Source organism: Tachypleus tridentatus, chromosome 13 (genome assembly GCF_004210375.1).
Source record: "Tachypleus tridentatus isolate NWPU-2018 chromosome 13, ASM421037v1, whole genome shotgun sequence".
Classification (NCBI taxonomy): Eukaryota; Metazoa; Arthropoda; class Merostomata; order Xiphosura; family Limulidae; genus Tachypleus; species Tachypleus tridentatus.
Window position 1 is genome coordinate 66,372,334 of NC_134837.1, and position 114,294 is coordinate 66,486,627.

At 35.3% G+C, this 114,294-nt stretch overlaps 1 protein-coding gene across 3 annotated transcripts; it reads right to left on the reverse strand.

The window, feature by feature from the left end:
• Positions 1–1,680: 1,680 nt before the first annotated feature.
• On the reverse strand, positions 1,681–87,506 carry LOC143237283 (netrin-1-like). 3 transcript variants are annotated; one of them, XM_076476357.1, is made up of 7 exons: positions 86,025–87,459; positions 24,428–24,616; positions 11,935–12,084; positions 8,644–8,697; positions 5,763–5,837; positions 4,696–4,887; positions 1,681–2,882 (listed from the first exon to the last, which is right to left on the reverse strand). In XM_076476357.1, exons 1-7 carry the CDS (start codon positions 87,061–87,063, stop codon positions 2,752–2,754), a joined length of 1,830 nt encoding a protein of 609 aa, XP_076332472.1. In that variant the 5' UTR covers positions 87,064–87,459; the 3' UTR covers positions 1,681–2,751. The 3 variants fall into 3 exon arrangements, with proteins under 3 accessions (XP_076332472.1, XP_076332475.1, XP_076332473.1); XM_076476358.1 differs by lacking the exon at positions 1,681–2,882 and adding an exon at positions 3,770–3,942 and having other exon boundaries at positions 86,025–87,506; XM_076476360.1 differs by lacking the exon at positions 11,935–12,084 and having other exon boundaries at positions 86,025–87,495.
• Positions 87,507–114,294: the final 26,788 nt, after the last annotated feature.

Below are 114,294 nucleotides of genomic sequence, written 5' to 3' on the forward strand. Positions count from 1 at the left end.
CCATTGAGGGACGAATTTACGTTGCAGCGTTTTCTATAAATATTTATGGAACAACAATTATTGTCGTATCAACGTGTATAAAGTTAATAGTTATTTGACTAAAATAACAATCGGACATCGAGCCAACAAGTGAGGTTGAATATTAAAAATGTCGATTGTTAATGTATTACGAAAACAGATATTGGATGTTTGGGACCCGGCGGTCAGAAGGTTGTGAGTTCGAGTCTTGCTTGGTCCACGCTGTTGCGGCTTTGTGTAAGACCCTTCACTCCAACTGTATCAGCCCACCCAGCTGTATACCGGGTACCAACCAGCATGTTACCCTGCAGTGAACTTATTCCCTCGAGGAGGACAGTGTTACCTGACCATTCTTATCCTCTCGTGCAATTGAAACCTAAGTTCACTACTTGTTCCCATGCGCCATTTCGACACGGGATGGATTTGTTAAAACAGATATATTTATCAAAGCATCTTTGCTTAAGTGTGCTACACAATGCTTGAATATGAATTATCTATAATGTGTACATCAAACTGTAAAGCAAATGATACCATGTGTGTTATACTGGGTTCATTTCTTAAAGCTTACTTTGATAAAACTATCGTGCATGATTGGGATAAAAATGCATGAATTTGGTTATCTTCTTAACACTCATTCAAGTCGGAACCAAAAACGTAAGTGAGAACCAGTTTAAAGCTTTAAATTTTCAGATTTTTCACTAGAAGGTAGAAGATAATTGTGGTCACACGTACTGGTTAACTTATTTAAATTCTCCATGTGACATCATTTATACAACATACTATATGTAATCCAGCACACTTAAACATTAAAAAATAAAGTATTTTTCACGATCACGTAATATTATGATAAATTATTTCCAATTTACATCATATAAAAACACGCAAGAATTATTTGTATATATTTTTATTACATGTTTTAGAATTTTACTTACAACACTGGTTGGTATAAAAGAATGTTGAAGAAAACCCTAAAAAATAGAAATTTCGCTAAACTTATTTGTAATTTTAACGTATTATTACTGTGTATTAGACAAAAATATATCAGTGATATCTGTCCTAGGTTTCTTATGTCTTATCAGTTCGTGTTATTAGTTTAACTGTAAGTGATACATTCGCTGTATGTCTTTTCCATGACTCATAACTTTCAGGCTGGTATTATCAGTTTAATTATCGGTTATGTAATCAATATGCCTATCCTATTACTCATGTGACTTTCAAACGCTTAAAAGTTTGACTGCCTGTTATACAATCATTATATAACTGTCTCATGACTTTCACACTTTCAGAAGAAGTTTAACTGTCGGGTATGTAATCACTGCATAACTATAATAGATGTATTCAATGTGTAGCAGTATGAAGTTATCGTTAATATTTTGATACGCGCACGTAATACGCAAGCTAATTAAACGACACCTCTACTAACTCATATTTCACTTCTATGACATACTTGTATGTAAGGGTTAAAGAGAGGCAACGTTTTTTAGACGGTGTCTAATAATAACAGGCATTAGACTACTAACAGTAAATATTAGGCGAGTAGCTGGCTGGTCGTCTGTTACCTGAAGCCCAGTATTATCGCAATGTTTTCGGCACATAGAGAGAAATATATCAGCATTCCATGATATAATACTGATCACAATGAAATAATTAAAACAAATATCAATCACAGTAACAACTTTTATTACCTGAATATCCTCAAAAACAGTGGATGAAAGTAGATTTAAAAAAACGAAAAACAAAAGATTGTTAATTGAACAGTTTTGACTTATCATAAATACAGGGAAGAAAGAAGTAATACTTAGGAACTTTAATGAACACTAATCTGTTTGATCAGAATTTGTCTTTGCTACTAATATATTACAAAGCATAAAATGAAGAATTCTTGGCACATTATTAGACTTTTCATAAGAATTAAGTAAAAGCACCATCTAATGGAGTATACTGAAACAGTTTTTAAACATTGTAACAGAATAGTAACGACACTTTACAGACGCGTTACGTGAAGTTGTTTCGATTTAGTTACGTCATCAGGTGCCAACGTAACTTGTACACCTTTATTTTAGCGCCATCTACACACTTTTGCAAGTCCTAGTAACAACAGAAGCTGATACTTTCTCTGTTAAACTCAACGTTCCACTTTTTTTTACATCTCAAACAAGACAAAAAAAAAAAGACAATACTGCTGACAAACTCACGGTTCATACATAAATATACATATTAGGCCTACATATATTGTAAATTGAGACGAGTAAATACATCATTCTTGGCATATTTTTTAATGAGAACAATATAAACGACCTTAATAGAATAGCTCTGTAACCTACAGAATTAGTTTAAACAAATACTTCTAGATGGCACTGAACTTTACCACTGGCACATTTGTTTTGTGCGATTTTCATGAAAGTTACTGATATACGACGCACTTTTATTAGACTAAAAATATGATTTTAAACTCTTGTTTTTAATCGTAGCATCATACACACTTGGTCTGTCACACTGAAACTATCAACAGACCAGTAAATCACAAGAAAGAAGCCACTGAAAAGGCGAACAAGACACACGAAGAATGCGTCAAGTATGTAATTTGTAAAACTAGAACTATGGTATATACAGTTAAATTATTTTGAAAACGTAAGCTTGATTACATTAATGCGCAATAACATTCAAAAAAACGAATGCGCGTCATCCGGACATAGTCTAACTGTTGTAGTATTTGCATATTAGATGTCGCCACTAACAACGACCTTTCTTCTGTCGACTTTGAAATCTGTGTACACGTCGTTCCCACTTGTCCTTCCATTTAACAACACTCGTCCTACGGTTAGATGTGATTCCTTGTCGTTTCGTTCTTCCTTTATCCCTTCCTTCAAACAGTGGGAACGAGATATTTAAATAAATTTCACAATAATGTTAAAAAAATCAGAAACAGAATCATTACGCTAAAAAACTATCCATCTTACTTCATTGTTACAATGAATGTAAAAATATAAGATTTATAAACAATATTGTACAAGTTCGGGTAAGAAAAAAAGTGGAAGTTAACTTGTTGATGTCGCAATATTGCAAAAAGTTTCTTCAACAATAATTTAAACAATATGGTGTTTTTAGTTGTGGTTTAGTTTCAGTAAGTTTATATAATGAAAATTTTGTAATAACGATATGCGATTCTATTAAGGTAAATAAAATAACGACCTATATCTCTAGAACGTATCTTTATTAGCTCAATATTTCGCTATTACAGTATCGTCAGGAGCTGTCGATATCACTGGCAGTCGTAAATTCGTAGGATATTGACAGTTCTTGACGAAGCTTTAATAGCGAAATATTCAGTTAATAAAGATAATTTATGGAGATATAGGTCGTTGTTTTATTTAAAGTAGTACATATGTCTCGAAATTAATTCCAGCTTACGTTAAACAGTTATAAATAATATATATAATTAACTGTCTTTCAATCGTGTAAAGTGCGTAATATGGCAATTTATTAAATATACATACTTCAAACACTTCAGAACGTTCTAACAAAATGTCCAACATTGCTCCAAAATGGCTTCGCCAGGAACTAGTTTACAGTTATCATGTAATAAGTTGTAACACTGTAAAAACTGTGAAGGCAAAATATTAAGTATCTAATACAAACAGTATTGAAACTGATTACATAGTCAATAATACAGAAGACCACAAGTAGTGAAACAGTTTTTAAGTTAACCAATCATGTGCAAGGAAGCCTTTATCCAAATTACTTATGCAAGAATTTATAATTCAATTTTTGATGACTTGTGGGCTAAGTAATAGATAATCAGACAGGAATCACTTGTTAACACACTTTATTCACTGAGGACTGGATAACATTTTTGTTGACACACTTTGTACGTTAAAATCGTGAAAACAGATATCAACCACTTTTGTTGATACGCTTTGTCCGCTAAGTGTCAGGAAAAAAGAAGAGATGAACCAGTTTTGTTAACACGCCTTGTATATTACATGCATACCAGAAAAAAAAGAAATGAACTATATTAACACGGAGTTCGTACTCTAGATACCAGAAAAAAAGAAGTGATGAACCATTTTTGTTAACATGCTTTATACACTAGGTACCAGGAAAAAGAAAAGAACACATTTTATTAACATGCCTTGTACACTAGATACCAGAAAACACAGGCAGAAACCACAAGTAGTAACTACACTAGTTAACACCCTTTGTAAACTTGGTTCTATAAAACCACAGTTCTTAATACAAAAACAAACATGAAACACACTTGCTAATCCTGTTTATAGACTATGAAATATAGAATAAACTTGAATCAATTTTTCTATACCTCTACACATAGGTTTAAAAAAAACAGTCTTAGCATTCTGGTTACTAAATATCCAAATAAGAACCAGTAATGCTAAACAGTTAATAACCTATATATTTACTGAAGGAGCAGTAATGTAAACTGTTGATAATCTATGCACTTACTAAAGAATCAGTCTAGGATAGGTTTTGGTAAATCATTTCTGTGTGACAAAAACCCAGATTGGAACAAGTCTTACATAACAGCCAACTGGCTTAGAACTAGTCTCGCTAGAGTCACACACCATAAGAAGATTGATGAATTCTTTTAGTCTCTTTTTAAAATATACAACAAACTATCATAAGATTACATTTCTTCTAAAGTTGAAAAGAAATAGTTACCAATAATGAAGTAAGTGTTTTTCACTTTTAGTGCTGGGCACTTGCACTTGACATGTTTGTTTTTCACCCAGAAAAACACTGCTCCCCGTCTTAGTTTTGTTGGACCTTGTTTCCAAATCTGCATCACATGTAACGTGTATCGTGTCCATCTAGGCCCTTTATTTTCAATAGACGTTACCTGGGCCAAAAAAGCTGCCAAAAAAAGAAAAGGCAAATTAGAAATTAGGAACAATGCTAATAAACACTCCAGTTCTTACTTATTGGAAACTGACGAATGAAGAGTACGTGTGTGTGGAATGGAAAGTCATAGACTAAATATTGCTGTGAGGCCTTTCGTATTAAACAAATTTAAAGTTTCTGCCTAAGGGATTAAATTTTACACTAGTTCCTGATTTATAATAATAGGTACTCACCAAACAATAAGTTGTGAAATCTTCCATTAAAGAAGTCAGGTAGTCACCAAACAATAAGTTGTGAAATCTTCCATTAAAGAAGTCAGGTACTCACCATACAATAAATTGTGAAATCTTCCATTAAAGAAGTCAGGTACTCACCATACAATGACTGGTAAAAACTTCCATTAAAGAAGTCAGGTAGTCACCAAACAATAAGTTGTGAAATCTTCCATTAAAGAAGTCAGGTAGTCACCAAACAATAAGTTGTGAAATCTTCCATTAAAGAAGTCAGGTACTCACCATACAATAAATTGTGAAATCTTCCATTAAAGAAGTCAGGTACTCACCATACAATGACTGGTAAAAACTTCCATTAAAGAAGTCATGTATTTACCATAGCATGAAGGTAAAATCCTTCTGGCGTTCATCTTTGCTATGAACGAACTTTACCGTGTATCAAGTTTTTTTGTAATTTCAAGATACTTCTTTATTCTTTTCCAGTAGGTAAAAGAACTGGTACTGAATTCTGGTGAGCACCAAAAATGCACAAACTGATTGCAGCACATAGATTAGTCTGGATTGCACGTATAAACACAAATCAGGTTTAATGAACATTACAGCAGTGTATACAAAGAAATCAGGCGTTTCAATATTTGGCCGAGGCCTACTTACCATAATTTCTCTTACAGTACTTCTTCCTGTTTATTTTTCGGCTGCGTTTCCTGCATTTTCCACATTGTGACTTCTCTGCAAAGAACAGGAAATGCTTAATAATGGACAAAGCAAACAACTAGTCTTTATGTATCTAGTAAGTAAATTTATTTTCTGTTATTCATTTAATGTTGTTGTTTGAAGTTAAGCACAAAGCTACATAATGATCAATGTGATTTCTGCCCACCACGGGTATCGAAAGCCGGTTTCTAGTGTTGTAACTCCACAAACATACCACTGTCCCACTGGGAGGATTCCTTTAATGTTAATTTTATTATATTGCGAGAATTATTTTTAAATTCTTAGTTTAATGTAAGGATATTGGACGAGCCTACATCCTAAGCGATTTGAATCTCGTGAGATATTGTGATTATTACCGAAAACGTCAATTAATTCTAATCATCATTTACCGAGCTAATTTGTAGTTCTGATCCATCAGGTAAATTTCTCTTATGAAAAGCTGTTGATAATGTGTCAAACATATGATGCTTTCAGTTGTGTGTTTTTCTTATAGCAAAGCCACATCGGGCTATCTGCTGTGTCCAACGAGGGAAATCGAACTCCTGATTTTAGCGTTGTAAATTCGACAACTTACCGCTGTCCCAGAGGGGGACTACTTTTAGTTCTGATTTAGACCTCATGAATCCAGGTAATTATATCAAATTTCTTCTCTGGTTACTACGTAGATCTATTAGTATAGCACATGTTGAATCATTTGGGCCGTAACATTAATACAAACAAAAAGTGTATTATCGGCATCTTAAAGTTTGCAACAATAAATGGATTTTGATATATAAAACTTCTGTTAAACTAACAGTATCTAGGCATACAAACAGTTTCTTTCCGAGTTTATTTACTGGTTATGTATTATTTTACTACAAGTTACAGTTTTTACAGTAAGGAATGTTATTTTTTAGAATCTATACAACGTTTCGATCACTTGTGCCATCAATCTTTTGTGTATTTCAGAATGTTCGAGTCAGTGATCGAAACGTTGTACTGGTTTTGGTGTCTTCTTATAGCTAAGCCACATTGAGCTATCTGCTGAGCCCACCGAGGAGAATCGAACCGCTGATTTTGGCGTTGTAAATCGTTAGACTTATCGCTGTACCGGCGGGGACCGTTGTACAGGTTCGAAAAATAATCTTCCTTATTGCAAAAGCTGTACCTTGTAATAAAATAATATTAAAAATGTGTTGATATACCTTGTAAGAGAATATGCTGAATTTACATGATCCAAACTTATGGCATTGTTTTAAATAAGGTTCTCATTATTGTCTTGCAGTTTGGATTTTAAATTACGTAAAACTAATTTTTCAGTATTTTGTAACTCATTTTACAAATACATAAACATTTCAGATCAATCACACATAACTATTCCAAGTAATTATGACCATACGTAAAAATACCATCTAAATCACAGTTCTGAAGATTAGTTAAATACAGTTATCGACACCTAGCGTTATTCCTTAAAACAGTTTACCTTTATATCAAGATTCAATGCATACATGTCAATAAGGGATCGTTAGATTAAAAGTACTGAAACTGTTTGTTTGTATTTTGAATTTCGCGCAAAGCTACATGAGGGCTATCTGCGCTAGCCGTCCCTAATTTAGCAGTGTAAGACTGGAGGGAAGGCAGCTAGTCATCACTACCCACCACTAACTCTTGGGCTATTCTTTTACCAACGAATAGTGAGATTGACCGTCACATTATAACGCCCCCACGGCTGAAAGGGCGAGAATGTTTGATGCGACGGGGATTCGAATCTGCGACCCTCAGATTACGAGTCGAACGCCTTAACCCACCTGGCTGTACTGAAACTGAACGTGTCAGTTCAACGAGGCCAAGGTTACATTCCTGTACTTTGTTGTGTCCTCAACTGACCATACGGAGATATTTTTATTCACAATTAACAGCTACAGTTGTGTCGTGTACATATGTTGAACCGGAAGTAAGTATTACTTCAACCGGAAATAACAGGAGAACGAGTTAAAATAAGATTATATATTTTATCTAAAAAAACTACTTTTGCTAAATTTCAGATATGCTGTATTTAAATCAATAAATATATATATCCAAGTTAAATTTTCAATTTTATAGGCGAAAGCATGAAGTTCATGCACGTAAGTCACGTATCGATGATCCGGTTCGAAATCTGGTAGAAGCTCACTTCCTATGTTGGAATAAACGTATTTTGTTAAGACAGACAGCTTCTTTGATATTATATACATTCAAGCGTTTTAGAACGTGGTTGTGTGAGTTTGGTTCGTTTGGAATTTCGCGCGAACCTGCACGTGGGTAATCTGCGCTAGTCGTTCCTACTTTTGTAACAAAAGACTAGAGGGAAGGCAGCTATTCATCACTACTCACCGCCAACTCTTGGCCTTCTCTTTTACCAACAAACATTACAACGCCACCACGGTTGAGAGAACGAGCATGTTTGATAGGACGGGGACCCGCGATCCTCAGATTGCGAGTCAAGCACCTTGACCACCAGGCAAGGTTATAAGGCATATAAGCGATCTGTTAATATCGTCTTTTACCATTACGTTTGCTCGAATTTTCTTTTGTTCGTTTGTCTGTTATTAAGTGCAAAGCTACACAATGGGTATCGAAATCCGATTTCAGCATTATAAACCCTCAGATTTATTGTTGAGCAGTATTATATAGATTTTATTTTCGCTGAACAAAGTTCATATTTTTAAAAAATTGGAAACTTAAAATTTCATTATGAACATCGAGGTCTGTTTTATGTTTCAACCCTATTCGTTAAGTGATACGATTAATTTTAAACAAACAAGCTTTCAGAAAAATGTTACAGGTACAAATATACACATACCTTTGGAAGGTCCCGCAAGTTTTGGTGGTTTTGTAAACGAAACCAGAGGAATCCCTAAATAAACAAATAAATATGTAAATACTTACATAGTGTAATGTGCTGGAAAATGCCTAGCATAAATACATCATAATTATTATATATAAACAAATTGTATGATTCTATCTAACACTTAGAATGTTGCCTTATTGTAATGTACCCACCATAAATTTAATGATATTTCGTCATTTCTGGTGATAAAACTTTACTTTTCCTTTTTAGTTTCAATGTATATTCAGAATAACTGAATATACTTCATATCTCTGATTGCATTTTATCGCAAAATTATTTTTAAAATTAAAAGTGAACAAATTATCTTTATTTATACGAATCAAAATAAATGTAATGATATTTCGTTATTTCTGGTTGTAAAACTTTTTCTTCCTTTTCAGTTTCAATGTATATTCAGAATAGTTGAATATATCTTATATCTCTGACTCCATCTTATCACAAATGTTTTTAAAATTAAATATGAACAAATTATGTTTATTTATACGAATCATAATAGATGGCGCAACGTATTTTAGAGTAGTTCTCATAATAATAATATTTTTTTGTTGTCAGGCCAATTTCTGGATAAAAAATGTTGTTCTTGTTTATTATTAAGCCCAAAGCTATACAGATGACTACTTGTGCTCTGCCCACTACATGTTTCAAAACCCAGTTTCTAACAGTATAAGCCCGCTAAACACTTTTATCTGCTATTTCAAACTACCAGCAACCACAAGTACTGTTTTATGGCTTGTATGGACATTTAATAGTTTAAAACATTAAACAATACATTCTAAAGATGTTATTAGTAAAACCTTGATGCTACTAGATTGAGAAATAACAACTCTGTTATTACATAACACATTTATTAGTTGTTATTGGTAAAGATTTCATACCAAAAGTCTGGGGGAAGATATGGTTTTCACTCATAAAAATTTTAAATGGATAAAAAGGAACTCATCAGACCATCAAGGTTGTCCTTTCCAACTATAACCACACCTTACTACTGAAGTATTCATCCGATCCTTTCTTAAACTCAGTTAAATTTTCTGCCTCCACCATTCTTGAAGGTTTCTCATTCTAAAAGCCAAACCACCTTATTTGAAAAGTAACACTATCTAAACTGCAGACAACTCTTACACTATCAACATTTGAATTTATAACCCCTTGTATTCTTTTCACTGATAAACACAAAAACGTTTGATGGAGTATATTCTCAACAGCCTAAATAATCTTAAACACTTCAATCAAATTCCCTGTGAACCTTCTCCTCTCCAGAAAAAATAAGTTTAGATATTTTAGTCTCTCCTCATAGGACAGTCCCACCATTTCAGATATAACCCTAATGGCTCTTCTCAGAACTTTTCCAACGATTCAATGTCCTTCTTAAGAAAGGGAACTCAAAACTGTATACAGTACTCTAAATGAGGCTTTACAAGAAACCTATATAGTGAAACAATAATATCTCCGTCTTGTATTCAATATTTTTATGCATGCTACCCCCAATCCTATTAGCTCTATTGCTAACTACAGTAAACTATCTACGTGATTTTTATAAATCACAACAAGTTATTTTACTTCAACCACAGTCTTTAATGTATTCCCATTTAAACTATGAAAACCTACATATCACATTATATTATGTATAGTTAAACACCATCTGCCACATACTGGTCCAATGTATCAAATGATCTAAATTTCCCAGTAAGTCTGCTCCATCTTTGGTACAGTTAACCAACCACAAAGTCGATACATATTTTTTTTTAATTATTGAATTACTGTCCGATATCACTATATTGCACCCAGTGTCAGTCAGAATTAACACAGAAGTTCTGATGAAATAGCAGCATATTTACACGTACACGTCATGCCATGAAACACTGAATTTAAATACAATATGTAACTTCATGCCTAGTTAAATTGAACATAAACTTTGTTAACAGTTATGAAAGATTTTCTATCCAAGACTAATCACAAATTTGAAATGTGAAACAGGATATCCTGTAAGTACAGTACTGTTACAGGATTAGCAGGATATCCTGTAAGTACAGTACTGTTACAGGATTAGCAGGATATCCTGTAAGTACAGTACTGTTACAGGATTAGCAGGATATGCTCTAAGTAGAGTACTGTTACAGGATTAACAGGATATGCTGTAAGTACAGTACTGTTACATGATTAACAGGATATGCTGTAAGAACTGCTGTTACTGTTTAACATGATATGTTGTAAGTATACTATTGTTACTGGTTTAATAGGACATGCTTCAAGTATAGCTTTATTACTGGTTAAACATGATATGCTGTAAATACAGTTTTGTTAGTAGTTTATCAGGTTACGCTGGAAGTGTAATTTTATTTCTGGTTTAGCAGGGTATTATGGATATGCTGTAGTTACAGATGTGTTTAGTGGCTTTGTGTGTATGTTTCAATGTACAAAAAGTGTTTATTCAACCATGGAAAACGTTCGTCTTACATAAGTAATGTTTTCATTAATCCGTCAAAATCGTATGAGTGATAATAACAGCTCAGGAATAACAAAGAGATGTTCAGCTATTAAGTCGCAAATTTATTTTTATACCGTTCATAGTTCAGTCCAGTCTACATTATTATAATCATATTAACCAAGCTTAGATGTTTACCTATTCCAACACTGAGTATTATGAACCAACGAGAAGCAACAAATTTGGTTTGGCTTGTTTTGAATTTTGCGCAAAGCTATACGAGAGCTCTTTGCACTAGCCATTCCTAATTTAGCAGTGGGAAGGCAGCTAGTCATCACCAACCACTGCCAACTATTTTACCAAGAAAACGAAGAGTGAGATTGACGGTCACATTATAACGTCCTCACGGCTGACAGGGCGATCATGTTTGGTGGGACGGGGATTCGAACCCGCGAACATCAGATTACGAGTCGAGTGTCTTAACCACCTGGCCATGCCAGGCCGAGAAGTATCAACGAAGTAAAGCTTATTTGATATATATATATATAACCCTTTTTGTAATTAGTGGAATTAATTGCATCATTGGTGGCAGTTTTAACAGTTCTGTTTTTATTATACTTTAAATGGGACCATATTACCAACAAACACATTGGTGGATACATAGTTTCAATAAATACGTTTAAAAACCCGATAGGGTCCATGAATTCCATCTCGACTTTTAGGGTTAACGTGAGATACAGTGATCAATGTAGACTAAGAGATTAGGATCTCACTGTAGCTCCGAACAAGAGCTGGAGAAATAAAACCGTTAACGCACTTACTGACACACGGGGCGATGGGTGATCTACTTTGTTGGTGACCCTTAGCACATCTGTTACAAGTAATTCCTGTGACACCATCTTTACACGGACATTGGCCAGTGGTCTGGTTGCACGTGCGTCCAGAAGATCCCACAGGATGACAGTCACACGCTGTGAAGACAAACAAACAGAAGTGAGTTAGCCTACGTGGCCTTTACAATTACTGAAAATATAGAGAAGCTATGCTGAGTATAGTAGACAACCAGAAATTATGTTGTGCACACAAAACCAATCCAAAACCATAATCTGTGAAGAAAGCAACGAAAAACTATGTCTTATACGATTGGCAATCCGAAATTATGCTATGTAGAGAAAATAAATCGAAACTAAGTGAAGAAAGCAACCCAAAACTATGTTGTGTACAGAAAAGAAATATAAAGTATACTATGTAGAAAGAACAAACCGAAACCGTGCTTTTACACAAGGCAAAGGAGGTTTCTCCAGTGTTTATGTTTTTGTTTTGATATATCTCGCATTTTTATCTATTTTAGAAACTTATAATTGGCATTGCATCAAAAGTACTGAAAATATTTTTAAAAGGACGTGGAAATTCACAAGAATTATACAAATGATTCGTCTAGATATGAATATTAATTTTATATAATTTTATTTCATTTGGTTACATAGAAAAAAAAGGAAGATGACTTATACTAATTTTCAAGCAGAATTGTGGATCTTTCTAAAATAACCGACAGATGGCGCTATTTGAGTGTTTCTGTGTATAAAGACCGATGTTTTCGTAAGCGCAAAGTGCGTAACTCTTCTCACAGCGGGTATAGAACTCCAATTTTTTGTGTTACAAGCCCTCGAACATACCGCTGAGCCACCTGAGAGGGGGAAAATAATTTAACTATAGGTATCATTACCATTGTGAAATTCAATTTATAGAAAATATTCAATGAGATAACATATATGCATATTTCAAGACTTGTTATACTGTAGCTTTATAAAACAACTTAAAAACTTGATAAAATATTTGGGCTTACTTGAGATCCCAATTAAACACACCACTTTTCTATTTGTATAACTGAAATATTTATAACAGCACCACAAGAAGAGGTTTCTTTGGAATACAGACATCTCAACTCATTTCGAGTGCACAGCTTAGTAAATAACGAGCCGGTCATGTTTCGCAAGCCTGATTCTAGAGACTGTGACCCAGAAAATGATGAGATGGGAAAAGGGGTCCACTGTGGCATTATTTCTATGTGAACCTTCACGTACAGTTATGCAAGAAGATTCCTGGACAGGCAGAAGTCGAATACACGAACGGTAGCGGGTGGTAATTAAGAGTAGGATACTTTATGTTGACGTTGACAATATCTTAACACGCTTCAACCACGATGCAGTTCCTTGAAATAGGTACAAAATACAAGAACAACCATCTTCAAGCACGTAGCCTATAAATAACTGTCACGTGCCACAGACACCTCTCTGGGAGTGGGAGGCCTGCAGTAAACTCGGAATGTGCTTGATCCTCGTGTCTCTTCGGATGTGTTTAGTCTCGTGATCACGAGCTTATAGCTACACTTTGGATTATCATATGAGTGACGTATGATTAGGTCAAGTGTGGGACGTGGAGAGAATATGCACGTGTTAAAAAACTAAAGTTATGAACATTTAAACGAGTCACGTGATAAATGATTACAGTTTAGTATAAAACCGACCGCTCTACAACATACCACAAGAAACCTGGGAGACGTATTTTGCATCTTATGATTGGTCAGTTTGAATCAGTCGCAACCCACACGTCATACTTTAACTACATTTGAATAAGTTTTATCTCTCTATCTTTCTCGATAAATCATCAAACACATTTTAGCTTCTTAGTATAAAAACAAAATGTACCTTCAGTAAGGAATGTCTATACTCGGTTATCATTTTGACTTATATTGTACAATTCGTCGGAAAACACATACCTTGTATATTTAGTCAATGAAGAACGATGCCATCTATCCGTTGGTCCAACCAGTGCCCCTCTTTAGATGCACGTGCGTAGACGTACATTTATTAATAGTTCTATTTAGCTAAGTGCTTAACCAGTATTTATGACGGTTTAAAACGTAAATAGCTGTTAGCATGTCATGAAATGCCTCTAGTCAGGGTTAACACAATAAGGAGAACATGGCGGTACTGATTAGAAAGGATGGCTATCAGGACAGCTGTGACTAAAACTCGAGGTTGAGCCCGAGCTCAAAAAACATGGGAAATAATCAATATCCTCATTGAGCTACTGCAAAGAGAGACAACCCTGGGCCCTTAGTTATATGTACAACATCTGATCTACATTCTGCACGTGCTTGTAGCAATTTGCAGTTAAAAGTAAGCAGTGTTTACTTGCACGTGCTTATGACGTGTGAAGATTTAACTAATAATTGGTTGCATAAGATAATAAAGCTTCTGGCACTTTGGATTTTGTTTTTAAAAAAGGCCATTGAGAAATGAAAGGATCTAATAAGAACACGACAAAAAAAAACATGAAGAAAAATCCTATAAACCAAGTGCTTGGGTAAACATCAAATTAAATATAGACGTGGGCGTAAATGGTGGGGGTCCTGCATTTAATTCGAAATAAGATAAAATGTTAAATGGTAGGAGTGGGAAATTGTTTGTTTCTTCTGATAGCACATAAAACACAAGATGCTTGGTTAAACTTCTCATATAAATAAATGAATCACCTTATTAAGTTAGTTGTGTCTTTAGTACAAGAAAAACGCTCATGCACATGGTGTAATGTTTGGCATGTCAATCATCTCTCTGCTAGAGCTGCAATTCATAAGTGGAGGCGTGACAACGTGGGTGATCAGTAAGTAACCAATCCATCTTTGTAATCAACACCATTTGAATTTATAAAAATCTGACCAATGACTAACGAATCTTACCTATCACAGTATAATCGGGAGTACTCGATAATTGTCATATCATTCAAGAGTTCGTATCAACAGAAGTGGAGAAAGATCAGTAAAAACTTTACAAAGTTTGTAGAATCTGAAGAGAAGACAGTAAACAACTTTACAAAGTTTGTGGAAGCAGAAGTGAAGACAGTAAACAGCTTTACAAAGTTCGTAGAATCTGAAGAGAAGACAGTAAACAACTTTACAAAGTTTGTAGAAGCAGAAGTGAAGACAGTAAACAGCTTTACAAAGTTCGTAGAATCTGAAGAGAAGACAGTAAACAACTTTACAAAGTTTGTAGAAGCAGAAGTGAAGACAGTAAACAGCTTTATAAAGTTTGTAAAATTTGAAGTGAAGAAAAGATAGCTAACAACTTTCCAAAGTTTGTTGAGTCAGAAGTGAAGAGAAGATAGTTAATAACTTTACAAAGTTTGTATAATCAGAGTGAACATAAGATAGTTAATAACTTTACAAAGTTTGTATAATCAGAGTGAACATAAGATAGTTAACAACTTTACAAAGTTTGTAGAATCTGAAGAGAAGACAGTAAACAGCTTTACAAAGTTTGTAAAATCTAAAGTGAAGAGAAGATAGTTAACAGCTTTACAAAGTTTGTAGAATCTAAAGAGAAAATAGTTAACAGCTTTGCAAAGTTTGTAGAATCTGAAATGAAGAGAAGATAGCTAACTACTTTACAAAGTTTGTATAATCAGAGTGAAGAGAAGATAGTTAACAACTTTACAAAGTTTGTAGAATCTGAAGAGAAGACAGTAAATAGCTTTATAAAGCTTGTAGAAACAAAAGTGAAGTCACTTAATTGCTTTACAAAGTTTGTAGAATTTGAAGTGAAGATAGTTAACAACTACGCAAGAGATTAGCTGCCAATTTAAATTTCGTATAATCAGAAGTTACTGGTGACGAACCTGCATCTTATTTTCATAATTGAAGAGTGTGCAGTTTACATCTTACACGTATTCATAGGAATACTGGGGATTATGGCTAATCCATCCATTCTAAAATTATTTTAGAAAAACGTTACGACTGCTCAGTTCACACCTTACTCTTATTCTATGAACAGAAGTGACTATGGCCAATCAATTTATTCTATTATATATAATATTTATATTATTATAAATTATTAACAGTTGGTTGGTTGTTTTAAATTTCGCGCAAAACTATACAAAGACTATTTGCGCTAGCCATCCCTATTCTGGCAGTGATAGACCAGAGAAAAGGCAACTAGTCATTGCTATTCGCCGCTACTCTTTCAATCCACATCTTCCTAATTCCGTATATGCGGAACTTCAAAGTAGGCTGTTAACACCTTCAAATTTTCGTTTAGACAGTGGACATCATTGTTCCAATATTTGTCAATGTTTTTATTGGATGAAGACCAATACACATCTTGCAAATGTTCGTGAAAGCAGAAGCTCAAAGTGGCCAATTTTTCACCTGCCCTGTTTTCAAACAGACAGAAGTTACTAATGGTCTTACCAGTCTTCATATGAACCCTAATTAGTAGTAATAATTTCACATATTTCCAAGTTTTGTACCTACAGAAGTTGGTGAAGTACAATAAGTTCACTATAATTACACAATAGTATTGTAAAGACTTACTCTGGATTAAGTTTTTAATGTTTCCTCAAACCATAACCCGTGTTACTTACAATCTATAAGATGACGCGAACCTAGTCTCCACAAATTATAAAACTTTTTTTTTAACAAAACGTGGTTTTAAAATAAGGGTTAACCGTTCTCCATTTCAATGAAAATAGAACATTAATTTGTTATTACGTCTAAAGCTACTCATAACATAACATACTCCTATCACAATATCTACGAACAGTTTTACATTCCAAAAGCTTCACATTATAAATACAGTATCACGAATGCGTATTTTATGACCACACTGTTTGAGGAGACCAAAGGTTACCTCTAAAAAGCACTAACGTACATTAAACGCTTCACAATAAAGAAACTCGATTCTATTACTGAAGCATCACACTAAAGAAAAAAAAGTCACCCAGAGTAGGAGAAACCTTTTGTATTATTTAGAAACCAACCAAACTCGTTCCCCGGTGTGTCAGCGGCAAATTTACGGAGGCAGATAGCATAGCCTAATTCGTAACTTTATTTTAAAATAAACAAACTTCACTGTAATATTCACTCTTCGCTCAAATTATGAGAACTCATCGGAAATATTAATAGAAACAAGAATAGTTAAGTGAATGTGACGAAGTTGTGCGTTTTGTGAAGAGACTTAAAGATGTTGAAAAATCGGTTCTTTAACATTAATACAAGATGTAAAGGAAAAGAAGTCTGGTTATGGAAACCATGTTTGACTAAGATAAAGAAGTTCTATTGGAGTTTGTTAATATATTAAATATTTATTTGTATTATATATTATAAAGCTGTTTTAGGCTTAGCTTAGAAGAAGAGGTTTTTTATGGTTGATTAAGATAAGAAACATTTGTCTGTATTAGAAAGATTAAGTTTGACTAGGATGGAAAGATCCTGTTAGGTTGGTTAAGATATGAAAGACTTGATTGTTTTTATTAGAGAATTTAGGTTTGGCTAGGATGGAGAGGTTCTGTTAGGATTAAGATAAGGCACATTTGCTTGTATTATGAAGTTTATTTAAGTTTGGTTATGATGGAAAGGTTCTGTTAAGAGTTGGTAAAGATGAATATTTCATTGTGAGTATTAGTTAAGGCTGATTACAAATTAAGCTTTTTAGACTATTTAGTATGAAAAGCTAGGTTAAATTTAGATTGAGTGAGTTGTCTTAAACCTTATTCGACCTTAATTTGTTTTCCTTACTAAAGTTCTCCATCTTACCTCTGCTTTAAGTGGGAAACCAAGTTTAAAACGATATGGATAATGTTGGATTACATTACACGGAGCAAATTAAGTTAGGAGGATGATGCGGTGAAAAGAAGCTGATTAGATCGGACAGATTAAGTTAGATTAGGCTTAGATGAAATGAAATCATTCTATAGGAACTATAAATTGAGGAAGAGGGAAAAGAAAAACAGTTTACGAAAGAAACTTTGTTTAGAAGAAGACAATATAATATAACCAGATAAAATACAATTGTGTGAAATATGGAAACGTAGTTACCTTGTAAGGATTGTTTAAAACACAAAGGAATGGTTAGAATTGCTGTTAAGTTCGACGTTTCCTACAAAACACTTTTCCTGCATATGATCATAATAAAAAAGAATATTGAACACATTATAATGAAGAGAAAATACAAAAACTATATGATTTTATGATTAATGAAAGGTGTTCTTAGGACATGAAAAGTTTCTTCCCTTATATGTAATTGTATAAAACATCCATAAAATCTACAAAACACAAAGTGTAAAACCGAAAATTTTCAGGTATCTCCTCATGAATCTTACAAATGTTCATACCAAGTTTGGTGAAGATTCACCAACAGGGGGTGAAGCAGTGGCAAAAAAAACAAAACACCATTAAAAGCTGCAAAACTGAAAACTTGTATCTCCCCATGAACTTAATGAACCTCCAGATGAATTTTGGTGAAGAACCATCCACATCCTGCGAAGTACTTACATGGACATACAATAGACAGTACTATTATATTTATACAGAATTATTTAAAAATAATTACCCAGTGCATATAGAAGTTCAAAACCAAAATAACAAACCGGTGAATACTCAGAAACGAATAAAAAATATACACACCTGAAAGTAAAACATTATGAACATGATTGGCATTCAGAATTTTTTACCAATCCGTCTTTTCCACATCAAGTTTGGGTTTACTGTAGCTTGCGAAGAAAAACATCTTCGTAAAATTAATTGCCAGGGATGAAATACGCTGACCACAGGAGAATCAAGTCTTTTAAACTTGAAAATAATGTTCAGGTCGTTAAGGAAAATCCAAAATGATCCCAGTAGGTGTGTGAAAGGGGGAGATTGGAGGTAGGGGTAGGTACAATAAACTACTTTGTCAATATATCTCCGGAAGAAAAAAACAAAAACAGGGTTAGCTCCATCCATTGGAAACTGCATGTTGGATATATTTACGACTACATTCTTGCTGGTACCTGAAGGCGACGAGAGTTATGTGTTTGTCCCAGCGGGAAACTTATTGGCCAGTCCAGCAGCGACTGATTGTTGAATAGATCAGTTACGAATGAAAATTGTTTTAAAAATACGATAGAACACGTCATTGTAGCATAGCTTTAAACTTCAGTAAAGAGAAGCAGCCCTAGTTACCTTTACTATAACTATAATAAAAGATGCATTCTAGTGCCACAAAATACCTCATTTTTCATTGCTTTGCTGTCAAGTTACCAGGCAAGAATTTCTTTATCACAAAAACAACAAATATACACACACACACGCACAAACCAGTCGCCAGTTCTCTTTAAGCCTAATCCCATAACCTGTAGGCTTTAGTGCGGATTTACAATCATAAACCATGTAAGTATTATGGGTGTATTCCAAGATTCAACGTTGGCACGCCCTATTCCTAAAGTCAACTTTTGCTATCATTCACTTCCGATGGTGCTTCATCGTTGGCTTCAATACACTCAACAGTCCAGAGGTGGATTAAGCTTGAAAAAAAGCAATATGGCGGTTTTTATGAGGTAAGTGACACTTATGACGTAGTATGCTGTAAATGTAGAGTTGGCATTAAACAAAAAATGAAGAAAGCCTAGAATTAGGAAAAAGAATTAAGTCTACCGAACAACTTTCAACATTGCTAATGTGCTACTAGCTTTTGATAAAATGTAATATAGTCCTGCGTCCTTCATACACAAACACATACGATAAATTATTCTACTTTTCGTTAAAATATGACACCCCAATCACAAACCTACAGCTGCTTACGGTTACGCCAACATTTCCAGACAAGACGTCAGTGACTTCCCAACAGGTAACGGTTCAGACGAGTCTAACTAACTCTTGTGTGTTAAAGATTTTGACAACCAGATGGCTCTGTCTCTTTTCCTAACTTCGTACAATAAACAAGCAGCTATAACTAAATCATTATATCACAACCGGATGTAACTGGTATTCTCTCGTCAGTAATAATTTTATAACACATCAAGACACAGGATGTGTATTTAAAGATGTAATTAGTTTCGTTGTTTATGATATCTTCAAAAGAATTAGACACAACTGGGTAGGATAGAGTTCGCTTCATAAAGTTATCTTAAAAGTTCTAATTAACTGAAAATGTCTAATATAATTTTCAGAGTTTAATCTGCCGTTTAGCTCGTGATGCTAGGGAATGTAAAACAAGGTTTCTGTGGTACAAAGTACAAGATATTTTAACGACGGACTACAACTGTCCAAATGGAAATGGGAAGTACATTTTTGATTAAAATTTTAAATAAATTCATTATTTGTATAAAACAGGAGGAATGAGACATTAACAAAAATAAACGTAATTCACTTGTAAAATTAATGCAACAAACAAACCCGTTTTATCTACTGCTGTACGCATTTCTTTTTATTTAAAGCTTGGCCTATCTTTCTTCATAACTGGTTCATAAAGACCCTTTAAATAATATCCAACGACAAGGTGTATTTGAAATATCTTCGTACACTAGACACCTCAGCAGGGTGCCTTTTCCTTACAGCTTACACGAATAGTTTGGTTTGAAATACAAACACCTCGCTCTTAACCCTTTCGCTTTATTTAAGGAATTCTTTACCGCTCCTCCAAAACGTATAGTGTTATAATCTCCGTCTCAATCTATTAACATTAAAAGTTATAGAGTCTAGAAGGCTAAATTTTTGTTTTGTTTCTTGTAATGCAGAAAATAATACCACACGTTTCTCTGACCACGTGGTAATAGATGTTCTTAACTTGAATACATATTAATTACGAATAAACTAAAATTATAGTTCAATGAAGTTTAAACCTAAAGTATCAAAATGAAATAATTAGATTTTTAAAATGTAATTAACTGTGCATAACGTAATTTTCTTCTCCTTACGTTGTTTGTCAAAACGTTATATTTTTTAGTTTATTAATTTGTTTGAATATTTAACTACAATCTCAGTAATGTTAAGTGCATAATTTTATATATATATATATATATATAAACAATGGTCGCACATATATATATGTATATAATTTACTTTGCTTCAGATTTTCGTATTTAATTTGCAATATTCGCTGTAGCATAATGGTTCATCAAATATTTCACCCACGGCATATCGGTTCACAGAACGGCTCCGAATTTGAGATCTATTTATAGTTTTGGCCTCAGAAAGTCAAACCCTTTTGACTGATATATTTGACCACGCTCAAAATTTCATAGATTAATTTACTCTAATTCTACCCAAAAGAAATTTTGTCAGAGAGTCTGATGAGTACTAAAATTGACTCGGGTATACGAGCTCCGGTTTTTGGAAAGGGAATTAATTATAAAGGATTAATTATAAAGGGAATTCATTATAAAGGATTAATCCCGTTTTTATACTCCTCCTCCACATCTACTGCTTAATTTAAATTCCAGTGCTCTTCACTATTTTTACAAATAATTAAAACATTTCATTTTTCCTATACAAAAACACAATCAAACTAACATATAGAGAAGTTGTATAAAATATTGGCGTTTATTTGATCATAATAGTCACCAAAAAGACTGACATGGTCAAAGGTTGAACCTAAATTAAACGGTCGCCACCCACGAGAATCAAAGCAGTTCTCCAGCAATCGTTGGATCAATCATCAAGTTGGTAATCGTTGTTCGTGAAGTCAGATATGGCGAGACTATAACGGTAAACTACGAGACATCTTAAGTGTTCTCTGTTGATTGATATGAAAGATGTTGAAGAAACGACGTTTGTTTATATGAAGTAGTATGTTTAATTTCTGCGGCGGCGTCACAAGTAATGAGCTCTATTACGTTTACAACTAAACCACTAATGTCTCACTTTAAAGCTTGGTTCCTTGACTATTTCAATTTTTACCTTAGATATTAAACTATTTCAATTTTTACCTTAGATATTAAAAGATGATAAAATATGTTTAAAACTAAACTTTAAGTTAAACATCTTTGTATCCTGCAATCACGTATGTCTGTCTGTCTGTGTTTCCATGCGCTTATCTCAAAAACTAATAAATTGAGATACACAGAAGTTTCACGCAAGATGGGAAGTCGATATGGGACAGTCCTCCCGAATTTGGTTTGGATCGAAATCCTGAATCACTTTCAAACATTTTTTGTATAATGTAAAGACAGAATATTTTCGCGGTTTTGCGTTAATATCTCTATGAAGTGTGATTGGATTTGTACCAAGTTTCATGAGCACATTAAGGTTGAGATTTCTCAACGCACTACAAAACTTGATCAAAATCGTTGATCATTCTGGAACTCGGAAGGATTTTCAAAAACTCTTCTAGGATTAAATTTTACGTTATCCAGCACGAACGCATGCACTCTCTTTAGTTACTAAGTTGGTGAGAGGCAACGAATCGCAACATGGTCTCGTACTGGAAACTTTTATGGATGAGAAACATATTTTGTATTTGGGGAAAAAATACTAAGGATATTATCTACAGCTATCTTTAATCTGACCAGAAGAAACGCAGCCAGTCAAGTAGAATCCTACCATTCATGATAATGAATTGACTGTTACTCTTATAACGCCTCCATAGCTTAAAGCGCAGGGAACATTTCGTGTTGTCGCACGAATTCAAACCCGATTATTTAGTTCCGAAATGCAAAGCTCTACCACGATGCATGCCCGCGCTCAGAATGTTAAGAAGGATAACTTCAAGTATGCTGACGTCATCAGCATTAATTTGACACTTGAGTGAATGGACGTATCATAAAACATAACAGTGGTTCATACATAATAGGGGTCGCACAATATTGTACAGAACCATAATAGAATGTTTAGGCAAAAAACAACTTAAACAATGAAGATTCAGTTCAAACACCACTTTATTGACTGCCAAGGCTGTACACATATAAAAATGCACAAAATCACGCATGTAAGATTTAACAGGTTAAAGAAAATTCGCTCAAAATGGCCCGTTTGTAATTATTATTATTACTGTTGGCCATTCTATAACAAAAACGGCTTGGTGTGTTGTACCCAAATCTCCTGTAGAATACTAAATAAGGCAGTAAGAACATCGTAGGGTATTGAAGAAAAGTTAATTTGTTTCTTCCACCTTTTACACAAGCTCAAAACATAATAATTATAGAGTAAAAGATGTTCCTTTAAAAAGGTTTTATTTGAAAAACACTGCTTTTTTATTGGTAAAATGTTTTACTAACTTAGTGGGGATTGTTTCTTAGTCTGTGTATATATTTGCCTATTGCTATGCATTATATATAGAGAATGTAGTTACATAGAAGCTATAAACGTTAACTACACTTGTATATACACAAACAGATCTCCATGGCAGTATCCAGCTCCAGCTTAACATTTTAGATCTCAACCTTGATCAAGTAGTTAATAGTAACAGTAAATAATCATGAACCACATCAGCTAGCTACTAAAAGCAAGAATACAATGCTGTAGATATCGTATACATTATTTACTTCAGCTACAAATCCCTATTTTGACTTCACCAAATGTAATTCTAGATAACAGTATGGAGTCAAACCAGGAGCAGTTTGTACTATATGTTTACAGTATCTCCAGCCTTGTCTATTCACGTGTGACTATCACTACTTGGAAGTTTTAAATTCCTAGTTTTTATTTATCTTGTTTTCTGATATGTTTCGTTATTCAAAGAGAAACGAAGTATCCGTTTATAGCCGCTTGCTTAATTGTTTCAGTACAATTTTGTTTCGAGTTATCCCTCTAAACGTTTCGAGATTCCATGTTCATCGTGTCCCTCTCACGGCCGTGCTTGCCTGATATATTACACCCCGAAACTCGTGATGTTCGATCCTATCAGAACCTGCGCCAACAGTTCGAAATATTCTCTTCAGTCTAGTGCAGTCTCTTGTTTTTAACAGAAAATAATCTTATGCTATAGAGCTGATAGCAACCTATGGGAATCGAACCATATCGGGAGAGTACAATGGCACTGATTTTATAAACCTAGTTTTTACCGCCAGAAGAGAATTAAATATCCTTCTGTATATTTTGTATTATTAAGAGAAAGGTTCATAATCAAATATCTGTGCTCTGTTACTGCAGGTATTGAAACTCGATATTTAGCGTTAAATTTCCCAGAAGGTTTGAACAATAGTAAAGAAACTTGCAACACAAACATATTAAAATAAATTTAATTATTAGAGTACAATCTCAAATAAACCTGAACCTTTTATGTTCATTATTTTCAACTTTACTAAATTATTTAGTGCAGTAAAAAAATTATTTAAAGAAAACATTTAATGAAAGCTATAATTTTCGAAAGAAATGTTAAACGAAAACTATATTTTTCAAAGGAAATGTTTAAAGAAAAATACTCTTTTGAAAGGAAATGTTAAATGAAAACTATAATTTTTAAAGGAAATGTTAAATGAAAACTGTAATTTTTAAAGGAAATGTTAAAACAACAGCTATTTTATTATGATTTTGGAAAACGTATGAACTATATTACTTACGTCGGCAAGCTTTGTGGTGGGTTATGTGTTTTTCTTGATCCCTGAAAAAACCTTCTCTACAATAGTGACAATGGCGGCCAGCAGTGTTATGTCGACACTTGAGACAGACACCACCACTCGTGCGTCCTGATAGTTTGTACAACTCCATATTGAAGCGACATTTTCTGGCGTGAAGGTTACAGTTGCAGGCTGGAAGAACACAAAATATGTAAATAACAATTATCTTCGATACCTTTCTTTATATCTAATAACTGCATACCGAAATTTCTTGGGTGAAAACGTAGAGACAAAACCTCTAATGATAAATATATATTTTTGTCTAATATCTAACATAGCCTATTAATAACATTGGAAATGTGTTAAACTACGCCATGTTTATTGATTGATTGTTTGTTTGTTTGTTTGTTTTAATTTTGCGCAAAGCTACACGAGGGCTATCTGTACTAGCCGTCCCTAATTTAGCAGTGTAAGACTAGAGGGAAGGCAGCTAGTCATCACCACCCACCACCAACTGGTGGTGCAGACCCGGTGGAAAGGTCTGAATTTAACACTGACGAAGACAGAATAAACTATATCAGTAAAACTCCCATCACGAAAGCAAAGAAAGTTAGGTTTCGTCTTGGGCTACTCTTTTACCAACGAATAGTGGGATTGACCGTCTCATTATAACGCCCACATCATTATTGAGTAGAACACTGTGGTGTTGAAACAAACATATATCACATTTCACTTTCGTTATTTCAGATTTTTGGACTTGAATGAATCCATATCTTCTGTGGTGAAGGGGGGAATAATGCGATAGTTTTCAACGTTAGGTATATGTTTTATATTTACATCACTCAAATGAATAGAGATGTGTAACGTTATACTTAGGTGTAGTAACATAGTTGTAGTGTTAACTGTTCAAGTGTGTGTTTGTTGAATTTCGCGCAAACCTATACGAGAGCTATCTGCGCTAGCCGTCCTTAATTTAGCATTGTAATACTGGAGGGAAGACAGCTAGTCATCACCATCCACCGCCAATTCTTGGACTACTATTTTACCAACGAATAGTGGGATTAACCGTCACATTATCACGCCTCTCCACAAGCATGTTTAATGCGAACCCACGACCCTCAGATTACGAGTCGGGCGTCTTAACCACCTGGCTGTTCAAGTGAATGCTGTATAAATATATAACATTTTGGGACAGCATAGGACCTATTAGTCCATCTTGGCTGTTCCGCACAATAAACTAAATGGTGTGTGTGTGTGTTTTAAATAGCAAAGCCACATCGTGCTATCTGCTGAGTCCATCAAAGGGAATTGAACCCCTGATTTAGCGTCGTAAGTCCGTAGCTTTACCATTGTACTAGCGGGGAACAACTAAATGTCCACTACTGTATTGAATATACGTTTTTATTGATAAATTAAGTGTAAATATTTGTGATAGTTAATAAAAATATCGTTTCCAACCCAACGATGTACACTCTGAATAAAATTGAAGAAAACCTTCGAAACTATTTCAAAATATAATCCAGCGTTTTACCGAGTTACTTGCTTGAAAAATTAGAATTTGCGGGATTTTCTTCGATAATTTGGAATAAAGCACCTGGTGACAATTTTCAAGAACGTGTTTGTCGCGTGGCCAAATGTAAGATACGATAAAAATAAATATCTTGGTCTTGAGATCCATAATTTTAAACGCATGTTGATGGTTCTAAAACAAGGAAATAACGAAATCAGAACAGTTTACATTGATAATGAAGTTAAAACCTATTTTTACAAAGATCAAGGGGATATACACGGGAGGAGTTCTCCCTTTGCAAACCCCCAAAATATTTTAACCATTTTACAAACGTTTTAATTCGTCCCCCCTCAGCTTGACAGCCCCTCCTTCCCCGGTGGAAAGGTCTGAATTTAACACTGACGAAGACAGAATAAACTATATCAGTAAAACTCCCATCACGAAAGCAAAGAAAGTTAGGTTTCGTCTTGACGGCAGTAGGTAGTGCAAGATGCACTAATTAGTTCGGTCGGTGATATTCTCGTGACTCCCTCTATCTTAACTCTAATAATATATATGTAAATATAAAGCACCAGGCTGGAGCCTTGTCATTTATTCTCTTCCATAAATTCAACGAGTAAATAGTAATTAACACTTATGAACGATGCCTCTCCCTAACTGACATGTTATAATTTTCCTTCAATACCCAACAAATCTGAGAGTCTGCGTGCATGTCTAATTTAAGACCCTGTTTAAAAAACCGCGTTGTAGACCCTATATTAGGACTAGGTGTTACCTTAAACTTTGCAGACAAACAAGCCTTAGCCAGTATCAGAAAGTATATTCATTCCCCTACTTTTTAAGGGCTCGTCAAACTATATCGGGGCTTAAATAATATGTCATATTTAATTACCACATCCTTTTGGCAACCACTCTAAGAGTAAAATAATTTATATATTTTTACAAACATGTTCCGAGTCGAAAATAGTAAGTTTCTTTAAAAATCTGAGTTAGTAATCGCACGCTACTAATGAAGTTACCAGCTGAGATTCTGACTCTTCTTACAAACGTATGTCTTTTCAAGTACAAGTTTGTTTGTTTGTTTTGAATTTTGCACAAAGCTACAAGAGGACTATCTGCGCTAGCCGTCCCTAATTTAGCAGTGTAAGACTAGACGGAAGGCAGCTAGTTATCACCACCCACCGCCAACTCTTGGGCTACTCTTTTACCAACGAATAGTGGGATCGACCGTCACATTATAACGCTCCCACGGCTGAAAGGGCGAGCATGTTTGGTATGACGGGGATTCGAACCCGCGACCCTCGGATTCCGAGTCGAGTGCCTCAACCACCTGGCCATGCCGGGCCTAACTACAAGTGACCGAAACGTTTTGTTACACCATTTCGAAACCATACAGAACTTATTGGTACTTTTGATCAAGGGCCCGGCATGGCCATGGCGTGCAACTCGTAATCTGAGGGTCGCGGGTTCGCATCCCGGTCGCGCTAAACATGCTCGCCCTTTCAGCCGTGGGAGCGTTATAATGTGACGGTCAATCCCACTATTCGTTGGTAAAAGAGTAGCCCAAGAGTTGGCGGTGGGTGGTGATGACTAGCTGTCTTCCCTCTAGCCTTACACTGCTAAATTAGAGACAGCTAGCACAGATAGCCCTCGAGTAGCTTTGTGCGAAATTCAAAAACAAACAAACAAACTTTTGATCATCATATTTTTTACTTTTTCTTTTCTAGCTGGGTGTATAGATAACACGATTTTCATCCTTACACTAGAATTACTAATCTCACCAGCTTTTAAAACACATTTTTCCAAAATATTTGTGTACCAAAACTGCTTGTGTGTCCACAATGGTCCACGACTTTGTTGGTAAAACAGTGTCTGTTAGGATGTGATTCACAGATGTGCGCGTACGCACGAAAACCACCGATACTGTTGTTAATATTGTGGATTACAGGTGGTGATTCCCTACATATCGAGTCGGGCATAGTGACTAGCGTTCGTGAACTGTGAATTCACCAATCCGTTGGTCGCGCCTCGTTGCCCAAAGGAAGCACCTCGTAATTTGGAGCCATGGGTGCATTATACGAGATAGTCAAAGCCCATCATTTGATCGCATAAGAGTAGCTCAAGATCTGGCGGTGGTTACTGTTCACAATTTGCCTTTCTTCTATGCCATTTCATAATTAGCGACGAATATATTCACGTAGCCTTTTGTACTGCTCTACGCGAAATTTGTGAAAAAAATTCTAAAGTTCCGTGTATTTTACACTCAAGAGCTGGTCAGTTTCTTTACAGCGAGTTTTGTAACAAGCGAAAACATAAAAGTATGTGATGTAGTGTGTGAACCACACAGGTAGGTAATTATTATACTAAACAATTACTGTGATAGAGCAGTAGTTTTATGGCCTAGAAACATGGGGATGTAAATAAAGAAACGGTTCGAAGAATGCAGGGTAGCAATTCATGGATAATGTAACTGTAAAGAGTGATTAGTCTGTATACGTTAACTTTACCCGTTCGTGAGGAGATGATGTAGAAGCTCCCGGAGTTACGCACACTGGAGGACCTGAAATCCGACTCTCTGTCACTCTCCTGGGGGCATTAAAGAGTATATAAAGGTCCGGTGACAATCAGTCTAGCGGTTTGCTAGTTATAAGCTGACACACGCCACACAGACACACACACACACTTTTCATATAATGATGTATATAGCATGGGTAACATGATTTGTACAAAGTAACAACCTTGTTGGGAATTATGGTTCGTGTAATACAACATTCGACGCATAATACGATTGGAACAAATAATATTCCTGCTGGATTGATGGTCTGTAAAAGGGTAGGTTTCAAGTGAGAATATGACAGACCCTGTCGGTGACATTCCGTGCAAGGATAAAAAGTAACAACTCTGTTGAAGTGTGGTCTGTAGAGAAATAGTTAACATGGAGAACATGATTTGTAGGTCCGAGGGGGCTGAATGATTGTTTGTTTTTAAATTTTGTGCAAAGCTACACGAGGATTATCTGCGCGAGCCGTACCTAATTTAGCAGTGTGAGACTAGAGGAAAGGCAGTTAGTCATCACCATCCACCGCCAATTCTTGGGCTACCCTTTTACCAACGAATAGTGGGATTGACCTTAGCATTATAGCGCCCCCACGGCTGAAAATGCGAGCATGTTTAGTGTGATGGGGATTCGAACCACAAATTAAATGGATCTCACTGGTAGTTTTAGATCTAAGCTACAAACTTCATGATCCCTATATTCGAAGACTTCAGTTAAAACACTGAACCATCATGTTACAAACATCAAATAACAATACAAGTGTCGACTGGAACACCAAACCCCAGGAGAGTCACTGTTACAGAAGCGATTCGGGCTGGTTCTTCAAGAAACAACTACTACTCAGAATAGTTAAAACAGATTTGGGGAACTGTGAAATCTGATTCTGTGCTCAGCAGCGCCCCTGCCCCGCCTGTAAAACAACTATATTCTATGTTATATTATAACAAAGCTTCTGTTTACTGCAACGGCAGAAGCAAGGTCTAAACATTAGCTATAATATTATTGTCGAGCTACAATTTGATTGAAATATTTAACCTGTAGATCGACTATTTCTGGAACATTCGAATACTCCTACCGTTTACGTGTGACAGCTTACGTTGTTAAAATAAGGTTATATAAACCTCCCGTTTTCGTTCATTTACGTGTGGTAGCTTACGTTGTTAAAAGAACAACAAACAAACGATAGCCAATCAATCTTTTTTATTTATTTGGTAGAAAGATCGTTTGTGAGAGAGGTGTAGGGTTAGCTCCTAGACAGAGGAAATCAGAATTTTCGCTCACCATAGAAAAATAGGTGTTTAACGTAAAATGCCAGTTTCTCTTAAGGTAATTTCTGTAATTTTCCCTGAGAGAATTCGAATCCGTGACTCCTCGCACAATAAACGAGTTGTTTACCAACAGAGCTGAAGGGTTGTAACAGTTTCTAGTAAAAATACGTCTTAAAAATTGCAACATTCTACTTGAAGAACAAACAACAGCCCATGTGTTAAGATTCTAGTGAAGGTAACGTATAATAGAAGTTTCTTTCTGTAGAACAACAGGCGAGGTATTCTTGATAACATTCTGAAAAATCTACTGTTTTATTGTGAAATCCGACGTGTTAAACAGCTATGTATCTATTCTACACATTGTGTGAATAATGGCTGTGTTATTGTGAATATATTCCTAATAATATTCAATTATAACTACTGTTTGTTTTTTGTAGCACACACAGTATGTAATTTTATGTTCGTAATAGTATTCGTACTTTTCCTGTCCTCCGCTTGAGGTCACCCTAAGCGGTCTCGTAAAGTTTTCACCTTTCAACTGGAAATTCCACTTGATTCTAATTAAAACGCCGGTAAAACGTCAGTGTGACGCCTCTGACAGCGTGATAATTACTTTAGCATGCAGAGTGTTTTGATCATATGAGATATTTAGAAAATCTGACGAGGAATCCCCACGCCGGCACCAGACGGCTCTGGTCACATATTTGTTTTCTAACCTAACCAGACCCATGAGCTAAGGTGCGTCCATTCCATCACTGTTGACACGCCCAAGTCTAGGCTATCTACAGGTTTGGCAGTTGGCTTGCTAAAAGCAGCAAATTAAGAAATTAATATTTCATAAATTAAGGAGATTTATATCTAATGATATTACTGAGATACGAACCTGTGATGTTCGTTTCATCTAGTGATATTACTGAGATACGAACCTGTGATGTACGTTTCACTGAACAATTGTATATACTTGGGAAACAATAATTTATATTTTTTTATATACCGCATTTCCGAATGCAGTTGTTCACCTTTTACTGTTGAGAAAGAATATTAAAAAGGATTGGTTGATATATGTCTACAAGAAAAACTATATTGTAAACAATTAATACTGAATCAGAAAATATAGTTAAACCAGTCTGTGTTAAGTAAGAGATAAAACTATACTGTAAATAATCAATACCAAGACAGAAGATATAGTTAAACCAGTCTGTGTTAAGTAAAGATAAACCTATACTGTAAATAATCAATACCAAGACAGAAGATATAGTTAAACCAGTCTGTGTTAAGTAAAGATAAACCTATACTGTAAATAATCAATACCAAGACAGAAGATATAGTTAAACCAGTCTGTGTTAAGTAAAGATAAACCTATACTGTAAATAATCAATACCAAGACAGAAGATATAGTTAAACCAGTCTGTGTTAAGTAAAGATAAACCTATACTGTAAGTAATCAATACCAAGACAGAAGATATAGTTAAACCAGTCTGTGTTAAGTAAGAGATAAACCTATACTGTAAATAATCAATACCAAGACAGAAGATATAGTTAAACCAGTCTGTGTTAAGTAAAGATAAACCTATACTGTAAATAATCAATACCAAGACAGAAGATATAGTTAAACCAGTCTGTGTTAAGTAAAGATAAACCTATACTGTAAGTAATCAATACCAAGACAGAAGATATAGTTAAACCAGTCTGTGTTAAGTAAGAGATAAACCTATACTGTAAGTAATCAATACCAAGACAGAAGATATAGTTAAACTAGTCTGTGTTAAGTAAAAGATAAGGCTAGTATAAATATCCCATGTTAACACAAAAGGCTAATACGAAGCTTAAGTATTAAGCCAAAAACTGGAATGAAAGTTGAGGTTTGTGTAAACATAGCATGTTAAGACAGACATGGTTAGATTAAACGTTCTGATAAAGACAGAAGATAAGGTTTCTGTAAATCTTACTAGGAGAAAACGACTGTGTAAAGATCATATGCTAATACACAAGTAACTTAAATAACACTTCAGATATCATATGCTACTATCTCCGTTCCTTGAAAATATTTTCACTATCTGCATCAGTGGTCCATAATTTTGAACTAGTAGACTAGACAGAATATGACTAGCCAGCAACACCCACCGCCAACTTCTGGGCTAACCAAATCGAATAGAGATTTCCCAATCACACTTATAACACACTCATGGCTCCAAAGTGCCAAGATCGTACAAAATAGAAACCATGAACCTTAAAATTCAGGAGTGAGACATGTTAACCACAAGCCAATCTCGACACGCTTGATTGTTAGTAAACAGTGTTACCCTGTTTCATAAATTCTGTATTCACAAAATTACCTCTTATTTCACATATCTGACAGAGAAAAGAACATAGTACCTACAGAGATAAAAACTTGATACTTGTGTAGTACTTCCTAAATATTGAATTTTTGATTGTTTACTTGTTGATTCAGAAGTGTTGTTGCAAATGTACCGTGTATATTGAGTAAATAATACACCAGTTTGGAAAGAAAGAGTCTTAAAAACATTTGGTAGAAGGCACCGGAAGTAAAAGAACTGTTTAAAATGAATTTGCAGACAAAACCGTAGTTATGAACAAAATGTTCACGAAATGAGGTTGACTCATCCAACTTAGTTCAAAATATATGATTGATAAGTTACGAAAAACACACTCGTTTAAACACTTGTTATTCTTTACTTTCAAATACCTAGAGTCGACCGTACTTAAAACATTCAACGTTACGCAGAGATGGGCTGTTCAAGCATTCAAGCACGTAAGGGTGGGCCTAACTGTGAGGAGGTAAAACACTGTCTTCGTCACATTCTGCAAAGTGTTGACGACAGGGAACCTAAAGTGCTGTAAACAGCACAACTTCCCTCATAAACAGGTACTTCAGCGCCCCCTGCAAAGATGCGTTCCACATAGCAATAGTTAAATGAACGAAAAGGCAAATCAATTTAGCCATTTTCTCGCTTGATTTACGACCTTTACTTAAATTTAGGCTTAAACCGAACGATCAAGACCGCCCCCTTTATGATTACTCTACAGAAAGTGAAGTAATAAAATAAACTTTAATTAGAACAGCAACAGAACTTTATTTCCTTCTGGCTGTCATCAAATGAATTCAGAAAAAAAAGTGACATCAAATGGAAACATAACATGAGAAAATGTCACAGAAGAATAAACATTTAATCACTTAAGACACTGAAGTATTTTTGTTGTATATAATAAAGTAATACATTCAGTATTTTTCTAACGTTTTCGCCTCTTATGATATTTGATTAAAAAATAAAAACTTTTTTAAAGAAACCAGTGTCATATGTGTGTTTTCATATAGCACAACCACATCTGACTACACGCTGTGTCCACGGAAAAGAATCGAGTCTGTGATATTAGCGTTGTAAATCCAAAGACTTACCACTGCTCCCTCTGTTACATTTAAAATTTTACCATTAAAATATTTGCATAACGAGCATATTGTTTTCCCTGGTTTTATTTATTTCTCCTTAATACACAAGTGTGATCATTATTATAACCATAGCACAATACATAACACACAACAACCACCTTGATACCAAAGTTAGGATTTCTGATCAATACCAAGAAAGTAAGTCATTTTTAGGCAACTTTGTTTCTATAGAAACAATAATTTAAAGACACGGTAACTTCAAAAACTTTGCAATGTCGAAACTAACAAAATGTCATGCGCTATTATTTTCAACTAATCAAATCCTACGTATCATCACCTAGTTTATCTAATCAATTTACACGTACCACCATCTAGTTCATCCAATCAAATCACACGTACCACCATCTAGTTTATCCAATCAAAGCTCTCGCATTATCAACAATTTTACATAACCACACCACACGTAATAATAATTTCCAACTACTTACAAACCAAACCACATCTATTACAGTTTATTTTAACAAACCAAACCACATCTATTACAGTTTATTTTAACAAACCAAAACACACCTATTGCAGTTTATTTTAACAAACCAAAACACACCTATTGCAGTTTATTTTAACAAACCAAAACACACCTATTGCAGTTTATTTTAACTAACCAAAAAAACCTATTACGGTTTATTTTAACTAACCAAAAAAACCTATTACGGTTTATTTTAACTAACCAAAAAAACCTATTACGGTTTATTTTAACACCACTAAATCACACCTATTACGGTTTATTTTAACACCACTAAATCACACCTATTACGGCTTATTTTAATTAACCAAACCACTCACATTATCAGTAGTTTCTAGTAAAGACAAGTAAACCTGCGTCTGAAAATGAATTGATAATACAACTTTCCTCATTCTAGATATATTAAAACTCGTTCAGTTTGCTTGATCAACTACTTACCTCGTAAAAAAGATAGAGACCAAACTAACCATTGAATAAAGATTTATTTCTGTTGTAAAGTTATAATCTCTCCTAGCTAACAACAATTCTTATGAAACGTTGTTCATGTTTCTTTAAATAAATATCTTAGGCCTGAAGGAAATCACAAATTTCTATTCGTGATACTTGACTCACAAGTTGCGTTTTATAAACTTTAATTCGATTTTTTATTTAAATAATTTACTTTTGCTGAATGTACATTGTTTTCACTTTAAATCTTGGGAACGTCCCATATAACTCTTTTTCAGATCCAGATGGTTCCTGACGGCATGTAAAACCATTACGATATTGTTACATTTTTTTCTTCAAATATTTGATATATTACCTACACCACACATAGATCATTGTACCAATTGATGTAATGCCGTCGACATTGTGTTTCATTTCTTTAAACACATTTTTTCCCTATGTGATTACTAAAATATTATTGTCCATTATTGTAATTGTATAATGTTACTATCCATTACTATAGTTGGTTAACTATTATTGTCCATTTATATGACTGTTACGATGTTGATTTTAATTTCTATAACTGTTAGAATGTTACTGTTGTGGACGATATGAAATAATAAAATTAACAGATACTACATATAATGTAACTAACACATATAACGTATAATATAACATCACTAACAGAAACTACCATGTAATATAATGCTACTAACAGATACTAACATGTAATATAATGCCACTAACAGATTACTAACATGTAATATAATGCTACTAACAGATACTAACATGTAATATAATGCCACTAACAGATTACTAACATGTAATATAATGCCACTAACAGATTACTAACATGTAATATAATGCCACTAACAGATACTAACATGTAATATAATGCCACTAACAGATACTAACATGTGATATAATGCTACTAACAGATTACTAACATGTAATATAATGCCACTAACAGATACTAACATGTAATATAATGCCACTAACAGTTACTAACATGTAATATTATACAACTAACAGATACTAACATGTAATATAACTAACAAAAGGTACATAAAACAATACAGCAAACAGTAACTTATGAAGTAATATAATACCACTTACACATACTACATATAAAATAACAGACACTACATATAACATATATAACCTTCCCTATATTACAAATTCAGAAGACTAACTACTATCGACATCTGTACAGTTGGACACTCGGTTCACTTAGGCCAGGTTAATAGTCACTTCGCTATTTCCAGTCTCTACCAGTTTGCCCATGTAATCCGTCACCAGTTCATGTCTTACCTAGTGTCTTTATTACATACTCTAACAGCGTTTGTCGTTTTAACCTACCAGTTTGTTCATGTAATCCGTCACCAGTACACGTCTTATCTTGTGTCTCTATTACATACTCCAACATCGTTTGTCATGTCGTCGTGTCGGTCGTTACCTTTGCCTGCCTTCGTCGTATAAGCCGTACGAAGGAATAACGAGAAGCTCTTTTATTCTTGTCGTCAAAACGCAACATATTCTGTGAACAAGTATTTTAAGCTGTTATTCTCGTCTCGAACGATAGTCTATGAATTTTAAACCGCAAAGAAACATCCAGAACAGAAGCGTCACTAGGCGTTGGCACATGGGGTCCGTGCCCTGAATTCTCAGTTGGTATCTTCAAAAATCAAAATTAAAAAAAAAACATGGTCGAATATCTCCGAGTCCTGAATATTTTAAGTACCTAGCGACACCTCTGATTAAGAAACAAGATGTGTTTAAAATATTTCTAAATTATGATACCGTCCCTTACCTATCAATTGCTACGTCCAGACTGAAGACGTTTGTTTAAAAATATTCCTATAAGATACAGAAAACAAAATTTGTGTCCTCACCATGGATACTAGTCGTTTTAGAGAATCATACTGACTTTGATAAATATTCATTTTGAAACTATCCACCGTAATCCAAATAAACACTTATTTTGTAATAAGTTACAGCAAATTCTATTTCAATTATAGTAATAACAGTGCTTTCCAGTGTAAAGAAATTGAAGGCCGACCTCCCCTCATATGCAGTGGATGCAACAGCTCAGTTTCAATGAAGGTTCAGTACTTCTAGAGATCGAAATATTCAATATTAAAGTAATTATTAATTTGTTTTACTCTGAAATTAAATCCATTGGAAGAATAAATGAGAGAAGATTAACACTACGAATATAATTGTTTGAAATATCACTATTGTCTCTTCATGTTTTGGGTCCTGGATTTGCACGAGACTTCCCTGTTTGTTACAATGTAATTAAATGGACTAATTGTTTGTTTGTTTTATGAATTTCGCGCAAAACTATACGAGGGCTATCTACTCTAGTCGTCCCTAATTTAGCAGTGTAAGAATAGAGGGAAGGCAGTTAGTCATCACCACCCACCGCCAACTTTTGGGCTACTTTTTTTACCAACGAATAGTGGGATTGATCGTCACATTATAATGCCCCAACGGTTGAAAGGATGAACATGTTTGGTGTGACGGGGATTCGAACCCACGACCATCGGGTTACGAGTCGAGTACCTTAACCACCTGGCCATGCCGGGCCTAAATCGAGTAATGCCCTGGAGTTTATCTACAGTTATGTTAAACAGTTTCCTGTTAAAACGAGTTTTGTTTCCCATAAAGAAATACCTTAGAAATAAAAATAAAGAAAATATCAAATTAGCCCTGGATTTATCGTATAAACTATAAATTAAGAGGATAGTACTAATGGCTATATTAATAACGTAAAAAAAGTTAACCTATGCACAAAAACTACACATGAAAGGCTATTTACGAGATAAATTCTACTATTTTGACTTCCCAGCACGCAACGGACTTCTCAACATTGTTGATACTAAAGATAGCCCTAATTTAAAGTGATATTATTTTGAACAATTTTATCTATGATTATATCATCTTATCTCTCTCTGTCTTTTTTCTTTTTCGGAAAGGGGAAATATATCTCTTGCCTCCTCTCTCCAGTGGTGAACATAAGGGACTATAACGTTGAAAATTGAAGTTAGATATCCGCGCTGGTAGCCCATTATGTACCTTTTCGCTCATACACAAATTCCTCAGCCTGTAGATTTTAGCCTGGTACTGCCAGGTGGTTAGGGCACACGAGTCGCAAACTGCGGGTCGCGGATTCAAATCCTCGTCTCCCCAAACACGCGCGCCCTTTCAGCCGTGGGGGCATCTTTTACTTAAATCACATAAAGAAAAATGAATGTTTGTTTTGAATTTCACGCAAAGCTACACAAGAGCTATCTTCGCTAGCCGTCCCTAATTTAGCAGTGAAAGATAACAGGAAAGAACATCCAGTCATCACCACCCACCGCTAACTCTTGGGCTACTATTTTACCAACGAATAATGGGATTGACCGTAACTTTATAATGCCTCCACGATTGAAAGAGCGAGCATGTTTAGTGGAACGAAGATTCGAACCCGCAACCAACAGATTGCGAGTCGAGCGCCCTGACCGCCTGGCTATGCGGGTCGTCACGAAAGAAGAGAAGAAACTATTACATTAGCTATAAGTATTTTATAGAGCAGTGAATATGTTAACATTGGTGTTAGGCCTATCTATATTCTATGCTCAGTTTTTATGGCGACTGGGACAATGAAGGCTTGGATATAGATAGTAGTTCTAGTTTCCAGTGTTTTTATTCGTGAGAACTGGTCGGATTACAAGGCAGAAATAGTTTACATTTCACTCCTCAAGTGAGAAAACATCGATCTTGCCCCCTCCGAAAATCCTTCGTCAGCCTCCCCTGGCGAAAAAACAAACAGTGAAATCCTCCCACAAACTTAACTACAACAGGTGCCGGGTATCGCAAGGAGGACCCTACAGAGACTGAAAACCCAGTCGTCAAAAACTAGACACTTCGATATGGAAGTCCTTAACTGTTCTGTATTTTTAAATCACGTGAAATTCAAAACTGAACTACAAATAGCATCACATGTAACCTACAACACTCTCACTCTAACACTTGACCAATAAAATTTTGACCGACAGTCAGAGATGTTTAATATATTTGAATTTAACGTTTAAGCCACAAGTTCTCCAGATTACATTTTCATTACAGGAGAGAGAATCCTCCAGTTTGCTTATAACCGACAGTGTTAGAAGAGAGAATCGCCCAGTTTGTATATAACCGACATTTTATAGGAGAGAGAATCCTCCAGTTTGCTTATAACCAACAGTTTACAAGAGAGAATATCATCCAGTTTGTATATAACCGACAGTTTCCAAGAGAGAGAATCGTAGTTTCTATATAACCAACAGTTTACAGGAGAGAGAATCGTAGTTTCTATATAACCAACAGTTTACAGGAGAGAGAATCGTCCAGTATGTCTATAACTAACAGTGATAGAAGAAAGAATCATCCAGTTTGTTTATAACCGACAGTGACTGAAGAGAGAATCGTCCAGTTTGTATATAACGAACAGTGATAGAAGAGAGAATCGTCCAGTTTGTATATAACCGACAGTGATAGAAGAGAGAATCGTCCAGTTTGTATATAACCGACAGTGATAGAAGAGAGAATCGTCCAGTTTGTATATAACCGACAGTGATAGAAGAGAGAATCGTCCAGTTTGTATATAACCGACAATTTACAGGAGAGAGAATCCTCTAGTTTGCTTATAACCAACAGTGATAGAAGAGAGAATCGTCCAGTTTGTATATAACCGACAGTGACAGAAGAGAGAATCGTCCAGTTTGTATATAACCGACATTTTATAGGAGAGAGAATCCTCTAGTTTGCTTATAACCAACAGTGATAGAAGAGAGAATCGTCCAGTTTGTATATAACCGACAATTTACAGGAGAGAGAATCGTCCAGTTTGTATATAACCGACAGTGATAGGAGAGAGAATCCTCCAGTTTGCTTATAACCAACAGTGATAGAAGAGAGAATCGTCCAGTTTGTATATAACCGACATTTTATAGGAGAGAGAATCCTCCAGTTTGCTTATAACCAACAGTGATAGAAGGGAGATTCGTCCAGTTTGTATATAACCGACAATTTACAGGAGAGAGAATCGTCCAGTTTGTATATAACCGACAGTTTACAAGAGAGAATATCATCCAGTTTGTATATAACCAGCAGTTTCCAAGAGAGAGAATCGTAGTTTCTATATAACCAACAGTTTACAGGAGAGAGAATCATCCAGTTTGTTTATAACCGACAGTGACAGAAGAGAGAATCGTCCAGTGTGTATATAATCGACGGTGAAACTAACGTAACATTTCAGTGATTTGTTGAAAAATGGCCAGCTTGTCCTACCACTGATTACAGTAATGTTGCTCGATCAGCCAACCAATAATAAATATATGGTGCAGATGCATTATTGATTATTATAGCTGAGCCATCAAATTGATTTTGGGTTGGGAATACTGCGGGCTTCGGGTGTCAGTTAAAAGAACCTTAAATCATGGTTTAAAACAGATTTATATTTTGTCTGTAGGTTTATAAGAACTCCATCTAGTGTGGTCAAATAAGAACTTCACATATAACGACTCATGCCACGCGCGGTTAAATTAAAATTATTTGGTAGCAAACGAACATAAAGTATGTAATGTCACAGGTTTCACCTTCAATTAGAACATCTCAGCATTCATACAACGATCTATATATAAGGATGCTCGAGTTTGTATATGAAGACTGGAGTGGAATACTGTCATTGATATAATAACAAGCTTATTACATTAACAAAGTTCCACTGCGAAACATATCTAACAGATAAAGTTTTGGGGGTAAATCGTTGCTAGCTGTATGTAATATATATATACATACATATCTTAGAATTACTGATGTAGTTTTCTCCTACTGATGTTGTGGTTACTGGACCTACTCAGGGATCATGAAATCTAACTTTCTAGTTCGCCGCTTTTCTGAGTTAAAGGTAATTCAAATACGAAATAAAAAAATTGTGTTATTTTAAAAATCGCTCATACTAAAACCTGACGTGTAACTGACTTAACTAATAATTAGTACGATTACAACTCATATCACATCATAACATGCGTTCTTCATAAAACTAATGACTTAAACAGTGCTTAGATCTAACGAATCATAGCGTTGTGCGAGAAACCTTATAGTACTGGTTAATAGAGCAGATATAGTGTAGTTGAAATAATCTTCATTTATTTCATTCAAAAGTTCTTAGATATAAAGTAAGATGTTCTGGATAGACACGGAAACGATGAGCATTAGAAACGTTTCACAGAGCCCTCTGGTGTTATAGATTCTTAATTATCAATGAAATGTGTTTAAAACTAAATTACACGCTACGAACATTAATAGTGCACATGCTGGAAAAACAAGAATTAAAGTCCAAGACCTGCTTGCACACGTCCCATTAACCCCTAGAATGGTGGATACCAACAGTATAACATTAAAATTTATAAAGGACAGACATAAAAATGTATGTTAATATTATATTTCATTAGAAATACAAAATATGGGAATAGATAAAATCTTTAAAAACAGATAACTTCAATTCTTTGTCGTTCATTTGTTCTAGGGTGTTTAAAACCTATAAAAAGTATATAATGCACTTTAGAAAGTTCCAATACCAAGCTGGATACTATAAAAATACACGATTCTCCTGAAGTTAACCTACTAAACGCGCCCGCGTCGCGCTAAACATGCTCGCCCTCCCAGCCGTGGGGGTGTATAATGTGACGGTCAATCCCACTATTCGTTGGTAAAAGAGTAGCCCAAGAGTTGGCGGTGGGTGGTGATGACTAGCTGCCTTCCCTCTAGTCTTACACTGCTAAATTAGGGACGGCTAGCACAGATAGCCCTCGAGTAGCTTTGTGCAAAATTCCCAAACAAACAAACAAACAAACAAACAAATTAACCTACTAAACACGAGATATAAATATGTACCGCTTGTACATTCATCGGCTCGTATTCCGTCACCGACTCTACACATTTTATAAACTATACACATAGTCCGTCACCAACTCTACAAATTTCATAAACGATATACATAGTCCGTCACCAACACTACACATTTTATAAACTATACACATAGTCCGTCACCAACTCTACAAATTTCATAAACGATATACATAGTCCGTCACCAACACTACACATTTTATAAACTATACACATAGTCCGTCACCAACTCTACACATTTTATAAACTGTATATTCGTTATATTCGTTACTTGATTACTTTAACCTAGAAACTTTTTAACATTATATTCGTTACTTGACTACTTTAGCCTAAAAACTGTTTAACATTATATCGTTACTTGATTACTTTAGCCTAAAAACTGTTTAACATTATATTCGTTACTTGATTACTTTAGCCTAAAAACTGTTTAACATTATATTCGTTACTTGATTACTTTAGCCTAAAAACTGTTTAACATTATATTCGTTACTTGATTACTTTAGCCTAAAAACTGTTTAACATTATATTCGTTACTTGATTACTTTAGCCTAAAAACTGTTTAACATTATATTCGTTACTTGATTACTTTAGCCTAAAAACTGTTTAACATTATATTCGTGACTTGTTTACTGTAATCTAGAAAATTCTTAACATTATATTCATTACTTGTTTGTTAAGTTAGGAGCAAGATTTATCTTCAACAAATGTTCTACTGGAACCGAAATGTTTATTTTACAAGAATGGAATGATTGTGTGCTGTAATGAGAAGGTACGACATCTAGTGTCTTGTATAATTTGTATTTTAAAACCAGGAGATTGATTTTCTTGAACTGGAAAAATGATGTCATTTAGAACTAAGAGGTTTGTTCTCCAGACCTAAAAGTCTTGTGCTTTAGAACTGGGAAGTTTGTGTTTCAAAGAACCGAAACCTTTGTCTTCCTCGATATACTGAGGTTATAAATAAACTAGTATCCTCTTACAAGTATTCCAAGACCCAGAATTAAAGTCTTAGTTGAATGTATTTGCTAATTTTTCTACAAAGTTAATATCTTAGACCCAGAACTGTCTAAAAATTTGCTTCGAGAAATATAATATTATTATCTATTTATAAATTGTTAGTGAACAAAGAATACTTTGTCTTCTTTACTGGATTGTTGACATTGAATATAGATGAGAAATAAATAAATCGTTTCTTTACAAGATATGTTTTAAAATTCGCTCTACATTATATGTTATTTTCCAATAGGTTATATCAAGTCCATCGCACGACCAGTGTTCTAGCCAGTTTCGTTGTTTTCTCGATATCTGTTAATTATTTAAACAACTGCCAGTAGCATTGTGTTCTGAACACAACAAAACACGAAACTGACAGCATCTGTGCACGTAAAAAAATACGTCTAAGAGTAAGCATTCGTTACTGATGTAGTTTGCTTTGAATTTCGCGAAAAAATACACGAAGTCTATCTGCGCAAACCGTCCCTAATTTAACGGTGATAGTACGTCCACCACTAACTCTTGGGATACTCTTTTACCAATGAATAGAGGGATTGACCATAACATTATAACGCCTTTAAGACTGAAAAGGCTACGGGTATTCGAACCCGCGACCTACAAATTGCGAACTCAGCGCTCTAACCATAAATCTATGCCAAGCATTTTTATTGATATGGTTTGATCAGGCTAACAAAACTAACAATACAAAAAACAAATTGTTTTATGTTAGTTTAAAGTAAGTTTTATGTCGCATAAGTTCACAAAATTAAACCAAATTAATTTTCCATCGCAGAAGTAAAGTCTTGGAACATTAAAACCATCAACGTTTCACCAAGTTAGTTTTACATCGAATTTAACATCAGCAGTAGCGACAATGTGTTGATCTTTATACCTTGTTAAAACAACCTTTTAAGTAGTTTAATAAACAAATAGCAAAACTGTAGTTAGTGTACAGCTGAATAAGTTCATACAACACTTATGTTGTACGATAGTAGTTTTATATACAGCACTGGTATGACTTTTATACAACAATCCTGTGATGTACACAACACTGGTATGACTTTTATACAGTACTTGTGTGATGTACACAACACTAGTATGACTTTTATACAGCAATCCTGTGATGTACACAACACTAGTATGACCTTTATACAACAATCCTGTGATGTACACAACACTGGTATGACCTTTATACAACAATCCTGTGATGTACACAACACTAGTATGACCTTTATACAACAATCCTGTGATGTACACAACACTGGTATGACCTTTATACAACAATCCTGTGATGTACACAACACTGGTATGACCTTTATACAACAATCCTGTGATGTACACAACACTAGTATGACCTTTATACAGCAATCCTGTGATGCACACAACACTGGTATGACCTTTATACAGCAATCCTGTGATGTACACAACACTGGTATGACCTTTATACAGCAATCATGTGATGTACACAACACTGGTATGACCTTTATACAGCAATCCTGTGATGTACACAACATTGGTATGACCTTTATACAGCAATCATGTGATGTACACAACACTGGTATGACCTTTATACAGCAATCCTGTGATGTACACAGTACTGGTATGACCTTTATACAGCACTCGTGATGTACACAACACTGGTATGACTTTTATACAGCAATCATGTGATGTATGACCTGTATACAGCAATCATGTGTTGCACACAACACTGGTACAACCTCTATACAGCAATCATGTGATTATGACTATATATAGTACTCATGTGATGTACACAACACTGTTGCAACCTCTATAGAGCAATCATATGATGTACACAACACTGTTATGACCTTTATACAGCACTCATGTTATGTACACAAATTCGTACAGCCTCTACACAGCACTCGTGATGTATACAACATTCGTGTAACCTCTATACAATATTCATATGGCCTCTATACAGCTCTCATGTAATATATAACATTCGTATGAAACAACAAGAATAACCACTAGATGTTAAACGTTAAGCTTGGTAAGGCACTCTACAAATTTTTGCTGCTATACCGCCAACATGGAACTATGACATCAGATCCAAAACGCACGCATATATAATAATGATTTAAAACTAATTAAAGGCTTTTGTGTTAACATAACACTATAAATAAAACTAGGCATAGCTCAGATACGACAACGACATTCATTACGTTAATCTAACAAAATAAATAAAACGGTTAATGTCTTTAATGATGCCACATAACCGACAATAGTATTCATTCGGTATTCCGAGCTATAACCGACCAAGAAATAAATATAAATTTACTATACTTCTGCTTGACCCGATCTTTCCATCCGACCCACAAACTAATATATCAGTCTACTGTATGTTTATGTAGCTTATCAAAGCGCTTTAAGATATATGTGTAAGTGAACCTAAATAAAATATACTTCGTAGTTTGCTATTAATCTTGGTTGGCGCTGTTGTACACGGATGTACTGGAAGAGCTGGTTCGGAACAGCACGTGCGTATTCCTCGAGATACCTTTCTTTAGTTTTAAGATGATTAAGACGGTTTTTCCAGTGTCGCAAGATCAAGACATCTCCTTCCTTTTCCTGACTACGAACAAATATATAATTAACCCTACTCAGTAATATTTTTCACAAATAACAGTTTATTCTTTCGGTATAATCAGTTGGATGTTCTGCACACCACCACTTTCTCAAGAATAAATATCAAGTCTCATTTTACAGTAAACTTCCTCCCCCTCAATAGACATAAATACAACATCCCAAAATTTGTTAACATTGCGAATGCAGCGAGTTTTTTATGGTTTTTTTGCTGTACCCTACGGATGTGTAATTGAACTACATATGTAGAAAAAAGGTCGTTTATCAAACCTACAATTATAATCAATCACCTGCCGCCAACTTCTCCACCCATCTTAAGACGCATGTCATACATAATACATGAACTCACAATCTTTCTCACATAATTGAAAACGTTTTCTGTCAGTTAATTTGTTTCACTAAAAGAAAGTTCTACCGACTCTTCACGCAGATCTGCCAGAGAAAGAAACAGTTTCCTTTAAGTATCACCAGTGTACTTTAAAGGCACGTTTTGATAACTCTATAATGTGTATAATGGAAAACTCCAACTTTTAAATACACTATGTTACGTCAATACAGAGTAGACCTTAAACAACGTTACATTTCACTGTATTCGGTAAAACAACATCAGTGTCGGTAGACGTAAAGTGAATGTAACTTACTACACCAAACTCTATTCTTCCATGGTATCTAACACTATAATATACTACACTAATCTCCACCATTATACACATAGCCTAACTACACCACCCAACACTACACTAAACTAAACTGTTCTACACCACCCAACACTACACCATATGATACCACACTTTACTACTCTACCCTATTTATAAATCGCTCCACAATATGCTACTGTACCCTATTTATAAATCGCTCCACACTATGCTACTGTACCCTATTTATAAATCGCTCCACACTATGCTACTGTACGCTATTTATAAATCACTCCATACAACTGTACTACACCATACAATACTACATACACTATGTTACACCATACCACACAGTATTACACTAACCAACACTATACTATTCTGCATTATTCTACGTTAAACTACACAATTCTATTAAAAACTAAATCAATTTTTATTCAAGCTGGTTTCAATGTATTTTAACCTAATAGTGACTTCAGGTTTACAACAAATGATCGTTGATATGCAATATCATGAAATGATTTTTTGATTATAACTTTATTTTATTTTATGACTATCGTTGTTATAATAGATCTTATTAATACGATTCTCAAAAATTATTTTCTAGACTTTTGTTCTGGAAGGTTTTTCTTGACAATCATTACAAGAAACAGATCCAGCCATCTGCATAAACCTTAAGTTAAAAGTAATTATTGACGATTGTGTTAAGCCTCGCAAGATAGGTAATACATGATAGAAATTATAACTGTAGAGCATTGTTTGTTTGTTTTATATTTCGCGCAAAGCTACTCGAGAGCTACCTGCGCTAGCCGTCCCTAATTTAGCAGTGCAAGACGAGAGGGAAGACAGCTAGTCATCGTCACCCACTGTTAACTCTTTGGGCTACTCTTTCACCAACGAATAGTCGGATTCACCATCACGTTATAACGTCCCCACGGCTGAAAGGGCGTATGTGTTTGGTGCGACGGGAATTCGAACCTGCGACCCTCAGGTTACGAGTCGAACGCCTTAACCCACCTGACCATGTCGGGCCAACTTTAGAGTATAATGTATCACTGGAAGCTTTTCGACTTCAATTTATACCTCTATCAGAGCATATATATTAAATCACTTTTGCATACCTGAGATTAAAATACAATAAGTTCAGTTTTAAAGAATTTCATCATAGAAATAACTTTAGAACGACTTGTTCTTATCATAAAAAAAGAGATTTTGTAATTATTATATAACTTAAGTAATTTAAAACCAGTAATATTCTAGACGTTCATTTTGGTGTGAATATTAAAATTTTCTGTATGTAGAAATTCCGTTGTCATCAAGTTACTCAGCAGCAAGTCTGAAGACTTATAACACTCAAACTTGGGTTTCGATATCCGTAATGGGCACAGCACAGATAGCACATTGTGTAGCCTTACGCTTAATATCAAACAAAGAAAACAAACACCGAGGAAGTCTGCTGTAATGAGTAGCAGAATGTTGGGTTTTTTTGCCATTTAATAATTGTGGTCGAAATTTATAAGTTTATGATACAAGTAAACACGTGTAATACTAGAATGATATTAAGATATATCTATATAAATAATACGTTTGCGTCTGTCTGTCCAGAACTTTTCTTGGTACAGATTTCATATCGCTAGATAGGCCTTTGCTTCAGGAGTTTGAATTACATATTGGCCTTTTATTTCAAAATCATCTTACCTTATTTTCGCTTAGTCAAACTTTTGAATGGAATGAGTATGGTACACATTAGCACAATGCCGTTACAATCCCGTTACGATTGGCTTGGATTTTTTTTTCTTTCATTTGCAAAATATTTCACACAAACATCACTTAACTCGCATGTAATTTCCTAAAAAAAATATTAACATTACATTAAATACAACTTCTATTTGGGCTTTCTTGAGTTTTTTCGGTATAAAGAACGCACGAGCAGTTCCTTCAAAACCTTATGCCTATCATTTTGTGAACATGCATTCAGACGATTCTGCATAATCAGCTAAGTTTGCCTTTATTACAACTTTACTTTGCAATAATTTGGCTTCGATTAATTTCATACACTGTTATAAAGCGTAGCTTAAATGAGGTAGGTAAGAATAACAGAATACTGTAAATTCAAACGAAGGGTATGAAAAGTACCGTAAATGTTTTGTGAATCGTTGCTAGTAAAATAATAAAACTTGAATTAAAGTTGCTTTACGGTGCTCTTACATCAGTCCACTTTTTACAGTCCTTCAAACCATAGTGTAAAACAATGTGTTAAATATTTATAATGGTTTTAGAAACAGTTAGAAATAAGTTGCTACATATATGCTATTTAACTACTGTGAGAATATTTATCTTAGCGTGATTTTAATATAAATATTTATTACTTTAAACATAGTCCTAGTTTTCATGAATTATAATTCTGTGATTGTAGATAAACACATCATTCATCAGATTCGCTTGAGTTTACTTACCGACTTTTACAAGTTTTAGCTCTTACGGTAAGGAAGGATCTTTATTTATATTGTTTTTGTCCATGTGTTCCTAACATTATCCTAATCTTTTTACAAAATACCTTTCACATATTCAGATTCATCTGGTGCTTTGTTATCGTTTATCTATAAACAGATCTGTCAATTCATGCTTATTGGTACGTGCGTGAATGAGTAACTGCTATCGACTGTTTAATTAACCACAATTATATTGTTTAATGATAATTGAAAACCTGTGTACTTGAAAATGGTCGCAACAGCGGGTAAAACGTCGTAATTGTTTAAACACATATTCTTCGTGGCTGTAAAGACTGTAGCTTGTTAATAAGTAAACAAAACAAAAGATCTAGAAGCAGGTCTCACGAGACGAACATTTTGAGTTTTAGTAAAGTAACAAATGATGTGATGGGATATCATAATTTTTTACAAAAGATCTAGAAGCAGGTCTCACGAGACGAACATTTTGAGTTTTAGTAAGGTAACAAATGATGTGATGGGATATCATAATTTTTTACAAAAGATCTAGAAGCAGGTCTCACGAGACGAACATTTTGAGTTTTAGTAAAGTAACAAATGATGTGATGGGATATTATAATTTTTTATGGGTGGGATGATGAAATCCAACTGCAGCTACCGCCTTTGCTATATTCCTTAAACTAGGGGTCACTCAACCAATAAGAACTAGGAAGGCCCGAGGTTTGGTATCTCTAGACCTCCTCCAATAGATAAGATCTAATACACCTTCCAGTTTTGTATGTCATACTTTAATCTCTTACCATGAATGACAACGAAGCGGTACGCCTTCTGTTGGTTTACTCAGTAGATAGACTGGCACAGAGCAGAGAACAAACAGACTATGTAAATATATGCACGTGTTACACATCGGTATGCACAATCGTGTATCCATACAACAGGGTTACTTCATCTAGATTCATAGTTATTAGAAAAGGTCAAAACTCACTGCGTGGGTTTGTTGCCTATACTTCATTACCACAGAGAGACGTCGCCCATATTACTACACACCATCGAGAGTTCCTGCTTAGAATAATCTGCATAACATCCAACTCGCATCGCCTCAAACCCAATCTTAAACATACCATCTACACATTAAATATAATATAAAACCGCCTCATAACATAAATACAAGTCGAAGTATTAACTTTGCTGTGAATCAAATTATAGTATACAAAGACAGTTGCATGGTAAACACGGCACCAAAGGATATGAGACCTTAAAAAATAATAACCTATCAATAAGGTAGCAGTTATTCAGTGGTAAGTTGTACATTTTAACAAGGTTCTATTGCGATCCCGAACCTCCACGAATTGAGGCATTAACAAAACATAAAACAAATTTCGATAATTTTTTTTATTTATTGTTTTGAATTTTGCCCAAAGCTACTCGATGAGTATCTGGTAACTATCCCCTTATTCGGAAGAGATATAATGCAAGGAAAGTGGCTAGACATTCAACATCACCTACCGCTGCCTATTGGGTTACATTTTATCAACGAATAAAAGGACTGACTGTCATATTATAACGACCCCACGTCTCAAAAGTTCGGGAAAGTATTTCCACCAAATTCAAGGTAATTGTTAGAGATTCATTATGTAGTTGTGTACGAACGTATTAGAATAGCTATCTTTCTTTCCATCACCTGAACGCCAATTCAACCTACTGAAAGAAGTAACTCTCGCGAAATAAAAAAAAAAAAGATAGAGAAAGACAAAATTTTCAACCCTTTCGGTGTCGAAGTTTTATAAAGATTATTTTTAATCCCTTGCGGCTACCATGCTGTCTTATAGTCGTAAATATCTGTTGAAGTTTTTATAGTGTCTCTTTTTTTAACACAGGCCGTACAAGTGTGTCACCAACAGCCTTTTTTACTCCGTATTCTGTAGCAACTGTTTTTGTCAGCTCAATTTGTTAAGCCTAAAAGGTTGTCTATGTCTTCTTAAGAGTTATATTTTGTCCGTTCCCTTTAAGACTTAACGACAGAAGAGTCTAAATAAAGATACTTTACTAAGTTGGAGTACCTAGAACTGAGATATGATTTATGCATGAGAAACTATTCTCTCGTGCACCGTGTTCTATGCAAGGAACGTCAAGATCTGTTGACAAGAAAATGCACGAGCCTTGGCTAAAGAATGAACAGTGTATGTCACACTTAACTTTCTTTTGTTTCCATCTACGTCTTCATTAAACATCTCTGGCAACCTTACGTATCTTCTTTGTTGGCTATAGGCTCGATTAAAGAAAGAACTTCAAAATGTTTAGGCTTTTGATTGTTATTCGGGATACTACAAGTCACTGTTTTTTTAGACTATGTTTGTTGTCCTGCGGTAGTTAAAAATCGTCGTTTATTTTCAGGTTGTTCTTCCTGTTGTGAAGTAGTTTAAGTTAAACTGTACAGATCCGAACAAAGATCACATTCCTAAAGTATTGAAAATCACGGTTTATTTATAGTTTCATCTTGTTATTGTGGAGTAATGCAATCAATCTGTACAGATAGATATCAACAAAGATCCTACTTCTGGAGTATTGAGAAAATCACGGCTTATTTATAGTTTCATCTTGTTATTGTGGAGTAATGCAATCAATCTGTACAGATAGATATGAACAAAGATCCTACTTCTGGAGTATTGAGAAAATCACGGTTTATTTATAGTTTCATCTTGTTATTGTGGAGTAATGCAATCAATCTGTACAGATAGATATGAGCAAAGATCCTACTTCTGGAGTATTGAGAAAATCACGGCTTATTTACAGGTTCTTCCAATTGTTTTGGAGTGGTTTAAGTCAATCTGTACAGATATGAACAAAGATCACATTCCTGGAGTATTGAAAATCACGGTTTATTTACAGGTTCTTCCAATTGTTTTGGAGTGGTTTAAGTCAACCTGTACAGATATGAACAAAGATCCTACTCCTGGAGTATTAAAAACCACCGTTTATTTACAGGTTCGCCCTGTTGTTGTGAAGTCAATCTGTACAGATATGAACAAAGATCATACTCCTGGAGTATTAAGAACCAACGTTTATTACAGGTTTTTTCTGTTGTTTTGGAGTGGTTTAAGTCAATCTGTACAGACATGAAGAAAGATCCTACTTCTGGAGTATTGAGAACCACCGTTTATTTACAGGTTCGCCCTGTTGTTGTGAAGTCAATCTGTACAGATATGAACAAAGATCATACTCCTGGAGTATTAAGAACCAACGTTTATTACAGGTTTTTCCTGTTATTTTGGAGTGGTTTAAGTCAATCTGTACAGACATGAAGAAAGATCCTACTCCTGGAGTATTGAGAACCACCGTTTATTTACAGGTTTGCCCTATTGTTCTGGAGTCAATCTGTACAGACATGAACAAAGATCCTTGTCTTAGAGCAGACTGTGCTTTTTTTAATTGTGAAAAATGCGCAATAAAATTTTGTACAAAACTAAGATTTCAAAACAATTTTTATAAAAGAGAACACGAAATTGGGAGTTTAATAATTACAGTATTACGAAATGGAGTTTACAAAATGTTTCACCTCAATTCGCAATGTACAAGAAAGTTGTGGTCTGCTTCGAAATACGTAATCATTAATACGTAATCTATAGGAAATTTCAAGTTAATGTATCAAGATAATTGAGAACTCATTAAATATTTGCAAGAATCAAAATTTAGAAGTGCAACGAATTACAGGTTACACCTTAATAACTGTATACATAGTGTCGTTAAGAATTCTTTCTTTGTAAGTGCACCTATCACATCCTTTTTTTTTTTTTTTCTAATTAGCGCGCGGTATCTGAAAGGAATGTTTGCATTAATAGAGCTACACGTCCAGCTAGTGTATTAAGAGAAGACTGGTAAAACAACATTAGAATTAGTATGTACAGTGCTAGACAAGACCTCCCCTAAAACATAAAGATTTCTTTCAGGATTCACAAAGAAATCCAGACAACTACCCAACGGTAGGTGGCGCCTGTACATTCACTGGCTACTTGTCAGTAGGTGGTGTGTTTTTGAACGCCCTCGGGTGAACTTTGCGGCAGGTAAACTGATTGTTGGATCTTGGCACCTCGCCGACGACCCCCTGTTGAACGCTGGCTCCCCCTAAATCATCCATGTCTAAAAGGTTGATAAGGTTACGTGATGAGGTACCTGGGATTCTGTGAAAATATCACTTAACGATTCGCATTTATATATGCATATGGTTTTATGTGATAAATATAATAATTCAGAAATACCTATACTGAACTCACAAACAGCTTCAAATGACCAATATTGCTTACAAGCCAACACTGTGACTTTTGAAACCATATGTGGCTCAGTTCTCTCGGTACGTTATTTGAGACTCATACGTCCATTGTACATTACTACATGAAGCTAACAGTTTGAGAAACAAACTTCAAGGTCTGTCCAGTGTACATTACTACATACAGCTGACGGAATGAGACACAGACTTCCAACTTTGTCCCAAGTACATTACTACATAAAGCTGGTGGTTTGAGACACAAACTTCAAGGTCTGTCCAGTGTACATTACTACCTAAAGCTGACGGTTTGTTTGTTTTTGAATTTCGCGTAAAGCTACAGGAGGGCTATCTGCGCTAGCTGTCTCTAATTTAGCAGTGTAAGACAAGAAGGAAGGCAGCTAGTCATCACCATCCACCGCCAACTGTTGGGCTACTCTTTTACCAGCGAATAGTGGGATTAACCATCACGTTTTTATAACACCCTCACGGCTAAAAGGGCGAACGTGTTTGGTGTGACGGGGATTCGAACCCGCGACTCTCGGATTACGAGTCGAATGCCTTAGCCACCTGGCCACGCGGGGCCCTGAAGGTTTAAGACACAGACTTCAAGATCTGTCTCATATAGATTACTAGAGAAAGCTGCTGGCAGCAAAGTGGAAATAATTTTACACTTCTTCAAGATTATTTTTTAAAAAATATATTCGAGTTAAAACTACCCTTTATGTGTTGATATGCATATCTATCAAAACGAGGTTTTGAAAGTTACAGGTACGACACGTCAAAACAAAGCAAAACAAATAACACTACACTGAAGTAACTGTTTCTTTGTTGTCAAGAACAAAACTACAGAATGGGCTATCTATGCTCTGACAACTGAAACCACTTTAAATGGATAAGTAGATACAAGATTTTTACATAAATCCCACTTATTTGTTTCTTTAGCACTGATTTCACGAATGTTTAAAATGCTTAATATATTTGTATTATAAGGATTATTTTGCTTTGTTAACTTCATATATGAACCTAGGACTAACTTACATCTCATAAGATAGCATACCTGGTGAATTCGGTTGAGTATCCTGTCTCTTAAGATTACTTTATACACGTTTAAAACTGTCTGATCGAAACTCATGGAGAAAGGTTACGATTTTTTTTAAAATATGATACATGAAGGTGATATACATCTGAGTGCACATTTGTTATTTTGTTTTGGTCTATTTGAATTCATTAGATATTAATGGGATTATGACCGAAAATGCCATTCACAGAGAAGTTACCCACAACTGATGAATCGATGCATTCTAATTATTGTAAGTTTATTTTCATAACATTGCGTACTACTCCTATATTTACTATATAAATTACCCTTTAGCTCTTCTCTGCGTAGGTTTTAATAAACAAAAGCTTCCCAGTTTGTAAATTATGTTTTACAAACGTTTGGGAATAAAATAGTTACAAACAGCAACCGTTTATGATTGAAGTGATGGCAATTAGTTGCACTTTACAGAATTAAAACGAAACGAAACAAAACTATAAACTTAACCAAGCATATAATGAACGGTTCATGAAGATCGCCCGATTGCTTGCTTTATCCTGGGTTGTTACAACCCAAATTATAGATGAACACCTTACGAATGTCAATTTTTGAAACATATTTCTAATAAGTATACCCACGTGTGTTTTATACGTGGTTTTTAAAACTCATATTCTAGTCAAACATAATATAAATGTTAGATTTTTTGAAAAAATCAGTTTCGAAGTATATACATTCTGCTTTTCTAATATTAATATGACTGGTATGGGTATTAAAACTTCAATTTAAATAAAGTACAGAATAACGTCGACTTCTTAGGTCATCTTCAGGTTAACAAAGAGTTTCCAACTGATCGTTACTGGGCAGATGTCTTAGGAACGAAAGTGTAAACGGATACAGGATTGTAGGGGACGTTGCAGTTAGGTTATTAATTAGTATAGTTATAAACGTATTCCTTTATATTGGTTTAATTTTGGTTTTAGTTGTTATATAAGTAGGGCTTCTTTGATTTTGCGTTTGGTTATATTTGTTTTCCTACTTAGTATCTGGGTGTTTTCTATGATTATGTTGTGTTTATTTGGTTTGCAGTGTTCATAAACGTGTGAATGTTTTGTTGTTGTTGTTTTTTTAATCTGGTTTCCATTTTTCTGCTTGTTACTTCAATATAGAAGTCGTGGCGGTTGTTGCATATTATTTTATAAATACAAATCACCCATACTAGACTATACATTCCCTGGGACTCAGTACAAGAAACAAAACAAAAAATCATCATAATAAGGAGCCAAATAAACACAGACACAAAACTATGTTCACCTGATAAAATTAACAAAATAAAACAACACTTCACAAACATCAACAAATTTCCTCAAAAAACCGTGGAAAAAATTATACACAAACACCTAGACCAACAACAGACAAACAGTAATAAATTCCAAGATACAACAAACAACAAAACCTAATACTGCTGCATACCACATGTATCCGATATCAGCGAAAAAATAACCAACATTTGGAAAAAACGTATAACAAAACACAACATTCCAATAAACACTAAATTTATCCAAAAACCAGGTACAAAACTAAAGTCCAAACTATGTAAAAGCTACACTGACAAAGAAAACAGCAACATTATTTATAAAATACAATGCAACAATCGCCATGACTTCTATGTTGGAGAATTGTTTGTTTGTTTTGGAATTTCGCACAAAGCTACTCGAGGACTATCTGCGCTAGTCGTCCCTAATTTAGCAGTGAAAGTCTAGAGGGAAGGCAGCTAGTCATCACCACCCACCGCCAACTCTTGGGCTACTCTTTTACCAACGAATAGTGGGATTGCCCGTCACATTATAACGCCCCCACGGCTGGGAGGGCGAGCATGTTTGGTGCGACCGGGATTCGAACCCGCAACCCTCGGATTACGAGTCGAACGCCAGATATTGGAGAAACAAGTAGGGAAATGGAAACTAGATTCAAAGAGCAAAAAAAAAACAACATTCACACGTTTTTGAACACTGCAAATAAAAAACACAAAATAACCATGGAAAACACCCACATATTAAGTAGGAAAACGAATATAACCAAACGCAAAATCAAAGAAGCCCTACTTATACAACAACTAAAACCAAAATTAAACCAATATAAAGGAACACGTTTATAACTATACTAATTCATAACCTAACATCTAACTGCAGCTTCCCCTACCCATTCAACCTCTCGTCCCTAAGACATGTGCTCAGCAACGGTCAGTTGGAAACTCTCTTTGTTAACCTGAAGATGACCAAAGAAGATCGAAACGTTGTCCTGCACTTTAATTTAATTAAAGTTTTAATATCCATACCAGCCATCTTGAGAATATAGTTTTACTTCAAGTGAGCTTCTTGTCATCATGAATTACAAGTCTGCTGTTATTCTAGGCTTTGCTAAAACCCGAATTATAGATGAATACCTCCATAAACGTTAATTTTTGTAATGAATAAATTCTTAAGTATATCCACGCCTGCTTTATACTGGGTTACAACCCACGTTATTATACAACATGTTACAAATCTTAATATTTGTAACAATTAAATGGTTACGTACATCTATGTTTCATGTTTTTGATCAAAATCACGACAGACTCCAGTTTTGTTTTCTTGTAATTTTCTTAATTAGTTCTTAACGATTACTAAACTGGAAGCGTGTAAAAATAGCATTTTTGATCTATTTTTTTATGGACAGTCACAGGTTACATCAGGATCCTTCCCAGCTGGGCTGAAACATGATGGTAGCTGGCTTAAAGTGCATCTAAAGTGCTATTTATATGCAGTACATAAACTTTAATGTCGTAGTGTTGAAATACGTGATGGAATAATTAAGTAGAAAGAAAAACATCTCTAGTGTGATGCAATTTTTATCATAAATGCTAGGCCTACTAGTCTCGACCGCTACCCTAGTTTTTGGTATTAACATTGCATCATGTCAACGACTCATTTCGGATATACTGCACACAGCTAAATTGCGATACAAAATTAATACGAAACGTTAAGAATTATCATAAACGCGCGGACCTCTTCTCTCTTTTCCCATCCCCCCAAAAAATCTTCTTTCTTCTAAACGTGAATTGTCGTTGTAAATCTTGTTCGAAAAATTTGAAGAAAAAAATCGGGTAAGCATTTTTGGTATTTACATGAGATGAAAGAAAACAGATAAGAGAGAGAGTAAAGAGAGAACAGATCGTTCCCAGACGTTCGAAAAGCACGTGCGCTCTTTCGTGATCAATGTTCACATCTTTCAGAACAGACGCCACGAGGCAGTCAGTAGTGAAGTAGAGTGGAATTCACGTGCCAAGTCAGAATGAGCTTTAAAAATTCATTGCGTTTGTTGCTTTAGCAGTTACAAAGTTCTCTGATTTTCGGATAGGGAAAGGCACAACAAAAGATCCCTTCAAGGCTGATGCGTTGTTTCGTTTCGTCAGATGTGTAGTACAAAAATATCCGTGGTAAAATATGAAATGTTTGTTATATTTAAAAACATCTGCAAGACCCTCAGAAGTGTTCAGTCAAATTGCTACGGTACACAGCTCGACAAAAACGTTTTCTATCGTCTGCACGTTTACTTCTCGTCAGTTTATTTTTGTATCGCCTCCGTCCTGAACCTTACGTCAAAGTTCACGATTTAGGCGAGACATATATTGCCCTATCACAAACTTGTAATTTAAGACTCACGTTTGTTTATATATTTATCCTAAGACGGTGAATTCCGGGTGGAGACAGTAGGAGTGCCTACAGACGGGTTCATTTTGTACACGAATTCAGCTGATATATATCACAAGCATAATGTTTATAATATCTGTCCGTTACTATTCTAGCCTTACTTATTGTCTACAGTATTATTTTAAATGATTGTTGGTCCTGAATTATTACGGTGTACGAAACCTATCGAGAACTGCGATGCTCATACAAACATGAGGTGCACCATATTGTTGTTACATATCTAGGTGTTCCTGGGCTGGTTCACCACAATATACATATTTGGGTGTTTCTGACCTAGTTCACCATGCTGTTACACACCTAGGTGTTCCTGAGCTGGTTTAAAATACCGTTACACACCTAGTTGTTCCTGAGCTGGTTTACCATACCGTTGTTACACACCTAGTTGTTCCTGAGCTAGTTTACCATACTGTTACATATCTAGGTGTTTCTGGCCTGGTTTACCATACTGTAACATATCTAGGTGTTTTTGGCCTGATTTACCATACTGTAACATATCTAGGTGTTTCTGGCCTGGTTTACCATACCGTTACACATCTAGTTGTTCCTGAGCTGGTTTACCATACTATTACATATCTAGGTGTTTCTAACTTGGTTTACCATACTGTTACATATCTATGGGTTTCTGACGTGGTTCACTATGTTATTATATATCTGTGTGTTCATAACACTAAACTTGTAAATCAGCTGTTCGTGACCCGAATCCGAGATCAATGAAATCTCAAATACACTAAACTTGTCCAACACACTTTGTGATTCGAACCTTAGACCAATGTCTGCTTAGTCGTCACGTTTGTGTTAAAACGTTTCCGTATTTTCTTCTGGAAATTTCTAAATGTCGGTTTAGATAAGATTATTACTGTCCAATCTAACTATAAAGATGTTTTTCATGCTCTCCAGTGTGGATGTACCGAAAATAAACATTATGAGAACTGGATGTTTACATGCCTCTGACTTGATACCAACTATAATCTGGTATTTAGTCGCTATACATTTCGTCAATATATTTTGAATAGTTTATAATAAAAATATATTATCTTTCTCAGCGAATCACATACGCACGTTGAGAGTCGCGGGTTCGAATCCTGTCCCACCAAACATGCTCACCACTTTAGCCGTGGGGACATTATAATGCAACGGTCAATCCCACTATTCGTTTGTAAAAGAGTAGCCCAAGAGCTGGCGGTGGGTGGCGACAACTAGCTGCTTTCCCTATAGTTTTACACTGCTAAATTAGGGACGGCTAGAACAGATAGCCCTTGTGTAGCTTTGGGCAAAATACAAAAACAAACGAACAAATAGTCAACGTAATAAAAGAAATAGCTCGTTTTTCACAAGAGTTATTTTACGAAAAATGTCAGACTGGTTTATATTTTTCATAACATAACTTTTGTTCTACGACTAATTAGTACCGTTTGCTAAGATTTGTAATTATAATCAGTTCGTCTAAATTAATTTAATCCAAATTTCATCAAGAAGCGCGTGCTCGCATTATGAATATAAATATCTGATTCTGTATTTTAAAGTGGTGGTCAGTATTTGTATAATTTACGATCACGAAAATTATTAGCCAACGATTAAACTTTGAGTCTTGAAAAACAGCTTCGTTTGTTGAACTGTCAGGTATTGAATTCGTTTTGTTTGTTGTTGATTTCCACATTGTTAATGATCTTATAAACAACGGGTACGTTCCCCACTCACTTATTTCAACTTCCCTTGCCCTCTATTTTTGTTTGTTTGTTTTGAATTTCGCGCAAAGCCACTCAAGGGCTATCTGCGCTAGCTGTCCCTAATTTAGCAGTGTAAGACTAAAGGGAAGGCAGCTAGTCATCATCACCCACTGCTAACTTTCAGGCTACTCTTTCCCAATGAACAGTGGGAATGACCGTCACATATTAACGCCCCCACGGCTGAAATAGAGAGCACGTTTGGTGTTGCGTGGATTCGAACCTGCGACCCTTAGATTGCGAATCAAGTGCCTTTATCACCTAGCCATGCCGGGCTCTCACTCACTGCAATAATTTCATTTTGGCCATATTACGAACCATGACACAATTCTGCGATTGTTTTTATTGTCTTGAAACTTTTACATACTAAACAGTAACTCCTGTAAGCTGAATCCGAAAATTACATCCATTTTTCTCCATGACGTTCAGATGTTTACAAAACATCATATGTACTTTTATGTAAGTGAATCATTTTCACTGAAATCGGGTCACATTTCATTTTGCTTAAACGTTGACAACCACTGGCTCTAGATTTTTCTATACCAATCGCAACGTGAGACTCTTATCGATTGTTCTAGAACTCACGAGAAACACACCACTTGTATATAAACGGTTAATAGACCGCATGATGTGTCATTTCTGGATAATATTTGTTTGCGCATGCACTTTGATATTATCGTTTTTCTTTCAAATAATACTTATCTGTCTTTATGGCAACAAGATGTTGTGTAGATGATACAAACATATTCCCTTATATTTGTGATAAGTTTGTTATAAATTTAAGTAAGAATTGTTTTTCTTCTTCTTGATTTGTAAAAATGTCCTTAAGCGATAGAAGACAAAAAGAATATTATTTTTCCAAACCTGCGTAGCTGAATTATGGAAAATCCTTTATTAAAACTGAAACAACTTTTAAAAAATTCAGATTTGCATGCCTGTATTATTGCAATGATTCTTTGACTAAACAGCTTTTACACCTACAATGATCTGGTATTCTAAAAGTAAGTTACCACACTAAATATTAATTACAGCTAGCAGAGATTGGCAAAACATTTGTGGTAAAATTAGTATCTTTAATGTATAGATACTTCTGTAAATACATTATATCTGGAATAATATAAAAAATTCTAATCCTAGACACTGAAACATACAAGTTTACTTATCCTAGGCCTAACATTAGTTAAGCCTTCATTTAGTGCGGCCTATATTCGATAAATATAAATTGACACCGTAACTTGTGTACGTTTTTTGCTTTAATTTTAATTAATTCGGGCTAAAATTTACCGTAATTAATATTATCAGTAAATAAACTTACAAAGAAAAACCTACGACCTAACGTTAGATCTTTTACAAACTTTGCTAAGATTGTACAAAATGTCAGTTACATCCGCCGTTAGTTTACATCCCTTAAAATGAAGTCCATGCGCATTTTCAGAACAAACAAAACTGAGCGTTATTATAACAGATTTATAAGAATGATGTTCTAGAGCTCGTGATGCCCTTGGAAGTAGTTTTTCTATCGTCGATCGTGCTGACTTTGAGGGCCACGAGCTCTCGCTGTTGCCCGACACTGCAATTTACATCACAAGGAGCTTCGGTCTGAGACCACACATCTTGAAAAAACTAGCCAGAGAACTTCCACTGAGCATGGACGTCTTCTTGTGAAACCACATTTAAACAGACCAAAGGTCAAATTTACAAAAGTCAGTTTATGATGAATCAGAAAATTTTACAGGTATGTGGCCGAATGAGAGTCCACTTTCGTCGGCCATCTTTCTCGTGGAAGCATTTGTTGATTTTAAAATGTCGCTGAAAGTTTGATGTGTGACCGACTATAAAATATTCCCATTTTAATCACAATAGCATTTTGAGGACCTCTTTCATAATTGTAGTCTGCACTAATTATCTTAGAACTTGATTTTAGAGGAGAAGATGCCCCATGCTGAACAAAATGTTACTTTTCCAATTGTTTGTTTATTTTGAATTTCGCACAAAGCTACACGAGGGCTATCTGCGCTAGCCATCTCTAATTTAGCAGTGAAAGACTAGAGTTAAGGCAGCTAGTCATCACCACCTACCGCCAACTCTTGGGCTACTTTTTTACCAACGAATAGTGGGATTGACCGTCAATTTTTCATAACGCCCCCACGGCTGAAAGAGCGAGCATGTTTGGTGTGACGGTGATTCGAACCCGCGACCTTCGGATTACGAGTCGAGTGCTTTAACCACCTGGCCATGCCAGGCCTTACTTTTCCAAAGATCCACTTCTTGGAAATATCGTGATGTAACAATCCTTCCTTGGAAAAGGCTGTTACATGTACCTCCAGTCATAAGTTTATCCATGGCGGAATTTTGCTGTCATACGACTAGAAGTTTATCGTGAACCAAATATGTCGCCCATTGCACCGCTATTATACATCGCTGTGAATAAATTGCGTATAACATGTCACCCACAGCGCCACCATTATCTGTTCACTGTAAATAAATTACATATAATATATTGCCCATAATGCCGTTATTACCTGTTCGCTGTGAACTAATTACATGTAACATAAAGCCACCAGTATCTGTTCACTGTGAATAAATTACATTTAACATGTCGCCCACAGCGCCACCATTATCTTTTCGCTGCGGAGTAGTTACATATAACATGTCGCTCACAGCGCCACCATTATTTGGTAAAATACACCACTGTATAGTTCATATAAACCGTCCTTAGTTGTGATTAACCCCATTGTAACAAACGTTACGAATTAATATGTATCATAATGTTATTTTAATTAGAGCGAGAATCTCAAAGTTACTTACAGACAGAACGTGATGAAAAATTACAAGTTTTCCCAAACTGGACTACGTTGATCCGCGAAAAATTGTAAAAACAAAATTTTATATTACAAAGTGTCGAGTGGCATTAGATATCCGCTGCTACTTATCTCATGAAACCTATCTTTACACGCACTGAGAAAAAGCGATTTTATTGTATATGATTTATTACAGTTCAGTTTCAATTGTCTCGTTATAAACATGAATTATGTATAAAAGCGATTCTGCTGTTTTCTTCTTCAAATCCTTTTGTTCCTTTTCGAACTCAAACTTTCGTCTAACATTATTTAAATTCGTACCGCAAAAGTTTGTTTTTATTTTTTTTCAACCGCTCCTTTATCAAAGTTATTATCCATCAACAGCGAGTGTACGAGGCATACAGTATCCTGACAGCTTTGATGGCTTATATTCACACTCGTGAAAGATTTAGAGATATCACGCGCCCTGGTGTATGCAAGAACTATTACCTCGAAATGACTGACGGTTCTAATTACGATTACAGATTTTGTTGCTGAAAGACATGCTTCATGTAATAAGTAATAATTAGGCTAGGTGATTTTGGCATCACGCTCTACCAGTTTGGGAAGAGCCTAAATGTTTATTTTCATTATTTATTTATTTACTAATGATAACACCTTGTGTTCCATTTAATAGTGAAACTACTTAAAAAAAAAAAAAAAGATTAATTCGCTTTTCTGGTTTTGTCTCCTTTTTGTTATAAAACATACTCATAACAAACTCAGTAATTTATTAAATATTAATTCAGTAATTTATATAACTCTAGAAATTATACTTTAAATGCACTTTACATCGGTTATTTTATATCAACAGAGCGTCAAACGTAGAATATAGTGGTTAAATTATCAAATTGAAGAATGTTAAAGTATTTAGTTCGAGATGTGGTGCTACCAAACAATTTTAAGACTCTCAGCTGTGGATGCGTTATAAGAATGAAAATCAGTCCTAACATTTAGTTATGAGAAACCGATTTAGGCGGCAGATACTGCAGAATAGTTTTTTTCCTTCCGGTTCGCAGTCCCAGCTGGGTAACGCTAAATATAAACATCTCTCTGGGTTCACTAGGTGGCATTCAAACCTACAAACAAGTTTGTTTTTGCTTGCACGTTTTAGCCATACTTAAGAACAAAGACTATATATTTTATCACATGAAACTCAGTCCAAAATAAATGATATGTTTTGAATTTCGCGCAAAGTTACACGAGATCTATCTGCGCTAGTCATTCCTAATTTACCAGTAAAAGGCTAGAGGGAAGGCACCTAGTGACAACCACTCACCGCCAACTGGGCTACTCTTTTACCAACGAATAGTGGGATTGATCGTACATACAACGACCCCGCGCCTAAATAGGCGAACATGTTTGGTGGGAAGGGGATACTTGTGCTAGAACAGTGACGGTAAAACAAGAGGAGGCGGTGGGTGCTGCCTTCCTTCTAGTCTACGAGCTCAGAACTAGTGACGGCTAGTGGGTGCTGCCTTCCTTCTAGTTTACGAGCTCAGATGTAGTGACGTCTAGGCGCAGATAAAACCTGTTTTTGCTTAAAATACTGAAATAAACAAGCAAAATAATACAGTGTTTCACACAGTAAGTCACGAACGACTTTGAGTTATGAACCCCGAACTGTCCTAACCGAGTTAACCTCAGATTTGTAACCAAATAAATTTATCTTAGCCGTTGACCCTACTTGACGATTTTTTTCATTTTATTTTTTTACACAAGTACTAACGCACACATCATATACACTCAGACATTCGATACTTTCGTAAGTGATAACATCCAATACTAATTTTCCACCCTGAATATCACAAGCCAAAAAGAAAAAAATAAGTTCCTTTTCCCCCCGAGGGCTACATCTTTATAACGCGCTTTGTGTGTGTGTGTGTGTGTTATAATTTGAAAAGGACAGCCTTTGGGGTTTGAGCATTGCTTTCTACAAAGATCCTCTTGTAAAGATGAAAATGGCCATGCGCACGTACCATTCAATCTAACGATTCGTCGTTTCACTTGAAGGTGATAATAAATAGCTCAAGTGTTATTTTATGTGACCATTCAGGTAACAAATATAGCTTAAATACTGAATTTTGTTGTTGTTGTTTTTTTTATTCGTTTTACTTCTATGCCGTTTTGATTATCCCCATAAAGACAGAAACGTATCATTTGTGTTAAACGCCACCAGGAGGACTGATTGCAGGCTCATTCAAAGGCCTAAATGCCCAGGTCTCTTTGCCACTTATTAACCAATGAAATACACCGCGTGTTAATACTTCCATACGTGTTTGGTAAAGACACAACTAGGTGTGTAACTTCATATAGGCGGCGGCTACTTGGAGCCGACCGGGTCCGCCTTTCCCGTCAGCCCTCGGGGTAGATCACTGGTGGTCTTTATTGGGCATGGTTTTGATCTGTCAAAAAAATAGAAAAAATCAGGTCAAAGGCAATGATGTTCTTAGATCATTGCTTGTGACAAAATTATTAAAAGAATTCGTTAGCTAACCATGTGTAGAATAAATACTATAAAAATCTAAAATAGCACGAAAATAAACGAAATATCGGAGAAAATAAAAGAAAATATGAAAAAGGGAATTGACAGAAAAGGAACCGGGGACGAGGGACGTAAAAACAAAATGAGGGAACGAAAGAGGAGACAACGAGACAGATAGTATGATAATAATAAACAGGAAAAAGGTGACATCAAGAGTGAGACAAAAACGAATTAAATACGTAACAACTAAAATAAAATGATAACTGGAACACAATATTAATAAAGTGAAATTATTAAAAAATATGAAGCGGTGAAAATTATGAAAGTGGAAGAAGTGAAAGTAAAACAGAAACGAAAAACACGAAAAATAAACATGATAAAACGCCAAAATAAAAGAGGGAAAAGAAAACCCCCAAGAGGTTATTATAGAAATAATAATAATAAAACAAACTCGATAGCAAATAATAACAAAGGTTAGGAGATCGGGTGATTTTGTTTTGTTTGTTTGTTTTGAATTTCGCGCAAAGCTACACGAGGGCTATCTGTACTAGCCGTCCCTAATTTAGCAGTGTAAGACTAGAGGGAAGGCAACCAGTTATCACCACCCACCGCCAGTTCTTTGGCTACTATTTTACCAACGAACAATGGAATTTATTGATATATTATAACACCCCCACGGCTGAAAAGGCAAGCATGTCAAATGTGGGTTCAAACCCAACCAGATCGGGTGATAAAGTGTTAGTTTGGGTTCGAATTCAGCCAGATCGGGTGATAAAGTGTTACGTTTGGGTTCTACGAGTTAAATTTATTTTATTTCCAAATAAATCGATAACAATTAATTTAAAATTATAGTATTTTTATTTTTTATTTACAAGTGCATTTGAATAACGGTAGGGAACAAAAAAAAAACCTTTAACTGTTTGAAAAACGTTGGTATTTTAAATCACATGATCGTGTCTATTTCATTACCGTTAAATTTTACGAGCTCCAGTTCTGTATATCACAGATTTTCAGAAGTCTCATGTAAAGGACACCGCCAGGCTGGTGTTCTAGCTTGTGTCGAATGCTAGGATACGGGATTACATATGTAAAGAGACAGACGTAAGGATCTGTTAATTCAAGTAACGTTCCCACAGTTACGTCACTGTGAAAACAAGCAGTTATTACCACACTTCTCGACTAATATCAACACTGAAAAGTCCAGAACACTTTTCAATCGTTAGAAGGTTGTTTCAGCCCACCGTTTTCTCGACCCACCCTGTAGCAGGCTTCACGTTGGGGAACAGGATGTTAAGAGACTCGCTCACAACCCAGGTATTTGTTGAACAACCACGCTCGTTTGTACAAGTACTTCGGCAGGGTTGAGCCAACTTAAGTTGTAGTATAAATCACGTTCTGCCCCGTGAAGGGCGGTCGAGGGGCGGGTTGTGGTGCGGCCACGGGCGCCAAATTTCTCGCATTCTTGGCTCGTCGTAGCGACGTCCAGCTGCTTCAACGCACGCGCATTAAAATAATTCAACACTGAACGTCAGATGTAGCCCGTCATTAGCAGATGAAGAAATTGAATTATAATGGTTATGAATAAATATATAAATATATCAATATCAGAGGTAAGAACAGAAAACACTAAAACTGTGTTCAAAGGATTAAAAAACAAAACTTAAGTAATAATCGTGTCACCACACGCAAAATAAAAAATACGTGGTAATAGTAGCTTCTAAATCTTTAAAACTCGAACATCAATGAAGTTGTATCACACAGGCTCCCGTTTACTGCTACGTATTTTGTGACTTCTGTTGTTACTGTTTGTTTTGTTCTTGTTCTTGTTTTAAAGGATCCATCTTAATTTTCTGCTTATTTTTTCTCTCTCTTTTCTTCAGTTACAAGAAATAAGTTAGAAATGACTCAAGTAAAAACTCGACAGTGTTCTATCAACACGTAAATATTTCAGAGATTTGAACCAATCACAAAAGATATGCAAAAGCACACATCTGAGTTAGCCAATAGAAACACACTTCTCAAATTGTAGACCACTACAGTGCCATGTGCTGTGATAAATGTTCTCTCTCTCTCTCTCAAACTTGCGTCCCTTGTTGGAACAGCGGTAAGTCTCAGCAGTTACAACGCTAAAATCAGGGGTTCGATTTTGATCGGTGAACACAGTAGATAGCCTGATGTGGCTTTGCTACAAGAAAACACACACACACCCCAAAGCTGCATACATATACAAAATGTAATGGTTTTTCGATCGCTACTACTGGTATAGTGACTGAAGTAAAAAACACGTATTTACCAACTGTGTTTCTTGGCATTTTAAATGGAATAAGAAAAGACATCAGTTATCATATAATAAGAACGTTTGAAATATATTCTATTATAATTCATTCAACACACGTACAGTAGCACTGTACAATATATTCTATTAAAATTCATTCAACAAATATATTATAGCACTGTAAAACATTTCATTAACTCAGCTAATACAAATACCGTATCACGTATTCGATTAACTCTGTCAACATATTCTAATTCTCATAACACAGTTCTTGTTAGTTTGATAAAGTAAATAAACAAATATATAGTTGAGGGGGATCTGAAAGATTTTACCTTGAGCTTCCCCACCAATACCTGCGATAGCACACTAAGAATCCCACGTAATAATAACAATCTCTGGAATACCTTAAATTAATGGAAATTTAACCTTTGGAAAACAAAATTAAGCGTCAATAACGTTGCGTAGTCATATTTATTGTGTATGTGTGTGATTTCTTATAACAAAGCTACATCAGACTATCTGCTGAGTCCACCGAGGGGAATCGAACCCCTGATTTTAGTGTTGGAAACCCGTAGACATATATTTATCGTAATAAATAACATTTGCTGAAAAATGTTTTGTTCTCTGTGAGGGGAGATTTAAATAGATATATCGAGATCATCTCGCGAACCATAGTTTGGGAGCCACGAGTTACCAAGCGATTAAGTTCTTTTCGGATGTCGAACTCTGACAAGAAATTTTTCTAAGGTAAAGGATGTGGGATACATGTAGTTTCAGAGAGTTAAGGATTAATGGTGACATCAGCGCAACCTACTAGCTAGATACTAAAGCTGAAAACTAGTAATTTTTTTTTCTGAAAAATTAATAACATATCTAATCAATTTACTCGCAGATCCTACCCAATTTCAAATTCATCGAATTTTATCAATTGTTAATGTTTTACGTGTGAGGATTCTATAAGCAACCATTTTATATTAGAGATTTTTGGTTTAATACCCATTAGAAATCGCAGGAACGAACATCATTATAAGAAATTGATTTCATACTTTCTTCACTCTGATTAGCAAAACTGAAACTTTAATCCAGGGACAATTTAACATCTAAGATCTCTGTGTACCTTCATAAATTTTCCCGGTTATATATTTTATTTGTTTTATTAAGCACAAAGCTACGCAAAGGGCTATCTGTGTTCTGTTCACCACGGGTATCGAAATCCGGTTTCTAGCAGTATAATTCCGCAGACATACCACTCTGCCACTTAACAGCCCGTAGGGAGAGGCAATTTAATTTTTTATTTGTTCTTTTTCAGTACGAGATGGTTTGGGCCACTTCCTATAGAACTACTAAGCCCCAATATAGCTATATGCACGAAGGTAATATTTTTACGATGTGTGTGTGTGTGTGTGTTCTTATAGCAAAGCCACTTCGGGCTATCTGCTGAGTCCACCGAGGAGAATCGAGCCCTGACTTTAGCGTTGTAAATCCGTAGACTTACCGCTGCTTACTATGTACCATAATTCCATATTTATTACTGTTAATACGACGATATCCTCGTGTAATTTATTTATTTTTGATTAGATATATTCGTCTATTTAAACATTTATTATGACTGAAATATTTTTGTGCAACTTTAGTTCATTATTAATTAGATATTTGTAATGGTATTTCAACCATATAGTTGTATTGAGAAGAACCTAATGGTCAGATTCCCATTATAACTGAACAACATTTATTACATCGCAGTCGGAGACCCCTGGCGGTAACCTGAAAGTTGTGATGAATTTTTTTTGTAGTTACATATATCAAAAATAAACTAGGTAGGTCTATAGTCAATGTTATCACACAATAGTAATGTTTTTTCAAGCATCGTCTTCCAAGTACGAGTCGTATATAAACATTTTGTAACAAACAATGTTTTTTCTGAAATCAATGCATAACCTTAGAGCACGTTATTTTAAAAATAGTTACGAAGATAACATTTAACTTCATTCAGTTCCAAAGTTTGGAGCACATTAACAGAATAATAGTGCGCTTTCCAATGATAAATAATTAACCAATTTCTCTTTCTCAGCTTTAACTATTATAAGAATTATACAAATTTTAGGAGAATAAATTTATGCACTACCACATTGAAGCACCACCTACAACGATGCTGAAAATAATGGAAATCGAATGCGATTTGCTCCTTTGTTTCTGGTAAGTATAATAAACTTGAAACAAAATGTGATTAAAGGTAGCTAATGATAACGAGAGACAAAATCTCAGAAAAAATAAAATTAAAGGTTTAACTTGATGTGTTTCTATGTCAACAACAGCAAAAAATAAACCTTTTACAAGTCTTACGATGGGCCAGGATGGCCAGGTGGGTTAAGGCGTTCAACTCGTAATCAGAGGGGCGCGGGTTCGAATCCAGTCGCACCAACAATGCTCGCCCTTTCAACCATGGGGGCGTTATAATGTAACGGTCAATCCCACCATTCGTTGGCGGTGGGTGGTGATGACTAGCTGTCTTCCCTCTAGTCTTATGCTGCTAAATTAGGGACGGCTAGCGCAGATAGCCCTCGTGTAGTTTTGCGCGAAATTAAAAAAAAATAGCTGTATATGTGTTTAGTTTATTCTTGACAAAAACGACCGTTCAAACAATGATATGATTAACCATCCTGCAGAAGAGATCATTATAAACGATGTTAGGGTTAAGCAACCTACAAAAGAGATTGTTACAAACAATGTCAAGATTAGCCACCCTACGAATGACACCGCTACAAATGATGTTAGGGTTAACCAACCTACAAAAGACACTGTTACAAACAATGTTAGGGTTAACCACCGTACAAGCATCCTACATCATTGAAGTTATTCGAAATGTTCAATAAATGGTAACTTGAAATGTTCGACAATCTCACTAAAATACGTGTAGCTGAGACATTCTAAGAAACTGACATTTAGGAAAAAGAATCATTAAAAAAAACAGCGTTTCTCGTCTCGTAAGATTTTTATATATTTTTTTTAATTTCGCGCAAAACTAGATGAGGGCTATCTGCGCTAGCCGTCCCTAATTTAGCAGCATAAAACTAGAGGGAAGGCAGCTAGTCATCACTTTCATGTGACCTTTTGATTTATGAAAATGAAATATTTTTCCATGCAGCAGTAGATACACCAAAATAAGTACATGAACTCTACTGCACTACGAAACTGTAGAAAACTTTGCGTTATTTGTTAAGTATGTAGAATGTGGTATCTTAAAATCGCACCAAACTCGTTTGAAATAACTCAATTACAGATGAGATTGTTTTTTTTTTTTACTTTAAAGCAAGTAATTGTCATTCGTGTTATTTTGCTTGAATAAGTTTCGGTGCTAATTGAGTAAGACACCTTGTTTTCAACTGTAGATCGAGTAAGTGACATTCTCATCAGATAAACAGCCGGGAAAGCTGCCAGAAGCAGGCCAACAAGGTAACCGACAAACTCACCCGCGACGGAACGTTATCGCCGGTGTAATCGACGCGTGAGCACGCGTTTTGGCAGCAAGAGCTGTGGGCCCAATACCCTGCGCCATGATCGTGAACTTGACACCACAGCGTGTGACTCGAGACTTTCTGAAGAGCTAGGGGTGGTAAACATGCCCCTCAGCGAGGAATGAGAACGCCATGTTTCTAGTAGACTCCTAATAGGAACTCTTTTCGCTGGCGCGCTGAACCATATAGAAACTATTAAAATATAGTACGGATTTTAAGTACATAGGAAGAACAGCTGAGAATTCAATACTGTAATGTTCGGATTTTTTTTTTCTGGCCCAGTATTTGTGATTTTTTAAAACACAAAACTCATAACATTCAATTGTAGAAAATCTACGTAACTGATTTAAGCCTCAACTAAGTGATTTTTTTTATTTAAAGATACACATTGATAAGTTACACACACGTTTTACTATTAATGTTTTACTGTTCTGGTAGTTGAAGTTAATGTATATCCGATACAATCTACATATACAGTTTCTAGTTTGGATTTATTAAAAATTGTTATGTACATAAAGTTATATAGTACTTACTTTAACAAGTAAAAACGGACATTCAACACTGGGGTAGCGCTTACTTTAACAAGAACAAACATTCAACAATGGCGTGTAAGAAGAGACATTCAACAATGAGGTGGTACTTGTTTAACTAGTGAATATTCGAACATTCATCAATGAGAGTACAGTCTGCAAAAATGAACTCGGAGCAGGTCTGGGCTCAGGAAATGAGTTCAACCACAATGTTTTACATTATTACCTAAATATAATAACAAACAGCCACGTTCAACGAGCATGTTTGGTGTGACGGGGATTCGAACCCGCGACCCTCAGGTTGCGAGTTTAGCTCCCGATCCACTTGGCCATGCCCCGGGCCTTTCTGTGTGTGACGATAACCGTGCTGAAGATGATCATATAGGTTTCTATTACACAGTTAACGAAAAACCGATAAAAAACAGATTAGATAGTTCAGCCTTCTTCTATAATTATTCCTCTCTGAATTCATCGTATGTTTAGTTGAATTTCAATAAATTTCAATTTCCCATTAACGAAATCGTGCATTGATCCCAGATCAGACGGCTAGCGCCATCTGTATATAAATGTCCTGAAACACCGAGGATTCCTTAGTGGTGATTCAATACGTGCTAATGACTATATATTTCCCTGTGTTTGTACTGTTTACGGCACTACTTCCAGTCAGTTTATTTCCGTTTCAAGAATAAAACGGCACAATTTCAACAAACGTCTCCCGTGTTTGACAAGGTGAATTCTGTAGGAAAAAACAAAAGTCACAAAAAAAAAAAAAAAAAAAATCACAATTGGAAAATGTATGTTTATAATTAAAGTTCGCAGAAGAGAAATGATCAAAGTATTCCATTCATTCAGGAAATGACTGAAGTCATTTATATCTGAAAAGTTCACTTGACTTTATATATAAATATACTCAAGTTCAACTTATCTTTGATCATAAATCATGGTACTGTGAATGTTAATGAAGAAATGCTTATATCAGATGCTGCGTCAGTGAATTCAGTATATAATACATCAAACATAAAGGGACTATCCACGACTGTAATCGTAATCCGGACTGATCTCATGTAAGGTCAGGTCAGACACCACGTTCTTCACAATAATACATATCTCTTTGTACAACAAATCTGCAAGTTGTGCTATTAATGTGCCTGTGTCATGTACTTTTCATACAATGTCACTTATCATGCATCATGCTAATATTGCAATAAATAACAAACTTGAAAATGTGCTTAGTAGCATTAATTTATACTGTGTTTGGTATTAAAAACCCTGTGACTTTCTTTCCTAACTAAAATTGTGAGATTTTTCTTATCTGAATTTTTATTTCCGGCAACCGAGAATTCACAAGTTAAGCCTAAAAGTGTAAATGTAGAATAATAAATAAATAAAAGTTCATTTGGTTAATGGTTTGCCGAGCAGTATTAGCAAAGTTTTACAATCTAGCTTACAAGCAGGAAAAAGTTCAGTAATAATATCTAATAAACATACAAGGTGTGCGCTGAATTTTAAAATCACCAGTCGGGAAATATTTTACAATAAATATACAAGGTGTGTGCTGAAGAGTAAAGCGACCAATCGGGAAGTATTCTATATTAAATATACAAGGTGTGTGCTGAATTTTAAAGAGACTAATCAGGAAATATTCTATAAATATACAAGGTGTGTGCTGAATTTTAGAGCGACTAAACGGGAAGTATTTTATAATAAATATACAAGGTGTGTGATGAATTTTAAAGCGACCAGTCACGAAGTATGTATTTTACAATAAATATACAAGGTGTGCGCTGAATTTCAAAATGACCAGTCGGAATTTTTTTACAATAAATATACAAGATGTGCGCTGAATTTTAAAGCGACTAATTGGGAAGTATTTTATAATAAATATACAAGGTGTGTGATGAATTTTAAAACGACTAACTGGGAAGTATTTTATAATAAATATACAAGGTGTGTGCTGAATTTAAAGCGATTAATCGGGAAGTATTTTATAATAAATATACAAGGTGTGTGATGAAGTTTAAAGCGACTAATTGGGAAGTATTTTATAATAAATATACAAGGTGTGTGATGAATTATAAAGCAACTAATTGGGAAGTATTTTATAATAAATATACAAGGTGTGTGATGAAGTTTAAAGCGACTAATTGGGAAGTATTTTATAATAAATATACAAGGTGTGTGATGAAGTTTAAAGCGACTAATTGGGAAGTATTTATAGTAAATATACAAGGTGTGTGATGAAGTTTAAAGCGACTAATTGGGAAGTATTTTATAATAAATATACAAGGTGTGTGATGAAGTTTAAGCGACCAATCAGGAAGTATTTATAGTAAATATACAAGGTGTGTGATGAAGTTTAAAGCGACCAATCAGGAAGTATTTATAGTAAATATACAAGGTGTGTGATGAAGTTTAAAGCGACTAATTGGGAAGTATTTTATAATAAATATACAAGGTGTGTGATGAAGTTTAAAGCGACCAATCAGGAAGTATTTATAGTAAATATACAAGGTGTGTGATGAAGTTTAAAGCGACTAATTGGGAAGTATTTTATAATAAATATACAAGGTGTGTGATGAAGTTTAAAGCGACCAATCAGGAAGTATTTTATAATAAATATACAAGGTGTGTGATGAAGTTTAAAGCGACCAATCAGGAAGTATTTTATAATAAATATAGAAGGTGTGTGCTGAAGTTTAAAGTGACCATGGGATTTTCTTAAAAGTATGACCTGTGGTTTAAGAATGGTATAAGTTAGAGCGTGGATGGAATGCAAGATATGAATCACTTGCAGTTAGCGATTTGTACGTCAATAGTATGTCAAAAATCAAAACATGAAGACATAGGTTTTACTTATTAGTAATGTTGCTCGAAATATATTATAAAAGTGACTGAAGTACACTAAAGAGACTGCGTACAAGAGGTGCTGTTTAACGTCTAAATAGTGGGCTTCTTAAATACACAATAATCTAACTGAAGTACACTGGGTGCATGATACACAAGTTAGGAATAGAACAAAGTTCATTATTCAATTAAGTATATATGCCGATAACATGTAGACAGTATGCATGGGGGAGATAATGCTCGTGAAGAGGGTACGTTATGGCAAAGGCGTCGGAAGCAGGGGGTTCTGTAGCACTCCTACTTTTACATATTTGACTTTTATAGAAACTGTAATTTATATTATTTTATTAATTTTCTGGTGGGGGGTATGCTCTAAATCCCTACCAGAACGGAAGCTGGTTTTAGCAGTCCCTTATTCTTTCAATTTCTTCTTTTAAAATCTGCATCCCTAGCCAAGCACCTCCTAACCACCACCTTACAACTCCTTCCTACACCAATATCAGTTGCTGGTAAGAAAAATGGATAAATATTGACAAAACGTAGGTTTAATTACAGCAACAAGAGTGTTCTACAAATATTTAACAAAAGAAACGTTAAACCCATTATAATTTGGAACACGTCTTTGTGTGTGGTGTAAGGACGTCAAGGGTGATCCTAGCTGCTGTAAATGAAAACGAGGTAGTGAATCAAGTATAGTCTTAGTAATGGCTTGTTCTTAGTGTTAAAACAATCATGTGCGAAATTCTTATAAATTTGTAACTGACGCGAAATATTTTACAAACTTAAAACAAACTAGCATAGTATAAAAATCTAATCAATATAACTTTTAACCCAATAAATTATCTACAAACAAAGCTTTGATGTAAGAAGAAATGGATCACTGGTCCTGTTGAGTGTCAGAGTAAAATGGCCGTCGAAAACATAACGTCTAACAAGTTTCCGACGAACGAAACAATACTTAGTTTTTGGATACATAAAATTCTAAGAAATCCAGGAAGAACCTTAAAGACAATAAAAAATACTTAATGATTTTAAACCTAACGATTTTGTAGTACCAATACACAACTTTTGTCTGGCCAGTGCATAAACATAACGAAAGCAACTTATAACTAAGGCTTCGTCATATATTCGAAATCTTTTACGAAATCATAGAGTAGTAAGATTGTTTTTTTTAACCAGTGGTCAAATGATATTGGTTTTAGACCTATACTATTAATTATTACTAATGTCGTAGTATAATTAACTATAATCATGTTACGCGAAGAAGAGAAGAAATATTGATTTCATAACAGTAATAAACTGTATATGTTCTATTATTATTATTAATTTTCCTTCACTGTATCATTCAGTTTATTTAATAATAATATTGGGTTTAGCGCATTTTAAGTTTGAATTTGTCACGTGAAGAAATGCAAGTGTAATAATAATATTTTTTATTCGCCCTGTAAACCACCTGTAAATGATAGAATTTAACATATCCTTCTACGAAGGTCCGGCATGGCTAGGTGGTTAAGGCACTCGACTCGTAATCTTAAGGTCGCGGGTTAGAATCCCGTCACACCAATGCTCACCCTTTCAGCTGTGGAGACGTTATAATGCGATTTTCAATCCCACTATTCGTTGATAAAAGAGTAGCCCAAGAGCTGGCGGTGAATGGTGATGACTAGCTGCCTTCCCTCTAGTCTTACACTGTTAAGATAGGGACAACTAGCGCAGATAGTCCTCGTGTATCTTTGCGAGAAATTCAGAACAAGCAAACTTAGTCTCCTTTTTAAAGAGTGCTTTTTACACCGTAAATAAATACAATTAATGTTAAAAAAGCAAAAAATTGTAACAAAAAATGGTTCTTATAATTAAATTTAGTAATGATTATTAGTTCCAAAATACCTCCATAAACCTCAACAGGATAGTTTATCCAAAAACAAACAAATCCTTCTACGAAATACGTGAAACCTTTAACACTTGTTTATCTTTCAAATAATTCATTGGGTTTTTACATTTAACATTTTGTAATACAGTCAGGTCACAAGACCATTTCAGTTTATCACTGCTTTTAAAATATGTAGTCAACCTCTCGATTCAAGCTTACCGACCAGAAACATGTGAGGCGCCAACGATTATTCCCATTAGGTAATTCGACAATTACCCGTGCCGTGGCGCTGCTAGATAACCGAAAACTGGTAAATTACGAAAATCAAACCGGCTTTCGTGATGACGAGGAACCACCTTGACGTAAAAATGTATTCTCAAGACGGCTGGTATAGGTATTAGTACTTTAATTAAAATAAAGTACAGAACAACGTTTCGACCTTCTTAGGTCATCATCAGGTTAACAAAGAGAGAGTCTGAAACACAGTTGCGTTTAAATTAAACTGGCTTTGTTAGAAAGTCGTACGTAAATGGCCAAATAAAATGCAGAATTGACAGACATTTGATAATTTAAACTTGCCAAACAACAAAAATCTTTAAACTCCGTAGTTAAATGTTGAAATAAAGTTACAGATATGAAACAGAAAAATATTAGAAATGGAAACAAATTGAACGCGAAAGCGATAGCTGTTAGGAAGGGAGGAGAGGATGTTTAATGATATTTATCATTTTTATTCTATAACGCCTTTCTACTATATAATTCTATGGAGAGAATAACAGCTTTTCCGCAACTTAGGGGTCGAGGTATAGATGTGACACTAGTATATTACTATTATTTCGCACGTGTAGTCGTGAATACGTTTGTTTGCGATTGTTATCACAGTATTTACAATTTCTTATCGACATCTAGTACACGCATTCTTCTGTAACCCTATCACTTTAAGATCGGTTTCTATGGAAACCTGACCGTGATATAATCGGTCAAGTCTGGTAAAGTGAATATCTTGCCGACCTTCTACAGATCTGCGGGAGACAAGTGTCATTAGCGCAGGTGTTAGTTAGCTGGATAAACTCGGAGATTTGGAACGAACCAATAAATCCGATCTTAAGGCGGTAACTCCCATTCTTTTGTTGTGCTTTATCTGCTACTGGAGATTTCTGCCACCTTCCACGAGCATTGGTGGCACGTGAAGTTGGCCGACAAATACAAAGAGCCAGAAGTTACCAGACGGACGGAAATCGGTTCCCTATAAGGACGCAGGTGGTCAATAAATGGTGCGTCATAGGGAGATATTGTTCTTCGGTATGCGCAGGTGCGGAGATGTCTCTTTCTGGTTAACCCAGAGCAGGGTTGCACTTCAACCAAAAAGGTTCTCACGAAAGAACAAAGCCCAGAACTTTATAGGTGAACATGGGCTCGTTGATAGTGTTCTTGGACAAAGACACGAAAGGCGTGTTTATACAAACAACCTCATGCCAGTCCAGCTGTAACCAGTCTGGTTTCTTTCTCTTTGCTACATTTATTTTAAACGTAACTTATGCCAACTTCATATTTTCGTTTCGAATATATATCTAATAACAGTATATCGATAAAAAAGATAGCGAGGCTAAATCATAAAAATCCACATGCCCAAGTAACTTTTTATTAGGATGGTTGCATACAACGGGTTGCAGATTCACAGCCCGCATAAAGTTTGAGAATTCTTAAGCTTATTAATAGTAATTAATAACAATGTTGTTAATTGTTTTGTTATTAATGTTTTATGTACAATAAACGTTATTGTGTTCTGCTTTTTTGTTATTTCGCTGTCACCAAGAAACACGAGGAACATGCATTTATGCATAACGCACGAGAAGAAAACCAAACTTGTTCCAGCCAGTTACAAAACAGATTATTATTTACAGGAATCAAAACAGAAAAACAGTAATAAAACACACGTGCAACTTTATACCGATTATAATTAGTTAAACGTTCTTTTATTTAATTAATTACTTAGTAAAACAACGTTTTTCTTCAGGCACGTGTTTACAACGATGACGTAAGCAGGGTAGTAAAGTGGTAATAGGTCACTATTGATTATATCACTGTGATTAATTTGATGTTTAATATTTAGTTCTTAATGTTAAATTTGTATATAAACGTTCAACTTATTTGAACACAAAAAATGATATTCTATTTCTCTACTTACAGCATATTTTATTGACAAGTTCTACACGTAACGACAATTTAACTTTTCTCTGACACAGAGAAAAAGGTATACAAGCACAACGTTTGACATTCTTCGCTGTCATATATGGAAAACACGCAAAATAACGTCTCACAATATTTTCTATCACAAGAAGAGCGTACCAAACAATGGTCGATATTCTTTACTGTCACAGGAAGAACGTACAAAACAATGGTCGATATTCTTTACGGTCACAGGAAGAACGTACAAAACAATGGTCGATATTCTTTACGGTCACAGGAAGAACGTACAAAACAATGGTCGATATTCTTTACGGTCACAGGAAGAACGTACAAAACAATGGTCGATATTCTTTACGGTCACAAGAAGAACGTACAAAACAATGGTCGATATTCTTTACGGTCACAAGAAGAACGTACAAAACAATGGTCGATATTCTTTACGGTCACAAGAAGAACGTACAAAACAATGGTCGATATTCTTTACGGTCACAAGAAGAACGTACAAAACAATGGTCGATATTCTTTACGGTCACAAGAAGAACGTACAAAACAATGGTCGATATTCTTTACGGTCACAAGAAGAACGTACAAAACAATGGTCGATATTCTTTACGGTCACAGGAAGAACGTACAAAACAATGGTCGATATTCTTTACGGTCACAGGAAGAACGTACAAAACAATGGTCGATATTCTTTACGGTCACAAGAAGAACGTACAAAACAATGGTCGATATTCTTTACGGTCACAAGAAGAACGTACAAAACAATGGTCGATATTCTTTACGGTCACAAGAAGAACGTACAAAACAATGGTCGATATTCTTTACGGTCACAAGAAGAACGTACAAAACAATGGTCGATATTCTTTACGGTCACAAGAAGAACGTACAAAACAATGGTCGATATTCTTTACGGTCACAAGAAGAACGTACAAAACAATGGTCGATATTCTTTACGGTCACAAGAAGAACGTACAAAACAATGGTCGATATTCTTTACGGTCACAAGAAGAACGTACAAAACAATGGCGGATATTCATTATGCCACGAAACAAAAGCGTATGCAAAATAATGATGCAAGGTTATTAAGGAAAACACAAAAATATATCTCGGATTAAGCACATATCAACTGTTATATGTTTAAATATCTTGACCCGTTTTAACACCCTGTTGTCAAGTGCTTTCTTTTGTAACTTTCTAAACTCACAGTTGCAGCCATATTTTAATACAATAACTTTATCAGATAGTTGTTGTAGACAAATTTTATATATTGTCGAGTACCTTATGACTTAACAGTAATTTTGTGACATTATAGAAATCCAACACAATTAATGAAGTTGCAACATTGTTTCAACACCAGTATTTGAAACCTTGTAAAAATACAATATTTTCTTTTATAGAAAATTAAAGGTTTAGAAAATACCAAGGCTATAAAAACAAAACTGTTCACTTTTATTTATCTTTAATAGCTAATAATTTAATATTTTATTATTGCAAATAATCTATATGCATATAATAGTACTGTGCGTTATTTATCCATGCAAAATGTGAAAAGGCTATCATCATATTTGTCATGAAGATTTATTGGGTCTATAGGGAGATGTATACAAATTTTCAGTTTTGAATTTTGTTTTTGCATTTTATTTTTATTTTTTTTACAATTACACATCAGGAAAGCAACTTTCATGTTCTAAGGTAACCTTCCATAAATGATGAATTTACGTCCAGCTAGATTCTCTTTTCCAGTTGTGATAAAAGATCCTTGTGCCAAGTCACTGCTGAAAGTTAAGAAAGTGTATTACACTTAGGTAGATGTACCTTAATCTAAGAATTCGTTTTTTACATACAGGTGGGAGATATAGCAGTGGGTGAAGTAATGAAAAACTTCACTGTCGTTTGTAGAAAAGCACAAAGTGACAAAAAGAGCTATTTGTGTCCTACCCACCACGTGTATCGAAACCTGGTTTCTAGAGTTTTTCGTAGACATTCCATTATGCTACTGGTTGGCGGAGAAGCACTTCTGTGTGATTTAAAATAAAGTGCTGTTGTACTCCGGAAACAGGGCCACACCATTTCGTTGTAGTAATCCAGATCACCGATTTCTCATGTTCCGTTCAATTAAAATTTGTGTTACATGTTATTTACACACCAATACACTAATCAAGTGTGTACTAATCTCATAAAACTAACTGTTACATGTTATCTATTTTACACACCACGTCCCTGATCAGTTATGCACTATTCCAAGAAAACTAAATGCTACATGTTTATTTATCCTTAAAAACGAGGTTACTAATTAGTTTTGCATTATTCCAGTAAAACTGTTACATGTTTATTTATCCTTACACACCAGGTTTCTAATTAACTATCATATATTTATCTACTGTTGGAACTAGGTTACTAATTACTTATGTATTATTCCAGTAAAAATGTTACATGTTTATTTATCATTTTACACAAGGGTAATAAGTAGTTACGTACTATTCCAAAACTAGCTGTTATATTTTTATCTATTGTTAGATATTAGTTTATTAATTAGTTATGTACTATTCCAGTAAAACTGTTACATGTTTATTTATCATTATACACCAGGGTATTAATTAGTTACGTACTAGTTTACTAATTAGTTAAGTACTATTCCAAAACTAGCTGTTATATTTTTATCTATTGTTAGATACTAGTTTACCAATTAGTTATGTATTATTCCAAAAAACCTGTTACATGTTTATTTATCATTATACACCAGGGTATTAATTAGTTACGTACTATTCCGAAACTAGCTGTTATATTTTTATCTATTGTTAGATACTAGTTTATCAATTAGTTATGTATTATTCCAGTAAAACTGTTACATGTTTATTTATCATTATACACCAGGGTATTAATTAGTTACGTACTAGTTTACTAATTAGTTAAGTACTATTCCAAAACTAGCTGTTATATTTTTATCTATTGTTAGATACTAGTTTACCAATTAGTTATGTATTATTCCAAAAAACCTGTTACATGTTTATTTATCATTATACACCAGGGTATTAATTAGTTACGTACTATTCCGAAACTAGCTGTTATATTTTTATCTATTGTTAGATACTAGTTTATCAATTAGTTATGTATTATTCCAGTAAAACTGTTACATGTTTATTTATCATTATACACCAGGGTATTAATTAGTTACGTACTATTCCGAAACTAGCTGTTATATTTTTATCTATTGTTAGATACTAGTTTATCAATTAGTTATGTATTATTCCAAAAAACCTGTTACATGTTTATTTATCATTATACACCAGGGTATTAATTAGTTACGTACTATTCCGAAACTAGCTGTTATATTTTTATCTATTGTTAGATACTAGTTTATCAATTAGTTATGTATTATTCCAGTAAAACTGTTACATGTTTATTTATCATTATACACCAGGGTATTAATCAGTTATGCACTATTCCAAAACTCATTGTTATGGATTTATCTATTGCTGGTTTGTGTTCTTTTCTGAACTTCGCGGAAAGCTACTTCAGGGTTATCTGCGCTAGCCGTCCCTAATTTAGCAGTGTAAGACTAGAGGGAAGGCAGCTAGTCATCACCACCCATCGCCAACTCTTGGGTTACTCTTTTACCAATGAATAGTGGGATTGACCGTAAAGTTATAACACTCCCACGGCTGAAAGCGCGTGTAGTGTGACGGGGATTCGAACCCGCGATCCTAAGATTACGCGTGGAGTAGCTTAACCAGCTGGTCATGCTGGGCCACTCTCAAACTGTTATTTATTTGTTCTTGGACACTAGGTGGCTGATTAATGATGCACTGTCCTTGTAAAACTAATTGTTACAAGCTTATTTATTGACACACACGATAGGTCACTGATTAATTATGCATAATTCCAGTAAATATAAGCGTTTCAAGTTTATTTATTGGTACATACACAAGAAGTTAGTAACTGGATATTTAACATTCCTACAAATATATTACATAATTATTTACCATAGTATATACGAGAAGTTGCTAATTAGTTATGTACTATTCCAGGAAATCTAACTGTTATATACTGATTTATTGTTAAAAACTTGGACACTAATTAGTGTTACATGTTTATCTATTGTTTTGCTGTTCCAGTAAAATATAAAACTGTGTGTTACATGACTACTGATCGTTATACGTCATATCAATACTTATTTATTATTATTAATGTAAAACTCTGTGTTACAAGTTTACTTTATTGTTATATATATATACACGACAAGTTACCGATGGTTTATGCACCATTCTTGTAAAACCTGTTACATGCTTATTTATCAGTAAACGGTATGTTACTAATTAGTTATGTTGTGCTCTAGTAAAAGTAACCTTTACATATTTATATATACGACAAGTTACTGATTATCAATGTACTAAACTAACTATTACATGTTTATCATTATACAACAGGTCACTGATTAGTTATATACCATTCCAATCAAACTGTTATATCTTTATTTATTGTTAGACACTATATCTTTAATTAGGGATATATTATCCTAGTAAAACTAACTGTTGCATGTTTATTTATCCTTATTCAGTTATGTACTATTGCAGTAAAACTAACAGTTTGTATGTATCATAATGTTTCACGCACCACTATAAAGTATCTAGGAGTAAACAGTTAGCGTTGTTTATGTATATTTTAGTGTGAATGGCAGTATAAAGTACCAAGGAGTAAACAGCGTTGTTTATGTATATTTTAGTGTAAATGGCAGTATAAAGTACCAACAAGTAAACAGTTAGCATTGTTTTTATACATTTTAATGCTAATGGCAGTATAAAGCACCTGCGTTTATACGCTTAGCATTGCTTTTCATTACGTATAATTACTTGACGGTAATGAGTTTTAAAGAAATAATCTTCCAGCTGCACAATAATCAAAACCAAGCTGATAAACACGATACCCAGTTTCGAAGCCTTGAAAGAAATCTAATTTTACAATGGAATAAGTAAAGAAACTTGAGAACTTCTGATCTTTGAGGTTAATTTGTTACTAGGTTGGTAAAGTCTGTTTTAAAGGTATATTATATTCGTGCTCTAACTAATCCAGACCTTAGTTACGACATAACCAGTATCAATATCCAATAATCTGACTGCGTGACTCACAACCAGAACCCCCAGGTGCCCGTTAACGACTACTACTGCCACATGGTACTGAAATGAAGTAACACTGGATATAGGAAGCAGAACACCATACTGTTATTCAGTATACCATTAATGTTGTGCTTAGAACAAAACTGTTGATCAAATTAAGGCTAGTTGTGTTGCCAACACACCGCTGATTCATCTTTCTCCATTGAATCTTTTTGTTCTGGACATTAAATTAGGGTTAGTTCCATTACCAAAACACTGATGATTCATACTTTTTAAAAGTTGTTTTCTTCCAAAGAAAAGTTAATCTAGTTTAACGTTTAACAGTATTTGTAAGCATTGAACAATTATCTTAAACAGTAAATCTTAAAGAGAATCGAACTGTCTTTGAAACAAACCACAATAGAATTTTATTTTGATAGCTGTGTATTTCTTACATTAAGCCTAATGTGACACGGTATCAGATTCTACTCTGGTCTGTAAGTATACGGTATTTCAAGTTTTTGTTTAACCTGCCATCATTCTGTTATAATTTGTATCTGGTGTTTGAAAGTTTCTTTCTGATACTGTATCGAGTTCTGGTTTACATGTGTAAATTAAACCATGTTTTATGGTTTAAGCATCCGTTTTGTTCAAACTCGTTTGTCTACTACCTACCCAATGTATTCTCCTATGTAACCACTACCTACCCCATGTTTTATTTTAACATGGAATCTGAATTATTAGATTTTCGTACGTGCTACCTCAAACTTTCAAGTAGCATAGCATATCTGTTTTAGTTTAAAGTCCTTGTATATGACGATAATAGCCACAGTGAATGTCCAATCAAAACAAAGAATAGATATTTTCGCCGAATGTTAACGATTATCACCTTAATTCTTGGTGCGTCTTATTTTTTGTAGGAAATTTCAAAGTTTGTGACCAAAAAACACAAAACATAAATCATTCACAAGCGGAGAAAGCAAAATCTAAAGTTCATGCGAGACCTACACGTAATATTTCTCTGCGAATCGGGGAGAGGGGGGGGTTATGGTCCCAAGAAAATGGAGCATTTATATATTTCAAATAGAACAATTCTTAAAATAGGCATGGTAAAATCTAGGTATATAGCGTATACTACCCTTAACATTTATTTACTAGTATTAACCTCCTGCCACCTCCCACCCTTTACCTTACTGGTTACCCCCTTCGCCAATGCCGCTTTATTATGTCACTGTCATAACAAACTGTTACTATGTGTTGTCACCAGTAATACAGATGTTGCTAAAAATTTACTTTTGTTATTATAGTTATAAAATACTTGTAAACACTTGCATTACCACACGAATTGACGCTCTGCACACCAGCATTAAAAAGTTCGACTCTCGCCAGACACATGTTGTTTGAACCAGTTGTCTTAGACCCGGCATGGCCATGTGGGTTAAGGCGATCGACTCGTAATATGAGGGTCGCGAGTTCGAATCCCCGTCCCACCAAACATGCTCGCCCTTTCAGCCATGACGGCGTTATAATATTACAGTCAATCCCACTATTCGTTGGTGAAAGAGTAGCCCAAGAGTTGACGGTAGGTGCTGATGACTAGCTGCCTTTCCTCTAGTCTTGCACTGCTAAATTAGGGACGGCTAGCGCAGATAGCCCTCGAGTAGCTTTGCGCAAAATTCCAAAACAAAACAAACAATTGAACTTCAAGAAGACCTCACCTAAAAGGCGTCCAGCCACTCTTGCTGTTACAGAGTTAGACGTGACGTTACAAAGACGTTGAAAAATGAAACTTATTTACAGAGTCATGCCAAAAACTTAAAATAAATCCTTTAAAACTTATAATTGAAATCTGAGTGCTAACATCTCTGATCACTGTCACTTCTTCACTCTCTAGAACAGCGGGTTCCAACAGTTTGTTCGTAATCTACAAAATTGCGAAAAATGGGTCAATATTTTCGCCACACGACAAAAAACAAAACAACCGTGTTTTTATAGAAGAGCAGAAAAATATACATTAGTTTTCATTTATGTAATGATAGAATTAAGTCTATTAAAACAAAATATATGTGATAAATGTAAAGCACCGATTCGCCACATGTGGCGAGTGGCGACCGGTTGGGCATCGTGGCCCTATAAAATCGTTACGTAAACTTAAATAGCCTTTACATAATTATGTTCTTTTAAACAAATATATTAGAGAAACAATGCATGTTTGTACTAAACATCAAACTGTTAAGAAGTTATGGGTATTAAAACTATAACTAAAATAAACTATAATAACGTTTCGACATTCTTAGGTTTTCTTCAGGCTAACAAAAACCTTTTAAAGTTCGTTTGTATATGAGAGATACAGTTTTGCAAGTTTTTGCACAAAGGAAGTTTCACGAAACTAAACAAATTTGCGAGTAAAGTAGGCTTTGCGTCTTCTAAATTACGGTTAGCAAAACAATAACGTGTGGTAAACTTACGGTTTTATTTTATTTTTGCTCTATTCGCCACCTGCTTGTTTCACTAGATGAAATATACGGAACTGTTCCAGTTGAGTTGTTATCCGAGTTACACACACGGAAGTGAAAATTTCATTGCGTTTAACAAAAAACTTGACGTCACGTTGTACGATTGTACGCGTTCACTGCAAGTTTAAGGATGCGGCTGGAGCAAAATTTTGCGTTACAAGCATAACGAATACTTTCGCGCTTGCATGTTGTTTTAAATTATACATCTATACACGATAACCTATAAGTTTACATGGAACACGATGGCCTGTAACTTTACATGGACTTCCTTGAAAGGTCGACTAACTACAACACATAATGCATTTATACACTTGATACGTGATTTATTAGTAGTTATTTTAAATATTTCGAGTATCGTTACTATTAATTACATTGTTGCAATTATATCCACTTCTGTTTACGGGTGTCCTAACTATAAATTATAATGTTACATTTTTGTTCACTGCTGTTTACGTGTATCGTTATTATTATTATTGGTTATATTGTTGTATTTGTATTCATTGCTTTTAAGGGTGCTATTATCAGGGGCACGTTCCTGAGTTAATAAGTCATAAAAATCTCAACTCCGAACTATGACGTCAGTTAATATAGTTTTCCCATGGTGCATCCTTTCTACACAGTAAGTTACAAACGTGTCATGGTGTTTGTTTCCGTAACGGAGGAGTATCGGTTTTATACTGTTTGAGTAGCAGATTACATATATGTTCAAGTATTACACTGAAAAAACTCGAACAAAACTTGTCATTATAGTATTATTTTTATGATATATAAAAAAACCAAAAACTAGATACTAAATCTTACCACGTAATCTCAATAATATCCAAAGTAATTTTTTAACGATAATACAGTCACCATTAAAAGCTCACGCAATAACATTGTAATATATATATATTACGTGCAATTAGTTGGCACGTGTTGTTCTTAAAATGTCACTTCAATTAACTGGTTCGATATTTAGTAAACGTATAGAAATTACGTTTACATAATTACTGGAATCAAAATACCAGTTTTTTAATACATATCAGTAGTTACTCTTTAACATTTCAAAACAAATTGCGTCAATACGCCTACAAAGTACATAACCTTGAACAAGAAACGGCACTAGACGTCACAAAATAAATTATGATAAAAAAAAGATGTTTATATTTTTCATTTATCGTGCGCAACCTTTATGTATTTTAATCCTTATTATATACGCTCTCCTCAGAGGTTCCCCCCACCCAAATGAAAGATAACTTCCGTAAATAAATAGTGCGGTTAGCTCTAATATATAACAGTTAAATAATATAGTTCTTAATGCAAATTAGACGTTCATTAACTTTAATTAAACTACGACATATTGCGGTGCTACCTACCGACACATTGGTTAGCGTTGTCGGCTGTGGCTCTGCTCCAAGGCCGGTCGAAGTGAAAGGCCTTGCACTTCTCACAATCCCTTCCGGCAGTGTTGTGTTTACAGTCGCATGTTAACTGGCCATTGCGGTCGGGAATGCATTTGGAAGCGTGTCCGTTACATTTGCATCTTCCTCCGACAGCGAGGTCGGACACGGCGTAGTAGTAGCTACCGTTATAGGCAGCCAAATCGGACAGGGATCCTCCAGGCCGGTTAAATATAACCTTGATATCTGAGGCTGTAACCCAATCTTGGAGAACGGGACTGTTATCGAAGTCGTACGCAGATGGTCTATTTTCCAGTGTGCTCATGGCAATCCGACCCCCGTAAACAGGCTTAGAGTCTGACACCAAGTCTGTACATAACGCTTCTTGCTCGTTGGCTCTGGTGATCTTTGCGTCCGGTTGTTTTCCATACATTTTCTGGCACTGGCTGGAGTAATAGTGGAAAGGCTGCCAAGTTTTACCAAAGTTCGAAGATTTGTAAATTACCATCGATTCTGGCTTGGGGCTACAGAGCTGAAGACTAACATACGTTAACTCGTATTTCTTACCCAATGATAGTGTTAGAGAAACGTTCTGTAACGGATTGGAGAAGGAGGCAGACACCCAGCACGTGACGTTGTTCGGATTATTCAGGTCTGTCAGAAATCCTGCAGAATGGTGCGTTACGGGGTCATTGGCGTCGCAGATGTGACACTGCTGAACGCTCTCTCCTCTTTCGTTAGCTTTATACTCACAGTATCGGGTGGGTGGACTTCCACATTCACTGGACACCACCACTTGCCTGCCGAACGCAGCATTCACAAAGTCAGGAATGCATCGTTTTGCTTCACCATTCTCGTCATAACAAGGGTCTAGCGTTGTTTTCTGGGCCGAGAACATGTTGAGGAACGACGGCGAGACGTACGGCAAGAAAAAGGTTAAAAGAACCGGCAAGATATAACCCAACGTTCGTACAGGCATTCTCTGTCGTTTGAGGCCTAACAGGCTTATCGTCATATGTAAGGATCGTAAATTTTCAGTTTATCGATTGTTTTTGTTTCTTTGCCCTGTTGAGTTATTTTCAGAACCTTTCACTTTTGTTCCGATGTAATTTCTTTACCGACATTACCTGTAACCCATGACCTTGTGAGGCCAACCTTACACCATTAATTACACACGCGATAATATCCCAGTACTTAAAGCATATCTATCGAGTTCTATCAACACAACAGGTGAGCACGCAATAAAAAATATTTCGATTTTCTATAAGGCCCTCTGCAACACTATCTCTCTACTGCACGTCGCACTCCTTCCTCCTCAATACATGCACTACGAAACTTTTCTACCGTTCAAAGCACGAGCCCGGTTTGATGTGGCGTGTATCACCCACTGTATGGTCTCTCCGTCACCTTGACAACGGTATTCACAAGCGCCACCCACTCCGCCGTGAAATCGCTCGACCAACCATTGGTGTTAGCTCAATCATGGGAAGAGCTCACTCTAGCCTGAGCTGTCGCCCTTAATTAATACAAAGCAGGGTGCCCACAAGAGTTTATGTCAGAGGAAACCCTCGGGTCGGTTTGGTTGAAGACGTTTCAATATGAATTGTATGTGGGAAAGCTTTCTCATTGATACTTCCCTCCCTTTCTGCCCCCCACTCCTCTTCTTCTTCATCCTATTTTGGCATACCCAAAGCGGCACTTTGTTGAGCTGAATAGACAAACTATTTAGCGAAAAATTCCGCGTTTTGGCTCTCACGGATATTCACAATGGTTTTCCACGTGAAAAATACGCTAAAGGCAGTAAAGGTCAACGAAAACCAAGGTATTCCAAAGTCCAGAAGGCGGTAAAGTCGGGTAAGATTCTTCTTTACAAAGGGGTGTAGCCTTATGTGCTCATCCGTTAATGTCGACAAAAACTCTAATGACAGTGTGTGGGAGATAATCACACAGTTTATAAATACTAATGCAGTTAACAACAATTATTATAAAAGAAACCTTTTAGACGCAAATTAAATCGCAAAAATAAACTTGTTTAAATTGAAATCATCTGTGCTTTAGAGTTGTGTACTAGAGCAATGCTACTAAGTTAAACAAATGTATCATATTTCACCATGATGTTTGGAATTACATGCCGTCTAGGTGTGGGTTTAGAAGTTTAATTTGGGAATTTTTCAGACAAAACGGAATTTATTAAGTTAAAAATTATAATTGCTGATTAGAGGTTCAGTTATCGAAGAATATATATTTTTTCCTCCAATTGGTAGCTCTCGATACCTGTGGTGGCTGCAGTACATTATGTGGCTTTTCGCTTAACAACAATCAAACCCAAGTAATTTTAATATGATTTAATTATTAGCAGTATAATAAAATTATTGTTATTCTAACAAAGGTATCACACAAACAGAAGTTGGGAGATATTTTATATCAATACCTGTAAAGACATAATTGGAAATTAATGACAAAATTTATACTCGTTTATTGTGTTTACTTGGATTTTGGTTTGTTTTGAATTTCGCATAAAGCTACAGAAGGGCTATCTGCATTAGCCGTCCCTAATTTAGCAGTGGAAGGCAACTAGTCATCACCACTCACCGCTAACTCTTGGGCTACTCTTTTACTAACGATTAGTTGGATTGACAGTCGCATTATAACGTCTCCACGGCTGAAAGAACGAGCATGTTTGGTGTGAAGGGGATTCGAACCCGCGACCCTCAGATTACGAGCCGACTGCCTTAACCACCTACCCATGCTGGACCTTTTTGTGTCCAAAATTTCTTAATAAATGATTGGTATTATTATCAGTATTTTAAGTCAAATAAAACTTGAAGGAAATTAATGTTAACTGTTTCTATTAAAGAAAATTCTGACTTCAACAGAAAATAAAATACATAATTTTCTTTCATTTTGAATAAGAGTAGGGCCATTAGTTTCATTGTGAAATATTTTACGTTAAAAAGCATTACGAGCTGATTTTTTATAATTGAAACTAATTAACGCAATTTACGTCTTTATAATTTCGAATACTGTGCGAAAACAAAATCGCCATCTACTTACACTATGAGGTTTAACTACGAGAGTCAACAAAATAACCATGATTCCTATGATATATTCATTTTCCTGAAATATGATAATTTTACTAAACATTATAATAACAGTCAGCTTTTGTCTCTGACTTCGAGGGATAAAGATCCACCAACTGAAAACGCTACGGTTTAATCGCTTATTTTTATAATGTGATGAAATACCAATATTTCTTATTAAACGTGTTTTACTACGAAACAATATTTTGGTAATCTTATGTGCTGTCTATTAAAAGTAATGAGGAATAACCGTTTATTCCGTATAATTTGTAATCTGTTCTCAGTGCATTGGGGATTCACTTAGCTTATCTCAGACTGTGAAGATCAGAGATTTGGTTCGCGAGCTGTCGTCATAAAAATATTCTCCACAGTTGGAATCACAGCTGCTCTATAAGAGTGACGGTAAAGTTTCATTATGCGATTAGACGAGAGTAGACCAAATGTTGGCGGATAACTACCCCGTCTCCCTGTAGTATATCAGCTAAAAATTATGATTTTTGACAGACTGTTTGACAGCTGATTCAGGGGAATAAAACTAATGTTTGACGTACAGTCTGGTATGTCTCAACATGTAAAGCTGTTTTTGGCATATAGAGTCATTCATGACCTCTACGTATAAGACTGGTATTTGATATATATAATCTGATAGCTGATCTCTTCAGGTAAAACTGATGTTTGATATACAGGCTGATAGCTTATTTCTACAGGTAAAAAATGATGTTTGATGTACAGCTGATAACTGATTTCTACAAGTAAAAACTGATATTTGATATATAGTATGATAACTGATATCTATCCGTAAACACTGATGTTTGACGTATAGTCTGATAGTTGTTCTCGAAAGGCACAAACTGATGTTTGATATATATATATAGTGTGATAGATAATCTCTGCAGGTGAAAACTGATATTTGATGTATAGTTTGGTAGCTGATTTTCACAGGTAAAACCTCATGTTTGATATACAGTATGATAGCTAATCTCTGCACGCAATATCTAATTTTTGATAGTCTGATAGCTGATTTCTACAGATAAAAATAGTGTTAGATATACAGTCTGATAGCTGATCTCTACAAGTAAGACCTGATGTTTGGTATACAGTCATGTGAAAAAGTTAGGACACCCTATGAAAGTCTGTGTATTTGTGTAACATTTTTGGATATATAAATATTTAATCTAAATTTCAACAATACTGAGAGATTATAGGAATATCACTAAACAATTAAAACTGAACAAATGACTTTTCAAGATCTTCTGCAAATGTAATTCTACAAAAATGCATATTCGAACTGAGGAAAAAGTTAGGACACCCTACCCCCTAATAGCTAGTGTTACCCCCTTTGGCTGAAATAACTGCAGTGAGACGCTTCTTGTCGCCATCTACGAGTCTCTGACATCGGTCTGAAGAAAGTTTACCTCACTCCTCAATGCAGAATTCTGTCAGCTGTAAGATGTTTGAAGGGTTTCTTGCATGTACAGCCCGTTTTAAGTCACCCCACAGCATCTCAATGGGATTAAGATCTGGGCTTTGACTCGGCCATTCAGGACTCTCCATTTCTTAGTTTTCAGCCAGTCCTTGGTGGATTTACTGGTATGTTTTGGGTCATTGTCGTGTTGCAGGGTCCAGTTCTGCTTCAGCTTCACTTTTCGTACAAATGGTCTCACATGATGCTCAAGCGCCCTCTGATACACAGTAGAATTCATGGTGGATTCTATGATTGTGAGCTGTCCAGGTCCTGCTGCAGCAAAGCAGCCTCAAAGCATGGAACGTCCACTTCCATGCTTCACAGTTGGTATGAGGTTCTTTACCTGAAATGCTGCATTTGGTTTACGCCAAACATGTCCTCTGTTCTGGTGTCCAAATAATTCAATTTTGGACTCATCTGTCCAAAGAACATTATTTCAGAAGTCCTGGTCTTTGTCTTCATTCTCTCTGGCAAACTTCAGTCTGGTCTTGATGTTTCTCTTAGAGAGCAAAGGTTTCCTCCTTGCACACCTCCCATGCAAGTTAAACTTGTGCAGTCTCTTTCTGATTGTAGAGACATGCACTTTCACATCAACAGTAGCCAGTGCCTGCTGTAGGTTTCGTGATGACATGTTAGAGTGTTTAGAGACCTCTTTTAGCATCTTGCGGTCTGCTCTCGGGATGAACTTCCTTCGACGACCAGACCTGGGCATATTGGCAGTTGTTTTGAAAGCCCTCCACTTGTTGACTATTTTCCGGACAGTGGAATGGCTGATTTCAAAATCTTTTGGGATATTTTTAAATCCCTTACCAGACTCATAACTGCTACAATTTTCTTTCTGAAGGCCTCAGACAGTTCTTTTGCTCTCACCATGGTGCTCACTCTCACTTCAACAGTCAGGAGCACACCAAACTAAACGTCTGAGGTTTAAATAGGGCAAACCTCATTCAAAATGCTGAGTAACGATCTCCTAATTATGTGCACTTGGTGTGATACACCTGTGTGTGAGTTGAGCCATTTTAAGTGGGAACAAATGTGGGGGTGTCCTAACTTTTTCCTCAGTTAGAATATGCATTGTTGTAGAATTACATTTACAGAAGATCTTGAAAAGCCTTTTCTTCAGTTTTAATTGTTTAGTTATATTCCTATAATCTCTCAGTATTGTTAAAATTGAAATTAAATATCTATATATCCAAAAATGTTACAAAAATACACAGGCTTTCATAGGGTGTTCTCACTTTTTCACATGACTGTATAGTATGATAGCTAATCTCTGTAGGTGAAAACTGATGTTTGATGTATAGTTTGATAACTGAAATCGACAGCTGAGAACTGATGTTTGATATATAGTCTGGTATCTGATCTCTAAAGGTAAAACTGATATTGGATATATAGTCTTATAGTTGTCTTACATACAGTCTTATGACTCGTTTTACATGAAGTTTATAGCTGTCGTCACACATACAGTCGTATAGCTGTCGTCTTACGCACAGCCTTATAGCTGTCGTCACACATACAGTCGTATAGCTGTCGTCTTACACACAATCTTATAGCTGTCGTCACACACACAGTCTTATAGCTGTCGTGTTACTTAAAGTGTTATGGTTATTATGTTTATGAGAACTTTTATTTTACATAGAATATGTCAGTTAAAACATGTGGCACGTACTTAGCCTGATAAGTTTTCTTGAGAAATAAAGGTGTTGTCTTCAGAAAGTTCGATAGCAGTTAAAGATAGTACCTTGGGCATTAAATATGACAGTTCTTTCTGATAAATACTGTCGTCTTATATATTGTTGTCGATGCAGTCTAATAATTGGCACTAGTAGATCAACAAGCTACGTTTAATGGCGTGATAGCTCTATCGAACAGCTTGTTACCTTAAGAATTGTCACCGATACTCTGAGTTCTATCCAGCGATAATTTAACAACTATCTCCAACAATTCTATTCTACAGCCGTACCTGATAGCGTTACAGCCACGACTGGGATCACAAGAACTGTAGTTGGTAGTTTAACAACTGTTTTTGAGAACTAAATTACCTATAACTGATTTTTAACACCTGTTACTAATACCTTAAATTATAACTGATGGTTTAGCAGCTATAATTGATGTTTTAACTCCTGTAACTCATACTTCAACAAATATAACTGATATTTTAACACCAGTAGGATTAACAGCTATAATGGTTGCTTTAACTCCTGTAACTCATACTTCAACAAATATAACTGATATTTTAACACCAGTAGGATTAACAGCTATAATGGTTGCTTTAACTCCTGTAACTCATACATGAACAAATATAGCTGATGTTTTAACAACAGTAACTGATAGTTTAACAGCTATAATTGATGTTTTAACACCTGTAACTGATAGTTTAATAGCTATAATTGATGTTTTAACGCCTGTAAGTGACAGTTTAACAGCTATATTCGATGTTTTAACACCCCTAACTGATAGTGTAACAGCTATAACTGATGTTTTAACACCTGTAACTGACAGTTTAATAGTTGTAATTGATAGCATTTTTCATTATTTTTTTTTATAATGAAGGTTTAAGTTAACCGAACCTCGATCATAAGTTTTTACAACTCTTACATCTTAGAACTAGGCTACAAGAGATTCAAAATTAACTCATTACATTGCTTAGATGCTCTTATATTAAGACATTATATTATCAGTACAACATTTCATCGCCTAGAAGCATCTTTCGTTAATTAAGTTCCATATCGTTTAAAGAACTTTCTTTAGAGATGAAAATAAGAGTTTGTTTTAGACTAAAGCTAACAATAACGGACACTGAACTCGTAGACTGTTATAAACGGATAATTATAAGATAAAGGTATTAATACTTCGTCATACCAGCTTCTTCAAAACATGTCTCACCATTGTTAACAAAAATATAAACATCAATATTTTGCAACAACAATTGTTTATTTTATCTCTCATCATTGTTTGCAAATGTGCGGAGGTCCGGCATGGCCAGGTGGGTTAAGGTGTTCGACTCGTAATGTGAGGGTCGCAGGTTCGAATCCCAATCACACCAAACATGCTCGCCCTTTCAGCCGTAGAGGCGTTATAATGTGATGGTCAATCCCACTATTCGTTGGTTAAAGAGTAGCCCAAGAGTTGGCGGTGGGTGGTGATGACGAGCTGCTTTCCCTCTAGTCTTACATTGCTAAATTAGGGACGGCTAGTGCAGATAATCCTTGTTTAGCTTTGCGCGAAGTTCCAAAAACCAAAAACAAACAAAACAAGTGTGTGGATATTAATATTTCATTATTGTTTACAATAGTAGAAATATCAATACCTTGCCATACCAGTTCATTTAACTCTTTAGAAACTTCCTTCTGATGCAACATCCAAATCTGTTGGGGAAGGCAGTCATTAATGTCTTGTAGATGTTACAACTCTCTGCTGAAAAGCTCCTTAAAACGATTAAAACTGACCCTTTTATATATGCATCAAGATTAATAGCTTGTATGTCACTATTCCATTCTTTCACTTCGGAAGTTATATCGAACTACAGCTGATGTGCTTCCCTTTGTACCTTTACATCCTAATCCGTTAGCTTTATTGGGTAAAGTTTTTAAGCTAGTACATCGTACTTTCTATCCTTAAGTAGTAGTTGAAGTAGCCTGTGAAGATGTTGCAGTTACAGGTAGCACAACAGTTGTGGTAACATGTGTAAACTAGACGGATTCTCTCAACAGTTGTGAGAGCAGGTGTAAACTAGATGGTTTATTTCAACAGTAGTGAGAGCAGGTGTAAACTAGATGGTTTCTTTCAACAGTCGTGGCAACAGGTGTAACCTAGATGGGTTCTCTGAACAGTAGTAGCAACAGGTGTAAAATAGATGGGTTTTCTCAACAATAGTGGCAACAGGTGTAAATTTGGTGTGTTCTCTCGATAGTAGTGGTACCAGGTGTAAACTAGAGGCGTTCTTTCAACAGTAGTAGTAACAGATGTAAAATAGATGGGTTTTGTCAACAGTAGTGGTAACATGTGTAAAATAGATGGGTTTTGTCAACAATAGTGACAATAGGTGTAGACTAGATGGGTTCTCTCGACAGTTGTGGCAACATATGTAAAGTAGATGAGTTCTCTCAACAGTAGAGATAACAGGCGTAAATTAGATGGAATCTATCATTCAAAATTGCATTGTTAATGGTGTTTGAGGACGGATTCCTTGAGTGGATACAGAGAGATGTGGCTTGTTTAATCCTTGTAGTCAGCAATTCATTTTATCCTAGTGTTGAATTCTTTAGTTGATGACATTTTGGTCATCTTCCATGTTGCTGTGATGATACTTCTCTTCATTTTCTCTGAATTTCTGGAGCTTGTCTTTCATGTTTCTTGTTCCTAAGACTTTTGTAAATCTTGTATCGTCATTGCAATTAATTTCTTAAATATCTAAATTTATTCTTAGCGTTCTGCCCTCTGTTGGGACAACGGTAAGTTTATGGGCGTGCGATGCTAAAATTAGGGGTTCGATTCCCCTCACTAAAAACGAACAGGTGACCTCCACCTTGATATTTCCTACGTTGTTTTATTTTGCTTCGAGCAACTGTCTTTATGTTGATGTTATCAAAATAATCCCGCTTCTGACACGAATATTGTAGCGGTTTCTATAATTAAACGGGCTCTTACGGATTATTCAATAAATAATAGTGATAATAATGCAAAGTAGAGTCTATTTGACAATAACAAAAACGTTTAAAAATTACCTATAACTCCAGAAAAATAAAGCAGAAAACATTTTAGCTGACATTTCGGATTCTAGTTTTCATTGGAGTTTTAAAACCAAATTTGAAAAGTTATAGGACTTCAGTTGGTAATGAAACTTGAATCAATCAAAGTTGCAGATTTAAAACTATGACACCTAGAGTGCATCATATCAAATAATCTAAATATAGACACCCTCTGATCGAAGTGTAGAAAACTTAAAGGATTACTTAGACAACTTTTAACTCGGAATAAACCGTAGAACAGAAGCTGTCTTGATTGCAACTTAAAAGGGTAAATTATCAGGAACGGCAGACGAAAGCCTTTAGTAAATAGAAACTAATACCAAAGAATAACAGGAAATTAAACTGCTGTAAGTGGAGAAAACGTGAATATTTAAAATGTGATAATAAACTAAGGAGACAATGTCTTGAAGATGAAAGTACTCCATATACCCCAGTTTGGAAAAGGAGTTTTAAGGATCTAGTTTACGAGTCAATGAGTTTATTGGTAAAAGCCTTGTAGCATGTAGAATGATATTAGTTATACAACTACCATTGTTCGAACCGATCTGGTAATACAAGCTGGGAACGTGCTTCCAGAGACGTATCAAGAAGATGTATTGATGTAAATGGCGTGTAGTCGTAAAGTTGTAGCAAGTCGGAAGTAATCTCATTGTCAATAACCCACACATGCATAATGATGTGTGGTTGATCGGCATCGCGAAAGAGGTTATCTTGAAAACAGACTTCATGTAGAAGAACAGATATGAAGTTCGACTTGTTTCAAACTCCTTTACAGTCCAGAAAATCTCTGTGAACTACGTGACAATTACACCAACAGCTTATGTATATCTAGTGCGAAGGAAATAAATCCATGTGTACTGTATGACAGAAAGTACCACTAGATGTTGAATTTCTAGTGAGAAGGAAATAAATTCATGTGCACTACATGACAAAAAGTACCACTAGATGTTGAATATTTAGTGAGAAGGAAATAAATTAATGTGCACTACAGGACAATAGTACCACTAGATGTTGAATTTCTAGTGAGAAGGAAATAAATTAATGTGCACTGCATGACATAAAGTACCACTAGATGTTGAATTCTTCGTGAGAAATAAATAAATTCATGTGCACTACAGGACAATAGTACCACTGGATGTTGAATATCTAGTGAGAGGGAAATAAATTCGTGTGCACTACATGACAACAGTGCCACTGGATGTTGAATATCTAGTGAGAAGGAAATAAATTCGTGTGCACTACATAACAATAGTACCACTGGGTGTTGAATATCTAGTGAGAAGGAAATAAATTCGTGTGCACTGCATGGCAATAGTACCACTAGATGTAGAACTTTCAGTGACAAGAAGGATGAAAGCACAAGATATTGAGGCCATTTATATCACAGTTCATCAGAACAGAATTAAAAAATAACTGTGGACTGAAACATGTGCCATCCAGTGGATGATTGGATAACGGAGGAGAATTGGTTAGTTTCAGATGAGACTTCACCAGAAATAAGTCAGCCTCTGAAGATCTTGAAGTTTCTGACGAGATTATTTCCAGTGTATCATCAGGGACTGAACCATCTACAGATTCTCTTGACAATATACCAAAAGAGATGTCGCTCAGTGATAGAATAATATGTAATGATAAAGAATAAAAGGCCATCCAATGTTCATACCATAAGCAACAGAACAGAAAATAATTCTAAACGATATGCTGACTTAAGTTTGAGACATTAAATGAGCAAGGAAAGAACATTTTGTTTTGTTCATCAAAATCTTGACTGCCTTTGTTTACTAATTTTTATGCCCATATTTGTAAATATTAATATCGTTGTAAGTTTAAGTTTAATTTACCTTTTCGTTTGCAGTATAACTGTTCAAAGAACTTTACAATCTGTAGAGGAGATTGATATTACGTGATAAGCGCATGGCTAAACGTCTGGATTTTTTTCCAAAGTTTTAAAAGTGTTTTAGCCAGGTATAAAGAGTGATTTAGGCCGTGGTTAGTGAATGTTATTTTCAGATAATTAACGAGTAATCAGTACGTGATTCAATCAGTTTGTCAACATGTCATTTTATAGCTCTAAATTTTGTGCTAGTATTTATGAGAAAGTGCAAATGAAATTTTTGCTTAGGCATTCTCTATTTATGACGTTAAGCCTAGCAGACTTGGAGACTGGAACTTATTTAACTTGAAGAAATAAAACGCTTTTGTTAACTGGATTTTCATTATTCTTTTTTATCGAATAATCCAAAAGAACTACCACAGCAATATAAACCATTACAACAATATTTAATGTCAAGTAACGGGAACATTAGCTTAGAAAAAGCATTCCCATAATGGAACAGATTATAAAGTCGCTCCTAAAAGATGTAACTTATTAGTATTTCGACGAAAATAATTTACGTCCCTTATCAGAAAATCTAGAAATGCTTAAGTGTAGAATTACAGAAAGGGGCCCGACTCCATCAACATTTTAAAGATATTTTTCTAACCTACTTGTAAACCAAATTTGTTTGTAGATCCATAAAATCATTGGTTACAAAGTCACTAATGAAATATGAGTCATAAGCAAAAAATGGTATCAAAGTCACAATTAACTACACCTAGGATTACGTATATATAGTTTACTAGGCAAGGAGAGGTTTAACTATTCCCCATTTCTTTGCACTGCTGAGTGATGTAAACAGACAAAACGCGCAATTGCTGCATATGACGTAAAAGTTGGACCATGCCGGAAATGAAAAAGTGGTATTTTGGGAGTCATTAAACAAAGAATTTTCGAGCATTTTACGTTTTAACCTACAATAATAAAAGTTTTCGTTCCAGTGGTTGAATTAGGTTTCAAGCATGTTGAGTTGTTAAAAATAATTTCACAAGTTTATTCACATTTAAAATGTATCAACAGAGACACGGTGATTCTGAGTTTTACATAAAACCTTAATATCAAGGAACCAAAGTTCTAACGTTATGAAATAAGAACAAACAGAAACACCTTGAACTGGAAATACTCGAATTCTCCCTGCAACTAATAATAATGTTTGCAATATTCAGTTGCACAGCAAGATTATTTATGAGCATTCCAAGTTATTATTTATTTTAATATATTTTGTGGTAATAGAGTCCATAAAAACAATTTATGTTCACAAACTCTAATACGATTTAGTACTCATAATGTCTCATGAACTTTAATAAGTTAGTTTTTGTGTAAAAAGCAGTTTTTGTTGTTACTAAATCTTACAACTGAACAAAACAATAACTGCAAGAAAAAACATTCGAGAAATTTACAAATAAAAATACAAGTTTTTTTCCCCATAATTATATTTGCAACATTATAATTATACTGTTTCGTTTTCGTTTTCTAAAATTAATGTGAATATCCTATTATGGGTCGTTACTTTAACAACTGTTTTAAGGGGCAGAAAAACCATTTTGTATCACTCTTTTATTGATGTTAGGGATCAATGGATATTATTAAAACTTCAGATGTTTTTATAAATATTGAACTTGTATTATATAACACTAATTATTTAAACGAAGCTGACTGAGCCATAGTTGAAGGAAAACAATCTGTGAAGTTAAGCCACATGTGCTGCTAGGGTTAAAATAATTATTTGTAAGTATCGATGCGAGTGACTCCTGTCGTGGGCCATCTGCAACTATGCTTTACCTATTAATTCCAGCTTTAACAGCCCACGTTTTCAAACTTCGACAGAGAAAGTATTACAACGTTACAAAAACTATCTTGTTCAAAGTCAAAAGATTTACTTCACTTACTTTTCGGCCCGACATGGCCAGGTGGTTAAGGCACTCGATTCCTAATCCGAGAGTCGCGGGTTCGAATCCTTGTCACACCAAACATGCTCGCCCTTTCAGCCGTGAAGGCATTATAAAGTTATGGTCAATCCCACTATTCGTTGGTTAAAGAGTAGCCCAAGAGTTGGAGGTGGGTGGTGATGACTAGCTGCCTTTCCTCTAATCTTACACTGTTAAATTAGGAACGGCTAGCGCAGAATAGCTTTGCGCAAAATTCAAAACAAACCAAGCCATATTAATTCTGTGTATAGCGACATCTATAATTATTAATTTGAAGTAATGTCTTACTGTCATATAATCATAGTTTATATGGTGATAAAACAACTAACTAACAGTGTTACATTTTATGATAATAATCAATGGAAGAATACTCCACGAAATAATCAGTTAGTAAAAGTGTTATTAGTTTAAGTTTATCCAGGATAGATTACAGCTAAGTCATGTAGGTTTTGCTGCTCTAAACTAGAGGCAGTTAGTACCGCCAGTATTTGGACCCCTAAATCATAAGTAATGTTTGATTTTTTAAAAAATTACATTCACACCATGAATTTTATAATGATATTAAAAAGTGTACTAAAAAAGTTGGTTAACAAATATAGGTTATACATGATGAAACTTTGTAGGATGGACGACAACTGCCTGTTGTGGAGTCACAAGTATAGAGGACGACGTTTCGAAAGTCTCCACAACAGGCAGTTGTCGTTCATTCTACAAAGTTTCACCATGAATACTCTGCCTAAATAATCTATCAAATAATAGGTTATACAGTTCACCAAGATAAAACCTAAAGTGTTTATAATAAACAAAACTGGTGTTAAAAGTTACGAACAAACTTATTAACGTGTTACTCTGTGAGACAAGATAAGTAAAAAACTAGTAACAAATGTTTTTTTCTTTATTTTACTGTAAGCAAAAAAAAAAAAAGGAATTCTGAAAAGTTGCGGCTAAGCCTACTTTAAACACTCGTTTCACTAGATAAAAGAAAAGAAATTATTGAATACCACCCATCAATATTGTAAAAATATTTTAATAGTAGTTTTTTAGAATTATGTTGATAGTTTGTAACGTCTGAGCTAGCTGCTAATACAAAACTGTAGCAGGTAATGTGACATCAGTTACGTCTTGATACTTTTCTTCAGTCTTTTTATTTCCTAGAAATAAACACCCTGATTTTTAACAATTATTTCTTAATGATTCTGGTCAGCTCTTTTTGTTGTAATCTTGTTCCTTTATTGACGGTTTAAGTTACCTAGTGAAAATAATTTACGTGACGATAACAAGTTAGTTTATTCCCTATTCTAATGTTCTTACAAACTTCAACACGTGGTAACTTAAAGGTCACGTTTACAGCCACACTAACTGTACTATACTAGCATAAAAATAAACTTATCTGTATAATTTCACGGCTGATAAATCAAGTCACTGAAACGAAGCACTCTCTGATTGATTCACTCTACTGGCTAAAAATAATTTCACTAAATGCTTAACTGCGCTTTTATAACGTCTTCGAACTTTCCAGAAAAACCCAGTGTCATGAGTTAAGAAATCTTCTAGGCCTACATTATTAATCTTTTATATATTAGCGTCTGTTTATCTGTCTTTTGAATTTCGCGCAAAGCTACACGAGGGCTATCTGCACTAGCTGTCCCTAATTTAGCAGTGCAAGACTAGAGGGAAGGCAGATAGTGTAGTCATCACCACCCACCGCCAACTTTTGGGCTACTCTTTAACTAACGAATAGTGGGATTGTCCGTCATATTATAATGCCACTACAGCTGAGAGGGTGTGACGGGAATTCGAACCTGCGACCATTGGATTACGAGTCGAGGCCAAAGTTGAGAAATTAAATTTGTTTTTATGAGTTCTACTGGCTTTATATAAGTTTTATTTAACAATGACTAATGTTTATGATTTCTTTTTGTGAATAAAATTAACAAAATTAAAAAATGGTTCGAAATTAGTTTTAACCTTTGAAGAACATTTAAAAAGACAAGTTACTTGAATTCGTCTAATTTGTCAACTTATTGTTTTAAATTGATATTTATAAAATGCATCAGTAGAGAACCAGTAAATGAATGTTAACACGTTGAAAAAAAAGCATTAATAATTTGAAAAGACGTAATAATTATCTTCTATTTTAGAAGCTTGATTCACAAAACTACCTCATATTTTGTCCATACTTTCTATACTAAGAAGATTTCTGATCTTAAAATTAGAATCTGTTTTTAGAGTATAGAGAAGATAGATGCCCAGAAAGAATCTAAATATCTAAAACAATTAATTTTAAAAAATCAGAACGTTTTATCATAATCAGACTATGAAAGGGTTAGGCCCAAAAGTGAATTCATTTACTTGAAAAATGGAATAGCCAGAAGGCAGAATCCTTTTCAACGTTCTCCATTTTGACTCAGTCATAGTCGTTAAACTTCAAATTATGATGAGCATAGATAGAAAGAATATGTAGTTTTTTTTCGTTGATTCAACTGTTGATGTCAGACGACGTATTGTCCATTTATTCTTGATCTTCTATTTTATGGATTTATTTCCTCATTGAACTTTTAGCTTATCTTTCTTTCTCTTTCCTCTTCTGTCTTTCATAATACGTGGACAAATCAAGATAATTCAGTAGTGTGAAACTTTGTAGTGGAACTCTCGACTAACACATAATTTCTTTCACTTTTCACTTTAAGGTTTGAAAAATGCTCAAGAGATGGCGAGAGGGTGAATGGCATACATCCCATGTTATTTTCATTTAACATCAAATCTAGTGACTATTTTTAAACTATAGTTTGTAAGTTAATTAAACAATAACTTACATATTTTGTTAACTAAAGATACCAGTGGAACTAAGAGTAAGACATACGAGTTTTAAATACATTTTTATTTTAGCTTTGCTGTTGAGATGACATGTTCAAAAGTTGTTTGTAATTGTGACTTTGAAAATTTGGCAACCTTCTGACAGTCAGTATTTTGCTAACAACAAATGTAAAAATAATAATAAAGAAAAATGCATATATATGTTAAGAACTATAAATAAAAGCACAGTAACAATATCATAAATCTTCACACACACATACAGGGTGTCCCAAAATAACGTTTACACTCTTTGGATCATTATAACTTGCCTTGTTGCCTTGTTTATTGATTTTAACAATGAAACAAGATACATATGATAGCCAAAGGATTTATTTAAAGATTTAATACTGAAATCACGAGAAAAAGTAACAAATAAAATTCTTCCCAAGGAAAACTCTCCTTGGTTGAAATTGTAAAATATCACAATTTGCTTGCTTCACTGTGGGTGTTCAAACTGAAATCCGTTCTGCTCCAGACACGTCTCATAACGGGAAGAAATGTTAGTGCAGACATCAAACACCGTCTCATCTGGTATTAAAGCACATTGTTCTTCAATTGCAACTCTAAATTCGTCAATTGCTACCCTTTTTGTGCTGTAAACTTTGTCTTTCAGAAACCCCCACAAAAAGAAATCTATGGGTGTCAAATCTGGTGATCTAGCAGGAAGTTCTACACTTCCTCTTCGTCCAATCCATCGGCTCGCTGGACCCGCTGATTTCCTTTAATAGTCATTTTTTCTCACAGACGGAATATTACGTCATTCGAAATTGCGTTAGAAGGGCAAGGATATCAGTCAAAAAACAAATTCTTACCAACTCAATGAAGAAAAAACGGTATCAATGGGGTCTGAAATACAAGAACTGGACGCAAGAATAATGGAGGAAGGTGTTATTCAGTGATGAGACTCATTTCTTCGTGCAGGGCCAAAGAAGTCTGCATGTTTGGGAATTTTATCTCGAGTGATTTCCATGTAACATAATTTTTTCCAGGGCTGATTCACTCTGTAAGTATTGTGAACTTTTCTGATAACTGGTTTGCTCTGTAACTAAAAAGGACTTCTATGAATCAATTTATTCTCTAACTACAGAAGACTGTTTGATTCTCTGGTTCATTCCATCTTCGGACATTTAAACATTTGATATCCTGGCCATCGTTATTAGCTGTGTAACTGAATTCCGGAGTCTACCATTTGGTTAACAAGACATAAACAAGTTCATATAATGTGAGCTTGCCATCTTGACTTTGACTGTAAACAAATTCGATAATGTTTAATCCAGTTGTGTCTGAAAGAAAATCAGCAGAGAGAAAGATCTTTATGGTCATTTAACATTTTCCATTACTTGTAGTGTTTTCATACATCATTCTCGACACGTGTCTTGTTTGTTGCATCACCAAGATTGACACACAGTTTTGTCTTGTTTGTTGCATCACCAAGATTGACACACAGTTTTCTCAGCTTCTACATTTCAGGACTAAAATGGTGTAGTTGTTTCACATATTCATTTTGTACCATAACTTTAAGCTGTCTTTTCTCTGAATTATGTATCATCTTGAAGTAAGTTATAACAACAGTGGCATATCACTTTAAGGTAAGTTATAACAAGAGTGATACATTACTTCAACGTAAGTTATAACAACAGTGATATATCACCTTGAAACAAATTATAACAACAGTGATATATCACTTTAAGGTAAATTATAACAAGAGTGATATATCACCTTGAAGTAAGTTATAACAACAGTGGCATATCACCTTGAAGTAAGTTATAATAGTGATATATCACCTTGAAGTAAGTTATAACAACAGTGGCATATCACCTTGAAGTAAGTTATAATAGTGATATTTCACCTTGAAGTAAGTTATAACAGTGATATATAACCTTGAAGTAAATTATAACAACAGTAACATATCATCTTGAAGTAAGTTATAACAGTAATATATAATCTTAAAGTAAGTTATAACAACAGTGTTGAACTTTGCAATCTTGGGAGGGTCAGGTACATTTGACCTTTTACTGCCCCAGGTACATGTTGGGTTATTTTAGTAATTATGTGGTGGTTTTTGTTGATGGTGGTCTGAGTGTTTCTTTGTTGTTCAGTTTGGGTTTCAAGTTTCGAATTAAGAGTTTCTTTTTTCCTTATTATTCGTTCGTTTATTTCCGAGTCTATTATTTTGAACGGTTCCATGTTAGGTTTCTCACTTCACAGATGGCTGTGAAATCCAGAGTTATTGGACCGGCTGTTTTGCTGTGTTCCTTAACACTGGTAGTTAGGGTTCGGGTAGTTGAACCGATGTAGTTAAACAATACGAGAATATGGAACGAGCTTGAGAAGCGTAAAACTAGTAAAAGAAGTTTTATACACGTAATATATCAGTTGTATACTCTGATCAAATAGATATAGGAGTTTTATACACGTATCAAAGCAGCTGTATACTCTGAACAAATAGATATAGGAGTTTTATACACGTAACAGAGCAGCTTTGTACTCTTAAACAAATAGCAATTGGCAGGGAAATTATCAATGAAAATGTCGAAACCAAATTGTGGGAAAAAAACTCAGAAACTTAATAAAGATTGAAAAGAAAATACAGCAAATACAGGGTGTTCGGAAAGTCACTGTACACTTATATATTTATTAACAGACATGTTTCAATATAGAATACAGGAGGTAAATATGAATGACAATTACACACTTTTGCAAATTAATTTAAACAAATGGTCATTTTACAATATTTTCAGCATCGCGGTCGGTGTAGGCTCGCTGGACCCGCTGATTTCCTGTAATAGTAATTTTTTACAGAGACGGCGTCATTAGCTGTGTTTTGCAGTACGGTCGATCTATTTTTGGGATATATGACAAAATTTTGAGGAATATTACGTCATTCGAAATTGCGTTAGAAGGGCAAGGAGACCAGTCAAAAAACAAATTCTTACCAACTCAATGAAGAAAAACGGTGTCAATGGGGTCTGAAATACAAGAATTGGACGCAAGAACAATGGAGGAAGATGTTATTCAGTGACGAGACTCATTTCTTCGTACAGGGTCAAAGAAGTCTGCATGTTCGCAGATCTCCAGGTGAGAAACTTCGAGAATCTCACATCAATCAGTTCGTAAAACATCCCTTGAAGAAGATGTTTTGGGGCTTTTTCAACTACTATGGCGTCGGAGGCTTACATATCGTAGAAGGTATGATGCGAGGACCACAGTACATCGAAGTTTTGCAGAGAAGAGTCGTTCCAGAATTGAAAAAGAGATTTCCAGATGGATATGGCATTTTTCAGCAAGATCTGGCTCCGTGCCACACATCGAAACTTGTGAAGAATTTTATGACTACAACACGAATAAAGGTGCTGGACTGGGTTGGAAACTTTCCGGACTTAAATCCTATTGAAAATCTTTGGGCGATTTGTAAAGAAAGACTTCGGGGAAAAGACTGTACTACGAAAGATAAGCTAATTGAGGCCATAATTGAGGTGTGGTACCGCGATCCTAAAATTAGTAAAAATTGCAGTCAACTCGTGGACTCGATGTCAAAGCGGATTAATGATCTTCTGAAAAATAAAGGCGGTCATATCATGTATTAATTTGTGAGTACTTTTTGGATTCTCAGAAATAAAACGCAAAAAAATTGAAAAAATAGTAATTTTCCGTCTTGTTTCAATTAATTTGCACACGGGTGTATAAACAATGTTGAAAGTGACCCCCGTTGACATCAATACAGGCCTGAATCCTTCTTATTTTGTTTCTAAACACCACTATCAGTTGCTGGCTTGAAATAGACTGAATAAATGCTGATTACAAAACTGCACAGTGACTTTCTGAACACCCTGTATAATTAAAGAGAAGAACATATGATTGATTGAAAGTGATTGAGTAATATTCTTCTGGATGATGATGATAGGGTGTTATTAAAATGGCTGAAGATGGTCGAGCAATATAAATGGAAAAAGGCAGTTATGTAATATAAAACTTATTGAAGATAATAGGGTTATACGGATATGACTGAAGATATTTGAGTAACAATAAACTGATTTAATATGACAAAGTGATATAGGATCAGCCCGATACCGACAAGAGAGAGAGAGAACCAACTAACAACATCTCTGAGGAACTAAAAAATACGAGGGCTGTTCGAAAAATACGCGGACTGTTTGAATTGCGCGGCTGCAGTTGGTTCCAGGGGAATGCGCTTGGTGTCGCTAGGTTCGCACAGATCAGCTGATTACTACGCCATTTCCAGATTGCAGATATCTTCATTTGTGTATTAGCTACGCGGTTTTAAGTGAAGTGCGATTTTTTTGTTTGGCGGATTTCAGAATGAATGATCTGAAGGAGCAACGACTTACTGTAAAATTTCGTGTTAAATTTTAGAAAATCTGCGACTGAAACTTTTGCTATGCTTAACACGGCTTACGGTGATGTTGCTATGAAGGGTACGGCATGTTTCAAGTGGCATGAACGTTTTAAGGATGGTCGACAGTCCATTGAAGGTGATGAGCGTCCTGGACGTCTTTCCACGTCAACTGACGACCCACACGTCGACAAAATCAACACCCTGGTGCGGGCAAATCGACGTTTGACTGTCAGGGAGCTTGCTGAAGAGTGTGGGATATCAGTTGGATCTTGTTACGAGATTTTGACCGAAAAATTGAAGATGCACCGCGTTGCTGCGAAATTCAGCCCTCAGAACTCGTGAGTTTTTGGCCAAACACTCGATCACTGTTCTTTCCCACCCCCCTACTCACCTGACCTTGCTCCTTGCGATTTTTTCTTGTTCCCCAAACTCAAAAGACCCTTGAAAGGAAGAAGATTTGAGACGATTCCCGAGATTAAGGCAAATGCGACGAAGGAGCTGGAGGACATTACAAAAGAAGCGTATCAGGACTGTTTCAACAAGTGAAAACACCGTTGGGATAAGTGTGTGCGTTCTAAATAAAGTACATTTTGTTTTATGACGTCAGTCCGCGTATTTTTTTATCAGATCTCGTATAGTGCGTACATTCCAACACAAATTTTGAATTCTTACGACTGTACAATAGATAAAAGATATTTGTAATAAATTTTTATTTTTATTTATGTTTTAAGGCAAAGAAGATAATACATGTGTTAAAATAAAGGAATATTTGTTAATTAATATTTATTCACGACGTCAAACTTAAAACACCGACAAAAATTGTGAACTTTTCCATTGTACAAAGAAAAAAATATATTTTAGAGTAATAAACGTTTATTTTTCTTTATGATTTGTCCCCGCTAGTACAGCGGTATGCCTCCGGATTTACAACGCTAAAATCAGAGGTTCGATTCACCTCGGTGGGCTGAGTAGATAGCCCTTTGTGGCTTTGCTATACGAAAAACACACACACACTCTTTATGATTTAAGGTTATATATATGTTAAAATATTAAAATAATATTTATGAATTAACATTTATTCACTGTTTACGATTTTGCTTTGAACGCCGACTTTGTAACGTTAGTGGCCCAATTGTAGTCAAATTTAAGGATTAGGCCTAATATATAAACGTAGCGTAAGGCTTAGCAGAAATATTACTAGGTAAATTTGATCTTGCTTTTGTCTCCAAAGCATTGTAATAAAACTTCTGAAATAAACTATTTTGCTACTATATCACCCATGTTATCAGAGAAATAAAGAATAAAAAACTAAACCTTTTAAACAACTCAACAAGAATAATGAGCATTCAACATAAACATCATATTTGACCTGAGAACAATTAGCGACATCAGTAATAAACAGAATATTAGGTAAGATACTCATAATAGTCTTACGTCAATAATCAAGAAGTTGACGTATGCGTGTCCCTAATGGCTCACTTTAAAATCTGGTTGTATACCCTCAGTGGGTACAACATAAACATCCCATTGCGTAACTTTGCGCTTAAAAATAAGGAAACTGACGTACGTGACGTACATGGTAGATAATGTCATAATAGTAAAGTTAAGATTAAAACTGGGGCTAAACATGCCCGAGTAGTTAACATACTAAACAGTAAATTCAAGGATTCATGGATTACATTCGTAGCCGCAAAATCGCACTACGCACGTGAGTGTGTTATAAGAATGACATTCAGATTGCTCTATTAGATTATAATTAACCCAAAATTTAGAGTAGATGCTGTTTATTAGCTTTAGCCTATCAAGTTCAGAATTATGGATGGGTAATATAGATAACTCTTGTGTAACTTTGTACTAATGCCCAAAACAAATATACTCTTCAAAAAAAAAAACGCAAAAGGCAAAATATGAGACAAATTGTTAACAAGTTTATTCCGGGTAGTTCTTTATGACATGTGTGAAACTTTGCACATTCACTGATGAACATCCAAAGTCTGCAAAGGCGAAGTCCACGCTCACTAGGTGAAGTTTAACGTCACTCAACGTCAATAACGAGTATGCCTCCCGTGAGCATCAATAACTGCTTGGCATCTCCTGCCCATGGAAGCGATGAGATGACGAATCACATCCTGTGGAATGGCTGTTCACTCATCCTGCAAAGCTGCTGCAAGCTGAGGCAGAGTCTGCGGTTGAGGTTGTCGCCGTCGCAGACGTCGGTCCAACTCGTCCCAAAGATGTTCGATGGGGTTTAAATCTGGTGATCTGGAGAGCCAGGGAAGAACGTTGATGTTGTGGTGTCTCAAGAAGACAGTGGTGAGTCGGGCTGTGTGAGGACAGGCGTTGTCATGTTGAAAAACGTCGTTGACGTTCACCATGATGGGTTGCAAATGGGGCCTAAGAATCTTGTCGACGTATCGTTGAGCCGTAAGATTCCCTCGAATGTGCAAAAGGTCTGTTCTGGCATTGTAGGCGATGGCAGCCCACATCATGACGCTGCCACCACCAAATCTGTCAACATCCTGCACACAGTTTGCTGCAAAACGTTCACCTCGGCGACGGTAAACACGGGTCCTTCCATCCTGCCTACGAAGCATAAAACGTGATTCATCGCTGAACCAAATATGCCTCCATCGTCGATGAGGCCATACCCGATGTGCCCGAGTCCACTGCAGCCGTGCTTGACGATGTTGCTGGGTGAGGATGACGCCTCTGACTGTACGTCGAGGTCGGATTCCTGCATCTCGTAGACGGTTGCGTACGGTCTGTTCGGAAATTCTACGCAGCCCTGGTATGGTTGAGGCAGTAGACGTTGCAGTGGTGGTCCTATCTCGAAGGTGACGTAACCGGATGTTGCGATCTTGTGCGGGAGTGGTCACACGAGGTCTGCCAGATCGTGGACGGTCACGAGTTGATCCATGTTGTTGGTGACGATTGCATAGCCTTGTGATGGTGCTTGGGTGGACATTCACAGCTCTGGCAACATCTGATCGAGATTCGCCTGCTTCCAAGCGACCAATGGCGTTGTTGCGTTGTGCTTCAGTCAGTCTTGGCGTAACTGTATTGCGTGTCGGTGGCTTAACACTGAGCTATGGAAACCGAGAACCCGTCACTTTTATAGAGATTTTGCACATGTTGCACTTGCAGAACATGAAGATCTCTCAAACCAATTTATTTGACACGCATGCGTTTTGGCGAAAAATCCGGTGTTTTCCTCCGTTTTCAAAGTGCACAACTTTTATTGTCATTTTAGTCTGACAATCAGTGCCTTAACACGTGTAACATCACATACTCTGAGCTTGTAACGTTATTGTATATATTTCTCTTTAAAATAAGAAAAATATCCCTTTTGCGTTTCTTGTTTTGAAGAGTATATATAAGCAGGGCTAAAAATTATCAAACTAGATTTATTATCTAATCAAGACGTTTAGGGCGCACTGCTAACGTAGGCTTAATTATTCTTTATTCAAACTGTCTTTTGGTGTTCCACGTTTGGCGACTAGAACTCATACTAAAACTTTGCCTTTTAGAAAAAGTTAACTGTAGATATTATTATCCTTGGCACATGTGTATGATGTTAAAGTAACGAATAAATAGCACACAACGTCAAAATCGTTATACGATTAAACGCACTTCCCAAATGTAGACTATTCACATTTTGACATTGACCATGTCATAATTGATTTTGATGTCGTGTGCTAGTAATTTATTATGTTAATATTTGCCATTTCATGCTACATAAAGTAGATAGATAAAAACTGAAATCAAAAAAGTGTTCTACTGAGCACAGTTACATAAAGGGAAGAAAGAGACTCGTTCTTGTATTGTTTTATGACGAAGGTGACACATGTTGATAGAAATGTTTATGTGGATGTCCACACAGCAGTGCATAATCAAAAAGTATCTAAAACAGGAATAATAAGTCTGTTATCAGCTCCTTCCTATGCTGTAGAGATGTTCCCCAGCTATTGATTTTGTGTTCTTTAGTTGTTGAACATCCTAACCAAGTTTTACTCCACCAGATGGCAGGTAAATCGCCGGCGCGTTGAGGACTTGGTTTGGTTTTATTTTAAAATTCGCGCAGAGCTACACGAGAGCTATTTGCGATAGCCGCCCCTACCTTAGCAGTGTAAGACTAGAGGGAAGGCAGCTAGTCATCACAACCCACCGCCAACTCTGGAACTACTCTTTTACCAACGAATAGTAGAATGGAACGTGACATTATAATGCCTCTAAGGTTGAAAGGACGAGGATGTTTGGTGTGACGGGGATTCGAGCCCGTGACTCTCAAATTACGAGTAGCGTGCCCTAACCACCTGGCCATGCTGGATGGTAATGTAAAGCCAAGGGCTTGTCTTAGGCTTAGAGCAGTGGTCACCAAACTACGGCCCTAGAGGTCATTTTGTCCGGCCCGCCAGCAGCTAGCCGCTTGGAAATAAAAAGTGACATTTCATCAAATGTCCGACTGTCATAACAAAATAAATCACACCGATGGTCGCTTTAAGCTGGCAAGCACAAGACGTTATGATAAAAAATAACAACGCTGCCACGCGCATTTTTAACCAATAGGTTTGTTTGTTTGTTTTTTTTAAAATTTCGCACAAAGCTACTCCAGGGCTATCTGTGCTAGCCGTCCCTAATTTAGCAGTGTAAGACTAGAGGGAAGGCAGCTAGTCATCACCACCCACAGCCAACTCTTGGGCTACTCTTTTACCAACGAATAGTGGGATTGTCCGTAACATTATAACGTCTCCACGACTGAAGGGCGAGAATATTTGGTGTGACGGGAATTCGAACCCCTGATCCTCAAATTACTAATCGCACGCTTTAACACGCTTGGCCATGCCGGGCCAGTTAACCAGTATGAAAATCCTTCTATCGTCCTTGCTGCCCGTTTATTCATATCGAGGCACGTATCTATGAAAGCATTAGGATTTCGAAAACAAGTACAGACTTAACCCTCGTCCTATCGACTCGTCTTGTAACTTCAGCGGCCTAGGGTTACCACTTCAGCAAGCTCATTTCTCTTAGTAGTCGGGTTATGCGCTTTTCGTAACTCGTTCTTAGGTAAGTGTCGTGGCAAACGTACGTTTCAATATATTTTATTTGTGCGTTCTTGGACCAATACAATACTTTTCTCACAGCGTTCTGTGTTTTTCATTTTCAGATCCTGTTTTCTTTCACCCATCGTTATGGCTGCTTTTAAAAGAAGAAAAGTGGACTGTGAGTGTCGTGCTTTCAATGAAGAATGAGGAGAAAAGTACTTCTTTGTGGAAACAAAAAACCAGAAAGCTACTTGTGTGATATGCATCGAAAGTGTTGCCGTTTTGAAAGAGTACAATCTTCGGCATCACTATGAAACAAAACATCTATCAACATATTTGAAATTTTCAGGAAAGTTCCGTTATGAGAAATTTGAATCCATAAAACGTGTTTTTGAATCTCAAAAGAATCTCTTCATGAGAGGGTTTGCTGAAAATGAATCTGTCACTCGTACAAGTTACAAAATAGTGCATAGGATGGCAGAGTGAGGAAAACCTTTTACTGACGGCAATTTCATCAAAGAGTGTATGATGGAAGCAGCAAATGAGCTGTGTCCTGAAAAAGCCAATTTGTTTGAAAATATCAGCCTTTCAGCGACTTTAGTTGTATGGAGAGCAGAAGAACTTGGAGAGAACATCGCATTACAGATACGCCAAAAAGCTAAAAACTTCCTGTGGTATTCTCTGGCACTGGATGAGTCTACTGATCTCTTGAGTACGTCACAACTTCTCGTGTGTAGCATGCACGGAAGAACAACTGGAGAAGACATTTTCATGGAAGTGCATAAAACTTTGCAAGACTATAACCTTCAGTGGAATCAGCTTAGTGGTGTAACAGTTGATGGAGGAAAAAACATGGCTGGAGTAAAAAAGGGTCTGGTGGGGCTGATCAGGAAATAGTTGGAAGATCTTCAACTCCCAGTGTTCTGTTCATACACTGCATCATACATCAGCAAGCACTCTGTGGAAAAGACTTAGATATTTCTTGCGTACTGAAACAAGTCATTTCTGCAGTGAACTTCATTCGGGGTTATGCACTTAATCATCGCCAGTTCAAGGCGTTTCTTGAAGAAATTGATTCGAATTTCTGTGACTTGTCTTATCACACGGCGGTGAGGTGACTCAGCTGCAGTAAAGTCTTGTCTCGTTTTTATAAGCTAAGAAGAGAAATAGATATATTTCTTTTCGAGAAATATAGAACCGATCCATTTCTGTTGGATGCAACCTGGTTGTCAAAGTTCTCATTTTTGGTTGACATCACATCCCACATGAATGAATTGAACTTGAAACTTCAGGGGAAGAATAACCTTGTCTGCGATCTCTATAGAATCATTAAAGGATTTCAGAGAAAGCTGTAATTGTTTGAAGCACATTTGGAAGGAGGAAACCTCTCTCATTTTTAGTGTTTCAATGAGTTTCATGCTGGAATCACAGAAGATGTCAACCTGGAGTTTCAGAACAAGATTATTGGTGACTTAAATAAGCATTTTTTAGAGAAATTTTCGGATCTTGACAGAATCAAAAGTGACATTCTCCTTTTTCAGAATCCTTTTGATTGTGTCATTGATGACGTGCCAGTGGAACTTCAGCTGGAGGTCATCCATTACAAGGAAATGACTTGTTGAAAGCAAAACACAGAGAGGGGCAACTTATTGAATTTTACAGCTGCATACCTGAAGATGATTTTACAAAGCTGAAGCAGTTCGCATCTGGTGTAGCATCAGTGTTTGGAACAACTTATGTCTGTGAACAAGAATTTTCAAAAATGAAGTATGTGAAGTCGGTACATCGATCAAGGTTGACTGATGAACATTTGAAAGCAGTTCTAATGATTGTATGCAGAAATTCAAAACCGAACATTAAAGATATTTTGAAAGCCAAATGCTAATTTCATAAATCTCACTAACTTTCTTGCGACTTAGTGAAATTCAGATATGTACTCACCATGTGCTATGTTACAATTGTTTTTGCTAATGTCACCTTCTTTGATAACCTTTTGGTAAATAAAAATGTTGGTTGTATTTCTGTTTGTTTTTTATTATATGTGTGTATTGCATGCTACTCCCATGGCTAATGTGGTATCCTAAACTTAGTGTTAAGTCTTTTACAGAGAGCTTTCGTTCTACCTTATGAGTATTGAACATAATGATCATGTGGCCCGCGCTCCTCATTCCCCAAGTAATCTGCCCTCCTGTGAAAAAAGTTTGGTGACCCCTGCTTTAGAGGAAGGTTTCAGGGATTCTTTGTATTAAATCTCTCAAACGGCATTACTGAACTTTCCTTAACATTAGAAGAAAAATTACAAAGAATTGTGTCATTTCGTTAGTATTAGTTTTAGATAATGGTTATTAGAGCAAAAAACCTTTAAGACTTAAAAACTGACCCTGGGGATTTCTAATTGAGGGCATTGGGGATAGTTTTTCAAGCGTTTTGCTGGAAACGTCTGTCTTAATGTCCATAAAGCAACGCAAGATCCCACATCATGTGAAGCAGGCTGACTACGTCTGTCGACAGCTGTAACTGTAGAGATTTTCTCCTAACGTTAATTCTGTGTTCGTTACTCGCTCAACGTTCTAGCTAAGCAAACGTAAGTGATGAATGGAAAGACATAAGAAAAATATTTTTAAAGGTTTCTTTCTTCCAAGATACGGAAATATAACATGTCTGTGTGTTATGTTACCGTATCTATATGATTTAAACACTCGTCACCACTACGATGTCTGTGTGTTATGTTACCGTATCTGTATGGTGTAGACACTTGTTACTTCTGACGTGATTATGTGTTATATACACTGCTGGCCAAAATCTTAAGGCCCATGAACATGAAGAAAAAATATGCATTTTGCGTTGTTAGACTCAACCACTTACTTGAGTAGAGCTTCGAAAGATGAAAA

Coding starts and splice junctions, on each gene's coding strand:
- LOC143237283 (XM_076476357.1), bottom strand. CDS start 87,063: ATGACGATAAGCCTGTTAGGCCTCAAACGACAGAGAATGCCTGTACGA. Junction 24,617..86,024: donor CAACGCTAACCAATGTGTCG/GTAGGTAGCACC, acceptor GTGTTCTTCCAG/CCTGCAACTGTAACCTTCAC. Junction 8,698..11,934: donor ACCCATCGCCCCGTGTGTCA/GTAAGTGCGTTA, acceptor TTGTTTATTTAG/GGATTCCTCTGGTTTCGTTT.